Here is a 122,894-nt window from a genome sequence, read left to right as displayed (position 1 = left end):
GACAGCCTCGGTATGCAGTTCTCGGATACGAAGGTGAGAGTTCTGCTGTGCGTCTTTTGGTAAGACTACGAAAATTAGTTTATGTTGTTTGTGTTATATTTTTATTTTATATTTTATAGTATATTGACTGTTTTATTTTTATTTTGTAGACTGATTCTATGTCGGATCTTATGTTGGACGCTCGTCGTGCTTTATCTACGACTGATGAGGACGAACGAATTCGGATACCGCATGAGATAGAGAGAACAAGTTCCGGAATATTAGTGGCGATTGGTGTTGATCCATATAGCTGTGTCTTGGTATGGAGCAGCCGATGCGCCAGATATGAGATATACACCGTCACCATATATTCCATATATGCCATCACCGCATATTCCGCAGATGTCATCATTAGATGCTGCACAGATGCCACCGCCTTTTGATCCAGAGATGGCAGCGCCTTCTTCTTCTTACATCCCTCAGATAACATCACCGGGTACCAATTTGCTACATGAGTATAATACTTTCTTTTCAGGCCCATCCGTGTATCCAGATGAGAGGGTTAAGCGGGTTGCTCAGTCCGTAGATAATCCGACAGCATCAGTTATTTCTGAGCAGCATGACCAGCAGACCTCCACTGATATAGGGAAGGAGCCATCACAGCAGGAGCAGGAGCAGCCGTTGCGGACCTTCCTGAGAAGGTTCCAGCGACCACGGACATCACGATGTCCTTGTGGAACTTAGTCTTTTTTAGATTTGTACTTAATATTTTTGAAACTTTTATTGTACTATTTTTGTACACTTGACATTTTTATTCTATTTAGTATTATTAATTATTTATTTTATTTTATATTATTTAATTTCAAATGATCGGATATTATGCTTTGTGAATATGGATACACATACTCTAATGTGTCTTAGAACATTAGGAGAGAAAAAGTTATGCTAAAAAGATTATAGAAATTATAACGTAAATAATAATAATATATCAGATAATTTAATTATATTTTTAAAATATCTAAAAATAAGTTAAATCAGAGAAGTTGGTGGGGAACCATCAAAGTTCAAACCGATATATGAGATGAATCGGACCGCACTGATACATCTCAATCTGGTACGGGCACAAACAGCTACATACAGTGCGGTATGAAAAAAAATAATTAATTAATTTAAAATAAAAAATAATTTGAAATGATATTTTTTATTTGAATTAAAATTAAAATTTTAATTTTTTAAAATTTAAAATTATAATTTTTATTTTTTCTCGTTTCTTTCTCATTTTTTCTTTTTTACGATATTTTTTATGTTTTTAATTTTTTAAGAATTTTTTTAAAAAAAAAAATTTTAAATGAAAAAAATAATTTAAAATTATATTTTTATTTAAATTAAAATTAAAATTTTTATTTTTTAAATTTTAAAATTATAATTTTTTTTCTCATTTTTTTCTTCTTTGTTTGAAATATTTTTTAAAAAAATTAATTTGAAATGAAGAAAATAATTTGAAATGATATTTTTTATTTTAATTAAAATTAAAAATTTTATTTTTTTTTAAATTTAAAATTATAATTTTTATTTTTTCTATTTTTTTTAATTTTTTACTTTTTCATGACACTTTTTATTTTTTTTATTTTTTTGACATATTTTTAAAAAAAAAATAATTTGAAATGAAAAAAATAATTTGAAATGATATTTTTTTATTTTAATTAAAATTAAAATTTTTATTTTTTAAATTCAAAATTATAATTTTTATTTTTTTCTCATTTCTTTTTCATTTTTTCATTTTTATAATATTTTTTAAATTTTTAAAAATATTTTTTTTAAAAAATTAATTTTAAATAAAAAATAATTTAAAATGATGTTTTTTATTTAAATTAAAATTAAAATTTTATTTTTTAAAATTCATTCAAAATTATAATTTTTATTTTTTTCTCATTTTTTATGATATTTTTTATTTTTTTAATTTTTAATTTTTTTTTCAAATATTTTTTAAAAAAATTAATTTTAAATAGAAAAAATAATTTAAAATGATATTTTTTATTTAAATTAAAATTAATTTTTTTAAAAAAAATTGATTCAAAATTATAATTTTTATTTTTTTCTCTTTTTTTCCTTCTTTTATGATACTTTTTTTAAAAAATTAATTAAAAAAAATTAAAATATGAAATGATAATTTTTATTTGAATTAAAATTAAAATTTTTATTTTTTAAAAATTTAAAATTGTAATTATAATTTTTTTAATTTTTTATGTTATTATTTTATTAATTTTTTTAAAAAAATAATTTAAAACTAAGATACTTAAAATTTTTATTTTAATTAAAATTAAAAATTTTATTTTTTATAAATTTAAAATTATAATTTTTATTAAAATTATAATTTTTCATGACGTTTTAAAAAATATTATTTGATTTAACGATTTTTTTTTTTCATCTACGTAAAAAAATAAGTAGAATGAGGTGACGACGTGGACATAAAAAAAATACCATTTTATATAATATTTTATTCTATTTGCATCATTTTAATAAAGAAATTAAAAATTAAATTATTTTTATAAATAATTTTTTTAAATTAATTAAGTAAAGCACTCGGGAATCCGCCTCATGGCACGTCATCCTCAGTTGCATATAGTTTTGACAAATTCATGTCCTTGCGTCTTCATGGCCGACAAAATTATTTCGGACGGAAATTTCGCAAAAGCTATAACACCATCAGTTTTCACAGAAGACATTAGACAGTTTATCCAATGCACGACACTATTGCAGAACAAGAGGCATCTCCGCTGTCACGACAAATTGCCTTCTCTTTTAATAGTTACAGAACAAAGGACTTCTTGGTATTGTGGTGCTGGTAGCACCAACCTTACGGACGGCTCCTCAAGACATGTACGACATCTCGCAAAGGACAAGTCAGAACAGCTGGTTTTTAAGCTGCGGAGGACTCAGGTCCTGTGCGCACAGGACAGTCAACTCCCTTACCCAGCGCAAGACACTGCAAAACACCTTGGCATCTCCGCTGCAATGATACACCGTCATCTCTCCGTAAGTTCACATTCATTAACGCCACCTGTATGTTTACCAAAAAAATAATATAAAAAAAGCCACCTGCAAAAAATGCGTAGTATACGGTACTTTCAATTTTCACATTTGCAAACTATTTAAATGGCATATGTGGAAAGGAGAAAAAAATGACCAGCAATAATGGAGATGATAAATCTATTTACTATCAAAATTACAAATCTAATCGTCACTAGTAGCATAAAACAAAAGAAAATTTAACGTGCACCAGAAATAATGTTCAAGATACAGTCTTTGAGAAGGGAGTATTTCATGCACATATATCAAATGTCGCTAATTCATCTACTACACATTCACACATATATAGACCTACTACAGCTAAAAACAATAGAAGAAAAGGCTTCAAGCCAGCCTATAAACTAGGCTTTTGTCTGCAGAGCTCAAGATTGGCTGCTGTAATATAGTAGTCATTTCACACAAAACATTTCCGCAAACGTAGCTTAACGTAAATACCGGCGTAGGACCCTTTTGTCATAATGTGTTCTACAAAGAATAATTCCTACAAACATTTTTGAAAGCATACTGCCTGCCAGATCGGCGAACAATCAGGTGGAACGCCGTACCATTCTCAAAGCCCAAAAATTTTTCTGGTGATTCCCGATCATCCTTGTCTGAATTAGCTTTTCAATTACTTCCTGGTAAACCTGAACCGACAAGCAACCGCAAATCATCCTTCTAAAGATATAGCCAGTCACTAACAAGATCATGTTTAATACATACTTGACATTTACTTCCACATCTCTGATAACGGTAGCACCGCCACCAGATACTTCGGCCCATATATCCACTTCCTATGACATAATTTTTTTTAAAAAAAAACGATTATACAACTCTAAAACAAACTACTCGAGTCTCAGTCATCCAGAATATCTTTTACTCTTCACCCTTGCTCCAAAGTTCTAATTGAAGGGCTACAGTAGTTTATAGACAGGTAAATAGCAAAACCATCTACTCAGTCTATCACACTCCACTCTCTAATTAGTTCCCTAACACTTCCAATCCACATCTTAAACAAACGTCTCCTTCTCGGTTTATTAAGTCTATGAGATTTATATTTCAGAAATTCATGTATGAAGGGTAATCTTTGAAACTACCAAAAGTATTACATTTAAAAACAAAAACCTAGGCGTCATTCTTGTTTCCCGTTTTACTTTCAACTCCTGCAACCAGATCCACAATGGTACCTCCAAAACTGCTTGTTTTTGCTAATTCAACAAAATACAGCCTGTGAACATCCATCCACAGAAAACCTTGCTCGAATCTTCTATTTCATGTACATAACATGTTGCTAATACTAACATTAACCTTCACTAGTTGCTTCATTATAAGAATTCAACACTTATCTTAAAATCATAAGAGCGTTGGATTAAAAAGAAAAAAAAAACACGCACACAGACAAAAGTAATTCAACATTTCTCAAAATTTGTGCTTTGCCAGAATATTTTATATCTAATATTTGCATATGGATATCCACAGGAATTATACATATTATTTCAATTTCATGAATAAACAAGTATGCCTGAGTACATGAACATATGTATGAGTTTGTATATATGTACGTTACATAAGTAGGGGAAAAAAAAAATTCCTTCATGTCATATGCAATTTAAAGCCGTGAATTAAAAATTGACTTCAGTGAATAGATCCATACATTCAGATGGTCCCAAACTATGGAGTTCCTCAACATGACTGTGACATAAAAAGCAACCAATCAATAGGGAAAAGAACCGAGAATTGATCTTCACAAATGTAGAACATATTGCAATGACAGTAATGAACACAAGCTTCAAGTGCATGCAAATGAGACACATTACTGGCATGCAGTAACAAAACATCAAATGCCACCCAAAAGCTAAATAAATGTCTAATGAACATAAAAGCGAGAATCAAACAACAAACAACATGTGAAACTAAAAAACAAAAGATACCTGGGCCATATTACATGGTTAAGGGCAACAACCTAATCTTTTTAATGTTAGTTTTTACTTCTGAATTTTGACAATGATGGTCACAAGCTTAACAAAAACTATCAACCTACGAGTTTACGAAATCATATATCCAACAACAAGAGAAGCATGGCCAGAGCAAATGCACTATGTCGTAGGGCTTATTCTCTAAATTTCTAAAAGAAATACAGTATCATCTAAAAATTAACCTAAATTTCAGAGGAGTTGAGGAGAATGCCTTTGCCATCAAAATGATTGCATAACAGGAAAAGTACTGACTGCAGCCGCATATTTTTTTTCCTGAAGCCCCATATGAATTTCCTGTCATTTCAACCACCATAGAGATTCAAATTCACAACTGAAAATGACCAACAAGAAGACGGGCAGAACCAGTATGAAGAAAATACTTCCAGCTGAATGAGATAAAAGTACACAAAAATAACAGGGAGACAATGGAGGAACAACTTGGTGAAAAGTTACCATCAATTTCATTGTTCTGTCTGTTCATAGACAGTTTTCCATGGTCTCCACATAGTTTTCCATGTCATTCCCACCTCTTTGGGACCTCAATGAGTTTCCAGAGAGACACTTAAGAGCACATGCAAGATGATCTCCAGTGACCATGCCAATAACTACATATCCACATTTGAGAAATTTTTTCTAGAGAATTGATAGTTATCCTTAATCACAAGCCTTCAATTGATAAAAACTTTCCATAAGCCACAAAAACAAAACCAGTCAAATTTATCCATCAAGCCACTGTATAGATTTACTTCAAACTTCTTATCTCTACAGCTATGTTTGCTAAAACTAGCTAGCTTTGCAGTTGCATGCACAACATAAATGCCATATGAAAGCACACCTGCTCAATAATAAGACCTGATTGCATACTAATGATGCACAACCACATAATAACAAGGGCACGATGGCATTACCCCATCACTCGATAAACATATCATTTGCACACAGTACACGAACAATCATCATACAGGAACAACCATCATAATATTTGTTATTTTAAGTCTTTTGATGTCAAACTGTGAGGCCATAACTCTGGAATCAAGAAAGCTCTCCAAAAAGACAAAGCAGAATTTACAGCTGGTTGCTAGATTAAAATCAAAAATCTGTGCTATGATGCCACATCTTAAGCACCACAATTTTACAAATAAGGAAGAATGCCACAAAGCCTAGAAGGTCTAGAATATTTGTCATTATTAAATACCATGCAGCCTCGAGGAAACCTACAGTCCATATTCAATTAGCAGCTGCTAACAAATCGAAAGAACCAACCTCTCCTCCCCTTCAAAAAAAAGGGAAGAAGAAAAGAAAAGGAAAAGAGAATAAGACACCGACAACAATAATAGAAACATCAGCACTCTGGCATCCCCTATATTCTGAAAATATTGAGATGAAAGAAAAGACGATAAACTATTATCCACCCAACAACACAATCTCAAGGCATTACATAATGAAATTCAACAACACAAGCAGGAGAGCAGTAGGCGTAACAAAGATTATATCGATATAAGAATAAAGAAAAATTAAGATGATGAAAACAGGAAAAAAATAACAAAATTTACATAGGCATTGGAAAAGATAAATTTCCGTGGATCAAGAACAGAAGCGAAAGTTAAATAAAAGCCAACACAAGCAGCTCCACAAACAGATCAAGATAATATAACTCCCGGATCTAATAAAAAAGATAAGGACTCAAACCCTAACAATTCAGCAGAGGGTGGGAACTCACCTCCAAAAAATTCTAACAGGGCCCCTTCATATGAGACAAACCAAGTCGTCTTGCCTCAGGCTCTCCATGTGGAAGCCTAACCACTCTGAGCTCTCGCTGAGAGAAACCAGGAAGTGATGTGGAGGAGACTCGGGACGACTGACCTTGTCTTCTAGGGTTAGGGCTGGAGATCAGGCTCTTGGGAGGACCAGCTATGTAGATTAAGGCAGGGATAGCAGCCATTGCAGCCTTCAAAGCTCATCATCAAGGCACCGCGCAGGAAGAGCTTCGGGCCGGAGAAGTTCATCCTCAGGGCGCTGGGCCGGAAGAGAGCAACGCTGCAATGGTGCCTGAGGGAGAGGCCGCGGGCAAAGCACGGCCATGGGATCTTGGAAGCTCATAAGGGCACTAAGGCCAGAAGAGCTCCGCAAAGACAGCGATGGCGGCAGAGGGAAGCAACCGGTCGATGCAGCCGTGGGGTCTTGAACGCTCATCAGGGCACTGCGGCCAGAGGAGCTGTGCGAAGACAGCGACAGCGGCGGAGGGAACGGCAGCCACCAGATGCGGCGATCCGGTCTTGGAAGACCATCAGGGTGATGAGGGGATGCGGCCATTGAGTCGGATTGGAGCAGGTTCATAAGGGCGCCGGCTGGAGGAAATCACCAAAAGGCCTAAAGGATGGCAGGCCAATCAACGCGACCATGGGCACATCAGATGCTCATTTCATTAGAGCCATGGAGCCGGAAGAAACAACGATGCGGCGGTCACGCCGGCGGAGGGCATGCCAGCCAACCGACATGGCCATGGGCATCTTGGATGCTCCTTAGGGCACCGGGCGAAAAGAACCAACGATGATGGCGATCGCGGCGGAGAGCATGAAAGCCAACCGATCTGGCCATGGGTGTCTCGAATGCTCATTGGTCATTACCCTCCGGGCCAGAAGAGCCAACGACGATGGCGATGGCAGCGGAGGGCATGGCAGGCAAACGACAGGGCCATGGTAGCGTCATCAGAGCGGCCGGGGCCATGGAAATGGCGGTGGATGGAACGGCGGCCAGCCGACACGGCCATGGGCGTCTCGGATGCTCATCAAGGCATGGAGGCGGGAAGAGCCAACGAAGACGGTGATGGCAGTAGACGGAGCCATAGGTCTTATTAGGGCATGGAGGCATGGAGGCGGGAAGAGCCAACGACGACAGAGATAGCGGAGGAAGGCACGGCAGCCTACCGTCTTGGCCACGGGCATCTCGGAGGCTCATCAGAGCGCCGAGGCCAGAAGAGCCAAGGAGGATGGCCTCGGCGGCCAATTCCTCGGGCATCGAGCCTTCGGACCATCTTAAGGAGGAAGAGCTCCGCGACGGCAGCCACAAGAGCGGCCGAACGCAGAGGGCCGCCCGTCGCAGGCGACGAGCGCCTCGAGGCGACGGCAGCGGCGAGAGAAAAAGGGCGAGAGGAAGACCAACTTGTAGCAGCGGAAAGTGTCCCCGTGGAAGGACATTTTGGTCATTTCATGAGTAGGTCGGTTACTGTTCCTGTGGAACCCGTGCTAGGAGAGCTGGTTTCTTGAGGCATCGCCTCGACGTCTTTTCTTTCGGGTTCCAAAGCGACTGGGGTGAAGAGAAGAGCATCCGCATAAATGTTTCCCCACCCCACCATCTATGATGTGAGCGCGGTGGGAGTACTGGATGAATTTTTTTTTATTTTTATGTAGTTTGAGATTTTTTTTTTTCTCACTAATCCTGAAATTTTATAGAGAAATTCCAACAGCTCGAAGTCTTGAAGATGATCTCTCCGTCCTTTTTTTTTTTTTTTTTTTTCTTTGAGTCTCAAACAAGTGATCTCTAAGTCTAAGCAAAGATGTGTGGCCATTTAGATGCCTAATACATAAATATAAAGAAGCATCACGGTAAGTCCTGAAGATACTTCTTCTAAAGTATATATTCATGACTAACCAGCTGTGCTGACCCGAGAGCAATATTGCCTGTTGTTTGGTAGCCCAACGTGAGAGATTCTTGTCTAAAAGAGAGAGCTTTTTATTATTTTTTTTGAAATAAAGGTCATTATGGAGGTGCATCCACCGTGTGCGTAGTTGTAGGTTGGATGTCCGCTAGATATTACTTCGAGGGTATGGCAACAATATTTGGAAAGAGGTTGAACCTCTATTCGAATGTAGATGAGTGGTTCAATGATTGCTAATAAACTAAAAGCCCAGACTGAGTGTTAGACCAAGTTTTTGAGAAGAAAGAAACTATTTATTTTTTTAAAAATATTTATTAAAAAAAATAAAATATTTAATTAAATTTATTTTAAAAAATAATTTATTTTTAAACAGTAGCAAAAATATTTTTTTTTATTGTAAAAATAAAAAATTATTTTTTTAAGATAAAAATATTTTTACTCAAAATCATTATTTATCGTGACTATCTCTATTTCTTTTTATCTAATCCTCTCATTATTTATAGTATTGGCTCTTGAGAAATTTAACTTCAATCTATTAAGTTTTAAAAGCGTTTTTGGAGAACAAGTGGGATCGAACCTTTTTTAGCCTGTAAAACAAGGAGAGTCCTTTAGCAATCACAGCAGGCACATCTAACTAATCATGGAGCCAAGACTATACCCTTAGCAGCCTGTTTAGCCTCTATGGATGTTAGACGTTTGGAAGCAGTTAATTGGGCTCTCGTAACCTGTGATCAGCCAACGGATAATTATTTCAAAACCACCTTCAAACCAAACCTTTGCAGCCAATAATTCCTCCTCATGGTGCTCTTAGCTTGGCCCCTGAGCCATCATGATGACTTGCAACGCTAGCACCAAGTCTGTATCTTTTGGCCCCAGTTGTCAGACTCAATCAAGACTGTATATAACCAAAGGATGGACCTCCTCAATTCAGGCCATGCAATCGCACCCGTCATGCAATACATGCACAATCATGATTACAAGACCAGACATTTCCTACCCAGTCTTGATGAGATAGAACCGCATTGAGTAGAATCTCATTTAAATGCAGAACCTCATTTTAAATGTAGCAAACAAAGTCAAGGCTACAACACCAACGTACCTGGAGACGCTACACCCCAGCCTGCTATATCGAAAGAGGCACATACAAGTATAAAACTTTTGTAGTTGTGAAAGACAATATAAACTCGATAAAATTTCATTTACTTTGCAGTCATACGACATTCTGATTATTATAATTAAGAGATATACTGAATGTCTCGGTGCGGGACCTCGGCAACATAAGCCTGCCGATCCATTACATTCCAAAACACAACACAGGCATTGAAAGAAAACATAGTGATATCACAGGCCTCCCAATATTCCCTGTAAGATTCATACAAAAAAAAAAAAAGAATCTCCTTTATGATGCAGCATCAAAACAAACGACATTTTAAAACAGATACCAATAGCACCATCGGTTTTCAAATCAGTTCAAAGGATGAGAGGAACATGAAATGAAATCCATGGCCACACCCCATTTAGTCCTACGAAAGTAGGCATAGAAATAAGAAATAACTTAAAAATGTATGGCCATTCTGCAAATAATATTGTATCCATGAGAAAGGCTCCTAATCCATGAAAAGCACAAACAGTTCATAAAAGCTTTAGTATCCCATGCCAAAGTAAAACAGGAAAGGCTACCTGTCTTATTCTGATTACATACCTTGAATTCAAAATCCAATTTCCAAGTACAATGACACACTGAAACTTTAGCCGTCTCCGTCTCTTCCATAAACTTGATAACACTTCACATCTTCATGAATTTATTTTGCAGAGCAGATAAATGCAACAATCAGTCTCCAACCATCAGCAGAGAAACAACCACCCACAAACTTGATAGCACCTCACAGCTAAATGAATTTATTTTGCAGAGCAGAGAACTACAGTTATCAATCTCCGCCACCAGCAAAGAAACAACCACCCATAAACTTGATAACAGTTCGCTGCATCATTAATTTATCTTGCAGAGCAGAGGAATATAATCATCGATCTTCAAGCATCAGCCCTAAAAACACCACTACTATAAGGAAGGTTTGGCAATGGTATGGATAACAATTTCAAAAGTAAAATTTCACTTTCCTTTTTTGGGATATCTGTAAGAAACACAGCAACAGCAATGGCCCTCCCTTCTGGGATTTTTGTGGTCTGACATGAACTTTGCAAAAGGACTCCAGAGACATGGTAATCTTGTTCCGGTTTCTCTTTTGCTTTCAACTCACACAAACAGATCCACTTCAGTGCCAGTGAAATGTACTGTTTTGTTGACAAGTTTAAGAAAATACAATACCTAAAAATCCATTAACAGAATGTCTTATCAGGCTTTTCAACTTGATGTACACAACATGTTGCCTAGCATTAGCCTTCACTCACTTCAGTTCTTTCAACATTTTCACCAGGGTGTGTGTCCCGCAGGCGCAGGCGTGCATGTGTGCGTCTGAAAATGCCAACTTTATCAAACTTGAGGTCTAACCAGCTTGTTCATCGTAACATCACGAATCAACAACATATTCACATGGCCATTGGTCTTTTGGAAATTATCAGCCGCACACCAAGAAGTTCCTTGATATGACTGTTTGTACAGGACTGCTTGTTTGTACAGGAAACAAGCAGTCCTGTACAATTTCAATGATCACATATTCACATGGCCGCACACCAAGAAGTTCCTTGATATGACTGTTACAAAAAAACAACCAACCGAAAGAGAGAAAAATTGCCAGGAATCGGTCTTCAGGACTACAGAACATGCAAGGACATGGGATCTTGAAAGCTCATCAGGTCACTATGGCCAGAAAAGATTCAGAAAGACAGCAACGGCAGCAGAAGGAAACAACCGGTCAATGCAGCCATGGGGTCTTGGAAGCTCATCAGGTCATTGCGGCCAGTAGAAGTTCAAGAAGACAGCAACAGAAGCAGAGGGAATGACAGCCAGCAGATGCGGCCATGCGATCTTGGAAGACCATAAGGGTGCTGAGCAAATGTGGCCATTGGGTCTTTTGGAAATTATCAGCCGTGAAGATTTAAGAGAGGATAAACATGGCCATGGCAATGCAGCCATCAGGTGTTTTGAGCTTTATCAGGCTGCGAGGCTTAACAAGGCCATGGCATCCGAAGAGCCACCAAAAAAGGCACCGGCAATAGCACTAGAGGGGAGAACCACCAACCACCACGACCATGCGTATCTCGAATGCTCATTCATGCCCCGAAGCCAGAAGAACCAACCAACACATTCCAACGCAGAGTCCTTTGGATGCTCGATGCACCGAGGGTGGCAGAGCAATGAAGACGGTGATGGTGATGGATGGAATCGACAGGACAGAGCCAAAAGACAAAGGCAATGGAGGCGGATGGAACAGCGGCCTACCGTATTAGATGGTCATCAGAGCACCAATGCATGAAGAGCCAATGAAGGCGGCGATAGCGGCAGAGGGATAGCAGGTCACCCATTCTTCAGCAAGAGGGTCTTAGATCCATCAGCATCTTGAAGCCGGAAGATCTCCATATGCGGCAGCCCTAATCCTTTTAATGTTGGATTTTTCTCCCAAATTTTCACAATGATAGTGACAAGCTTTACAAAAAACATCCTTCTTGCAGTATATGAAATCATAAATACAACAATTAAAAAAGCATGGTCAAAGCACATGTATTATCTCATGGATCTCATTCTATAGATTTCTAAAAGAAAGTTGCATGGAGACATCAACATGAATTTTGCAGTAGTTGAAAAGAATTATGTGTAGTCAAAATGATGGCCTAACTGGAAAAGAACTAACTCAATCCAACAATTTTTCCCTGAAGCCCCAAAAGAAACCCCCACTAAAAAGATAAGGTGTGAGTGACTAGAGATAAGGCACACCACAGTCACAGTAGTGATCCAAATTCAAAACTTCAAATGATCAAAAAGAACACGGATAGAGAAGAAAAAGCTTCCAAAATAACAGGTAGTATGAACAACTTGAAGAAAATTTACCCAGAATTTCCTTTCTTTTTTAATCTATCAATGTACAGTTTTCAGAGCGTAAGCCTTGGGGCAATATATTGCTCCATTGTGGCCTAGAAGTCACAGATTCGAAACACAGAAAGAGCCTCTCACACGAGGGTAAGGCTGCACACATTTGAGCATCCGTAGACCCCACAATGGTGGAAGCCTCATGCACTAGGCCGCTCTTTTTCATTAGACAGCTTTCAACGGTTTCCATGTAGCCTTCCATTTCGTTCCCACTATAGAAGCAAAAGGAATGCGACCCCAATGAGTTTCCTAAGAGACAATAGCACATGGAAGATGATCTATACTGATTATGGTGATGAGATAATTAACTACATATTAGCATTTCAGAAATACTCTCCAGAAAAATAATTGCATATCCTAAATTGCAAGCTTCCAATAAAAGAAACTTTCAAGAACCCACACCAAAAAAGCAGTCCAATTTATCCATCAAGCAACTCTATAATCAACTTCATACTTGATATGTCTATACATATTTACTAAAATTAGCTTTGAAGTTCCATGTAAAACATAAATGTCGTATGAAAGCACGAACACAGTAGGGGCAACTGCATGGTTGCATTGCACAACTGCAAAAAAAATGAGGGCATGATCGCATTCCCCCATTACATGATAAACATATTGTTTGTATATTATATAGAAACAATCATCATTATAATTGTTATTCAAATCTTTTGACATCAAAAATATGATGCCAGAACTCTGCATCAAGAAGCCCCTACAAAAGGACTGAGCTGAATCTTACAGCCGGTTGTTAATAACCCCTGATGCCAAATTTCGACAAACAATTTTACAAAAGAAAAAAGAAAGGCATGTAACCTGTAAGGCCTAGAATATGCATCATAGTTTAAAAGACTGAGCAGCCCTAGTGAAACCGTGCAGCTTGTATATAATCGTCAGCTGCAAATGAACAGAAAGAAAAACCCCTACAAACCCCTACAAATGTTAAGACAAATAGAGAAGATGATAATCTTTTATCGACAAACCAACATAGCCTGTAAGGCACCTAAATATAACCTAATATATCAGAGCTACATAATGAAATTCAACAATAAAGACACCATAGCAGTAGAAATATCAATGATTACAAGAACAAAAGATCTATGATGGTATAGCAAGAAAATTTTTCCATGCATAAAAAAATGAAAAGGAAGCTGCAGTACATCTAGAAAAGAAGTGAAATTAAAATAAAAATCAGACACAAGCAGCTCCTGAAACAGATAACATTGATATAACTCCTGTATCTAATCAAAGTGATAAGCACTCAAACCCTAAGAATTCAACCAAGGATGAGGGCTCACCTTCTCCAAACTTCAAATAGAGCTCTTCCCTACAAGACAATCTGAGCCCCCCGGCCTCAGGCTCTCCATGAGGGAGCCTAACAAGACTGAGCCTTCATTGAGAATGAGGGAGCCAGGTGGAGGAGGCTCGGGAGGACTGAGCTTGTCTTATAGCATTAGGGCTGGAGATGGGCTCGACGGAGGAAACAGCCAGATAGATATGCCATAAGGCAGAAGACGCAGCCTTTGAATCTCATCATCAAGGCACTGTGCAGGAAGAGCTTGGGATTGGGGACGCTCATCCTCAGTGCACTGGGCCAGAAGAGCAAGTCTGCGATCTTGGCTTGGGGAACGGCCACCACCTAAAGCACGGCCATGGGATCTCGAAAGCTCATCAAGGTACCATGGCCAGAAGAGCTTCACAAAGATAGCAATGGCAGCAGAGGGAAACAACCCGTCAATGCAGCCATGGGGTCTTGGAAGCTCATCAGGTCATTGCGGCCAATAGAGCTTCGAGAAGACAGCAACGGCAGCAGAGGGAACGGCAGCCAGCAGATGAGGCCGTGCGATCTTGGAAGACCACCAGGGTGCTGAGCAGATGTGGCCAATGGGTCTTTTGGAAATTATCGGCCGCGAAGATTTAAAAGAGGATAAACACGGCCATGGCGATGCAGCCATAGGGTGTTTTAAGATTTATCAGGCTACGAGGCTTAAAAAGGCAATAGCATCCGAAAAGCCACCAAAAACAGCACCGGCGATAGCACCGGAGGGGAGAACCGCCAACCGCCACGAAGATGGGTGTCTCAGATGCTCATTCAAGACCCAAAGCCGGAAGAACCAACCAACACGTTCCAACATAGAGTCCTTCGGATGCTCATCAATGCACCGAGGGTGGCAGAGCAACGAAGACGGTGATGGCAGCGGATGGAACTGACATGATGAACAGCCAAAAGATGACAGCAATGGAGGTGGATGGAATGGTGGCCTACTGTATTGGATGGTCATCAGAGCGCCAATGCTGGAAGAACCAATGAAGGCAGCGATACAACGGAGGGATAGCGGTGGACCCATTCTTCAGCAAAGGGTCTTGGATCCATCAGCATCTTGAAGCCAGAAGATCTCCGCATGTGGCGGCCCTAATCCCTTTTAATATTGGATTTTTCTCCTAAATTTTCACAATGACCGTGACAAGCTTTACAAAGCACAAGTATTGTGTCATGGATCTCATTCTACAGATTACAAAAAGAAAGTTGCATGGAGACATCAACATGAATTTTGTAGTAGTTGAAAAGAGTTCTATGTGTAGTCAAAATGATGGCCTAACTGGAAAAGAACTAATTCAATCCAACGATTTTTCCCTGAAGCCTCAAACAAAACCCCCACAAAAAATGTAACGTGTGAGTGACTTGAGATAAGGCACACCACAGTTACAATAGTGATACAAATTCACAACTGCAAATGATCAAAAAGAACATGGATAGAGAAGAAAATGCTTCCAAAATAACAATAGTATGAACAACTTGAAGAAAATTTACCCTGAATTTCCTCTCTTTTTTTAATCTGTCAATGGACAGTTTTCAGAGGGTAAGCCTTGGGACAATATATTGCTCCATTGTGGCCTAGAAGTCACGGATTCGAAACACGAAAACAGCCTCTCACACATGAGGGTAAGGCTGCACACATTTGAGCATCCGTAGACCCCACAACGGTGGAAGCCTCATGCACTAGGCCGCTCTTTTTTATTAGACAGCTTCCAAAGGTTTCCATGTAGCCTTCCATTTCGTTCCCACTATAGAAGCAAAAGGAATGCAACCCCAATGAGTTTCCTAAGAGACAATAGCACATGGAAGATGATCTCTACTGATTATGGTAATGAGATAATTAACTACATATTAGCATTTCAGAAATACTCTCCAGAAAAATAATTGCATATCCTAAATTGCAAGCTTCCAATAAAAGAAACTTTCAAGAACCCAGACCAAAAAAGCAGTCCAATTTATCCATCAAGCAACTCTATAATCAACTTCATACTTGATATGTCTATACATATTTACTAAAATTAGCTTTGAAGTTCCATGTAAAACATAAATGTCATATGAAAGCATGAACACATAGTAGGGGCAACTGCATGGTAGCATTGCACGACTGCAAAAAACACAAGGGCATGATCATATTCCCCCATTACGTTATATTTGTATGTTATATAGGAACAACCATCATTATATTTGTTATTCAAATCTCTTAACATCAAAACAATGATGCCAGAACTCTGCATCAAGAAGGCCCTACAAAAGGACTGAGCTGAATCTGACAGCCAGTTGTTAATAACCCCCGATGCCAAATTTCGACCAACAACGTTACAAAAGAAAAAAGATAGGCATGTAACCTGTAAGGCCTAGAATATGCATCAAAGTTTAAAAGACTGAGCCGCCCTAGCGAAACCATGCAGCTTGTATATAATCATCAGCTACAAATGAACGGAAAGAAAAAAACCCTACGAACCCCTACAAATGCTAAGACAAAAAGAGAAGATGATAATCTTTTATCGACAATACAACATAGCTTGTAAGGCACTAAATATAAGCTAAAGAGTCGTATATTAAAGCTGCATAATGAAATTCAACAATAAAGACACCATAGCAGTAGAGATATCAACGATTACAAGGACAAAAGATCTATTGATGGTATAGCAAGAAAATTTATCTGTGCATAAAAAAAAATGAGAAGGAAACTGCAGTCCATCTAGAATAGAAGTGAAATTAAAATAAAAATCAGACACAAGCAGCTCCTGAAACAGATGAAATTGATATAACTCGTGTATCTAATCAAACTGATAAGCACTCAAACCCTAAGAATTCAGCCAAGGATGGGGCTCCCCTTCTCCGAATTTCAAATAGAGCTCTTCTCTACCAGACAATCTGAGCCCCCCAGCCTCAGGCTCTCCATGTGAGGGAGCCTAACGAGACTGAGCCGTCGCTGAGAACGAGGGAGCCAGGTGGAGGAGGCTCGGGAGGACTGAGCTTGTCTTCTAGAGTTAGGACTGGAGATGGGCTCAACGGAGGAAACAACCAGATAGATTAGGCCATAAGGCAGAGACGCAGCCTTTAAATCTCATCATCAAGGCAGAGACGCAGCCTTTAAATCTCATCATCGAGGCACCACGCAGGAAAAGGGCACTGGGCCAGAAGAGCAAGTCTACGATCTCGGCTTGGGGAATGGCCACCACCTAAAGCAGGGCCATGGGATCTTGAAAGCTCATCAGGGCACTAAGGCCAGAAGAGCTTCACAAAGACAGCAACGGCAGCAAAGGAAACAAACCGGTCGATGCAGCCATGGGGACTTGGAAGCTCATCAGGTCGTTGCGGCCAGTAGAGCTTTGAGAAGACAGCAGCAGAGGGAACAGCAGCCGGTAGATGCGGCCATGTGATCTTGGAAGACCACCAAGGCAACCGAAGATTTAAAAGAGGATAAACAAGGCCATGGTGCAGCCATCGGGCGTTTTGAGATTTAATGGCGTCCGAAGAGCCACCAAAAATAGCGCCGGCGATAGCACCGGAGCGGGGAACCGCCAACCGCCACGACCATGGGCGTCTCGGATGCTCATTCACGCCCCGAAGCCGGAAGAACCAGCCGACACGTTCCAACGCAGAGTCTATCGACGCACCGAGGGCGGAAGAGAAACGAAGACGGCGATGGCGGCGGATGGAACCGACAGGACGAAAAGCCACAAGACGATAGCAATGGAGCTGGATGGAATGGCGGCCTAGCGTATTGGACGCTTATGAGAGCGCCAATGCTTGAAGAGCCAACGAAGGTGGCGATAGTGGCGGAGGGATAGCAGGGCCAACGAAGGCGGCGATAGTGGCGGAGGGATAGCAGGTCACCCATTCTTCGGCAAGAGAGCCTTGGATCCACCAGCCTTTTGAATCTAGAAGAGCTCCGCGACGGCGGCGATAAGGGCCGCCGTCCACAGAGGGCCGCCCCGTCGCAGGCGACGAGCACCTGGAGGCCGCGGCGGCGTCCACAACGGCAAGAGGAAAACAATTTATCGTCGCAGAGAGAGACCCTAGGGCATGGGCGTGTTGATCATTTCCTTAGTTAGTGGTTTCTACTTTCCGTGAAACCAAGGCTTCTCCAGTCTTCGGCTCGTCGGTTTTCGGCGTCTAAAGGCGACAAGTATCGAGAAAACCACCCACATACATAAATGTTTCATACTTTATAGCTTTGGCACATAATGTATTTTGATGGGAGGCCAAACCCTTCGATGAATATAGATCAATGCAGTCAGGAGAAAAAATAAATAAAGACTGCTAGGCATCAACACTTTTCTTTTTAAAAATTTAAAATTAAAAAATTATTTCTATTTTTTGATTTCTTTTTTTTTTTTTTCCAAATTTTTGACAGACAAATCTCGTTTCGCAGCTATTGCTGTCTATGCTTTTTTCTTCTTTTTTTTTTTTTTTTATTTTGACTGCAGAGGGAGGGGTCGAAGCTCTTCCACTAGGACCATATTGAAATCATCTTGTGGATGTTTCTCACACTCCCCATCCAACCAAGATGTTATAGCAAACATAAATATAGGACACACAAATTCGTACAACCACACAAAATAAAGAAGAGAAGAAAAAACAAACACAGGATTTACGTGATTCGGTTGAAAAATCTACGTCCACAGACAAGACACGAGAGAAAAATTTCATCATGATGAAAAAAGAGACACAATCATTCAAGAATTCTCTAAACCCTAACCGCAATTTGATTTTCCAAATCTCACTCAAGAACTCTCCGCTACCATCACAGATCTCTCAAAATATTTAATTCAAGTCGCAACGCCGGCTTTTCAGATTGGATCATAGTTCGAGCCCATAAAAGATATCCAAAATTCAAACCACATTAACACAAGATATAGGTGAAGGCATCAAAGAGAAATATATACTGGACTAGGACTTCTTCGGTTGGTTGGTCTTGTGCTGCTTTTACTGATGATGTCAATGATTTTAAGTAAACTGGGAAGTCAATATATGCTTCTGTCATCCTTCAACAATTCTGATGGTTTTTGTTCAGCTTACCTGTTTTGGCACTCTACCAATATACTCCGGGCAAAGGCTTTTTACTCTTCACAGTAATGTTTGTAATCCTACTGATAATTCTCAACTTTCTTGGATGCAGCTCATTGATCCCTGCAGTAATTTTTGGGGTTTGCGTAATACTTATACTCCAGGCGGTTTGTTCTCTTGGTTGGGATACTCAGTGTAAAGTTTCTCTGCTAACAAAATCTACACCTTTTGGACATGATGTATTAGTTACAATTACTGTTCCTGTTGTTCTGTTTTTACTTCTTCAACATAGCCCATTTGTACTAATGCTGATGGTTGTACTGGGGCTATGTTCAGATATTCTATATACTGTTTACACTTCTGAATAAATTTCTTAACCAAAAAAAAAAAAAAAAGAGAGAGAGAGGAAGTGACGAGGGCATCGAGGGAAGGAACAACACATCAAGATGGAAGGAGAGGCAGAAGAGGTAGCAGGAGGAGAAAAGAGGATGGGAGGAGACCAGGGACCGAAGGATAAGACGAACACAGGTGGGATGGAAGAGTCACGAGGAGAAAAGAGGGAAAACTTTCTCAATGAAATGCCTGGAAGTGGAAGCAACCAGATAGCAGTCACCTAGGGCTAGAGAGATAGATTGTGGAAGCTAGAACATGATTTTATTTCATGGCACATAAGAAATCCTTAATAAGAAATTTAGTTCTAATCCACGGCGGCGATGATGAGAAAAAAATAGGTTGAACTTTTATTCCCAAGCATATAACCGAATAACGCGACGACAAATATGGGGTCTCCATCCTTTAGGGTTCAAATAAGATCCCATGGAAGGTGCTATACTTAACAAGTGTTGGATAAATGTTATTTTCAAGTTGTCAAAAGAGAGGAGATCCTAGAGTCCTCATATTCTCTCACTTTTATAGCCATCTTTGAGATTTTAAAATTAATTGCATCGATATCTTTACTTTTGAGTTGCCATTTGCCAATGATAGATCTCTTGATCATCACTTCACTCGTTGAAATGCTTAGTACAACACTATTATTATATTAATACTCTATTACTTAATTAGAAGTGAGGAGAAAGTCTTCATTCTATCCTTCCCTCTGGTTGTCATAGCGGCATAGCCTATTCGATTATTTATTATTTTTTGATATTTTTAAGGTTTAAGATGATGGAACAACCTAATGCCAAATGGTTGTATTAATGCCTATGACAGTCACCATGAGATGCAGGCCAGCAGACTATAAATCACACAATAATCAACCTACTCGTTAAGACATGAAGTATAAGGAGAGCCAAGCATCAGCATGAGAAGCTGGAGTGCATAAATGGTTGCACTGATTGATCAAACGGAAAACATTTGCGCCTCCTTTTGAGTTCATGATATTAAATCATGGTTACACCGATTGCAATAGTCCTTGTGACAGCTTAGTGACCAATTTTATTTTATACATCATGGCTTAAAAAGGCATCATCATATGATGGGATTAACAATAAGTATTTGATCATTTTACTGCTTATTAAACTAGATCAACTCACAAGATTCATAAGTAATTAATTACAAGATTCTTAAATAATTAAAGCATAATTCAAGGAACTACTAAATAAATTTTTTAATGATATATTCCTTATAAGTATTGCAATTTTGCCAATTATATATGAAACTTATAACCTAGAACCAACAAGATATATAAATGTTGATTTAGAGATCTGAGGCTTCAAATATGCATCCCATGATGAAACCGTTTCCAATCTCTACATGGATCTTGCAAGTTCAAAATTCCTTAATGATTAAAGTTTTGCTTTAAGAAGTTGAGTAGAAAAAAATCCTAGACGATCCATTAAGGATTTGTGGATAATATTTTTGTTAGATATTCTATATAACTCTTATAGATTCCGTCTTTCCTAGCCCCAATGCGGTAAAAAATCGACTAAATTTTTGGATCCTCTGGTTAGGTTCTGTTTTGATTAGGAGAACATGAATGACCTATTTTGGATATTGCTGTTTAGATTTCAAAAGAAATTTCAGATTTTTAGGCTTTTTATATCTTGTTTTTCTGTTTTTCCTGTTCTTAATGGTAAACGACTGTAAGTTCTCAGGAATTTACCACAAAAAATTCCTGTAAGCTTACAGTCGTTCCATTACCACAAAAAAATTTATCAATTATGACTTCTGACAATTTAAACAGGTAACTTAGATGGTGTTCAATATATCTGGATTGCTTCAAATTAATGTAGTCAAGTTTGATCCTGATGGTTCTTATTTTTCCTTCTCAACTTTTGCATCCAAAAATGTGAAACAACTCCAGATTTTTGGGGTGTTGGAAATACTACCCTGCTGACTTATATACTGGAGGAATTTTGAACCTGACTGCTTAAAACTGAATCAGATGCACAGAGTCGTGGCAATTGGCAATTGTGAATCAAATTCAGGAATTCAATTGTTCCTTCTCATAAGGTATCTAAAATACAACATCCAAACCAGAAGAACAACAAAGAAAAGGTAACACAACACAAGAACAAGTAGTCCTCTACGGTAGAGGCTTTCTTAAAGTTCTCTCAGCACTTGGGGAGGTCAGCTGGAGGGGGCTCCAGAGACTGGAGCTCTCCAACTCCATTCTCCACCAGGAATGCCATTGCCAAGCCCCAAGTCAAATGGACATCCAGATGGCAGTGCACCAGCCACACCCCCGGATTGTTGGCGACGAACCGGATGACGGCCCATCCGTTCACCGGCACGCCGACCGTGTTCTTCAGCGGCGGATCCACCAGGTTGAACTTAGCGGTGTCGGTCCGGGGATCGAAGTTTCCGAAACCTTGTGCCAGAATGTAGAATTGATAACCATGGATATGCATGGGATGCTCCTCGCCGGCGAAGATGTTGGTGCCCTGCATCACCAGCTGCACCACTGATCCATACTTGAGTGGATATAACTTGGTCCCTCGAGCCGGTTGCTGGAGGGCACGGCTAATATTTTTAGCTGTGTAATCGAATTGGACGGGTGGGAATGCTGGAAAGTCCGTAGTGAACACTCCATTCTTGTGTTGGTAGTAGGCCTCAAGTATGGAATAGCGCGGGAAGGTGAAGGAGACGTTGTTCATGCTGGCGCCAAACCGGGTGTTATTGGGCCCCCCGCATTGCTTCCCACGTGGGCAGTTGAATAGGCCCAGGCCCACGGTGAAGAAGAGGTGCTCGTCGACCGGGCCGGGAAGATTTACAGGATGTGGGCTTCTGATGCCGGCGTCGTAGGCGGCGGCCGTGGCGGTGTCGTTGAAGGCCGGAAGGACAGGGAATTTTGGAGGGGTCTTTGGTTGGATCTCGGTCGTGGGGCAGTTACTGTTGTATTCGAGGATGGCGGTGGTGGTGGTGTTGTCGAAAGGGACGCCTTGCGCGGTGGCGAAGGCCCGAGCGGCCATGTAGTAGCGGCCAGGAGGCTGGTCGGTGGTGACGAGGACGTCTGTGGTCTCGCCAGGGCCCATTTTGAGCACCGAGGTGGTGAATGGCTTGGTGTAGGCAGCGTCGGCGGCGACCACGGTCATCTTGTGGCCAGCGATGGAGAAGAAGAGCTCGTTGTTGAGGGCGGCATTGACGATCCGGAGGAGGTTGGTTTCGCCGGAGGCTACTGGAATGACCGTCGTGTCTGAATTCGAACATTTGCGATCAAAATTTTAGTCTAGTGTTCTCAAAGTCTTTTCAATGGAACTGAGGTTGATAAGAAGCTAGAACCATTTCTCCATAATAGTTTCATACTATATTGCTCGTGATGAGTGGTTAAATATGAAAGAAAATGTTAGCATACCTTTGCTGAGCAGTTATAAAGATCGCCGGGCTGGCCGTTGATTAGGAAAGCATCAGAAATATTTGGAGCAGCTCCAGTCTTCAGTGCTTGTCTCAAAACATCAATCGGATTCCTATTCCACCATTCTCCTGTTCATCATGATATTATTAGTTTTATTATTTGTTTCATCATCACTAGTGCAGCAAAATTGAGTTTCTTCTTTTTTTCTTTGGAACAACAGTTGGTGAAATATAAATCAATTCTTAGATAGAGATGGATTAATAACTCATGTGGAACACTCGAAGAAACACCTCCCTTGGGTGAAATACAAATTCCATTTCCACTGCAGCTCTGCTTGCTCCTGATAAATTAAGCTCTTTATTTTCATGCATACAAACCTCCAAGTATTTTAGTTATTATGTATTGCATGATCTATATGACTAATTAACTATTGTAGGGTGAAACAGTTGCTCATGAATGAAATATTGTTAGGGATTTATATAAGAAAAAGAAAACCCTGAGTATCTATTTTAACATTTTGGAAACACCAAGGTCAAAAACCATCATATTATACGTATCATTTCTTAGTCTGACCCTTTCTCTCCCCTTTTTATTTTATTTTATTTTATTTTTCCTTCTTCGATACGATTCTCTTGATCCTATCGGGAAGCAAGTCTTCAGAATAAGCCAGCTCCTATAGGCACCATCTGAATTAGAGTAGAGGACTAAATTAACTAGCTTTTACGGATGGCAACAAGATCGGGACGGATGTAAGTTAGATCAAAGATGAATCAACCTAGACCTGATCTTTTTATTAAACAGTTCAAAAATTTATAAGTGAATAAGTAACTCTATCCCATCTACAATAGATTGAATCAAGTTAAACAGATTGAGCGTTGCCACCCATCTTGGAGGAACCCTTCTGTCCATAGCACCTTGACTTTTGCCTTCTCACTCTTCCTGCGGTGTGTGTTCGTGTGTTGAGAAGGAGAGATGGTCGGTACCAAGTATAACTGGGATTTCTTTGTTGGGCTTAGGAAACGGATAGTTGGAACCCTCTTTGGGATGGATGATTAGCGCTCCATGCACGGTGGCCCTGAGCCAGGAGCTGTGAGCATGCCACCACAGTGTCCCTTCTTGGTTCTCGATTGTGAACCGGTATGTGTAGCTTCCCCCGGGCATTATTGGACACTGAGTCAAATACTCCGGCCCGTCAGCCCATCCTGTCCTGTTCTGATGGACTCCATGCCTGAAAAAAATGCAAAAAACCAAAACAAGAGAAACATCAAGAACATGAAGAATAGCTCTTCATAATCTTGTTTGTGCTATTGCTTTCGCGCACTCTCGAAGGATTTCTTCTGTCCCGACTACAAGTAGATCAGCTTTATTTCATGATATGTGCATGCATGCATGCATGCGTGCGTGCATGGTATACATGGTTAACGTGACATGGTATCTGCATGTTGTATCCGTACGAATGTTTGCATGTCCATGTGAAATTAGTACTTACCAGTGTAGCGTGATGTTGTATTTGGCTCGGTTCACGGCGTTAATCACGAGCGTGTCACCATTTCTAACCTCCAGGGTTGGTCCTGGGTACTGGCCATTCACCGTAATGATTTTGTGGGTCTTGCACAGCCTCTTCACTGGCGTGTCTTGGATCTGTTGAAATCCAATTCAAAGGAGAGCATGAGTCCATCAACAAGAAGATAAGATCACAAAATAAGACTGGTAAGAGAGAAGACATACGACAAAATCATAATAGTGAACTTTGGCATTCGTATAATTGAATACAAAACAGAGACACAGCAGAATGCAAAAGAACCAGCATGATTTGGCAGCATGCATATGAGCCTCCATTTCGTGAGTACGTCCTCTACGTTTGTTGTTTGGAAGATCCAAGGTGGTGATGCAATAGAAGGGAGGGGGTTCTGTTATATATATAGAGAGAGAGGCAAAAAAAGTGAGTGGGGTTGTTTGAGGTTGGAATATTAGGTTTTGATTGGGGAGACTACCATCTATTTTTTAAGTTGGTAGTCAACCTGCTAGGCACTCCCCGAATTCAACTTTGTGGGAGTTGTTGCACACACTAAACTATTTACTGGGGCGGTTGAAGGTTTCCACAAATCTATTACCAAATTAGGGCACTTCTTAGAAAACACATAACTGCCGTCTTTTATCTTTTATTAATATTAGACTAGATTTGTTTTCATATGATATAAGGTTTTTTTTTTTCTAAAAAAAAAATATGTCCGTCGAGTCCGGCATACATTGTTGACCCATTCTTGATTAGTCTAAGTTTCTGGGTTATTTGGTTATTCAATATAGTATCCCCGGGTTTGAATCCCTTCGATGCTAATTACTCGACACGAAGAAAGGTTGTTAAGCTTGACGTACATCATCGATCCATTCCCTATCAATTTAAGATTTTGGGGTTGGTCGGTTATCCATACGTGAACCTCTCAAAATCCAGACCCTACATTCCTTGAAAAGGGACAAGCACTGGCTTGCTCTTTCGACTACTTGGACAAGTCCACCAGTCAGAATGTTTTATGATTGAAAACAAAAGAAGACCCATCTTTCATGTAGTTAGGTTCCTAAAAGATGGCATATCGGCTGAGGCATGGTTGGGGTTGTTAGCAGACGGGATGCATCTGTTCCAGAGCACATATTAGTTTTATTTGACTTGTTCATTGCCAGTTTGAAAACAAAACGAGTTCCAAGACCGTCCGAAGCCTCTGAACTCCCATATCCATATCCCTCTCTTCTCTGGCATTTTCTAATGTTGAATGAAAGATATCAGGTGGACTCATCGAATCCGCCATCTGGCAAGAAACCTGAATGTGAACGAATATCCACTCCACTACGACTCTAAATCAACTTGAAGAATGTGGCATCGCGATATGATCCACCGAGACCAAAATTGCGTCACCCGTTGCAGGAGCAGATGCCAGGGGTCAGCAGTCCACACGTTAATCTGGTTTGAAATATAAGATTGCGACAGCTATCGTCACCTCATTGACTTGGTGCATTCGACAAGGTCACCAGCCCAATTACAGTGACAATTAACGAAACGATCTGAACAATTCAGAGTTGAATATTCTCATATAATATTCTAGTAGTAAAAGATTCAAACCTAATCACTGGCACCTCGATAAGTACCTTTCTGGTGAGGCGAAGGTTGAAGAAATGCAACTAATTTTTAGCTGTTCCACAAAGCTAGACTCAAAAAAGTGAGCCCAGGTTTGACAACAGATACGCACGCATAGATGGATGTTATCACCAGAGGCGAGTTCTTATATTGAAACCTGAAATTTACGATTTATTCATTGTACCCACCTCTGTCGTCACAACGGGGAGGTATACCCCCAGCAGGAAAAAGTATTGAAAAAAAAAAAAAAAAAAAATGAAATCAAAATTCTCACTGCGAAGGTGCAAAGCATGGAGGTCGATACCGATAGCCATTCAGCGGGAACCTCTCCTACCAAACACCAGAACAGAACCGAATGCATGCAGAAAACCCTGATGGTGCGCCACCTGATGGTCCTGCCATAATTCTCTTCCCTACACTGACTGCTTCAACGACTCCAACAGCTTCAACTTCGAACCACATATGTGATGGAAACATGATAGCAATTTATTTTGTGCCTCTCCTATTTTTCTCACTGCATTGGCAGAATTCCATGACTGTAGAGCTCTGGATATCCTATCACCAAGTTCAGAGTTGTCTGCAGATGCACTCTCTTCTAAAATCTGGAGCACACAGCCGGGCCCCTCCTCACAGTCCCTCAATTGCACATGAGACAATAGAATATCCAAATTTCGATCTTCGGGCTTATTGATTTGATCATCTACCCATTTTTGGATCCCTTGTATTGCATTGCTTAAACACTGAATTGAATCATATATTGCCTGCAAGTGGGGTGAGTTCATTTGATCCACCGCACCACCTTTCTTTTTCTTCTTTCCAGATGGAACCGTTGCTTTTATACACGACTGGATTATTAGAATGTGCCAAGCAAAAGATTCTGTTACCAATTGCACCAGAACTGGAACAATGCTTCCAGGACTTGTCAGCATCAGTTGTGCCTGCATCAACAGCTCAGTGATGCAACTCTTGACCAATATTTTTACAACGTGCCATGATCCTAGACTGCATCCATCTTCATTAACAAGCCCAGGGTGACGGGAGCACAAATTCCATGCATTGACAAAAATGGCGAAATTTATCCAGCTGACAATGTCTGAACCAAAATCCTGTCATAATTGCAAGTTGATTTAACAATTCACCAGAACCAAACTACAGCACTCCACTGATAAAACTCATAAAGAAATGATAAAGCATGCCATCAAAAAGATATCTAGTCCAACACTAATGTTACACCCCACCAGCCTCCCGTGCAAAAAACAAACAACAGTAAAATTTATAAAAAAAAAAAACAAGGGAAAAAAGAAAGAACTACGATGTTCATGGCTAGGAAAATATTACATTAAGATCCTTGAACGAGTAAGGCTGCTTCTGTAAGATGGAACAGAAACGGCTTTACTCATGATTCCCGACCTAATTAGAGCAAATAGAACATATTTTTCCTATAATTAAAACGGGAAACAAGCTCCTGACGGAAGTGCATCTTCATACTGACATATAACCCAAGTGCTTTGTGTGGCTAGTCATGATAGCCAGGCCGTGAATGCCCAAAAAGTTTGTTTCCAAAATCCTCATCAAATCTAGATCCTGAACCAGTCCCTTATTTTATTTTTTAACTTTTAAGAATACAAAAGTTGGTTTTCATATAAATAGCTGAACTTTGTAATGTTTATAAATACTTTGGTGCAATTTATAATAAATTAAGATGTTTGCTATAAACATCTTGATAAACTTTGAAATTAAATACAGATACCTATAGTTTCCTTTTGGATACACACACACCACGCACACGCACGCACGCACGCAACTAGTGCCTTCTATTATTTAAATTTTAAGAAATATAAAGGTTGGTTTTTCATATAAATAGCGGAACATTGTGATGTTTACCAATACTTTGGTGCAATAACATTAGACATTTTCAACTAACATCTTCAAAATTACATATATATATATATATCTACAAGTTTCTTTTGGATATATACGCACACATGTACATATATACATACATACATACATCCATACATACATACATATATAACTAGTTCCCTACCTTTTATTATTAAACTTTTAAGAAATATAAAGGTTGCTTTTTCATATAAATAGCTGAACTTCGTAATGTTTATAAATTCTTTGGTGCAATTTATTATAAAAAAAGACATTATATCAATTACCATCTTGATCAATTTCGAAACTACATACAGATACCTATGGTTTCCTTTTGGGGTGGATGGGTGGGTGTGTGTGTGTGTGTGTTTGTTCGTTCATGCACATTTATGAAAAACTATGAACCCAACCATCTGCGCATGCCTCTGACCATCCATTCATGATTAAAAGCAAAAACATTAAAATTTCATGCCCTCAACCTTTCATGGACCTTATCCATCCAACAACTAGCCATGATGCAACAAGTGTTACTAAATCTAGCAGATTATAAAGCACAGTAGAGGTACTGCTGTGAATAATGAACATCCTGACCCATTTATGACATATTAGGCAATATCCTTCTATTTTCTAAAATTTTAAAATACCAAAGGTATAGAGCAATGTAAGACAAAAGTAATCCAAATGGGTAAATACCTTGAAGGGCTTTTGCCCCTTCGCTATCCCAAGAATCACATCAATTGCATCATCAAAAGGAAGACCAATGTTACTTGCATATCTCTCCAGCAGACACTTCATTTCAACGATGACCGTTGTAGAACCATTAGTCTCAAGATTTTCCTTCAGAGAAGAAGAAGAGGACCAGATTGATAGATAAACTAATCGGGGAATAAGGGATTTTGTCTCAATATGTTTTCACGCAATCCATTCCTTCTCACCCACTTTGTGCCGATACTGGACAAAAGTTCTAAAAATATCAATGAAAAGAAACTAAAACTTGAACAAGGCAGTTTATTCACAGCAAAGCACTGGTTGAAACTTTTGACAACTAATTACTGAAGCATATTTATGGATGATCAACAAAAGAATTAATACTTGAGCAAAATTAAATACAATTTCTTTTCTTTGAGAGGAAAAGCCATTACAATTTTATTCATCATTATTGTTTTTCATATTTTTCTCTTGCATATTATTCTCAGTATGACAATTGTTTAGCTTGTGTGCACATGTCAACTCATCCACTAACCACTTGACATGTATGTGCATATTATTCTCCAGCCACTGAAGAGAACCTTTATTTGTGAGATCACAACTACATGAAAACCATGACAAACAACACATTTTAAGCATTTTTGTAGAGATGTTTTTTTTTCCTACATCATTTTTTCAATTATTACATATTGTTTTTTTGTCAAGCCTATGATTCTGTTGAGGGGTGGAAGCTGGTCCTCATAGTTTGCCTTTCGATTAGCATCTCCACATCCTATTGAGGTTAAAATACTTGGTCAAACTTATGCTGTCACGCCCCAAATCCGGGACATAACACGACCATGCTACCGAGGGATGGAACTCACGATAACACGAAGCCAATTCATCTAAAAATCCGTCAAATAAAAAAGATTCAATTCTATTATTCATCAAATAATCGAATCAATATGGGTTCAGAGCATCTAAATCCAAAAGTAAGTACTAACCCGAATCTCAACATTCATGAATAACTACAAATCCATGATTATAAAATAAATTAAACTTCTGTTGCCAAATTTTTTCAGCTTGCGATGCCGATCTTCAAGCTTGGATTCCTTTTGCCGATCCTAACCTTATTTCTCTGTTCAAACAAAAGAAAACAAAAAGAATATGAGCTACACTAGCCCAGTAAGTAGAACTTACGCTTCCTTATCGGATCAACCATAAGTTTTTTTTTTTTTTTATGATATGCAATATTTAGAAAATAGCAGGTAATATAAAATAAAGCATTTCATAGAGCATATAACAAAACAGGTTATAAATTCATCATGCATGTATAAATCATGTATATTTCACAATCATGAATTGTAAATCATTTTCATCATGTATTCATGTCATGTTTCAAAACATTGCTCACAGATATTCGTGCTAAGGTCACTATTATACCCGTGACAGGGTCATGTTTCTTAATCGACAGAGTTCTTAATTCATGTGCCAACTTTATACCCGCTGGCAGGGCCATGTTTCGTGTGGATGCTAGCTCCAGATGTCGACCTTCCCGAAGGGATTCATTCATAGCCATCTGAGAGCCTTTGAAATCATTATATCTTTTTCTTAAAGCATACATATACATAGATGGAAAAACAATGAAATTCCTGCTTCATAATCATGCTATTTTTATAAGACATATTTATGAAATTAATGCTCATAATCAAACATGCTTTTTCATATCACATATGCCGATCTTTATTTTATGAAAATTATGATTTCATCAATAGCAATTCTTTTCATAAAAACATGATCATTTAAAAAAATAAATAATGAGCATAAGATCCACTTACCTCTTTCATCTTAGATCTTCAGACTTCGTAAGAAGAATCAGCTAATCCTATTTAAAATATCAAATCATTATCAAATTCTATTCCATAAATATAATAAGATTAAATCATAAGGAAAAGAGGACCATTGATCAGATGTGTCGGACCATCTAGATACCAGGGTAATTTAGGATCTTTTATCTGAGAGTCAGATTCAAGTGACTTGATTAAGAAATCGTGAGGCACAGATCGAATTAAAGTCAAGATCAATCAATAGGGTTCTTTAATAATAAATTTGAAAGATCTTTGATACGATCAGATGAGGTTGACATACAGCACGGATATCAAAGCAACTTCAGATCATCTTGTTAGAGTCAATATAAGCTTCTAAAGGATGAAGGCATGACTTGATACAGGATTCATAGATCTTTTTAGAGAGAGAAAGTCAGTCATGAGAAAGAAAGTAGAGAGAGAAAGTGGAGAGAGAATCTTCGTATCCTTCAAAAGTGACAATCATGATTGAGATCATCAGAGGTTATATCAGGATGACTTAATATAGATTAACTATGATCGATGTTATCAATTTCGAAGAAGGATCGGATCAAGATCTAATCTACTGCACGAATTTCGGAGCAGTCTCAGATCATCATATTTTCATCTCAAGTTTCTCCTAGGGTCTGTGATGCAATCAGAGAGAGAAAATGACCTTAGAGAGACAAAATCCATAATGAGAGAGAAAGGTCTAGAGAGAGAAAATAGGAAGAAAATTTAGAGAGAGAAAATGTAGAGAGAAAGTAGAGAGAGAAAGTCTAATTCTAGAGAGAGAAACACTTAAGAGAGAGATGAGAAAAACTTTCTCACATATATTTTTTTTTATTATATATATATATATTTTTTTCTTTTTCTTTTTTCCTTTTTCTTTTCTTTTCTTTTTCCTTTTTCTTTTCTTTTCTTTTCTTCTTCTTCTTCTTTCCTTTTCCCGCGGCCTCCCTTGGCTGAAACAGGGGAAGACCGTGAGGTCCCCCCTCGGTGGCTCGGGCTCCGATGGCTTGGCCGGAGATTCGGCAGCGACCGGCGATGGGGTTCGGCCGGCAGTGGCCAGCAGCGGACGGCCGACGGCAAGGTTCGGCCGGGGAGAAACAAAAAGAGATCGGAAAACAGGGGAATCATCTTGTTCATGGATTTTCCGACGATCCTGACGGCCGGAGAGGGTGCACGAAGCCGTGGAAAAGAGAGGAAAGAAGAGAGGAAGGAGAAGACGGGTTTACCTCCGACTCCGGTGAGGTCTCCGGCGAGTATTTGAGATGAACACGATGAGGACATCCGCGGCTTCAACAGAAAAATTCGAGAAAAATAAAAGAAAAATCCGGTGCTCGTCATGACCAACCTTAGAGGGAAGGAGAGGAGGTTTTATAGGGTGTAGGGGAGGTCGAATCTGCCTCGGATTCAACCTCTCCACCGGTGATTTGGGTGGAAGAAGACTCCCAGCGGGAGTCTTCTTCATTCTTTTTTTTTTTTTTTTTGTAATGCTTTGGGCTTTTTGGGCTGATTTGGGCCGGGGTGTTACATTCTCCCCCCTTCAAATAATTTCGTCCTCGAAATTAAGTTATGTTGTTTGAGATATATTCTAAAGTATACATTCTTCATGTCATTCTCAAGCTTACAATAATGTCTTATATATTATTATTTCTCATGATCTTGTTATAATAAAATTATTTGAAATTTCAAATTCATCTCCTCTTATTGATTTCTCAACTTTTTGAAGAACTATAATATTTTGGACTTGTATTAATATACCACCGTTATTTGTCTAATACATTCCACTCAAATTCATAATTATCTCAGACTACCCTTGATAGAAAAATAAATAAAGATCAAACATCGGGCACTCTTCACAATCATCGATTTCTTTCTTCACTTGATCTTCCAACAAATTTTATATATAGACTCTCATCTTAAGAAAAATCTCAATCTTCTATATCAGTTCAAGTAACAATATTAAATTTAAAAAAAAATATGAGATCTATGTCAAGACATTCTAAGTTTGAACTAATATCAGAATTATCAAGCTGTTAATAAACTTGAGATATCTAGAATTTCTTGGCATTATCTACAATGAAGCAACCTACTGACAAGATTATCCGGCTATGATCGGATTAGATCAAAATCTGTAGCATCCTTTCATTATCAATAAAATCCTTCCTTATTTGCAACTAATGTATTTCATCTAATATCTTTTGATTTAAAAGATTAATATTTCTAATCAATTTAATCCACCATGCTTTGCTGTGCACTCTGATATTAATTTATCAAATTATATAAATCTATCAAAGATAAAAATATTCTTATATGTTAGATCAATCCAGGATAAATCCAACCTTCAAATTTCATATAAGACTTACGGTAAAATTTTAAGTTTCTTTATCTTTACTACCTTTGGGTATAGCATATTAAATCTTGATCCACTTTCTATGTTTGAAATTATTGTATAAGTTTCATCATTCTTCAAGAATCCAACATATCTAGAATCAATCGGAGTTAACCTTAGATTTACCTTACAATCATTTAGATGATTTCTAAATTAATCTTCCTTTTTAAAAGAATTAATTCTAACTTGACAAACTAGAAGAACTCAAGCCAGCATCCTTAAGTAGAATCAACTTGATTATTTCTTATAGAACTCCCTTCATCACAACCCTTAATATTAATCAATAAATCTATACAAAATCTTGTCCCTTGTATAAGTCATTCAAAATTTAACATTAGCAAGATGTCTTAATTTAATTTTAAAAAAAAAAAATCCAAACTTGACTTGAATAATTAATATACTTCACCATCTTCAACAATCACAAAAAAAATTAAAAAAAAATCTAATCCAAAGATAGTAATATGAATTATTAAAGATTTCATCATAACCTGTATATCATACTCTTGACAAAATAATAATAATTTTTTTTTAATTTAACAATATCAAAATACTTTTGATCCACTTAGAAAAGTAAGCTTTTGACTTAAAGGATCAAGGAATCCTATTCAGAATATGATATTTTGAGTAACCAAAGATTTCACCATGATGTGTATCTCATATTCTTATAATAAAATTCAAGTATATTTTTTCATCTAAGATTGAGTTTCATATATGACCTCTTATGGGTTCAGTGTTCAAAAAATATTTCTCTCATATGATGTAATTTCTTCTTAGACCATACCCTAATTAACTTTCTTTGATAAGTCCAAATTCATAATGCTCAGACAATTATCATCGAAATTAAAAAAAAAATTATCATGATCTTCAATCATATAAGTTTTACATTCCAAAATCCTCTAGTATACTCAACATAACTTATCAATACCTCCCACTTATTCCAAGGTCAACTCTTTTCATACTTAGGTCAACCTTACTAATTGAATCTAAGATATAACTCATCAATTTTATTATAGATATCAGATGCCACTTATACATAAATTTCATCTTAATATCTATTGATTCGAAATCTAAATATTGAATCTTCTCTTTTTTTTTATATATTTATCATGTTCCTCATGATCATAACCTAAGTTTAAATATCACTAAAGTCATAATTTCAAATAATTATAATCTTAAGCTTATATACCACTTAAATCATATTCTCTAATGATCATCACCTAAACTATAATATCATTCTATTACATCCTTAATGATTATAATCTTAAACTCTGATATTATCTATCATACTCTATTGATTATAATCTCAAAGTTTTGATATCATTTATATGACAATCCCTAATGACCTTAAACTTGAGCTCTAGTACTATTCTGTCATATCCTAATCACTTATATCATTGTCTCCAAATGAACGTAACCTAAGCTCTAAGCTCAGATGCCACTCTGTCACATCCTACTGATCTTACATAAAGTTTTAATATCTCTTCATAATCTCTAGTGATCTTAAACCTAAGCTTTGATATTATTTTATCACATCCAAATCATTTATATTGTAATCTCCAATGATCATAATCTAAGCTCTGATATCACTCTGTAATATTCTAATCACTTATATCATAATCCCCAATGATCATATCCTAAGCTCTGATACCATAAAATGTCATGCCCCAAATCTGAGACATAACACGGCCATACTACCGAGGGATGGAACCCACGATAACACGAAGCCAATTCATCTAAAAATCTATCAAATAAAAAAGATTCAATTCTATTATTCATCAAATAATCGAACCAATATGGGTTCAGAGCATCTAAATCCAAAAGTAAGTACTAACCCGAATCTCAACATTCATGAATAACTACAAATCCATGATTATAAAATAAATTAAACTTCTGTTGTCAAATTTTTTCAGCTTGCTATGCCGATCTTTAAGCTTGGATTCCTTTTGCCGATCCTAACCTTATTTCTCTGTTCAAACAAAAAGAAAACAAAAAGAATATGAGCTACACTAGCCCAGTAAGTAGAACTTGCGCTTCCTTATCGGATCAACCATAAGTTTTTTTTTTTATGATATGCAATATTTAGAAAATAGCAGGTAATATAAAATAAAGCATTTCATAGAGCATATAACAAAACAGGTTATAAATTCATCATGCATGTATAAATCATGTATATTTCATAATCATGAATCGTAAATCATTTTCATCATGTATTCATGTCATGTTTCAAAACATTGCTCACAGATATTCGTGCTAAGGTCATTATTATACCCGTGACAGGGCCATGTTTCTTAATCGACAGAGTTCTTAATTCATGTGCCAACTTTATACCCGCTGGCAGGGCCATGTTTCATGTGGATGCTAGCTCCGGATGTCGACCTTCCTGAAGAGATTCATTCATAGCCATCTGAGAGCCTTTGAAATCATTATATCTTTTTCTTAAAGCATACATATACATAGATGGAAAAACAATGAAATTCCTGCTTCATAATCATGCTATTTTCATAAGACATATTCATGAAATTAATGCTCATAATCAAACATGCTTTTTCATATCACATATGCCGATCCTTATTTTATGAAAAATTATGATTTCATCAATAGCAATTCTTTTCATAAAAACATGATCATTTAAAAAAATAAATAAGGAGCATAAGATCCACTTACCTCTTTCATCTTAGATCTTCAGACTTCGTAAGAAGAATCAGCTAATCCTATTTAAAATATCAAATCATTATCAAATTCTATTCCATAAATATAATAAGATTAAATCATAAGGAAAGAAGACCGTTGACCGGATGTGTCGGACCATCTAGATACCAGGACAATTTAGGATCTTTTATCTGAGAGTCAGATTCAAGTGACTTAATCAAGAAATCGTGAGGCACAGATCGAATTAAAGTCAAGATCAATCAATAGGGTTCTTTAATAATAAATTTGAAAGATCTTTGATACGATCAGATAAGGTTGACATACAGCACGGATATCAAAGCAACTTCAGATCATCTTGTTAGAGTCAATATAAGCTTCTAAAAGATGAAGGCATGACTTGATACAGGATTCATAGACCTTTTTTAGAGAGAGAAAGTCAGTCATGAGAGAGAAAGTAGAGAGAGAAAGTGGAGAGAGAATCTTCGTATCCTTCAAAAGTGACAATCATGATTGAGATCATCAGAGATTATATCAGGATGACTTAATATGGATGAACCATGATCGATGTTATCAATTTCGAAGAAGGATCGGATCAAGATCTAATCTACTGCACGAATTTTGGAGCAGTCTCAGATCATCATATTTTCATCTCAAGTTTCTCTTAGGGTCTGTGATGCAATTAGAGAGAGAAAATGATCTTAGAGAGACAAAATCCATAATGAGAGAGAAAGGTCTAGAGAGAGAAAATAGGAAGAAAATTTAGAGAGAGAAAATGTAGAGAGAAAGTAGAAAGAGAAAGTCTAATTCTAGAGAGAGAAAGACTTAAGAGAGAGATGAGAAAAACTTTCTCTCACATATATTTTTTTTTATTATATATATATATATATTTTTTTTTCATTTTCTTTTTCCTTTTTCTTTTCTTTTCTTTTCTTCTTCTTCTTCTTTCTTCTTTCCTTTTCCCACGGCCTCCCTTGGCTGAAATAGGGGAAGACCGTGAGGTCCCCCCTCGGTGGCTCGGGCTCCGGTGGCTTGGCCGGAGATTCGGCAGCGACCGGCGATGGGGTTCGGCCGGCAGTGGCCAGCAGCGGACGGCCGACGGCAAGGTTCGGTCGGGGAGAAACAAAAAGAGATCGGAAAACAGGGGAATCATCTTGTTCATGGATTTTTCGGCGATCCTGACGGCCGGAGAGGGTGCACGAAGCCGTGGAAAAGAGAGGAAAGAAGAGAGGAAGGAGAAGACGGGTTTACCTCCGACTCCGGTGAGGTCTCCGACGAGTATTTGAGATGAACACGATGAGGACATCCGCGGCTTCAACGGAAAAATTCGAAAAAAATAAAAGAAAAATCCGGTGCTCGTCGTGACCAACCTTAGAGGGAAGGAGAGGGGGTTTTATAGGGTGTAGGGGAGGTCGAATCCGCCTCGGATTCAACCTCTCCACCGGTGATTTGGGTGGAAGAAGACTCCCAGCGGGAGTCTTCTTCATTCTTTTTTTTTTTTTTTTGTAATGCTTTGGGCTTTTTGGGCTGATTTGGGCCGGGGTGTTACATATGCATTCTGAAAATTTTGTCTCGACTTCCATTTAGCTCTTAGTTCCGCTCTCATTCCTGACCCTTCAAAATAATGCAAGCGCCTCTGCTTAAAGAAGCTTACTAAGATGTTTAGTGCCCACAGAGGAATATTTATGCTGAATCTATAAAGTAGTGTAGATTAACACCAGATAAAGAGAAATGTGTTGGGGGCGTTAATCATGAAACTGCTTTAACCAACAAATCCATGTAATTCTGGCTTTCCGATGGTCGTAAATTATGATTTATTTTAATTGATCCATACCAACTTCATTCTTTATCATAATTCTTCATTTTCTTTCTACCCATTTGCTAGCTAATCCAAACTACCTTTCCTTTCTACACAGCTTTCTCTTGATGCAGACACTAATCCATGCAAAAAAGCAGTCCTTTTTATTGCCCAACTTTCAAACTCATTATTGTATCAATATGCCTATCACAAACCACATCAAAAAAACGATGCATTCATTATGTTTAAAGTTTCTAAGATATCATCTCTTTATCTGTCCCACCTTCGAAATGCTAGAGCTAAGATGATTACAATAAATTCATACTGACATTCAAGTATTCAACATCATTTTCTTTCCCCCTTAAGAGACAAAAGAACTATAGTCCCTTTTTGACAGATATCTACTCGTCAGCAACTTTGATCAAGCAACAGTACCATTCATGGATATTCTGTTGCGCTTACTCTTCAAGACCATATGTACCAAAGCACACTCAATCCCAATTCGATAGTCACCCTTGCTCTCACGATATCAATTAATACTACATGCACAAACAACAGAGTTTAAGACCTCAAGGCTTATGAAAATTCACATACATGTAGGATGCACAAATAATAACGGATCAGACCCACTAGTACCATTGCAGCTACTTTCTCACTCTTGTAGATAGAAGCTCAGTTCAGCCAGTGTCGCAATAGGGCCAGTGAAATGCCCAGAAAATGGTATTGGACTGAGCGCCTCTCACAGGGATTAATTTTAGTGTTGTGTGGTAAGAATCTCCACAAAGGATTTACTTTATTTGATAAATACATAAATCATATATAATTCGTCACTCCCCACAAACCCATATTTTTAGACATACAAATAAACCAACAACAATATTTTCTGATCACAGAAGGATTCCCAACTTACCTATAGAGGACCTAGGACTCTAACTTTCATTATTGACTCAAAATTGGAGTCTTAAGCAACCAAAAACTCTATTATATTAAATATATCCACTTTTCTGGTGAAAGATAACTAAGACTTCCTATAAGATAGCAAATCTAGATTTCTGTAGAATCCTGCATAAAAGATCATTAACTTTTCCAGGTCACAAACCTAATTCTAACCCAACCTAGACCCAAGGTAGGACCTTCAAATGACAGTCTTATTTGTACTAGGTCCGGAACTCCCTGGTACAATAACCGAAACTTGATAGAAAGATAGTAGGAAATTAAGAAATAACTAACCTATTTCCTAAAAGCCTAAGTAGAAGACTCCTAAGACCCAACCAAGAGAGAAAAACAATTGGAAATAAAACTCAAAAATGAAATAGGTAACTAGAACCTAAATTTCACTTAAATTACATCATATGAACATCTTATGACTAGCTGTTTCAGGGACAAGCACGCTGTTTTGTTTTTAAGTCTCTTGGTAGATTCAGTTCACAAAAAAAAAAAAAAAAGTGAGGCTGCAGGAAGAGAATGAGGTTCCCATTTATTTTTTGCTGATTCTCATTATTCATGGAGTACTTTCTAGTCTATTTGGGGCATGCTTTAGAGAGAGAGAGAGAGAGGCAGTGGTGTAAATCCAACCTTAAAGAATTGAACCTACAATAGTAGTGATCTAATTTGACTTACCGAACTAGGGGGTAAAAATCAGAATTAGAACCAAGATTTGCCATACCAGACCGAACCGATCGGTATGGGGCATGCCGTGCCCCATACTACACCAATTTAGTAGTGGTATGCGGCACAGGGGATGTACTATCACTCAGTATACTGAATCGGCCCCACACTAACACAATAACAAGTTGGTACCAATACGGGGCCTGATACTGACACTATGAACCTTGATTAGAACTTTCAGATGGCTAAAAATCAGCTAGCACCAAACAGCCAACTTGCAGAAACCGATACAACACCATCTTATCGCTTCATTTTCTAACAATAAACTTGACTAAAATAATTTAAGGAACATACTCATATCTCTACACTGTTGTGGCTGGGTTTCAAGTTATTTACTGAAAAAATGATAGAGATTGAAGAAACTACAATATTTTTCGAATGATATGTTAAAAGGTGTTTGCTTAAAAACTTGTCATTTATCCTTTCGAACAAAATAGAAGATACTTTTATCTTTGTAATGTTTTAAATTGAAGAATTTGAACTTTTTGAAAACCATGCAATAAAAATTTTAAAGGGATATGGATTGGATTCGAAGCAATCTTCAGCTATTTTTTTAGAAATAATCAATTGTCAGATATTAGGCAGAAAAAAGAATTTCACCTTTTCTTTTTATGCCTAGTACCTGAGCATTTACTATAAGTGATGCATGCTCCTGCAATGAGCCATGATTGCATATAACTGATATTAATTTTTCAGAAAAAAAATATGAAGTCAGAGAAATACATTACATGGTAAAGTTGGCGATTTTTCCATTAAACAATCATTTCCATTAAAGAATTTGGGAAGCTAGAGGCAGACTATAAGCAAAATATAAAGCATGCCATGAGTGGAGAGATGAGAAAAGTTCTTTCAGAAGGAACCCAACTGCAGAAAGAGAGGTGATAGCTATGGTCATTGGGTGTTAGGTCGAGATTTGAAAATCGAGATGGTGAGAGGAAGAGGGTAACAAAATTGTTCAGTTGCATAAAGAATCTGCTGGTCTCTATATCCAAGTTTCCTTAAGATTTAGAACAGTAAAAAATCGAAAAAGATTCAGGTGAGTTTAGTTTAAAAAATAACACCTATCCACTAAGTTTCCATAGGTTTTAGAATCATGAAAAGAAAATCTTGAAAGAGATTTTAATTAATAATATTATTGTTACTTTGTGATATCTCATAAGTCCATAAGCTGTCAGAAATGGGGAGTACTTTTTGAATCCAAACAGGAGCCAAGCAATGTAGATTGCCTTGCGGTCTTAACTGTTCTAAAAATGATGGCTGCATTGAGATGCTCTAGACATTAATCCTACTTAGAAAATATAGCCCTAAAAATTAATACAGAATTATAAGAGAATATAAATTAGCTGATCTACTCTGGAAAGAACTAACACAATAAACCTAAATAAGTTTACTTTCTACCTTCCAAACCCTCAAGCCCTTTGGTTTGCCATAAATACACGATCATCCACTTTGGTTGCATTAGGCAAAGGAAAAGTGGTTCAACTAAAAATAGTGATGTATAAACCTGGAAGCATCCTATAGAATTTGATAGAAACTCTCTCTCAGCCGTACCAAAGGCAGAACGGCATGGTTCCGTTGCTCAATCTGAGAAGCTAGTGAGGGCAGCGGAGAGGGAAACGGGGAGAGAGGAAAAGAGGGAGAAAGAGAGAGGGAGGGAGGGGGTGGCAGAGAGAGGGAGAGATAGGCGGAGGGAGGGGGGCCTTTCCAGGCCGTCTCTCCTCTATGGCTGCCAACTTCACTTCTTCTTCTTCTTCTTCTTTGTTTTGGAAAAAAGGGGCCTGAAGCCCTTGTTTTGTTTCAAAAAAGGGGCTCCACCCCTATTCGAGCATCATGGAGGAGAGGGGCTTCGAAAGCCCTCTCCTCTCTCCTCCCTCCCCCCCTCTCTCTGCTGCCCCCTCCTCTTTCTCCCTTCCTCCCTCTCTCCCTCCTCCCCCGTTTGATATGTGTCGGAACAGTATGATATAATACTGTACCATACCGCCAGCCTATCAGCATAGGTGCCAATTTGGGTACTATGGACCTTGGTTCAGAGGATTGAATATATCAAGAGACTCGATATATTTTACATGGATATGGTCATCGTTTTATTTTAACTTTTTCGAAATATCAGTGGGAGCACCACTATTAATTTGTTCAAGCTGACTGTTTTGTGATGAAGATTTGATAATAAAGAAAGCAATCAATTTGTTTAAATTTTCTTTTTTAATATTCAGAAGGTAAAATATGAGTTCCATAGTCTTTCATGTTTCTTCTTTTTTTGACAAGTCATTTTCTTGTTCTTTTCTCGCTTGATTAAAATTTACCTCACTATGGAGCATAATCATGGTTTACCTATAAAACAAAACTATAAACTCACCACTCACATAACAAGAACAAAATCTTGACCAGTCACACAACAAGAAAGTTATAAAATCAGAAAATCAGAAGCATGCTATCTCCATTGGTTGAATAAAACAAAATATTAGCAGGGTAAGTTATATTAATATTTCTAGAGTTTCTTCTTTTCATGTTGGGTTTTCGCATTGGTCAAAAAACACCAAGTTTTTGAACACGTGCTGTAATCAAATTACTATTGATAGATAATTAACAGATGTGTAAGGGAAGATCAATGATCTGTACATAAGAAAACTGAAAATACATCTGTAAAGTGCGAAGATCAACGATCTGTACATAAGAACACGAAAATACATCTGGACAGATAGATCAAGTCATATGTAATTCGTAAAATGCAACAGAATATATTTATAAAGATTTTTATATACAACAACTTCTGGAACAAAAAAGGGATAAACTATCATTAAAAACATACCGATTTTTCTCTGAGGCATGCAGATCCTTCTTCAAATGATTCTGTAAAATGAAAATCAAGCAGTTAAGAATCCATTAATAAGCGCATAAATCCATCTCCAACCCAAAATGACAAGCATATGCGCATGCACATGAGCATGTGTGCAGATATAGTCACTCACATGGCCTATCAGATATGCATCATTCTCATGAAGAAAATCAGCAAGTTCAATGCAGCTCCTAGTAAACCAGAAATGCCATACATAATAGAGTAAACGTCATCAGAGCAGAGATAGCATTCCTAACCTGAAAGGTAATTTATATCAAGAGTAGGGGACCACCAAGGCCGTCCCTGGAGATATCCATTGAATGTCAAGGATTTCAGTTTATCCTCATTTGACATTCAAGCAATTGAATACCATAGTTTACATTTTCAAGAATGCCCTGCAGATAGAAGGAATTAACCTATTAGTTCATTTTATTCAGAAAATTAGCAAAATCAATGCAGAAGAAAAGGACAAAATGATGTAAAACATTTTACCTCTACTTCAAGATTATCTGCTTTCTGCTTCAATTGTAGGATAAAAGCTTCAAGCCGTGCCATCAAAAGCTGACCTGAGTGTTGTAAGCGCTTTTAGAATTTAACAAACTCAATTACCTGAACAGATATATGCTCACTGATCTTTGTAAGTATCTATTACTTGGCCACTGAGTATAAACATTCGCTCAGTTAACATCAATTTCTAACAGAAGCACTGAAAACCAGTTAACAATCAGCAGAAGATTTTTTATTCCAACCTAATTACATTTTTTAGAAAACCAGTACAATTATTTAAGAAGTTCCGCCAGAAAGGGTAAATCACATGCTGTAAACATTTCATGGGTTCATGCATATTAACTTCATGTTATAGGCACCTGATCTTGCCTGCCAAAAAAATATCATCTTATGCAAGCAAACCAACTGAACATCCATTAAACAACAACAATTGCAGGCATCACCATTATTTTAAAAAATCTTGCATATCTATCAGACTATCCCGACTCAGATGACACTATAAGGGTCTGAATATGCATGTGTACGTAAGTTTTCATACTTTTGAATAATTACGATGGTGATATGCAAGAAAGGTAAGATCAGCAGCTTCTCTCAAATGATCATCCATAAACTTCAAATACTCTTTCAGAAGATCAGCAGTTTCCTGCCAATGTGGTGATTTCAACATGTGGGTCAAGATGTGGTGGGAGTCCGTCTCCAGTTGAATATTTTTCAGCTCAAGAGTAAATACCTGCATAAGAAAATAAAACTCAGACAAGAAATAACAAACACCAGAATATAGTGATACCCTTATTCCTTGCACAAGAAAAGCAACTTGTTAAATGAATAAAATATCAGAACCAGCAGATCAACCATATGCTAAGTTTACCATTCATATGCTAATGGAAGAGCTCCCATGTGAGAATACAAATGCAGCAAAGGTACCTTGTACTGCCAGACGTCTCTGTTGAAACAACCAGATTGACAGTAATATAGTCAGTATTAAGGAAGCTCAAGAGAAATATATATTAAAAAAAAAAAAAACAGAATGTACAACAAATATAAAAGTGAAGGAACATCATATAAAAGTGAATCATCAAATTGAACAAATGTACAACAAATATAATTAACCATGTCCAATTTCAATGTTTGTAAACCCCCAATCCAGAAAATTCCTTTCACAAGCAAGCTCTTGAATAAGAAACTCAGAATTCTAACAGTAAATAATCTTATATGCCAATCAAAGAGATGCCATGGAACACTTTATACACCAGAACTATTTGATGTCTTCCCCAAAGGTGTGGATCGTAGGAAATAGGAACACTTAATCACCATACAGTTTAAGCTACACCCAATTATGAGATAACAGACAATTGTTAGCACAACATTCATGTGAATGTGCAATGCTTTTAATCCACATCGGAGAGGATGCTTGAAAAGCAGATATCAGTGGATTTGAGCAATCAAACTGAAGATACACAAAAATATGTGGTAGATCAAATTTACCTTCGGATATTCAGGCCAAATTCCAAAACCATAGTTGCTTCCGCAAATATCCCAGCTTCTTTGTACGCCAGAATAGCTGTATGGCTTAACCAAATTGAGATGAGTTCATTGACTAAGATATACTTTTAATAGCATTTTAATATAAAAGCAATATATGTGAGATATGGAACTTAAAAAATAAGGAAGCTAGAATCGTACAGAATTTGATAAATGAATCAAAAAATGATGACAAATACCAAGTTCAAAGGAGACAATAATTCACCTAACTAGAATAAAAGAAACCATCCTAGATATATCAGTGAGGACGACAAGGATGATGATTGTGATAAAGAGGAAGTATTATATCTTGTACAACATTAATCCTTGGCAGAACTAAATGATTCATATAGAAGCCAATACGCTCTCTAATACAGATCCTTGACTGTATGATGAGATTAATATCACTGCCTGCTGCTACTGTTTATGCCTCATAAGGCCAGAAAGTTATCAACAGCACTCAACATTTGTAATATTGGACAAAAGGTCAAGTCCATAGCCCTTAACAAATTTGGATTCAACAACAGTATAAACACAATTACATGATTGACAGATGAACTAGGGAAGGGGCATATGAATTTTATATGTTGTACAGCATTTAATTCTTGGAAGTTATATATAACATAAATAGAATCTTAATTTATATCATAAAAGAAGATCAGGAAAAAAAAAAAAGGGTTCTTGAGCTGAACATCCATGGCAGGCAATGGCAGTGGCCAGCGGAGGACTGTGGTGCACGGGGGGGGATATTAACCATCGCAATTTTCGATGGAAATAGGGGTGACTCGCCCCCGTTTCAACTGCATGGAGGGAGAGGGCTCTCCAGCATCCTCCCCAGCATTCCAACGGCCGCCCGGTCACTATCATCTCTCTCTCTCTCTCTCTCTCTCTCTCTAATTCACTCTATCCTATGCACCACAACCATCCACAACCCTCCAACCACCTTCCACAGCTTCCCCAACCTTTCCCTCCGCTTCCCTCCCTTTCACTCTCTCTTTTTCTCTCTTCCCTTTGGTGTTCCGGATTCCATGCCCGAACTGTACTTATAGGCCACCAATACGGTTCGGCACATCCTAAATCACCCAGTTCGGGTTGGTTCGGTGAATCATGCTAGAGATTTTTTTTTTTTTTTTTGAGGGGGGAGGGGGTAGCATTGGACCCAAGAGATTAATTAAATCCATGACACCAAGAGCATGCATTGCTTGTTGAGCATTGTGTATCTAAACCAAACGGCAAAGAAACACAAGGAGTGAAGACATATTGATATGTGAATCACCATGTAATCAATATTTAAATCCTTCAATATCAACATGCATTCATCATGTATTAATAACCATATGACTGCATCGACCTTCACATGTCATCAAGAAATTCATAAATAGAACTCAAAAACTTTCAATTCTTGATTCTTCAACCTATGATCATCTTTTGACTGCCAACGAACACCATATACTGGTCAAATTTCAATAATTCACATATTTCCTTTCCTAATAGGTAACTGTTGCCTAATACCACATTGCTGACATTTTATCACTGATTGTTAGACTTCCAGAATTGTTGCATAAATCTGGCCTTTAAAGCAAAAAGTGTTTCCATCTTTTGGTACATAATTTTGTCAGTCACAACTTTCTCACTTCAATTGATCATCTAAAAATGATGAAAATGCCAGTCTTAATGATTTCTCAGCATTAGATAGCAGGTATTTCTGAAGTGTGTCATTGCAATGTGGACTATCATTCTTAACCTTTTTGGACATATTTTTCATGTTTTAAGCAGTTTTCTCATACTTTAGCAATGATCTGAATCACAAGACGGCCATCCCAGTTCTCCCATAGAACTGGACGCACCTCCCCCACAGACTAAAATGTTCTATTACACAACCACTAATGCTAGTGAAAATTGGATTTTAAAAATTCCAGGAGTATGATTTTTCTTTTTGTTTGAGTTTTTGGTGCCATGGATTATTTGTTTATAAAGTAATTCAGATATCCCACCAAATTTTTTTAAAAAAATATTATGAAATCCAAACATTAATAATAGAGAGAAGAGGGGGGAGGTGTTGTGGAGAAGGCCATGCTCCCTCCCCACCTGTCCACACCAATACCACTGAATCCCAATAAGATAAATACAAAAAGCATGGGAGTGAGAAAAAGTATAGAACGGCTATCTCGATATGGGGTGTGTATCATACTGTACAAATTGGTAGCATACTGAAACGATTCTCATTACCAGTATTGCGGACCTTGGGTCAATACATAGCTATTTCACTCAACAATTAATTACAACCAATCATCTGGAATGGACTTGAACAACAAAACTCAAAAATCCCAATGTTTATCTAGTCTTAAAACAGTAAGTGCAGCATTTTACATGTTAATTGAAATAATTAATTAATGAATATAATTAAGTTGGTACGTACATATGTATGAATGCATATAGGTATGAAGAACATTGTAATCGAACTATTACCAGGACAAGAACATTGCTTGCCACAGATAACAGTTCTTCCCATGCATGTTTTCTTGAGGATCCAAGTCCCTTGAAAGTATGAGGTTGTTACAATACATCTCCACCATTCCTTTAGCAATACCGTCAAGTTCTGAGAACAACAATAAAGAAAATTAGAATACAGAGACCACACTAGATAATCTAATAAAATAATTAGATATGGAGTAAGTATCCAGTAAAGTATTGGACTAGTAATATGATGTAGCCAAATATCTGTAGCAGGGAACTCAAAATCAGAGTATGATAAAAAGCACTCCCATGTTAAGGCAAGCTGTCTTTCGAAAAGGAAAAGAAAAGGCAAACTAAGATCACATATGCCCCACAAGAATCAAACATTGCAGAATGCAATTTAATGGAGTCAGTTAGCTCATCGAACTAGGAGAAAGGAGAAATGACTAGGGAATGTACTATGCAACAATCTGAGAAATCAACCACAAACAGACTAAAGAACAATATTTATATCATCAGTTCGGTTAATTTGGATTTATAGAAAGACAAAATTTACAATAATCAAATTAAACACTAATAAAATTCAATAATTACATAAGTCGCTCTTAGTTGGGAGCAGCATTCATGAATGTAATCATTGTGATGCTTGTCATAATTGGTAGCCAGTGCACATAACAAAATTCAATAATTACATAAATTGCTCTTAGCTGGGAGCAGTATTCATGAATGTAATCATTGTGATGCTTGTCATAATTGATAGTCAGTGGATAACCAACAAAATGTTCTCAAAGTTCAATGATGACTTAAGAATATAAATTCAATTACCAATTCCAACCACAATCAGACATATATTAAGGCTATCAACTATCGAATGCCCATTGAAGTAAATATTAAGCATATGCACAATTGCTATAACTAGAAGCATAAACATCAATAGATAATTACAAGTCCTAGATGAGTGAGCGACAACATGGCATGTCTAGATTCTTCTATTATAACAAACTAGAAGGAGGATTTCAAGTCTAGGCCATATCATGTGACAATTGACTAAAGTATAAAGTTTGTCACTATGGTTTGAAAAGAAATATACCCGCATACCAATGAAGCAATACAGTTACATACCTCTGATAGGGAGTGTAAACATGACGCCAAAAAGTTCTTGAATCTTAAAACGGTTATAGCCTGGCCCAGTATTTTATTGGTGATGTTGATGGAGTTTCCAAAATGTCCACAAACTTCTCCAATAACTTGGCTTTCTCAGTTTCAGTTAAAATGCAGATGAACATTTCCACATCAGAAGTGAAGGAAGACAAGTGACTGAACCTGCATCTCCCAGATAAAAAGGTCATGAAGAAGTATTTTAATTTCCAGCAGAAGTTAAAGCACTGTATTCGGCCATCTGATGAGACCACAAAGATGTAGGCACTCCAATAATGTCTAAAATTGCTGATCTTTAAACTAGAATTGCACAGGCCATCTTTATATATATATATATATATATATATATATAAGAAACGTGGAAGCAAGAGAATAGCTGAATTACAAGTGGATGGTTGAGTCAGGTCAACAGGCAGCAAAGTAGATGTACATGGAATTGGTGAAACAATCAAAACATGGATCCGCGAGATCAAAAGGAGCAAGCAGAATTAATTCAGTCACAAAATAGTTAGATTAGTTACCATACCATAATGATAGATTTGCTCGATTTGAATAGGATCTACCAACCTAAAATCAGAGAAAATCAGGCAGACAGTATGATGCAACCATTTCCATGAGTTTCCAACCATACACGGTTCGGACTTGTTAAAAGACCATAAAGTCCCCAAGGGTTCAAAGGATAGTTTGACACAGGCAAGCATAACCTTTTTCCCCAGAAATCTTTTAAGTATATCAATTACAATGTGACATTTTGAAAAGATAACCTCGCCAAAGATTAATGACATAGTAGAAATGAATCGCAACCAAACAGAATTTTTTTTTCTGATTTTCAAATGCATCATTTTTTCCAAAAGAGTATAGATAAAGGAACAGGCAGAAGACTGCAAACAAAAAAAAAAGGGTGAATATATTATTATGTGTACATATAAGTGCATGAAAAGTAAAGCAAACTGCAACAAACAATAGAGCATCATCATCATACCATTAATTTCATTACTGTATAATCCATGCACAGTATTTTAGTAAAACATAAATATCTCCTAAAATTTTGCATTTAGTAGGGCAAATCAACAACATCTCAATAAATTTTGGCGTAGTTAGGACAGTCATTTGTTCAATGATAAATTTGTGACTTGTAGTATATCAAGATGTTTCCAATAATCAGAAACACAATTTGATCATGTTCCATATCCGATTTAGAACAAGTATCAAGACAAACCTGTGAAAATAATTAAGCCAAGCCTCCAAAATTTGCCATCATCAGCTTTTCCATGCAGACGGCGCCTTCTTTCAATTTCAATAATTGCCAAGAAAGGACCTCTAATGTAATCATTCTGGATGTCCATTTGTAACATTTGTACAAATGACAATGCCTTGATATGCGTGAATCAAACTGCAGTTACATACTATTCGCAAATAAATCTCCATCTGAAGAACATAAATTACAATATACAAGGAAATGCAATAATAAACAATACAGTCTTTTGCAATAATTAAAGAAGGTACCACTTCCTTGGTCAAATGAGTTGCCTCACAAACTTGAAAATCAACAGAACCAAATGTACATATTTGATCAGCAGTGCTTGCTTTGGACCAGTACATATCATCCTCAAGCAAACAGCCTAAATAATGAAGGAAAGACTCCCAATCATCAGGACTGCCCAACCAGAAAAAGAACCATCACAGTAGAATAAAGGAATGCCAGTATTAGGGATGCAAACTACAAAAGGAACCTACATCAGACCACGCATTACTTCTCTAAAGCAGTAAGCTGAGTACAGTTTAGCAAAGTAATAGCACAAGTATGCTTTTCCTAGCAAGCAGGAACAAGCTCCAATTCACTTCCAACCTTTTTAACAAAATATCATAACTTGCATGGTTGAAGAAATGTTCTAAAATACAGACTTTTTAAGTCCTAAAATACCATAGACTTTTTTAAAGCTAAGGGAAGAATTAAACCAGCATTATTTTAAAGAAATAATTTGTCACGACAGACGTACAATGACTCTAGGGCTTTCTGGAAAATCTCAGCAGCAGCAGCATAGTTACTTGCATGAGCAAGAAACCTCCCTGTCCACTTGAAGTCAAACAAAAATATTAAGAGAAGATACATCTTAGAAGTCATAAGCTAGCACTCCAACAACTAGCACAAAAAACTTGGATCAATTTATGAAAATTTGAGCACATATCAGCATATAAATAAATAACAAAAGAGAGTTTAGCTACAACTGATTTGTAGGTATTGATCCCAAATAGTACAAAAGGCGAATGTGCAGAACCATTTAAATGGAGCTAATCTCATTCTGAAAAGATATAAAATATCTTAAACACAAAAATCGAATGCCCTGAATGTTTCTTATACAGACAAAGAATCGTCAAAAATTGCAAAGGCTGCAATTAAATCACAAAGGGTCCAATTAAAGTTTTAAATCTGGAAGCTTCTTCACACACTAAAATATGATCATGATTCTTGGTGCGGATTTTAAATTTGTGCTGCCTAGCAAGTGTGGTAGCACCCTAGCTCTACCATGACAATATTTTTGGTCCACTTAAAAATAGGCAAAACCTCCAAAACGTTACTATGGACCATACGTGATGTATATAACAATAGGCCATGGAAATTCTCAATCTATATGTCAACTGCCATGAAGTTTGCACCCATAGGATCTTGGTTCTCTATGTGTGCATGTGTATGTTAGAGACACACTTCATTATTCAATATTAAATCACAAAGACATGAATTAACTCATGAAAAATGAGAGGGACAAATGGTCTTGAGTTAACTTATACAGAATTATTATGATTTTTCTTAAATAGAATCATATTGAAGAAGAGAAAAAACTCCGCATATATTTGAGGAAAAGGGTTAACAGAATTTTATTTTTAAAAAAATTCAACAACAAGAAGCCATGAGAAAAGTTGCTCGTATTCCGACAAACCAAGAAGCAAAAAATGCAACATAGCATTTAATAAAAAAACTGCTACATGTGATCAACCTTAAAGAATGGCGAAGCATGAAGGACAAAAATGAATCTCTCGGTTACTCTTTGTATTAGAAGTTTGCATCAAACTTTATGATCTGGTACAGTAACCTCATAGAATGCATCAAACACCTAATATACATCACCATTAAAATTATGGTAGACTATGTTTAATGAAAATCCTATATCCAAATTAAAGTTTAAGAGATGATATTTTGTGGGGCTTTATAAAGCATATCAAACTACAGCAAGGGTAAAAGTGAGGAAGTTGCATTTTTTTTTTCTAGAGAAAAGGAAGTCATGTCATAATAGCACTTGGCATTGCTGCACAACCTTATGAGTGGTTTGCTTCCCAATGCAATGTTATCAGCTGAAATATGACAATGGATGTTCAAATCATCAATAAGACAAAAGACAAAAGCCCCCTTATTTTACATGTATACATATATATGTATATACATATATGCACATGCATGCACACATGCATATCTTTCCCAAGTTAGAGTTCGCCTTTGGTTGCCAACAATCTTTAATACTAAAAACAACTTTTACGGTTCAATGGAAAAAAAACAACCAAGCTTATTTTCTCCATTGAGGCTTCACTCGGAATTGTGCTAGTAACTAGAACCAACTTTCGCATGTAACAAAGACAAGCATTGTTTCCATGCATGGATGCCACAGTAGTGCATCAAACTAGCCTTCAATTAAGCTGTAATGAAGAATGTCCTTTTCCATGGCGATTTATTTGAGAAAGTGTAGTCGGCCTAACCAAACAATGATTGTTAACCACACTGAATTTTACACAAGCTCAAATATGCTGCTTACAAACAAAGAAATTTCAATTGTGATCCTTATGGTTTCATTATATAAACAAAAAACTCCATATCAATTGTTCATCCAGAAGATTTGAACAGTCAACCTTATGATGGCTTCAACACCACCAAACAACGAGCAATCGATGGGCTAAATCATAGTCCTTGTGCATAGCATGGGTTGATTCACTAGATTGTTCTCAGTGATGATCTCACAAAGGTAATCTGGGAGAAAAAAGTCAATCTCTTCACATAGCGCTCCTCCAAAAAGCTATAGTCTGTGTGCTCTATGAAGACAAAACGAACACTGCATGCAATGATGTCAAACATCACCAGTCAAAGCAGCATCTAAAACATCACTTTGCAGCAGACCTTGATTTTGCCTTCTCCATCCATGGTACTTGTCAATAGGTTTCAAATCCTAGTGGTATATGGGGCATCCCACACATCCTGACCTATTTCTTTGAGCAACCGAGAACTAGGTTAGGGGAGATATACAAGGCTTTCATAAGGGTTTCGGTTTTGCTGGCAAGGCATTGGAGATCCAGGAGCTGACGAAAGGGGCATGGCAGACCAAGGATCAAAAGCTTCAGTTTCACCAACACACCTCCCCATCTAAGAAAAACATCAAATATGGGGGCTCAGATTGGGGTGTCTATCACTGCATTTCGAGGGATTTGGGCCGAATTAGGGAAGAGACTGGAGGGGGTAATCATAGAAGAGAGGGGAGGACAGAAAACTGGTTCGAGGAAAAGGAAGGAGTTTAAGGTGGGGAAAATGATTTTAGGAATTTAATGAGGCAGTGCATATAGAGTAGAATAGTCAACGGGTCGGGTTGGGTCGGAATATGGATATCAGATCCGGACCGATCTTAGTTGCTGGTACCAGATCCGGACCCAAATACACGACAGGTCCGGCTTTGAAGTATCAGATCCAGATCCTAATAGGTCCCGAGTATCCGGACCCAATTTTGAGATCTGAAACTCATATTCAAAGTCTCAAAAAAATACGTAATGGGTGCGGTGCGGTAGATCTCAATAGCTGAGGCAGCCTTGGTGTCAGGGTTCGACGAGCGGTGGAAAGGGAGAGGAAGCCGAGACGATAAAGGGCAGCGACGGAGAGATCGGATCTCGACGGAGGACAGTGGTGGAGAGAGAGAGGTAGCCCGGATGGCGGCAAAAATAATGCGAGGCAGAGGGAGGGGTGCGGAGCGACGGAGCCATGGAAGGCAGCGACAGAAGGGAGAGGCGGAGAGGAGATCGGATCTCGGTGGAGAGGGAGAGGAAGCCAGGAGTAGGAGAGGAGGGAGGGCTCGGCACCGTCGAAGAGATTGGATCTCGACGGAGAGGGAGAGTGGGAGACTGAGAGACAGAGAGAGGGAGACTGAGAGACAGAGAGAGGGAGAGGATCTCCTTCTGGAGCGGAGCTCCTCCATCCATGGCCTTGGTGTCGAGGTCCGGCCGCCAGCGAGCGGATCTCACAGTGGAGAGGGAGAGGTAGGCGCCAGAGCAGGAGAGGAGGGGAGGGAGAGGCACTGTCGAGGATACTGAGAGACGGAGAGAGGGAGAGAGAGGGAGAGAGGGATGGGAGAATTCGAGAATAGGGATATGGGAATTGGGATCACGATCTTAGACTCAGTCATCTAGGGCTTTTTTGCCCTTTGAAAATTTTAGACCGTTGAATCTCTGTCTAACAGCTCAAAATATTTTTAATATATATATAATATTATTATATTATATTATTCGGGCCCTGGATCTATCGGGTATGGGTATTAAATATCTAGACCTAGACCCGACCCATCGGATAAATACCCACGGGTCTCGGGCTTGGACCTGGCCTGTTGACCGCTTTAATATGGAGGAAAGGTGCATGGAAAAAGACGTGTCCCTCCACCTTCAGTACTTGAGATTTTTTTTTTAAATATCTATCTTTTGACACTTAAATTAGTTTTAGCCAAGTCCGCGAACCAAAATCGAGACTAATACTGGCCAGCTGGTGGTACGAGCCAGTACGGATCCCGTATTGGACAGACCAATACGAACCGACACAAAAGCGAAGAAAGAAATCAGTGAAGAGGAAAAGAGAGAGGAGAGGAGGAGGGATAATGGAGAGAGAGGGAGAGGGTGGCCAGAGGAGATGCCGACGGTGGCCACAAGTGGATCGTGGATGGGCTCGAAGGATCGCCAAAGCCTCCGCTTCTTCCCCTAAATCTCAGTCGAGAGAGAGAGGGAGGGGGAGGGAAAGAAAATGAGGGAGGAGAAGCTGGCAGATAGACCACCGGATGGCCTCTAGCCAGCCATCGTGGCCGTCGGATAATGAAATCACAGCCTACAGCTTTGCGAGCGGAATTTTTTTTGAAGAAACCCCAATCACAGTGAAGACGACTTCACTATTCATTATTGTTTAAAAAAAATGCAATGAGCAAAGATGGTCACCCCTGTTCCATGGCCGCAGCTCCGTCTGTGCATTTTTCATCGCTCAGTGGCTACGACGGCCACCTGACATCCTTTGGTGGCCTCTCCACCAACTGCACCTCCCTCCGATACCCTTGCTCCTTCTTTTCTATCTCTCTCGATTAGACGTCCTATCAAATGACACGGAGTCCCCCTCTCTCTCTTTCTCTCTTTTCTTCTCTCTCATCCGGTGTTCCATTTGGCTAGCCGAACCGTCCCAATTTTCAACCGATATAGCTCAGAATATCCTGAACCACTCGATTCGTGATAATTCTGGTTATAGTTATTCTTCTTCAAGAAAGTTAAAGTTTTGCTTGATCGGTTAAGGGGGAAGATTTAAAATTTTGTGCATGCATGCATGCATACATACATACATACATATATATATATATATATATATATATATATATATATATATATATATATATAAAATTATATTTTTTATATTTTTTTGTATGGGCACTTAGATTTTATAATTTTTTAGTCTTATAGCTTTCATGTACCCATATCTGCACTTGCTTCAAGCTATTAAGGTCATGAACATTAGCCCCGACCCCAAATGAAGATATAAAATTTAACAAGAACCAATAAAGGTAAAAAATAAATGCAATAAGATTTACACACAACCTTTATATTCTATTTTAACAATCACTTATAAAAAATTTGAAGTACACAAAAGATTAATGTTAAATTTTTAGTCACAAAAATCAATATATACAAATAGCATATATAAATATAATTATATGCCTTCTGACTTACATCACTCAATAGGGCTAATGTACCCTAAATACATTATTTTTGAAGTTTGAATACATTTTAAAAACCAAATAAAACAATAAAATATCTAAGAAAAACTTAAAAAATAACAAAAACAAAAAATGGTGTATACCTAGCCAAGCTAGCAATTGAGATGGGGCAGCAATGGTGTGTCTTGTTCCATAGGAAACCTAGGATGCCCCATCCCATGAGATTTAAAATCTTACTTGTCATCACAATAAAGTTACAACTCCAATTTAAATAGTCATACATCTTAATGCATCATGGGAGCAACACCCTCAAAGATTATGAATCCAACCCATTATCATAAGTTGGTGGGTGCTAATATCAACTAGCTACCCATGTGGTTTGGTGTCCAAGCCATTAAATTATTGATCATTGTTCCAACCATTATAGCTTTCTTATATATTCTTTTGATAATTTTATGGAACCATTATTGGCTGTCCTTTAGATCTCCATGTAAGAGCATCAAGCCTTCATTGGTGCTAATTAAGCTCAAGATTTACTACTTGGTGTTTTACCACTAGCTTTTGCATGCTCTCTGGGCACTCAAACTTGTGGAAGAGCAAACAGAAAAAAAAATTTTTTAACATCCCTCTTCCAAGCTGGGATACGTAATGAACCTTAGAACACAAAGATTATCTAATTTCAGCAGAACAATGCCAAGTTGGATGCCGGACTGTACTCATGGATTCATTTGAATGTGAGAATAAAGAGTCACTAAGGCTACTAGAAATTTGGTTTTCATGCAAAAGAAAAAATATCAAGATAACCTCTTTGACTAGGGATTTTATGCTTCAACCATTTCTAGTCCCTAAAACTAATGAACAAATACCTCAAAGAATTTATCCAAGAACTCTCAAATCATTAGTAGTTTTCAGTAACCATAAGAAAATTTCTCAATATTGCACTTCATGGGTAAGATCTAAGAGACAACTGCCAATGCCAATGTCAGATCTGGATATTGATGTTTGTTTTATGTGCATGTTGTAATTCAATAACCTCTACCATTATCATGCAAAATCCACTGATTGTTTCACATAAGCCACGATAGATATATTCTTATTTTTAGTTTAGAGTCCCCTTATTCATTCTTCAGCAATAACTAGAGAAGACTATAAAAACCAAATCAAGGGGGGACAAGGGGGGAGAGGGAGTGGGAGAGGGAGAGAGGAGAAGAGAGACGAGGAGAGTTAGTCTGTGTATCATATTGCAAACAATTTTGATTGATAGAGGACAGCCATTCATCAAACAAGTTCTGGAAAATACCATGCATCACACATTCTGAGAAATAGTAAATTACAAGCCGAATACACAAGCAAGACGATATAAGCTATTTTAAATTTCTAATCATGTATTCTGAGCCAATGGAGCTCCTGAGATCATTCATGATAGCTGTACAGGTCTATCTACAACATCGTAGTCCACTTTGAAATCCAGAGATAGTATAGGTCTATCAACAGCATCATATTCCAGATAGACTGACACTTGCATCTTCTCAATTTGTCTGAATGATAAAACACCAATTTCACATCATGTAATGGAATTCCATTGTGTAAACAAAATCTTATTATGTTGCCTAGGACTCCTGTTGTAGGATCATATAAATTATAAACCATTATCAAACTCCAAAAATCCTCTCCGCATTTCTTTTGATGCTCAAGACTATGAAGTTCTCATTGCATCGAAAATTCAAATTCAAAGTAGTTCATGTACATGCCACCACCCGGCCCTCTTGTCAACACTGTTATAATTTGATAGAGAGCATTTGATAGATCGATCCATCCAGAATGTCATGTAGTTGCTATTGATTCACTACTGCCAGAAATAAGTCCAGGGTGACCAGCTGGGAAAACGTATACTGTTCATCCCTTGAAAGAAATATAACTTCTAAAAATTTGATTTTCTTCTCATTTAGGGCACTTCATATTTTAGTTATGTTTTGGCAGCTTCACTGCATCACTCCCCAAGGGATGATGAAACCTTGTTCAATGATGTATCTAACTCTTCAAACCACTAGATTCTGGTGACATTCTAGCTGATAAGATGGTGTCTCAGCACCATCATCAATAATCTCAAGAGGAGACTTCCAATAAAAGCATGCAAGCTTTATTTACGCAGCTTATGCTAATGTCGTTTCTCAAACATTATTTATGCAAGACAAAAATTTTAGATGGGTGCCCTTGTGCGTTAACATAACCAAATTAGTTAGTTTGCAATGATACACAGGAGATTATGACCGAAACAGATACATGATGGTCCAAAACAAGTAACAACAGGGTCCTATACACACTAATAACTTATTTTACATATTAAATCAAGAAGCTAATTCATGCTCAAAAGAAGTAACCCAATGGGAGAACAATCTTCACACTATCTTCCTGGCATGACATTTGTGTCATAAAGAATAAAGTGTCCCCGCATGCAACTGACTTAGTCAACTTGTCAATAATGATTTCATTAAAGCTGAAGAAAATGAGGAAAGATGGACGAATATAAATCTGACTACCCCATTAAATACAGAAGAAATGGAATTCAAAAACTACCTGCATGCGTAACTTGTCCTCCTCTATTGTTATAAGAGATCCCAAATCACCAGAAAGAACTTCCAAAGCAGCTTCATACTTTGCTTGTTGTTCCAATATCGAGATATACATAACAAGAGCTGGCATTGAATTTGACAAGTTCTCTCAATAAAAGTAAATTAAATTCTAGATAAGGACCTACAAAAGATATTGTGCAAAAGATAAAGGGAAACAAAGACAGTCCATGTAAAAGCCCATGCATGCATGCATTTAGTACATGAGATGTGCGATGGGGACATCTTGGGTAATATAGAAGGCTAAAGAAGAAATAAGTACCCAAGATCTCCCTAGTACACAACCTATGTGGGACTAAATATATGCTTGTATAAGCACCCAAGATCTCCCTAGTGCACAACCTATGAGGGACTAAACACAGCCCATATGGGCTCTCACAGCCTACCTTCTGGCTCATGCAAACTATGTGAAGATATGTGCCTCTTAAGTAAACCCTCAGCTAACGACAATAGTTTCTCATCCCCACTGCCACATAATACCTGAGCCATGTAACAAATTATTAGAAAAGCAGTCACTACTAATTTGAGATATAACACTAGTCTGGGAAAATAATTAAGAGGACACTAACATGTTACATGTAGTAAAGTAAGCATGAGCTCTATCAGCAACCATATGCCCCAGAGCAAGTGTGCATCTCATACAATACACTGGGAGGTCAACAGAATGCTTGGAACAACAAGGAGAATGTTCAATTTACTTGGATGGTGTTTTCTACGAGCATAAGAGCTGGAAAGGGATCTTATGCTAGCTAAATACCAAATGCAAAATGGGCATGGAACTGGAACAACATATGCCCCTCAAACCATCTTATTCTCTTTTTTTAAAAAAAAAAAAATTGCATAGGCTATTCCATGTCCAACTTGGAAAAAGCCTTATGCCCATTGTTTGCCAATTCCACCCCTTCAGATTGTGCCCTTAACTTTAATTTTATATTATATAATCATATACCATATAATCAAGTTCTATTACTAGTACTGACTAGACAGAAGTATACATACTAATACCAACATAGTTTTTTTTTTTTTTTTAAACACCCAGACATGGTATCGGCCGATGCCACGCAGCATGGGCCAATACAATACGGAACCAAGTGGTGCAGCGCTATTTCGCTCAATTTGGAGCAATTTGGATGGGTTTTGCTGATATACAGAGCCGAATCGAACCTTGACACCATGTCAAACCTCAATACCATGCCAGCACCATAGTCAAATATACTTGGTACAAGACAATATGGCAAACCTTGATATAAAAATATCGATATGACAATAAATATTAATTATAATATAATACATTGAATTATATGATATTAATAGCATAAATATTTCATTATAATGAAATGCTATGGTACTATTATATTATATTATTTATAACATCTTAATGTTATAATATATGACATGTTATAATAATTATTAAATAGAATTGTAATAATATAATATTTATTATCAATTTCAATAATAATAAATAAGATATTATCATAGAATCTATGTTTACAATTTACACATATAATTTTTATCTAATCATAACTTATTTAGCATACTGATTTTTTATTTCTTGTTAAGCACAAACAGTATAGCATATAATGATATTTCTAACAGATTAGTCCTATTCCTTATACTATGTTATATTACAACTACAATATTGATCATCATGTTATATAAATATTTATATCAGATGACCAACAATATAGAATTAAAAATATAAAACAATATCTAATATAGGATTACAATATAACAAATATTATAATATGGTTTATCTAAAATGACATATAATATAGTCATATATTTTATTGATTATAGTAAATAGAAATTTATCAGTGATGATATTATCTTTAATATTATATACTAGTTGCAACGATTCTTTAATATTGATATTGTTTATAACATCATATAAACACCATAAGATATAAATAAATCATATTGTTAGAATATAATTTTATAAAATACTACTATAATATTTAAAGCATTAATATATTTTATTTATATTATGTTCTTTGAATGATATAATATAATACTATAACATTATATTATGATATCACTCTTTAATATTAGTATTATATCTAGATTGTTAAAGTTATAATTAAAATATTAGTATCATCATATAAAATATACTATAAAAGCTAAAGGTCGTTTTGCCATTTCAAATGGACAATATATTCCAACTTTCAGTTAATTTTGACAACAAAACAGAATTTGGTACAAACACCTAGCATAGCTTTGCTTATCATTGTTTTCCTTGTGTTTCTAACAAATGCCACCTGGAAGTGTGGCAGACACAATAGAAAACTAAGTAAATCTGGTGGAGTATTTAAAACATACTAGCGATGACTATATAATAAATCGGAATGAATCAAAATGAGAAATCAATTATCTACTTACTGAACTTTACCAATAACCTCTATTACCACATTCTGCATCATATTGTAATCTACCTTAGGCCAAGTAAACAAGCAATGGAATTATCCTGGACAACCACGGCTGATGTTTTTTGTTGATTCATAAAATTTTACCATAGCCTATTGAATTTTAGGTTCCAAAAAAATCTAAGATGTTGATGTAGAATGGGGGGAAGAACAGCATACTTGGATGTGACTGTAACAAGGTAACCATCCAAAGCAGGTGCATGTCAGACACATATAACATAATACAACTAGAACATACATGTTCACCAAATCATAGCTCTTGACCTAGTGTTAGACGGACATAAGTCCAACTTCAAAATGTCATAATGACATGTTTGACGAGTCACTGCATGTCAATTGCATGCTATATGAAAAGGAAGCAAAAGTCAGGTCTTTAGGGTTATTGAAGAGTAAAAGTTGTCCGACACGCGAGCCCAACACAACTCTCCACCAAATCCAAATGGGAAAAGAAGAGAAGGAACTTGGGAAAACTATTTCTTAAGACCCTTCACTTTATTGCTAGCCTTTCATCTTTCATGCCGGTCACTACTTGTTTCTATGCCCTAAGCCTAAGGAAATGGAGAGTGATGGGAAAGGTAATCTAAGAATTGCTTTCTTAGAAGGTATGAAAATGGAATATAATCGAGATGGTGAACCAGGGCGCTTTTGAAGCCAAAATGCCTACTGTTCCAACGGCACTCCATAGAGAGACCAGTTTACAGCTTTTTCACATACTTCTAATTTGACAGTCCTATGACATGGTGAATGGTAACATTTAACTCACAAAAAGATAAAGAAAAAAGAAAAGCACAACTGATGCCAGGCAGCTATGAAGGAGCAATCGGAGGATGACACATCAATTGTGATTTGTGAATCATTTGTTCAAAATTTCGGTAATTAAACTAATGAAACAGAAATTTCACACAAAGAAGTTCAAATTTAAAACAGAAAAGTTACAAGAAATGCCCCATCACTCACCTATTGCTTCAAATCAACTAATATTTCTAGAAGTATTTATCTTTTAATAAATATCTTATTGCATACTTTCATTATATATTATCATTTGGATCAGTTTATTGAAACGTTCCATTTATGGCCACATCCAATTGTCTCCTGATACTGAATCAGACTCTTGTGCCCACATCCATGTAGCATTGTTTTCACCCTATCATCAAGTAATGTTCTCGTTTTACCTTTAGCCACTGGGCAGATTCTTTTTACCTTTTTTGCTGATTTGGAAAGCATTTTGTTCAAATCTCAACTTTGGCATCTTTTCCTCCTTTATGCTTATGCATTTTTGCATGTATAGCATGTGACCAATTATATTCTTACTGTTATGCTTGAGTCATAGCCCTTATTGGTGACTCAAAAAATTATAGGATAAACTGGTGTTAGCTCTTCAACTTATTCTTATGCAAGAGCTTATGACCATTAAGGATGCTTGAAGTCACACCAACTGCAATGAGGGAATCTCATTTTAAAGAAATATTAGGGGCATGCGAATATCACTGAATATTGCATCTCAGTATGCCTGACAAGTACCTTCCAAGTTTAACCCTCAAAGTTCCTGCACATTTATCAACTATAAATTTTGACCATGTAAACAACCTACACATAAACTTCAATGGTTGATCATAATACTATCATCATGTGATTATAGCTGACTTCAATAAAAATTAGTTGACCTTAGATTTTTTTTTTTTTTTTTGGCATTTTCAGACCTTCTATTTAGGTAATTTTTAGAGTCCTATTTTAAGTAGGATTTGTGTGAAAGATTCCCAATTTAGGCATACGTTGGGTTGGATAAGTTATAGCATGTGAGGATTTTTTTTCCATTGTTTTAGGTGTCTTTCTATATGATATTGTGGGATTCTGGATTTTTCCATTCTAGGAATTTTGGAGATTAGTTACCTGGTAGGAGTTCTAGTTTACTTGTAAAAACAAGACAGAAAATTATGAAGGGACATAGTAAACTGGCTCAAAAGGTATTATATGTGAATTATTTGAAAGAAATTAAAGGTTTGATGCCAGGTTTGACCCTCTTGTTTTTCCCGTCTTTCAGCTCCCCTCCTCCAGTTCTCTCCTGTCATCTTTATTTTTGCTTATAACAACTGTATTCTGCATACACTAGTTCCTGAATCAGTCATACATCAATTACCCACTTTCACATTTAGCTTGGAATCACTTGGAATCTTTTAAAACCTCAATGCTCCTCTCCACCCATCACATAAACACTACAACAAGTTTTTTTTTTTTTTATTTGACCCTTTATTTTTCCTTAATCTCAAACTTTCATCACTGCTGAGCAGCAAGCAATCATCTTAGATCTATCACCCAGTCTACTCCTCTCTCCAACTCCTTCCACACATTCACACATGGCAGTCCAACCCCACTAACCCTGCATCAATAGACCAAATAGGCTTTTTCTACGCTAAGTACTACCAAGTTACTGTTCAAAATCTGCCGGAAATTTATTTGTCATATGACCAACAAGGTTATCAATAGGTTATCAATCATTATTGAGCATCCTCTAAGTTTACAATTTAAAAAACTATTAAACCCAAAATATAACCTAAGTTCACAAATCACAACCATAAGGATATCTGATCCAAACTTCTCTGAGCATTTACTGACCCTTCAAGAAAAAAAATTAAGAGTATGCCTGGACATCCAAAAACATAATTCAATGAGTATTATCTTTTGGTATGGGAAAGGATTTGAGGAAAAAAAAATTTACTACGGTAGCAAAGCTTAAAAAAAACAGATGAGTTGTGAGTTCCATTATTACAATTGTTTAGGCACTTTTATTTGTGTTTGGTTGTCCAAATTCCTAGTACTGGGTTCCCCAGTAGCCTCTTGTGAACCAACGAAAATACTCTTCCACCCAATCATTTCACCTAAATAGGTCCCGCTCATGTGGGAAAAATTCGCATAAATACCAAATCAGCCATGTAAATTCAAGATGCCTTTTTATCAAACCATAACTAAGGTTGATTAAATCAGCACGTACTAGTTATTAAACTAAAATATAATTCTGTACTAAACTAAAATATAGCAAGTGCTATCCTCAGAAGATTGTTTAATCCCATAGGCAACAAATATTACCAAAGGGCATGGATTATAGGATGCTGCTTTAGTAAGATACTTCATGATAACATAATCACAAAGTGAACTGATGAGTATAAGCTAATACAATTGAAACTACACAACAGATGAAAATAAAACAAAGAAGAAATGGACAAGGAATACATAAAGTTAGCATGAAAACCTGTAATTGTATGCTGCAAACTGCCCAGAGCAAAAACCTTTCTTCTCCCACAATTTTGTACATTTTGATTGCTATCTGCCAAAAGGCACACAAAGAAGCATTAAATACGGCAATATAAGGCTACTGGCATCAAATGCCAATTACAAGAAAAGGCAAGGATCAAGCAAGGAAGTAACATGCCACAGATACCATCAAACCTGTTGTTGTTTCACGAATGAGTACTCATGAACATAACAGTTGAAAAGACCCATCATTATTTCCAAGTTGTTTGGATATTTTCCACAAGCATGCTCATAGCAAGAAGTAGCCAAATCCACTGTAAGAATATGCTCAACCAAACTCAAGATGTTAAAAAAATATATATTGTTAGAACTAGGAAATGAAATTTAAATGAAAAAAAGAATGTAGACAGACAGCAATTGAGCTGATGGAAAACAATCTGTAAAGTGCTGAGAGTGAGGTCATCAGTGTGAACAACATTATCTGAATGTAACAGCTCCTTGGCATTTAGACAAACACTAAGTGCTTCATCAGGCTTCCCCATTTTCTCCAAAATAAGAGCCTTGAGTGCCTGCAAGAAATAAATTTCCAAATTGGATTTAATGATATTTCACAACCAATTGGAGACCAGAGGAATAAAAATATGTAACAGGTAACAAGTAGAATACATACTTGCATACATGTGCACATATGTACAGATACAGTTACATAAATATATGCAGAACAACATCATATAAAGTCTAACAGTACTTCAAACAAGAGATGCAGTGGTACAAATATGATAGATGACCTTAGAGAAATACAAGGACCCAGATGGTCATAACATGGATGACCTGCATTATGTTAACTGGAACTAAAAAGAGAAGTTCAAGGCATACAAGGACTAGGATTAAAGTTGTGCGAGACAGATAAATTTTGCAAGGATAATGCACCCCATACCATTGTGATAGGTTTTTCCACCTAACGCCATGACCCTCATATAACAAAACTACATCACAAGTATAGAATTCACCACAGAATAGACTGAAAATGGAGATACCAGGGAAATGTAAACAAAACTATCTCAGGGTTTGAAACCAGAGAACTGGGCTAGGTTCAATTAACAACCCAGTCAAAAAATTACTACATCCAGGACCAAACATCTTTTTTAGTTTCACAAATTGTCAACTAATCATAATTTCTCTGAAGATTTCTGAAAAAAAAAAAAAAAAATTAAAATAACATTGTGTTGGGGTGGATGTCTGGCCAGGACACCACCTCCCAAGATCCTTTCAGTACCACGCGATGCAGCAGGAAGAAAGAAGAAACAAAACAAAAGGAAAAATAATCAAAATACGTGAATCAGCCACAAAAGGGCTCGCCTCCACGGGGCATGCAAACTTCACTATGAAAAAGAAAATTTTACAAGAGGAGACCTCACCCTCAACCCTTGTACACCCAATTCTCTCTCACATAAATTTCCCCTCACAAAAGCGCTCTCTCTCTTGGAGACCCCCCTGAACCCCTGAAGAGCCTGGCGACCGCTGTCCAGGAGCCTCCTGCTCCTTCTCTCTCAGCGCCCTAGCCTCTCTCTCTCCTCTGGTTCGTACGGCGGCGAGAAATCGAACCCACACCCTCTCTGTTACCTCACAGGGCCTTTTTAAGGCTTAAACCTAGTTTAAAACTTGATTAGAGAGGCATTAGGAGTCCTAAACAAAGCCAAAAAACCTCCTGGACCGTCGGATCAAGACCGGGAGCCTCCTCTGGGCCCTTAGACCGTGCTCCGGTCCACGGAATAGTACCGTGGACCGCGAGAAACGAGTGGGAAATGCCCATGCGGTCCACAGGCTGCGCCGTGGACCGCCCGGTCCACGGTGGACCGGGGCAAGGGGCCAGCAGGCCTGGGTCGCGCGTCCCGCGCGGGCCTGAGTCCCGCGTCCCACGCGGGCCTGGGACGCGCGTCCCGCGCGCCGCCGCCTGCGGCCGCGCCGCTGCCGCCCGCCGCCGGTCGCCGGCGGTCCTCCGCCGCCTCGATTCTCGTGCTGACTTCAAAAGCTCGTATCTCCTCCATCCGAGCTCCGATTCAGGTGATCTTGGTCTCGTTGGACTCCGTTTTTCACCGCGAACCTCGCTGTGGGCTCAATGTGGACTGAATCTCGAGGCGTCAAATCCTAACAATCTCCACCTCGACTCGATATTCGGCCTCCTCCAAACTCCGAGAGCTTCTGGATCTCCTCGCCCCCATGCCCTGGGGCAATCGCCTGCTGATCATGGATGGGCAAACATGGGAGTCGAGCCAGGCTGCTCGATCCCATCTCCGTCGTATGCTGTGCTCCTCCTGACCTGAGACCTGCTCGGGGCATCATCCTGCGGCAATAGGAATCTTACCTTGCGACGTCGCCTCTCGTCCTCCCGAGTCTCCTGTCTCGTGCCCGATCCGCCTCCTGGAGCTCCACCTCGCTCTGGGCTCCACCTGGCTCCCGATGCTCCACCTCGCACTGGGCTCCCTGCCAGGTAATAATGTCCTCTGCTCCCCTTCTTCCCCTCCAGCACAATCCTATCGCCGCGTAGCACCCTCAGGATTCCTCCACCAGCTACCGTCCTGTAGCCTCTCGAATCCAGTCTGCTAAGTGAGATAAGATTCCGCCTGAAATCGGGTATGTATCGGACCTCCCCCAATCTCCTCACTACACCATCATGTGTCCTCCAGCTGACCGTCCCAATGCCTCTGATCGCACAGCTCGATCCATTCGGCAGATATACAGTGCTCTCACTGTTCTCTAGGGAGTCAAACTGCTCCTCTCTGCAACACACATGATAGGGGCATGCAGAATCTAATATCCACTGCTGGAAGAAGCAGATACCTCGTCAGATATCTCAAAGACATCTCCATCTAAATCACTGCCGGCCGTTGCTACAGCAGCCACCGTCCGATTTTTCAGTTGAGGGCAATCTCTGGCTAGATGCCCCAACTCCTCACACCGGTAACACCTGATTTTGCTCAAGTCCCTCCTGGACTTAGACCGTCCTCGTTGCGATCTCCTGTCGCTCCGTCTACCACCTCCTGCATCTCCAGAAGCCACCAAAGCTGAGCTATCGCCACCTGAGCTCGAAGCTGGGTTCTCCCTCCTGAGAACCTCGTTCTGGAGTATCGCCGCGGTGACCTCGTCCATCTTGATAGTGCTCTTCCCCACTAGAAGAGCAGTCACCAAGGACTCGTACGAAGAGGGAAGCGACGCCAGCAAAACCAGCGCCCTGGTCTTCTCCTCAACATTCTCGCCAACGCTGAGAAGGTCAGTGAGGATCTTCTGGAAGTGGTTCAGATGTTCCTGCACGCTCTGTCCCTCAGTCATCCGCAGTTGGTAAAACTGCCTCCAGAGGAAAAGAGTGTTGGTGAGAGACTTCGCTATGTAAACTCCTCGAGCTTCGACCACAGCACCGTCGGGGAAGTCTCGCTCAGCACATGGATCACCACCTCATCCGCCAGGTACATGCGGATGGTACTCACCGCCTGCATCTGTAGATTTCCAATCCCGCACCTCCATGGTGGTCGGCTTCTCATCGCACAAGAGAGCATCGATCAACCCCTGTTGGATGAGCACGTCCTTCACCCTTGCCTGCCACAAGGAGAAATTGCTCTTACCATCAAACTTGTTGATCTCCATCTTGATTGTTCCTGTTTTCTCCATCTTCAGTCTTGCTCACCACCGCTGCAATCTGCGTCCTTATACCGCTTTGCTCTGATACCACTTGTTGGGGTGGATGTCTGGCCAGGACACCACCTCCCAAGATCCTTTCAGTACCACGCGATGCAGCAGGAAGAAAGAAGAAACAAAAAAAAGAAAAAACAATCAAAATACGTGGATCAGCCACAAAAGGGCTCGCCTCCACGGGCATGCAAACTTCACTATGAAAAAGAAAATTTTACAAGAGGAGACCTCACCTTTAACCCTTGTACACCCAATTCTCTCTCACATAAAGTTCCCCTCACAAAAGCTCTCTCTCTCTTGGAGACCCCCCTGAACCCCTGAAGAGCCTGGCGACCGCTGTCCAGGAGCCTCCTGCTCCTTTCTCTCAGCCCCTAGCCTCTCTCTCTCCTCTGGTTCGTACGGCGGCGAGAAACCGAACCCACACCCTCTCTGTTACCTCACAGGGCCTTTTTAAGGCTTAAACCTAGTTTAAAACTTGATTAGTGAGGGATTAGGAGTCCTAAACAAAGCCAAAAAACCTCCTGGACCGTCGGATCAAGACCGGGAGCCTCCTCTGGGCCCTTAGATCGCACTCCGGTCCACGGAATAGTACCGTGGACCGCGAGAAATGCGTGGGAAACGCCCACGCGGTCCACAGGCGCGCCGTGGACTGGGGCAAGGGGCCAGCAGGCCTGGGTCGCGCGTCCCGTGCGGGCCTGGGACGCGCGTCCCGCGCGCCGCCGCCTGCGGCCGCGCCGCTGCCGCCCGCCGCCGGTCGCGGCGATCCTCCGCCGCCTCGATTCTCGTGCCGACTTCAAAAGCTCGTATCTCCTCCATCCGAGCTCCGATTCAGGTGATCTTGGTCTTGTTGGACTCCGTTTTTCGCCGCGAACCTCGCTGTGGGCTCAATGTAGACTGAATCTCGAGGTGTCAAATCCTAACACATTGTGAATGCAGCTGTTACATAACCCTCCAGCATCTGCTACATCACAGCCCAATCTGTGTTAGATTACATGCACCTATGATGTATCTGGCTACGTTTGCTGATGGTAACATGTGCCTGATTCTGCCATAGCTCAAAACACAAATATGACCATATCACTTTTGTTGAGGAAAGGAAAAACAGACAACAAAAGTACATCAATATATCATAACGTAGGGTAGGAGATTTCAAAATGGACAAGTTAATCTATAAAATATAGCTTCCTTCTTTTTAATGGTTTATTTTTGAAAGCATATTTTAAGAGTAATTACGATATCCTGATTTAGGGTTTAATTTCGTTAAAAGTCTTGATTAAACCTGAACAAAAGCAGGTGTTATAACCAAAAGGCAGTCCCAGTAGATCATTTGTTCCCTTTTCAACCATAAAACAAATGTTCAGTAAATCTGTCACATGCTCCAGCTATCATGGTAATGTGTGATATGACACACACTTGATAAGAGCTCCACAACATGTTGATATGGTGATACCAAAATAATAAAATGTGAGATCCACCTGAATTTTTAAAAAACCATGTTGCTGGAAAAAAATTTCTACTTGTCAATCACGGCCAACTAAGACACATCTTGATATTATTATTTGAAATTCTACTTAACAAAGTAAAAAACCACAATTAGCACTGCCTTTGTGAAAACTGATGAAAACAACATTATACACATTAACTGCTATTTAAGCATCATCATGTCATGTTGCTTTCTATGATAGTTCCTTGCTCATGCACATGTCCCTTCCTATTTCAACTTCCACTTTAGACAACCAAAGGCCATTGTCTTGTCAAGCTTTACAAACTTTGAAGTTTGAACCATCAAAATCCAAATTGTAAATATGACCTCTCCTACTAATGCAATGTTCCTGCATGTATCTTACAAATTATACTCATCAAACATGTGCAAAGAAAAGAAAAAGTATACCTCCTTGTTGCATGCACCCGCGTGCACAACATTGGATCCTTTTTATGAACCATTTACAAAGGTAAAGGACCTTGACCATTTCAATTTTGTTACACAATAATCCAATCAATCGATCAATGCCTATAAAGTAACAAATGATTCTTCCTATGTGAACCCACACAAAATCTTCTGATGTATCATCATAAACCTTTTTAGTGCCAACCTTGAAAGAAAATAATTTGGCTCACTTTTCAATTTGCACATCAATAACTTCAAATGTAACAGATAATAAGCAATTCTTATAGTAACTCTTTCCTATGAAGTTTCTTAATTGCATTTAATAAGTAACTTTCTTTGTCATACTGTAACTTATTTTCTTTTTATATATTTACTAAAGCTTTCTATGTCACCCTTCTCTTGAAGGTTTCTTGTAATTTGCAAGGTTTGGCATATGGAACCAATTCATGTCAACTATGCTTTTTCAATTATCCCTAGCAGATTCTTCCACTCATATCCATTTTTTAAGGTCGTCCAAACAAATCCTTTTATGGTTGCAAGTAGGGGTGAAAGTGGTATAGATAATATCCATCCAGATCCAATTTTATATCCGAATCAATCCAAATATGGACAGAAATTTGAAGATCTGATTAATATCTATATTTTTATCTATATCCGTCAAAGAAAAATGGATATGGATATGGATAAACAACTATTCGATCCGTATCCGAATATCTGAATCTATCTGTAACCCTAAATAATATTATATAGCACTTATTAATTTTAAAAAAAATATATGCAACAATATAAAAGAAAATGAAAAAGAAAAAAAAAGAAGAAGGAGAGAGGCTTTCTCTCTCTGCTTTCTCTCTCTCCCTCTTTTCTTCTCTCTACTTTCTCTTTCTTTCTCTAATCTCTCTCTACTTTTCTCTCTATTTTCTCTCTCTAAGTTATTTCTCTCTCCTAAGATTTTTTAGAATCTTGAGAAGAATAATGATGAATTTAAATAATCCTAGTGATGAATTTTTGACCTGTGATCGTCGGACTGTACGCCGACACCCACTTTGATCAGATCAGATATTTTTAGATTTTATTTTTCATGATTTTATTGAATTATCTACATGATAATTTCAGCATGATTTGATATGATCGATCGAATTTATTGAATCATATCATCTGAAGAGTCCAAGATAAATTTCTCTCTCTAAAATTTTTTCTCTCTAAAATTTTCTCTCTCTAAGATTTCTCTCTCGATCGATTTCTCTCTCTAAAAAAGATTAGTCAATGAAAGAATTTTTTTAATATTTCTGATCTGATGAAGAATTCTGATCCATGATTGTCGGACAGCGTACTGGACCCACCTTAATTAGATCAAATATCTTTAGATTTTATCATCCATGATTCTATTGAATTATCTATGTGATAATTTCAGAATGATTTGATTAATTTATCTTGATCTGATCAATCGAATTTGTTGAACCGTATCATCTGATTATTACAGATTCATCTTCATGAATTTCTCTCTCTAGAATTGTATCTCTCTAGAAGTTTTTTTTTTAAAAATTTATCAAAAAAAAAATTATTTTGATGAGTTTGAGTGATGATGAGTTTGAATGATTCTAGTGAAAGCATCCTGATTCGTAGTTGTCGGATAGTATGCCAGCACCTTGATTAGACCATGAATCATTAGATTTGATCATCCATGATCCCGATCTAGCCATGACTTAATTAGATCATGTTAATTTCACCAATCGAGATATTGGATTAATCGTAATGTTGGATTGTGTCATCTGATCAATTGAATTGTACCTTATGAATTTCTCTCCTTTGATTTTCTCTCTCTATTGATTTTATAAAATCAATGAAGAAACTTCGATCCTATCACTTCGAATCTGATTTGATCTGATAGTCAAATTTGGATCGTTTGTGTCCTAATTAGATTTGTTAGATGAAATTAGATGATCGGACCTAATTTAAACCGTTGAATATGGTATTCGTATCTTTTCTAATTATTGAAATTGATCCTGTATAGGATTGTGGATGTCTGATCATGAGATATCGTTATATGGTTTATGAACAAAATTTTGGAGGAAAATTTATAGAATTGTGTGGATTTATTGGAATGCGTTCGAGTAAGTAATGTTTACTTTTTTTAATTTATCGATAAATTATAATATATTTTTCTGACATAAATTATGAATACGATGCATGAATTGGATGAATGATATTTTATTATGAAAAATATCTTATTCGAAATGTTATGATGAAGTATGATTGAACATATTGATTTCATAATGCATTGTATTGATTGATTTTGATATTACATGATTATATATTTTTTTTATTGAAATTAGAATATGAAACATGATTTATAAAGAATTCAAGAATAATATGAATTGACAACCTGATTATGTAAAGGACCCCGCTAATGGGGCATATATGTTGGCAATTGATTTATCCTGAGGGTTTATGTCGTAGAGAGACCAGCGACAAACCGCCAGAAAGACCAGTGGTTCCGAAGGATTTTACTGCCAGCTGATTCGCAACTCATCGTAAGAAAATACACGTGTTATGACCCTGCCACAGAAAAAATATGGTCATAGTCATAGTTGACGAAAAGAACTTAAGAACGAAAAAATTAAAATCTTGAAAGAAACTCGAATTTTTGAAAAAAAAAAAATTTAGTATGAATTATATTACATAATCAAAATTGATTTCAAATTGATGAACTCTATATGCTTATTTCTATAAATGATTATTTATTTTAATGTCTGATAAAATCTGTTAAAAGTGATCATTGCTTACTGGGCTGTCTAGCTCATTACCTCCTATTTTACTGTTTTTACAGATGTTGAGAAATTAAGATGATACAAGATATGAATGGAAGAGTGATCAGAAGCAGAATCTTCATACTTTTATTTTAGGTTGAAGGTCTTATTGAATTTGATGTAAGACCTATGAATATTATTGAATTTATTGAGATATTAAAGAAGAAATTTGGATCGTTATGTTTTGGATCTAAATTATTGACTAATTATTCCACTGTTGTTTTAGGATAGCATGATAAGATGCCTTGCATGTTTATAGGAAGAGCTTTCTATGAGTATGCGACGGTTGCCATGATTTTCGATTCACAATCTCGAGTTGGAGGCATGACAGACATGCTCTGTCTATTCTGCTTCAGAAAATTTTGCATACATTTAAATCTTGGGAGAACCTTTGCCTGACAAGTTCTGTCGATGGTTATGGGAAGGTCTGAAACAATCTGCTATCTTTGGTTGGAGCCATCTTTTTATATGTTAAAGTCAGGATTATGATCTGTATCTTAGCCCATGTCTGTATTGTTGCTTGCTCTTCCTCTTACCCTTGGTTCACTTCAAATTTCAGCTGGAACTGAAATGCAAGCACTTAACTTTCTTTTTTGATCTTCTGGCATGTTAAATGATGGTTGGACTCTTTCTTTTCTGATCTTCTGTAGCTTGAACCTTCTTTCATTTTTTCCTTCCGTACCCTTTCTGTAATTATTTTGTTCAATAAAAATAGGTGGCAGTTCATATGCTTCCCTTTTCATCAAAAAAAAAAAAACTCGTGATGAAGTGAAAGAGTTTTCTAAACGAGGGCGGAATTCCTATCAGCCCAGTCCTTCAATTTTTCTTTCGCGTCTCACCTTCATCATCTACTCTTCCTCATCTATTGGCACAACCAACTCGACATCTTTCATCGCGTTCTCCCACATCTACCTCACCCAGCAATCGAAGGCTACCATTCAATGGACTTCCCATATTAATACATTAGATTTCAATTCTTCAATATTTTTTTTATGCTCCATAGAGATCAACGAGTTGTTTTTTTCGAAAACTAGAAATCAGCGAGTTTGACTTTGCCACTATAACAAATTTCCATCACTAATTTTATCGCTTCATAGGGACGATATCAACACAATCTCTTCTCCATGAAAGCCAATCAATAGATGTCCTATATGTTTTTTGAGGGTGTTATTCAATTAAGTTCCATCCAGGTATGGCTCATACTAATACGCATCATAATTTGCTTTAATTTGTTTAATTTAGATTGGATCTTGACTAAAAATAAATCTTTATAATAAAAATATATTTGATGTTATTGTAATAAAATTAAACTCTATATAATTTAGATACACATCTAATAGATGAGGCATGTTATAAAAGAACATGTCTTATAAATTTAGTCTCCAGTTCATTCGAAAACTTGTAAGGTTTTTTCTATTGAAAATACTCAGAGTTGGGATTAAGAAATCAAGATATCTACTTGTGGATAGTGATAAACGGATTCCAAAGATCACGAGACCGTGGATGGCATCATTAACTTTTTTTTTTTTAAGAAAGTTCTATTATCTCATAAAGCTCTGGATGGCTTAAATATTAGCAGGACAAGAAGCCTCAGTCATGACCATGGAATATCTAAAGGTTGGAAACACGAGTCATAAAATTTGGAATCTATCGAGTTGGCCGTTTTTTTTTGGAACGAAGTTGGCCGTTTCCTTGATGGCAAATAAGTATTGTTGCGGCCAATCGCCTCGTCGTCCGATCGCCGGGGAGCGTGCACCTGCAAAAGGAAGTCCGCACTGACCGGAGGCGGCTCCGGCGGGGACCCTCCGACGGTCAAGTCAGAGAGGTGACTGGGCAACAGTGAAATATAGACAGAAAGCTCTGAGAGAGGGAGAGGGGAAGAGGAGCGAGCCTGCGTATGTGGGAGAGACGGGCGGATCGATCCCTTGCACTGTTGCCTTCCCCGGTATATATATAGTGGAGCTAGGTATGGCGCCGTCATTAATGGCGCGGACAAGTGAGGAACTGTCAACTCACTGTGGACTGTCAGAGTCGCCGTGAAAACGTCATGTCGCCGTGTGGCCGTCCAATCACCAAGGTTGACCCGGCTCTCGGCGGGACAATGCCCCTAGGTAACTGTGCCGCATGTCCGTGTCAGAGCTGACAACGTCTGGCGGCTGTACGGTGGTTGGAGGAGCCGACCGACCCAAAGTCGGTAGCCAGCTGAGTGGTGTCGGGCCCCTCCATTGATCGGCGAGCATCATGTAAGTCGACCATCAGACCCCCGGATTCAGTCGGTCGGGATGGTTACGCCCGACATACTCCCGGCCGGCGATGGGCCGTTGAATGGCCGGCAGTTAACCGCTGATGGCATCCGTCAGTCGGTCGCCCCGACCGACTATCGGTCGCCCGACCGACTATCGGTCGGTCTATCGGCCAGTCGGAGTCGTCCGTCGGAGGCGGTCGGGCCGTCAGTCGGTCGGTCGGGCCGTCAGTCGGTCGGGCCCCCCGACAGTCGGTCGGTGGGCATCCTCCAACAGTTGCCCCCCTCCACTCCTAAGTCGGGTGGTGAGCTGGCCGATGCTTCCATTCGGGCCGCAATCCCGGACGACTGGGAGTGGATTTGTCGCACATGTAGATCCGACCGTACCGCCGGATGATCCGATGTCAGACGCCTCATGAATGTCCAGCGATCCGGACGTCCAGTCGATGTCAGAAGTCACGTCGGCGTCAGGTGTCAGACGCCACGTCTTGTCGTCGTCAGTCGTTACGTCGGTGTCAAAAGATCGGGCGCCGGACGATACGGCGTCAGTCGATCGGATGTTCGGCGCCGATTACGGGAGAGAGGGCCGCTGTCAGGCATCCCATCGGGAACGCGAACCGGCGCGGCGGTGAATGCAGAGCCGCGCCCCGCGTGCCGCGTGTCAAGGTGGTTGGCCGGCGCCCCCTCCGCATTTAATGTGGGCGGTGCGGCCGTCCCGGGACGGGGCGCGCCGACTCGCCAGCCAACCGGCGGGCGCCACGCGTCGCGCATCTGCAGGTCTTCGATCGGCGCGGAAGCATCTCGGCCGTCGGTCGGCCCTATATATATAGGACCTCCCGGACCCCTGACCCACATTTGCAACATTTCGCTGGGGAAACTCTGTCCGGGCGATTTCTCAGTCGTCGCGGGCAGAGCTCTTCTTCGCTTGCGGAGGGTCCATTTGGTTCGTGGTCCCCTCTTCTCCTTCTTCTTCCTTTCCTTCTCTTTCTTTTCTTTCGGTTCCGGCATAATGACCAGGAAACCGACTCAGGGAGCTCGGTCGGGGAACCCGACCGACGACTCCCGATCGGCTCCGGAAGATGAGGCCTCCTCGCTTTCGGGGCCGAACGTCGATCGGCTTCGGGAGCACTATCGCATCCCGGAGCAGTTTCGGCTCTCCGCTCCAGGGGCCGGCGGTCGGGTCAACAACCCTCCGCCTGGCGATCTGGCGCTGTACGTTGAAGACCTTCGCGCGGGTCTTCGACTTTCGATTCGGAGTTCGTCCGGAATCTACTTGATTACTACGGACTCTGTCCGGCGCAACTGGCGCCGAACTCTGTTCGTTTAATCATTTCTTTCGCGCTGTTGTGTCAGCTCTTGCCGACCAACCCCCGCGTTTCACTCTTCCGGGCCTTCTTTGTGCTCCGACCCCACCCTAAAGCCCGAGGGTGGTGGCTCTTCAACCCCCGGAAGGGTCTCGCTTTCATAACTGGTCTTCCATCGTCCATTCATGGATGGAAGAACCAGTTTTTCTTTGTTTCCTCCTCTTCTTCTTGGGGCTTTCCTTCTCGTTGGGGTATACCCCGAACCGAGGCCAACGACAACAGTCGGGTGGATGCGGACGACCGGGAGGACTTCCACCGACTGAAGGACATGTCGGTACCGAAGCAGAGGGAGCTTGTTACCGAACAAGCTCTCTATGACGCCGGCTTGAGTCTGGTCCCCGAATAGGTATCGCCCGATCCTCCGGCTTTTCTTTTTGTTCATCTTTTGGTCGGCTTTTGGTCCAGCCTTTAACGTTCTTGTCGGTATTGCAGGACACCACCGAGGATGAGGCCGACGGATGCCGAGATTCGGCAGTTCGCCACGAGGAAGAGGCCAGCGTCGGGGGCCGGCCCTTCGCGCCCTGCAAAGAAACCAACCCCAGCTCCGCCAACCGTCGAGGCGTCGGCGACCGACCAGTCGGAGCCGGTCATAGCCCTCGCGGCTCCGACGGTCCAAGCTGAGGAGAGGCCGACTGAGGAGGCGGCCGAAGAAATATCGGCGGTTTCGCCGGTGCGGGTAGAGCCGGATGATGTTCGGGAAACCGAACGTCGTCCGGCGGCGTCCGTTGGCGCAACGGGGGGCGCCGGGTCGAACTCCAGCGTGCCGTCGCTGCCAGTCCCGTCGGTCGGGGCAGCTGATCGGGGGAAAGCCCCGATGGAGCCCGCGGAGGAAGATAGGTCGGGGAGCCGCTCAATGCCTCCCAGCGCATACTACCCCGAGGGTGCGTCGGCGTTGGCCGACCACAACCTTGCGAGGAGGTTGTGCCAAGGGATCCTCCTCCCAGCCGACGTAGAGTTGCTACGGTCTCGGCAGGTGGCCGAGATGCTGTCGCGGTTCTACCCGACGATGGTTGAGGTAAGCTTCGCATCACTTTTTCCTTTAACTTAGAAATTTTTCGGGTTATGCGATTCTGACGAAGCTTTTTTCCATCGGCAGCTGATCTTCACAATGTCCGAACTGGAGGCCGGGTACCGGAGGTTCGGCAACGTTCGGGCAGCCTTCAAGGAGAAGTCGGCAGCGGCCGAGGCTGAGAGGGCAATGTTGGCCGACCAACTCCAGCAGTCGGCCGACGGGAGGCCAAGTTAATCGACGAGGTCTCCCGGCTTGAGTCCGAACTCCGGTCGGCCAAGAAGGAGGCCAAGCACAAAGGTCGGGCCGTGCGTCGCCTTCGACGTGAACGAGATGGTGCAACTGCCGAACTCCAAGGGGAACGCGAGCAACTTCGGGGCAGCCTGGAGAAGCTCGCGGAAGCCGAAGAGGAGCTGTCCATCGCCCAGATCGACGTCGAAATGGCGAGGGTCGAGGCGGAGTCGGCGAGGCAGGAGCTCGTCCGTGCTGAGGATGAGGCAAGGTCGGCGAGGGAGTCGGCCGATCGGGCGGTGGAGGACTTCGATCCTCCGACCAATACCGGGAGGAGATGCTCGAATCGGGCTTCGCCTCATACCGGGTCGGGTTCGAGGACGGTCGGGACGCCGTCCACGCCTTGTACCCGGAGTTGGACGTCAGCCGCGTCGTCCCGCCGCTAGCCGAGGAGGAAGGAGTCGAAGGAGAAGGAACGGAGGAGATGGCCGACCAGCCGTCGGGAGGCATCATCGTGGTGGAGGAGGCCGTCCCGGAGCAGGCGCCGACCGAAGTTCCTTTGCCGACTGAAGCCCATCCTTCGGCGGCCGACCCATCGCCACCAATGGCCGAGACGCCGATCATCCCCGATCCTCCGTTGGTCGAAGAGATCGACTAGGACGGATGATCGGCCCTGCCGACCATCTTTACTTTTTTTTTTTGAAAATACATGTAATCGGGCTTCGACCCGACTTTGTAATTTTTTTTCATCAATGAATGAAACTTTCTTCTTGTTCTTCTTGTTTGTAATGCCGATTAGTGCTGCGATGTCGAACTTTAGTCGCTAACTTAAGCAAGTCACTAACCCACGTAAGTCGGTAGGACTTCGGTAACTTGCGCAGCCCCGAAAGTAGGGTGTGTCCCGACTTTAGGTCGGCTTCCGATAGTCGAAGTCGTCAGTCGGGCGCATCTGTTGAGTCAGGTGCAGACCGAACCCGGTAAAGGTTCGGTAGTCGGACTTCCACAGATGCGCTTAGCCAGTCGTCGCACGGCGCAGTGTCGGGGGAACGATACTAAGTCGGGCCCCCATGCTCCTGCGTCGGGTTCTGTGTCTTCCGACAGACGGTAGCAAGCCGAATGTCGTTCAGCCGGCCGTAGGTCGGTCGGTAAGTCGTGGATGCGACTAAGGCCGCGTCGTGTGATAGACGGTGGTAAGCCGAATATCCTCGACCGGCCGTAGCCTGGTCGGAAGTCGCGACAATAGTCGCGTGGGCTTTTAGCCTTTCTTTGGTCGGGGCCCGATCGGCCTGTCGGCCGATGGATTCTGCCCGAAAATTCGACCGTAGAAGGAGTATGAACTCCCGTCGCAACAGATGCATCGGCCTTTGTCAGGGCGGATGTGTTGCCGAAAGTCGAAGGAGTGTAACTCCCATTTGCAAGAGTCCGTCGGCCCTTGTGAAGGTCCGACGAGTCATCGAAAAAGTGTCGACTCCTGTTATTGTAGATGCGTCGGTGCTCGCAAGAGTCCGATGCGTTGTCGGTGCTAGGTCCACGTCGATACGTTGTGGCTGAGCGCCGATCACTAGTCGAAGATTTTAAGACTCCGAGATTTCAAACTGAACTTGTATTCCGACTATTGAATTACAAAATTCACTGGTAATACAGCTTCAAGTTGTCGGCGTTCCAAGTCCGGGGAAAGGGTTTCCCCTCAAGGGTCTCCAGCCGATAGGCCCTTGGCCCGAAGGTGTCCGCAACCTTGTAGGGTCCTTCCCAGTTGGGAGCCAGCTTCCCTTGGTCCAAGGGCTTCGACACTTCTGCCTTCCTCAAGATGAGGTCGCCAGGCCTGAAAAGCTTTGGTTTGACCTTGGCGTTGTAGTACCGGGCGACCCTCTGTCGGTACGAAGCCATTCGGATTTGAGCCTCGTCTCGCAGTTCGGGGAGGAGGTCTAGGTCGGCCCTCCGACTCTCGGAGTTGTCTGGCTCTCGGTACTGCTCGACCCTTGAAGATGGCAGGCCAATCTCGAGCGGGATCATAGCCTCTGTCCCGTAGGCCAAACTGAACGGCGACTCCCCGGTCGGGACGCGGGGGGTCGTTCGGTAAGCCCACAGAACGGAGCCCAGCTCGTCGACCCAGAGACCTTTGGCTTCATTCAGTCGGGTCTTGAGTCCATGGAGCAAGGTTCGGTTGGTCACCTCAACCTCACCGTTGGACTATGGGTGTCCGACTGAAGTTAGTCGGTGGCGGATGTGGAACCTGGCGCAGAAGTCTCTGAAGTCTTGGTTGTCGAACTGCCGTCCGTTGTCGGTGATGATGGTGTGCGGCAACCCGAACCTGAAGATGATGGACTTTTGGATGAAGTCCTCCATCTTCCGCTCGGTGATCTGCGCCAAGGGCTCGGCCTCGACCCACTTCGTGAAGTAGTCGATGGCGACAACGATGAACTTCCTCTGGCCCGACGCTGGTGGGAACGGATCGAGAATGTCGACTCCCCACTGAGCGAAGGGCCACGGAGCGACAATGGGAGCGATTTGGCTGGCCGGTTGGTGCTGGATGTTGGCATACTTTTGGCATGGCTCGCACCTCCGGACCAACTCTGCCGCATCCTTCTTCATGGTCGGCCAGTAGTAGTCTTGTCGCAAGACCTTGAAGGCTAAGGACTTGCCCCCCAAGTAGTTCCCGCAAATTCCTTCGTGAACCTCTCGGAGAGCGTAGTCGGCGTCGGTCGGCCCCAAGCACCTGAGCAGAGGGAGGGAGAACGACCTCTTGTAGAGTCGGCCGTCCATGATCACATACTGCGACGCCGACCAACGGAGTCGCTTGGCCTCCGCGGGATCCTCGGGACTGATCCCGTCGGTCAGGTACTGGGCGATCGGGTCCATCCAACTTGGTTCGGACGTTAGCTGCTGTACTTTTTTGACCCGATCGATGCTCGGCTGCTGGAAATTTTCGACGAACGTCCGACCCAAAGAGTCATAGGCCGACGTTGCCAATCTGGAGAGAGCATCGGCGCGGGCATTCTCCGTCCTGGGGATGTGGGAGATCTCGAAATACTCGAGGCGTGCCACGAGGTCCTTCACCTTCTGAAGATACTTGATCATGGTCGGATCTCGCGCCTCGAAGTCGTCCTTGACCTGCCCCACGATCAGCTGAGAGTCGGAGAATGCCCGGAGGCTGTCGATGCCCAGCTCCTTCGCCATCCTCAAGCCGGCGAGGAGTGCCTCGTATTCGGCTTGATTGTTGGAGGCCTTGAAGTCGAACCGGAGGGCGTACTCGGTGACCACCCCATCCGAATTCGTGAGCAGGAGCCCGGCCCCGCTTCCCTGAGCGTTGGAGGCTCCGTCAATGTGGAGTACCCAGGTGGAGATCGGGTCTGGCTCAGAGACCGCATCTCATCCCAGGTCTTCAGCTCCCGATCCTTGGTCGGTCGTCGGGCATTCGGCGATAAAATCGGCCAAGACCTGAGCCTTCAGGGCAGGCCTTGGTCGGTATTGAATGTCGAACTCGCTAAGCTTCATTGCCCACTTGGCGAGTCGTCCAGATGTGTCGGGCCGGTGCAGTACTGCCCTCAGGGGCTGGTTGGTGAGTACCATGATGGCGTGGGCCTGGAAGTACGGTCGAAGCCGTTGCGCGGAGACGGTCAGGGCGAAAATCATCTTTTCCGTCTCTGAGTATCTGGCTTCGACGCCGTGGAGCACTTTGCTGGTGTAGTAGATGGGCTGGTGAGTTCGGCACTCGTTTTCCCGAACGAGCACCGAACTGATCGCCTCGGAAGATGCGGCCAAGTAGAGATACAAGGTCTCCCCGACCTGCGGCTTTACGAGCAGCGGCGGGGAAGCCAAGTACCTTTTCAGGTCTTCAAAGGCCTGTTCGCACTCATCCGACCAAGAGAAACCGTCCGCTTGACGCAGAATCTTGAAGAACGGGAGGCACCTTTCGGCCGACCGGGAAATGAATCGGCTAAGAGCGACGATTCTTCCGTTCAGCTGTTGGACCTCCTTCTTGGTGTTCGGATGACGCATGTCGAGGATTGCCTTTATCTTCTCAGGGTTGGCCTCGATCCCTCTCTGAGAAACAAGAAAATCGAGGAACTTCCCTGAGGTCACCCCGAAAGCACACTTGGTCGGGTTGAGCTTCATTCGGTGTCGTCGAAGGGTGCAAAAGATCTCCTCGAGGTCCTGAACATGGTCCGGGATCTGCGTGCTCTTTACCAGCATGTCGTCCACGTACACCTCCATGTTACGCCCGATCTGATCTTTAAAGACCTTATTGACGAGTCGCTGGTAGGTGGCGCCGGCGTTCTTCAATCCGAAGGGCACTGACCGGAGGCGGCTCCGACGGGGACCCTCCGACGGTCAAGTCAGAGAGGTGACTGGGCAACAGTGAAATGTAGACAGAAAGCTCTGAGAGAGGGAGAGGGAAAGAGGAGCGAGCCTGCGTATGTGGGAGAGACGGGTGGATCGATCCCTTGCACTGTTGCCTTCCCCGGTATATATATAGTGGAGCTAGGTATGGCGCCGTCATTAATGGCGCGGACAAGTGAGGAACTGTCAACTCACTGTGGACTGTCAGAGTCGCCGTGAAAACGTCATGTCGCCGTGTGGCCGTCCAATCACCAGGGTTGACCCGGCTCTCGGCGGGACAATACCCCTAGGTAACTGTGCCGCATGTCCGTGTCAGAGCTGACAACGTCTGGCGGCTGTACGGTGGTTGGAGGAGCCGACCGACCCAAAGTCGGTAGCCAGCTGAGTGGTGTCGGGCCCCTCCATTGATCGGCGAGCATCATGTAAGTCGGCCATCAGACCCCCGGGTTCAGTCGGTCGGGATGGTTACGCCCGACATACTTCCGGCCGGCGATGGGCTGTTGAATGGCCGGCAGTTAACCGCTGATGGCATCCGTCAGTCGGTCGCCCCGACCGACTATCGGTCGGTCTATCGGCCAGTCGGAGTCGTCCGTCGGAGGCGGTCGGACCGTCAGTCGGTCGGTCGGGCCGTCAGTCGGTCGGACCCCCCGACAGTCGGTCGGTGGGTATCCTCCAACAAGTATTTAGTCTCGATTTTGCCCACAATCCTTGGTGTTTGGGCGTGGACATGAGCCAGATGAAAGGAGGGACATCTAACCTAGATGGGATAAGAATAGAACCATTTGTATAATTGGGATAAATGTTTAAGAGGAGAAACATGCCAAAGATAAAGCAGACCGGGATATGGGAAGTAATTCATCTAAGAGATCCACATGCTTTTGAATGAAGTCCAGTTGGAGAATTCTTTTCTTTGAGCTGAGCGAAGGAAAAAGATAAAAGAATATGAGGTAGATGACGCTGAATCAGTTGGGCCCATGATGCCACAAAGAGGACGAGGACATGGAGGATATCAAAGACGAGATGGAAGAACATATATCCAGCATCTCGAGAGGGAGAGGAGTCTAGTGCTGGATCAATGTACAATCTGGTTGGACCGAATCGGTTCACTCGGAAGGGGAATCCTCCTCGTTTCGTCTCACTGGATGGGGATACGCGTCACACTGCTATTGGAGGTAGTGGTTATTGCGATCGCAGTAAATTGCGATGTTAAACCGTTCTCTTTTCCCTTCCCATCATGCGGCGTTTATATGTACGCACACGTGCAAACCACCCATCGACACCTGCTGTAGAAATCCGCGAGCCGGTCCGTCTGAAAAAGGTGCGCCCTCATCCACGTCTGGCCCGACCTCGCTCTTCTCGGGTGCCTCGCACCCGAGCCATGTGCCCGTTTGCCACGCAGCGCTCACCAAAAAGCACGCGCCCCTGTCTCTATTATTCTTACCGCCGGTGCACGGCACCATGTCCTTCGTTCCTCCATCTCCGATCTCTTAGATCTCCAACGCCCTTCTCCTCCCTCCCGCTCTAAATCCCCAATTTTTTTCCAACCAAATTATTGTTTAATATCGTTTAGAATAAGATGATGGGTCTCGAGACCCATGCCGGGTTCGGATCACCGCCCCGGGAGGAGATGGAGAGCGTTGCCCTCTCCGACGCCCCCTCCGACTACCGCAGCGCCATGTCCTCCTCTCTCCCCGCCATCGCCACCGCCGCTGACGGCGGCGATCCCCTCCTCTCTCCCCCTGCCCCCCTCTCCTCGGTCCCCTCCTCCTCCTCCTCCTTTCTTGATCCTCCCTCCTACGCCGACGTCGTTTTCAGCCCCCTTGACGGCCAGAACGGCGCCGCCCCCGACCGCCCCTCCCTCTGCCGCGACTTCTCGTTTCTCAGATCCGACCGCGCTGCCGCCTCCGAGTATGCCAGGATTGCCGTCTCCGACCCCCAGAAGGAGCAGGATGTCGTCAACGCCCTCGTCCCGGGCGGCGGCACCTACGTCACTTACCTCATCACCTCATGGACCCGCGCCGGCGTAGCGGAGTTCGGCGTCCGGCGGCGATTCCGCGACGTGGTGACCCTCGCTGACCGCCTCGCCGAGGCCTACCGGGGGTTCTTCATCCCACCACGGCCCGACAAGAATGTGGTGGAGAGCCAGGTGATGCAGAAGCACGAGTTTGTCGAGCAGCGGCGATCTGCGCTCGAGAAATATTTGTGGAAGCTGGCGGTGCACCCAGTGATCGGGAAGAGCGACGAGCTTCGGGTTTTCCTGCAGGCCCAGGGGAAGCTGCCGCTGCCCACGAGCACCGATATGGCCTCGAGGATGCTGGACGGGGCCGTGAGGCTGCCGAAGCAGCTGTTCGGGGAGGGACCGGCCGGATATGTCATGCCGCAGGATGCGGTGCAGCCTGCAAAGGGAGGAAGGGACCTGCTGAGGATATTCAAAGAGCTCAAGCAGTCCGTGGCGAATGATTGGGGAGGCGCAAAGCCTCCGGTGGTGGAGGAGGACAAGGAATTCGTGGAAAGGAAAGATAAGATGCAGGATCTAGAGCAGCAGCTCAGCACAACCTCTAAGCAGGTGGGTAGCAATTGCACCATTCCTGATTGAAATCGTGTCCTGATTTATTTGATCTTCTTATGGCTGGAATTTGGATAAAGTTGCAAATTTGGATGGATTCGGTGTGGGATCATGTTGTTTGCCATGATATTTAGCTGCTCTTTATTTATGTTTAATTGGATCTTCTGAGCATGTTGAATGTTGAGTGGAGAGGTATTTATGCCAACTTGTAAGCGTAATGTGGATAAGTAGCAGTAGGAATTAAGATGCTTACTTGCTGTTCAGTCTACCTTTATGTTGGAAAGTGATGATTATATCATACTGTTCTTATTTGCAATAACTTATATGTCTGAAAAGTTCTTAGATCTGCCAAATCTGGAAACAATGTCACGGTTGTTCTCCCATGGGGGCTGTTCTAACAAATGCTATATCTAATAATTCTGAAGAATGATAATGGTATCATTGGAAGAGAGATATATAATCTGGCCAAAAATGATCAAATGTGGAAAAGCAATGCTAAATTTTTGTTGTTTGCTTCGCCATAATCACAAGATGTTGGGGATTAATTGGTATTGTAGTTCTTAAGAATACACTTCTATGTGTTAAACATATTTTTTTCTTTTACCCTTTTCTCATTTGTTTCTATTTTTTAATTGCTCTATTTAATTACATATCATATCATTTGTTTTACATTGTTTTCTTTTGAATTATCCCTTTGTTCTTTCATGTTTATTGCTATCTTGAGCATGAAATTTGTTTTTGCATGCGAATAGAGGGAATACATCAGCAAGCAGCATGTCATGTTTCCATTAAGTTTAATTTTATTCTTTTGTGCAGGCTGAGGCACTTGTTAAAGCTCAACAGGATATTGGTGAAACAATGGGAGAATTGGGATTGGCATTCATCAAACTGACTAAGTTTGAGAGCGAGGAAGCTGTGTATAGTTCTCAGAGAGTACGGGCCGCTGATGCCAAACATGTAGCGACTGCTGCTGTAAAAGCAAGCAGATTATATCGAGAATTAAATGCTCAAACAGTCAAACATCTGGTAATTATTTAGTGGATTACAGCGTGATTGTTAAGTAAAGGTTAACGGCTCATTAGCTGGGCTTTTTGTTTCTGATTATTTATTGTTCTTTGTGAAATGTTTTTTTGTAGGACACTCTGCATGAATATCTAGGGCTGATGTTAGCTGTTCACAGTGCATTCTCAGACCGCGCTAGTGCACTACTGACTGTACAAACGCTGATGTCAGATTTGTCTTCCTTGCACACAAGGATTGAGAAACTTGAAGTTGCATCCTCAAAAATATTTGGTGGTGACAGATCAAGAATGCGAAAAGTGGAAGAGCTGAAAGAAACAATCAGAGTTACTGAAGATGCTAAATGTTGCGCATTAAGAGAGTATGAAAGGATCAAGGTAATGTTTTCTTTTGACATTAAAAAGCCTGCAGCCAACTACAGCTACTCTATGCTTTGCAGAATGAAACCGTGTCAGTTTTGCCAAGTTTTTCAGTTGTCTATTAATTATAATTTAGCCAATTCAGAATAATTTCCCCCCTTTTTTTTGTAACAAGCAAGCTTCAGAAAGTCAGAATTTGAACTAAACTCAGAAATAGCCATAACCAATAATTTTCCAATGAGCTAGCCTTTATGGATTCTCATTCACTAAGTATTATTATTTTGGGCATCTTTAATGCTACTCCAAGCTTCTCTGTCTTTCTTTACAACCTATATCATAATTCTTTCCCTCTTTTTCCTACAGTCTTCAACATAAATTAAAGCACCTCTGTTTATTGGAGCCAATTAGCATTTATCGAGTTGTATAGGTTGCTTAAATGGATTTGAATTTTATTGGGCAGAAACCATGCTAAAATAATGAGCGTAACTAAAAAGACGTGGTTACGGCATGTAAGGAACTCATTTGTCAAATTTTGGTAATATTATTTTGATAGATGACTCAACATTTTCAGCTATCTGCAGTGTACAACTGGTCATTATTGAAAAAGTTGGATGACTGGTGCTAGTATTATCTAATAACAAATCATTAACTCATATCAGTACATGTAGGTAAGACATGAGTTATTCAGGAGGTGCAGAACCATGACTATATTAAGTTCCATGTAGCCTTGTTTCAAGCATATGGGGCTTGCTTTATGGATCCTTACTTTCTAGTCTTATTAAATTAATACTTCTTTCATAGTTTCAGCCTCTTTTTTGTGATTGGTTATTAGTCTACCGTCAATGACACATACTATCTGATATGGGGTGTACCGTACCATATTGGTATGCCGTATGCCCCATACATACACTACCATATTGTACCATACTGCGAACCGACACTATTATGGGATTTTACTAGTACGGGGTCTGGTATCGAGATGGCGAACCTCGATTGGCACTGTTTATGACAGTATGAAAAATAAATGAGTCAAACACAACCCTTCTTCTCAAGAGTCCTATTATCATGCTTTACATGTCTAATAAGTGAAACCAATTGGAATTTTTAAAAAAGCTATAAACATCAGCTTATTTTGTTTTTGGTGTGTTGATCCGTATTGGTGTTGTCTTCTTCTACGTCTTTTACATCTAAGTGGAAAAGCTACAGTTTTTCATATACATTAGACAACAATTGTTGGAGAATGCTTACATTAGGTAAACAATCAGTCTCCTCAGTTTTAGGATCTATAGTACTGCAGTGACAAATGCAATGAGCTGACGCATTTGTCTAGTCCGTTACTGACATGCTCGAGATCCACAATGCTTTACATTGTGCTATTATCGAATAAGCTGCTATAACTTTCATTGGCTAAGTTCTTTGTTACTTTTTCATAATTCTTGATAGTTGACCACTATTGTGAAGGATGAAAGCAAACAGTTGTAACAATCAGCTAGCTATTATTTTATATGTTACCTTAGTGGCCCTTATGAACATCTTATTGGTAAATTGTGTAAACTGGTGATATAGTGGTCTTCCAGGTAAAATTGTGCTGTTCTTCAGTTTATGCAAAATGTTTGAAAAAATCAGCACAAATTGTACCATTTCAAGTGCCCACAAGTGGTGGGTGGTCAACATATGCAAAGCTCCTTCTTGGGCATGCAGGATACTGGAATCAGCTATATGTAAAAGCCAATCTAGAGTAGTTTACTAGAATGCCACTATGGTAGCACCCTATTCTGTAAATGTGATCGGTATTCCTCTTTATAACTGCCACGAATTGGTCTGCATGTAATCATCCTATATTGGAAAGGGTTTATGGTTTCCTTGTAAGTTGAAAGGCTCTAAATTGAATAAAAAAATCTGATGCATGATTAGTCTAAAAGGGTAGATCGGTATAGAATAAATTTAATTATGATTACCAATTTGGCCTCGTTTTCATCCTTTAAACTACTGTTTTTCCTATTCTGGACAATTTCGATGATCTTATCTGTTGATGATATGTTGAGTTGGTAAAAAAGCACCCCTCCATCTTGATAAGTAAAATTTATGCTTTAAACTTCCATGTTTCTATGATGAGCCTTTTCTTGATACAGTTTGTAAACTTGTTTCAAGATTATTGTTACCAGGACTCTGTACATATGGCTGGTCCTTGCTTGCTCCCATCTCTTATGGCAACTCTGTTGCTGCAAATCAGCTGCATATTTGGGAGCTTGATTATGACTGCATGAATATGTTCTGAAGTGTTGATGCAACTATCTGATAAAAATATGGTCTACTCTGACCATAGAATCTCTCATCTGTGTTCAGATATTTCCTTTCACTGAGTCTAATTAAAAAGAATGGCTCTATTTTCATAAAGCTGAATCTAATGTCATTGTCATTGTAGTTCATCTGTCACTCTGCATTACTTTTTGGTTAGTTTTGCTCTCTTTGGTGCATCACTTCAAATTCAGATGCATTGCTTTTCATCTCTGACCCTTTTGAATTTTCCAATATTAGCCATACATATATTTCTCTAGTGGTTAAATTCAACCATATGTCTCTGTAAGCTTATAGGCTGGTAGGTCTGTTCTTGGTCACGAACCATCTTAAATGTTGACCTAATGTCTTTGTTATAGCAGCATTATACTGCTACCCCATAAAATTGATAAGAACACTACTTTAATCATGGAATGCACATGGTTGGCCGTGACTAAGTTTTCTTGTTTATTCTGAAAATAGAAACATTTTAATAGAGTTATGTAGCAAAACATTTTCTAGAAATAGAGATTATGTAGCATTGGAATTCCAACAAAGATATGCCAAAAGAGATCATGTTTCTTTTCTCATGTGATTTGTGAGGAAACCATGGAATGTATGATGGATAATCGATAGATGCTCAAGAGTTCCTGTTATATAGGCTAAGAGATGATGTTTGCTTCAGCTGGATGGATCACTATTTTTGGAGGCTCACCTTTTATACAAAATGAAATTTCTTTTAGAATATTGTTTAAGATAGTCCAATAGGAGGTTGTTTTCATTCATTATTTTGACAATAAAATGCCTATATTTTGCTTGTGAATTTGTTGACAAATCTTAAATCTGGGTCTTCTGCATTTCATTTTTTATGTTACTTTTATATTTCAACATAAACAATATGCTTATTTGCTTTGTCTTTGCTGACCCCCCTCTGCTGTTGCTTCTCACTTGATATGATTCCTCCAAAATGGACGCACATTGAGATATCTGATTCATGTATTGCTACTAATTGGAATGTATGATTTTTATCGATAGAGGATTATGATTGAACTTGGAGATGCAGATCTCTAATTCAGTTATTAATGTAATGCAGGAAAATAACCGGAGTGAACTTGAGAGATTAGACAGAGAAAGGCATGATGATTTTCTGAGCATGCTGAAGGGTTTTGTAAAAAATCAGGTACTACTTTTTGCTGAATAGCTTCAAAATATTGGATGTTTGACTATTAATTATATTCAGTGAAGTATGTTCCATTCACTTTTAACAATGATGATTGTCAGGCAATGCATACAATCAAGTTTTAGTTTGTGTTCACTCAATTATGCTTAAGTTTCTATTCTTCAAACATTTCAAGAATAATAATATAGAATAGCTATTGGGAAATCTAAAATGCTTTTTCTTTACTCTCTAAAAAGGAAGTAAAAGTGTAAGGCTCTATGTCTGTTAAGTAATTCATCATTTTCATATTGACCAGTCCCTTAAGTGTTTGATTGTTACTGAGGACAGTGGGAAACTCTTATTTGAGTTGCAAAATGAAAGCTAATAACTGATGGCAGGGCATTAGTTAAAAGAATTGAGAGAAACTCACAAAAGGTTAATTGGTCCTTCTATTGAGAGACTATGCTTGTCGATGTACTTTGGCTGAAGGTTTTCTTCCACATTTGAATATGTTGCTCATTAGTGTTAGCATGAAAATTTAAAATTGTAGGATGTAGAAGTTCGTTTTAAGGTGGTCCTTTCTTTTCTATCTTTTGAGTGTTGACGAACAAAAATTAGTAGGATCAAATATTATAATGTTGCAAGATGTCCTAAATCTCTTCTTTCATGCCGTTGTTTAGTCTCATCTGATCTGTGCTTCTCTGGTATTTATTGGGTGTATAGGGATGTTATCTTTCAGGAAATTAATCTTCCTTGAATAATGATCCTTCAGAAGAAATTTAAGATTTAATACTAGTGCTGTAATTCTGTTAAATAAAATTCATGCGAAGCTTTACATATTGATTGCAGTTTAGAAGGTTTCTCAACAGAATATAATGGTTTTGTTTCGAGGTCACAGTTATACAACCCCTTATGTTTTTGTTTCATCCTTCTTTTTCATGAATAAAGTAATTGAGATCTACTTTAAGCGCACTGATGCTGTTAATGTTTTGGAATTGTTAAGGAAGCATAAACTGGATGACTGTTTGTTTAGCTGAAGGAATCAAGGAAACCTAGGACATTTACCGCTTCTTTCAGTAATGCTTAAATGACATAGTTTTCTCCACATGATACATGATACCTTGTTGGAATTACATGTGTTCATGGTTTCACCGGCGTGGGGACTGCAAGTGTCATCATGCACACGATCACTTTATGCTTCAATGAAGCTGCACCGATTACATGATCTTGCCACATCCTTACCTGCGCTCATGATTGTTATTGAACATGAAATGGAACCATTAACCATCTAGTTGACATTTACTATTAGTTAGGAAGCTCTGTTTTTATCATAAGCTTGTTTCATTTGTTATTGCTTATTCTGTATGGAACTTGGCCACTTGTAAGCATTTACATATTGCATGTTCAACAGGTTGGTTATGCAGAGAAAGTTGCGAATGTCTGGGCAACGGTGGCAGAAGAAACAAGTGGATATGCCTGAGAGAATGACAGGACTTTAAATGTACATTGAGATGTTCTTCTGGCCTGTTCTCTCCACCCACGCGTGCACGTACACAATACCAAGCAGGATAAAGAACCGAATACTCCCTAATAAACAGATTCTGGTGAAGTTTTTTTATTTTATTGTACTTTATTCCATTACTTTGGGCATATGGTTCTTTAACTCTCTTTTTTTCTGAGGGGGACCATGTTTGGTACCTGCTGGGTGCTGTTATAAGAAATGATTGTGAATGCATACCTTTAACAATTGGAAGGAGTTATTGTTGACGTATTTTCTGTTGTAACATTTAAGTGGTGATAGGTTGGTTCTTTGTGGCTCCCAGTCCTAACCCTCTCTCCCTGCCTTAACCGTGTCTTCGTATTTTGGTGCAAATGAGAACTGCTTCACACTAGAAAACCCCTGTGGTCGGAGCATCACGAAGAATGCACGTATGAATGAAAATTATCATCGGATGGGAACGTGGGGTCGAGAACGTAAAGTTGGAAGGGTTTGGTTCGACGGAATGCGGATTCTGAGTGCCTGTTTCTTTGTTACAGGCTCTGTCGGTCCAGCTCAATCCACGTGCCTGACTTTCCTCTAGAATTGATGAAAGAAAAAGAAAATAGAGAGAGCAATAAGGGGAAAACGCTGACCACGGAACGAAGGTGCCGGGTATTATAATCCCTCTGGGTTTATAGCCAGTCCTCCCAACAATTTAAGCTTTTTGGAGTGCGAGTTCGTAACTAATGGTGTCAAAGCTGGGTCCATTCTGTGTTGAGGACTTGAGCCATGGACCCTCACCCCCCACCCCTCTCTTGAGGAGGAGCCAAAAAATGGCAATGGTGTCACAAGACTGGATGGGGGAGATTATCATAGTCTTTTATTGACTTGATAAAAAGAGATGCCACAAGAGTTTATTAGTCTGGGTTAGTCCTAACAGGTAAGCCTTTTAGCCTGTAAGTCCATGACACAAGGCTGCATCCCTGTTCACTGATTTCCCTCTTTTGACACCTTCTCTATCTCGTTAGTCTCCATGCTTGTCATCGTGGAGGTCAGCTTCTTGATGACACCGATGACAAATATCTCAACTACCTTCAGTCAGCGCAAGCCACTAGCGCCTGGAGAGGTGCAATCCCATCCTAAATCCCAAGCAATGCCCTCAACTTTGAGCGACACCCTGGCAAACAACCCCACCCTCATCATCCCAAAGACCTGCTTTCTGGCCTTTGCCATGATGTTCAGCAACTTTCATAATAGTTGAACAGAAACTTCAATCAGCAATACTAGCATTTATATAGCGAACGAAGAACACACCAATTTTTTATGAAAAATCCACCGTCATTACTACCAGCATCACTAACATCCGAGATGCATGGAGGCAACAGTGTTTTCTCCTTTTTCAGTTATTCCTGAAATACAATGTAACAATATACTAAATTATAATAAATAGAAGACTTGAATAGCTAATTTTTATGGTGCATAAAGTAATTTTAATGATGATTGTGCTGAAACTCCCTCAAATATCTAAGTTGATATAGCAATACCATTCTAGATAACTATATTACTTATCTATTTTAACTAGATAATATTCTTATATCAATTATATAAGTATAATTGATACTTCATATTGAGAATAGTAAGCTGCCACTTATACTGACTTATCATTCAAGAAACATGTAGTGTAATACTCACTTACAACACATATCTGTTAATAAATGACCATTATGTGCCTATTTTATTCTTGTACCAGCAATAAAAGCCTATTCATCATCTAAACTAAAGAATTGTATTGCTAGCATTATTAATACATACATCCATATAGTGATGGAAATTCAAGTTGAACCTCCATTGTAGATATATGTACACATAATAGAAAATAGAAGCATTATACATAAGTATCATTATAGGCCTATCTTCCTCTTATATCAGCTATAAGAGCCTTGCTTACTATCCAAAATAAAAGAACAATATTAATGACATTGTTAATACCGATGTCCACATGGTTAAAGAAAAAAAAGGAAAAAAGAAAAGCAAAGCACAAACTATCCTTCATTTTAGATATATATGATAGATGAACAACAATTTTTTTTTTTTTTTTTTTTGTTCCTAAGATAGGTCTTTCTTCAGTTGGAGTCCACGTTACACTCTCTCTCAAAAGAAAGCAGAGGAAACCAGAGACACGTTCACTGTTCGACGTTAGAATAACAGTAGTGCTATGAATCTACTAATAGTATGTATGAAAGAAACAGGCAACAACCATAACAAGCAGGCAATATCCATAAATCTATCCACCTTTTCCCTCGCATTTACAACAAGCCCATGGGTAAACAATAGATCAAACATGTTGTTCCATTGCCCTAAGTATGTCATAGCTACCAATTGTTTAAAACATTACATGGTTGCTGTCGTAATAATGTTAAATAGCTTAGAAGCTTCGAGTTACAACTTAATTAATCAGGGCTAGATTGGTATTGCTTTTGTCCTGTTTTTGTTTTTGAAAGCACTAGATGAAAAACAAACTAGATTATGTACCTGAATAATAATAAAAAAAAAACACACTAGATTGAATATGCATGATGAAAACCTTTTGTGTTTTATTTATAAAATGTCTAGAACTTTTGATAGCAAAGATTTCTTGCTTTCAAAAAAGAGTGAAAATAGAAACAAGGGATAGCAGAAATTTTGTGTAAAGCCATCTTCAACGTCAATCTCCATGTGTTGTTTCACTAATTTATAGATAAACAAATAACAAAACAACAATGCCAAACAGGCTCTAAGCTATCCACCTACTTGCAAGTACTTGAGTACATTGCTCAACTAAATGAAAAAGGATACAAAAAACAATAAGTCAGAAATTGATTATCTAGGAGACCAATGTCAAAACTCAAGAACTATGGCCTTGCTTAGAATTCAACAATATTCAGATAAACATTTTTTTACCAAAAACTTGGACAAATTTAATCCCCCACCTCTAAGGACAGAGGAAATAAAGAAGCTATCCATCTACTTCCAAATAATTCATTAACTCAGTCATGTATGTAATTTTATCCACCACATTGCTTCTAGTCGTGATATAAACAAAAGCAACCACCATATCACCACATATGTTACATAATAGGACAATTCTTAACGAGCTTGATGACTAGGTTGTATTCCCTTTTTAACCCAATTGGAAGATCCCCTGTCAACTAGAAGATCAAATGAGCACCAACCACAAAAGAGTTTTTGACCTCTTACCTCTTCTCACTTAGCTGGGCCTCTCATTAAAAGGAAAAGCAAAAAAAGAAAGAAGTCCATATAACTTTATAAATAACAAAGGGGAAAGTACTGCATATCATGTTAACCCAAAGAAAGCTACTGGATATCATAACAATAAACCGAACATTTATTCACTGGATCTTGCCTTTACGTGAAAGAGAGAAAAAAAAACTTGTCACATTGGCACCCTTCCTCTAGATACCATATTGTCAAATAAAAAGTATCATTCCTAGTGTGACTTTCTGTAATTTTGACCTGTACTCTGTATTCCATCATAGCAGGCATAACTGACTTTTGAAATTCCATACCACATTTACCATGCTAGAGACTTTAAAAGTTAAAAGGATGCTCATGACCTAACTTCTGGCTTTTCAAGATCCTAAGCAAAACAACCACGGTTATATGCATGAAAGACAACTATCCATTATGCACAAAAATTAACGGCAACCAGTTTTTTTTAACCTTAATTAATCAGGAACAGAATGATGATGTAAAAGGTATGGCTTAAACCTACATGATAGCTGGCATATGGACTTCGAAAGGGTCATTCCACATCATGAAAGTGCCAATTCCTATTTTTCAACTAACAATTGAAACAAATTGGAGACATATTACCAACTAAAACATGTGCTAGATAAGAATTGATAAACTAAAGTCTAATCTTAGGCTCCTCTGATGCACATGGATTCCATTTTACCCATGATTTCAATCATGGATGGCTGGTCTTCTCCTCTTGTTATCTAGAGATTTGAACACCACCACCCAAGGTTCCCGGAGCCGGCACTGGGACCTATGCCAGCCAGCCGGCGGTATGAGTCGGTACCGGTCCGTACCGGACCAGACCAGCACGAACCAACATGGCAGAGAAGGGGAGAGGGAGAAGAAAGAGAGGAAGAGAGAGAGGGGAGAAGGAAGAGAGGGAGAGGGAAAGGGAGAGAAAAAGAGGGCCTTCGGGGAGAAGAGAGAGCGTCTAGTTGCTGTCGGAGGCCGTCGGAGCTCTTTCTGAGCTCAATAAGGCTAGAGGAGAGAAAAAAAGAGAGGTGGAGAACTCATCGGATTACTAGAGGCCCTCGGAGGCCTTCAGACAAGCGATGACACCACCACGAGCTCTCCGACGACCAACGAGCCAGCTTTAAGGGAGCGAAGGTCGACTGAGGGGCGGCGAAGGTCGAAGGAGAGCGGAGGAGGCCATTTTTGAAACAGAGGTTCGCCCTTGTTTCAATTTTCTTTTGGGGGTTATAAGGGGTGAATATTTTTTAAAAAAAAAAATCAACTGCAATCGGCAAATAAAAAAAAAGTTGGTTGCCGACTTCACCCGTTAAACCAAATAAAAAACACGGAATAAGAGCGAACCTCTGGTTTGCACGGGAGGAGGGTGGAGGCCGTCCTCAGCTTGTTCGACCTCAGCCGCCCTCGACGCTCGCACGCCGGCCGTTGGAGAAGTCGCATCGACGTCGGCGTCCCTCCGATCATCCGATAACCCCGATTTCCTGATCTTCCTCTCTCTCTCTTCCCTCCCTCGATATTATCGAGCTCAGTAGAGCTCGGATGGCCTCTGACAGCCACGGAGCCTCTTGCTCTCGTCCTTTTCCTCTCTTTCTATTTTTTTCGAGATCCATTTGCGTTGTATGCCAGAACCGGATTGGTTTTCCATCGGTACAGTTTGGCACGGCTTGAACCATCCGATTTGGGATCGCTCAAAAAACCCTCCCACCACCACATGGCCACACCCATCACCTATCTTAAAATCATATCTCTTGTATCCTCAGTTATGCTTATTGCTGTTACTGGTCACTATACTGCCATGCTTGGACCACAGAGCACCATATAAGAGCATATCCACTTCATTCATCCTTCCACCACTGCTGCCCTACGTATCTTAGTGTTGGAAAAACCTCAACAAATATCATTTCCTGATTTTTCCCTTTCTTTATTTCCAAATATTCCTCTTCATTTTCTACTCGTAAGGGTGCCCTTCAACACCAATCCTCCATTAAAAAAAGATGGAGCTTTTTTCTTTTAAGAAAAAGAAGAGCAAAATGAAGGTGAGACATCATCTCACAGTTAAACAAGGACCGAAGCACAAGTCTAAGAAACAAGGTATCTGATTCAGGATCACTAGCTACAAAATTTACCCAATAGAACAAAAAAGACCTAAATCATTAAGTCAATCGACTAGAAGATAGAGATGCCTCCCTGGGACCCAAAAAGAGATAATTGCAGTGGATAAACTTTCATCACAGCAGCTTTTTTCTCCTACTGGGGTCCTTCATTCCACCAGTTCATTGTTAGATTTCTTTTTTTTTTTTGGCAATTTCTGGCACAATCTCCTACAAACTTGACAGATCTTTCTCGACTAGCAATTTCAGTTATGCTATAACATCAAGGGGCTATTTGGTGCCTGTAGGATTTTCTAAAGAGACGATCATGAAATGTGATCTTCTCTAAACTAGCTTTAAATATGGGGATAGACCCATATAAAACTCATTTTTCAGGTTTTATGACTTAACAATTTTGGCAAAACAGATTTTATAGATAAAAACTAAATAGTCATTTTTGTAAACTAATTCATTTTGGATTTTTTTTTTTTTTTTTTTGTAAACCTATTTTACTAAAACTGGTCAACCAAACAGCCTCTTAGCAAACTGACAAGGAGCAATGGGCCCACAAGGTGCTGATTTTTAGCAGGTACCTTTTCCAAGACCAAAAAGGATATATAGGACAACCACTCACCCTGTAGCACTTTTTTGATATGCTTGTCGACAAATCACAGTTCTACAGTGAACAATAGGTCATTTGTAATTTCCTGTCTAGAGAAGCAATGAGGGCACTCACCGCTTAAACTGCTGTAACAAAACTTTCAGTATAAAATCCAAAAATTCCTCCCTGCATATAATCTATCTACACTTTTGGAAATGGAAGACTTGTAAACAAGTATCTAAGAGATCATTGATTGGCTCAACAGCTTCTTTTTAAAATCAATATTAGAAAGTATCATTCAGGTTATGAATAAGAAATATAAGTAGCCGCAAGATAACAACCCACATGCCATAACTGATTAACTCAACATCAACTCCTGTAAGAAACTTACCAGAAGAGAACTACTTAACTAACAAAAGTTACAGAAGCATCCATGCAGCAGTTTCCACAACATAAATCCATATTAAAGTCAAAATAAGTTGCAATATAGTCAAAACAGAATAGCAGAACACAATTATACCTAAAAAACTCAAAACATAATTAGTCACTGATGCATCATAATTTGGAGTCCCTTTTCCTTGACAATCACCGGACATCATAATGTACTAAAAAACTTCAACTTCCGCTTATACTAAAACAGATAGTCATTCACAACTCCCTCACATACGTTTCCAAGCCTATGTTCACTAGATGTCTTATGACTCGTAAAACCTAAATGATCATCAAGTATCTAAAATGTCCTCAGTCATTTGCGTAACAGTAAAAGTGACAATACAACAGTAGGTATGATACAAACAACAATTTTTGTGAAGTGATTTTCATAGGAATCTTCTGATTTCACAACCCAGAGTTAAAAACAAATCCCTTGCACTAAAAAATTATACCAATAAGAAGGCCATGATTACTACCACAATAAAAGACAGGGCCCTATCAATAATATGTCAAACAGACAGCAGAAAAAGTGTCGGCAGTGTCACAAAAACTTGAGCAAATACCACGAAACTTTTACAAAATTATATAAATTCCAAGAAAATTTTTCATCTATCAGCAAAACACAACAGCCTGTACACCAGATACATCAAGATCTAAAATTAAAGTCCCAGAAACGATAATTAAAATTCCTATCACCGTTCCCAGATCTGAAATTGCCAGTCATTAATCATCAGATCTTCATAAAAATAAATGGTATTAAAAGATGAATCTGAGAGGAGCAAGTGACACAAAACAGCCAGATCTAATCTTAATTCCCACAGAACAACCACAGTAAATCAGCATAAGGAAACATAATTTCTTGATAAGAAATACAACAAAAGAATAAATCAAATTAAAATCAGCAAAGATTCTTCTATAGATCTGAAACAAAGCCATCGATACATTGAGAGAACAACTTGTAAGCATTGATCATCCAAAAACAGTTACATGAATCCAGAGTCCTATATCTCTCCCAATCCAACTTATCCGAGGATATATTAATTAATATTAAACCCTAGTTATCCAAGAATATCTTCTCTTACCTACCACAGGATCAATAGAAGGTAAGGGAAGGAGCAGAGGATAACCGAAGTAACAAACCTCAACGATCGCAACCGAGACAACCGTCAGATCCAGATCAGACGCCAACAGCAGGGCCAGCAGAGGCGGCGGCTCCGCCGAGGAAGGACAGTAAGCCTGAGCCGGCGCCACCTGGCTCCTGGTCGTCAAGGAAGAGGTCCTCGGGCACGCGGAAGGCGCCGTGGACGGCGACGATTGTGGCTCCGACCATGAGGGTTGAGATGAGGAGGATCCGACAGAGGTGAGGAAGACGACGAGAATGGTGAGGAGGACGAGGGCGCCGAGGGTTTCCGGTCAGAAAAAGTGCGGCCAAGGATGACAAGCGGAGGGTCGGTGGGGCGGAAGAGGTAGAGGAAGCACCAGGCGGCAAGGAGGGAGAGGAGGACGAGGAGGGAGAAGGGGTGGGAAAGGAGGGAGAGGGCGAGGACGGCGGCAAGGAGGGCGAGATAGTTGACACGGAAGTAGGAGAGATTCTTGCGGACGCGGGAGGCAGCCTCGGAGACCGAGTCCGGCCGAGAGAAGGCGGAGCGGTCAATGAGCTCCGACCAGGGACGGCGGTTGGCGAGGGAGCGGCGGATGGAGTCGGAGAGCGGGAGATGAAGCGACGGAACGCTGGGGTTGAGATGGAGCGGTGGAAGCGGCGCCAGCAGCGGTGGAGGCGGCGCCGGCAGCGGAGAAGGAGGCGGGCTGACCGGCGGAAAGGGGGAGGATGGGCGGCGAGGCAGTGGAGCCCATGAGACTAGAATGTGCTTGTGGTTTTGACTTCGAGAGAGAAAGGAGGCACGGAGAGAGAAAGGAGTAAAGGACTGGTGCTCGGCTTCGCTAGTCCAATGCTTTGGTTAGTGGCTTGTCCATTATTAAAAAGAGACCGGACCCTTTCCGAAGTCTTCCAATTGGAGTCGAATCGGCTCGGCTCCACCCCGTCGAAAATATTGAAATGTTTCGCATCCTGCGATCCAGCTGGATGGGAGACGGGCAGACCAAGCAAGTTGGATTGTTCTTTTCTCGAGAGGTGGCATAGCCAGCGTCAAGTATCACATTCTTTCTTTTCGTTTATCTTCTTCCGGCGCTTTTGTTTTATTTTTCGCTTCACATGAACATGTTGGTGGAGCGCATAATTTGGGTTTAAACAAAGAGCAACTCCAGACAGCCCCATTTGGTTTGTTTAAGCTAAGCTAAGCTGGAGCCCGCATCACTGAAGTAGCTTCGATGCATGATCTCTCCTACATCAAAGCCACCTTGCGATAGGAGTTGCATCTTTCACGAAGGTTTCACATGAATCCACCATTAGACCATCCATTAGTCGCTTTGAATTTGTGCAAGCGGATGATGGAGTTCGAAGTGCTTTGAGATCCATGCAGTGGGTGATTCCAGATGAATACTTCTTCCATGCAAAGATGCACCCCTATTTGCTATTGTGAGCCATTTTTCTCTAAATTGGATAATGCGAAAACTAGTTGTAGCTCCACTCCAGCCCAATCAAATTCTCAAATAGGCTCGTCCCGACATGGGATAGGTCCGGATAGCAGTTACAGACAACCAAATAGACCTTAAGCCGATTCAGTTACTAATGCAGCTGATGCCACACCAAGTCATAGCTGCAGTAATAAGTACGATCTGATATATAGACCCATTAACGGATTTTGAATAGGTTGCATCAAGCTTGAATTTGTGTCAATTTGTCCGGTTCATGGTTTTTCATGATATTTCCTATTCTATGTTCATCCACTGCAAGTTGTTCTGGTTTCACATTCATGGCTATTAGTTTGGTTTCTATCTTGTAGTCATGTAATGTTGTGGCATGCTCCAAATTTGGATTCAGTGACCTGGTACTTCGTCGAATCTAATTGCGACACAGCATAAGATCACCATAAATCTAAGTGCATTCATCACTCTGGGACTGATGTCATCACTGGTATTCAGACCTGAAACCGTTCAATTGCTCGTCGACTCTAAAGGCGAGCTTTTTGTCCAAAATTCACGGGCCAGCTGTGGCAAGTGGCAGGGTGGCAGAAATTATATCCACGATTTGACCTTAGCCGCTCACCCAAAATCAAGAGGGAGAGGATGGAAACCGCTTGATTCCAAGCTTTTACTAAGAAAGACTACGAAAGAAATGAAGAGAATCTTATTACTAAGGAAAACAGAAAACAGTAAATGACATTAACTCATTTCAATCACATTGAGCAAAACCAGATGAAGAACTCATTAATCGAGTCAAAACTACAGGAAACTGCCAAAAAAAAAAACTCTTTTTGGACGTACTTCACTAATATTAGTACGAGAAATATTTGAGAGAGAGAATATTTTCCATCAAAAAAAGAGAAATATCCGAGAGAGAATTTATGGAGTTGAACCTATCCTGTACACCTTGATTGAGAGCAGAAAACACGGATACTCTAAATCCCCCGACTTTGTCCACTAGGTGCATTTTTGCACTTTCTCCAGCATGACTTTAAAGGAAACAGTTGCTACCACAGAAAAGGCATCAACAAGATAACAAGAAAAGCTGATGTTCAGAATGGTTTTATACATCAATAAGTGAGTTCCTTTCCAAGCCTTGGTTCATAATTCTGTTAAGATCCAAAGTCGTCAACACAAGTACTCAAAGTCAAGAATATAATCCTAACTTGTCTAATAATGCATAAGTTAGGCTTACTTCAAAGAAAAAGCTTGTTCAAGCTTAATGAGGAAGATACATGTGCTATGCTCAGAAAGAATAGAACAGAATCACTTCATGAAGAGGGAAGCTGTGCAATGGATATGCCCAAATTCCCTTTCTTATCTAAATCGATTCTTTCTGAGTGCGTATGGAACAGCACATCCTTCCTCATCCACCAATTAAAGCACAAAGTTATCTTTTTTGCCTAATTTATAAAATAATGTCACGGATACATTTAAATTAACAGTATTAGAGAATATTTAAACTTTCCCATATGCAATATCTGAGACACATGAATACGCTTGATGAGTTGATAAAGGGAATTTGGAGTCAGAGAAGATGGTATTAGAAACAGATAATTGTTGTCATTCAAAATATCGCTTCTCCATTATAAATTCTGAACAAAAGGAGAAAAAGTTAAATACTGCACTAAAACTTTATAGTCCCCGTCTCCCACATCAAGAATCTACTTTATCACAATATCAAACTCTCACATGGTGGAATCAGTGTTGAGTTACCTTTTGACTTCTTTATCTTAGTGGATCTCTAGTTGGCAGCTATATAATCCCTTGCTCAAGTTTTGGATGTATCAGACGGAGGGATTTCTAGGACTACAAACTCTTTCCCATGGCTTCTAGTTTTGCTCCTGATGTATGGGGATGGATCGGTAACCTTCCCACAATCACCCAATGGGACACAAACGTCATGTCTCTTTGCATCTGTACCACAGGATCGACAAACCCCTCTATGAATCTCTCTGTCACCAAAAGCTCCCAGAGCCGCAACCCATATGTCTCCTTCTCTATCTATGCAGATTTTAATATGCCAATCCCCCTCTGGACATCCAGTCCTATTCACCTGAAAAACAAAACTCAGCCTTCTATAGAAGAAGAAGATGTTCTCCATCTCTTCTTTGATATCATCAATGGTGTTCTTATGTATGGTCCCAGTAAGAAATCTTCTTTCAGATACCCTGCAGTACAAATTAGCGAAGATTTCAGAGATGTGTTCAATCTAGCATTCCTCACTCTTGCTTTCCTTATCTGCATCTATGAAGCCCCTAACAACCTTCGCCAGGGATGTCTGGACACTCTGCGGATTCAATTAACAACCTCGAGGTGCAGAGAAGCATCCAAGCTTCTCGTGCGGGTCCTTGGATCCAACCTTGAAGAGCAGTGGATGAGATCCTTAAACCTTGCTGTAACAAACTTGATTCAAGAGTTTCAAACTTCCAATCACTCATTCAAAACACCTTCACCTCTGTTTTCATATGCTTTCTCTGCTAGTGGGCTATGGAAAGTGCAATTATATTGCCCAATCATTGCTATGAGCATTGAAAATCCTACTGCTACAACTCAGGACGAACGTCTGCTCTTTTCTTTGAAGTACCAACAGCTTGAAGGGGTGATCCAACTCGCTTACAAGGTCATCTTACGGGAGAACTGGATTGACGTGGTGGTGACTGTGGACAACGTAAGGTTAGTGTACTATCCATCAATTCAAATCCTACATGTACCTATGAATGCATTGACATGCATCATCTGGCTCTTAATAACCCAGTGACAATGCTCTTCACATCCATGTCGTTGGTTGCAGAAAGTAAGCAATAGGACAATCCCAAGAATCCATCCTGAGCATGCTAACAGAGTCTGTATCTAAACTATAATGTCACGCATGCATAGCATCCCATGTCTCTGTAGAATTTAGTTATCTAATAAGTGATAATCCAATTAGATGCACCCTTACTCATTTCACTTATGCCAGATGTGACGTGAACCCACTGGTATCTGAGACTCTAATGGCTGAACGAGGCTATGGATCTGAGGAGAAACACTTCCCATCTCGTATATCTTTGCAACTCACACCAACCCTGCAGTCTGATGTGATGTCAGTTTCAGTAAGCAAATCTTCTGAAAATCCTCATCATGAAGTTGGCCTTGAGAAGGCCCTTGAAGGCTCATTTGATCCCCCAAATTCTTATTTGGGTCTCAAATTTTCAGCCACAGAAACTGTCACTATGAGCATGAAACCATGGAAATTTGAACAATCAGCATATGGTGGTGGTGCAACTTTGAATTGGTTTCTCCATGATGGTGTGCACGGCAGAGAGGTTTTCTCTTCCAAGCCTTCGAAGTTCGCATTACTTCAACCAAGGACATGGTTTAGAGACCGCTACTCTAGCGTCTACAGGCCCTTTACAAAACAAGGAGGAGTAATCTTCGCAGGAGATGAGTATGGAGAAAGCGTGTGGTGGAAGTTGTGTGGAGGAGCCTTAGGAAAGAAATTGGAGTGGGAAATCAAAGGCCGGATTTGGCTAACCTACTGGCCCAACAGACAAAGAACCTTTTACAGTGAAACCAGGAGGTTAGAGTTCAGAGAATCACTCTACCTTCCCCTCCCAAAAGAAGCATAGGATCAGGATTTAAGCTGCTCATCTTTGTTCTAAAATGCAAGTGTGTTGCTATCATGTAAATTCGTGCTTGGACAATGATCTGTGTGGTTCAAATGCATGAACTATGGAATTATACATCACTTTTATACTTGTTAAACACCTAATTATCCATGCTAGGATAAACAAACTCCCAAATATGTAATGGTGATGGGTGATCCTATTGCTCCACTAGCACTAGCATACATCGGTCCTAGATATTTTGACCTAAAGATAGGTGAGACGAGTTGCCTCATTCTATAAGCTAGAGCAAAATGGCAAATCATATTCTACAAAAGATTTAAAGAATATGGAAGGCTCTGTCAAAAAGACGGCCGTTATTTGCAACTGTTTCTACAGTCAGGGAAGCTTATTCTTTTGTTCTTCTAGATCATATAGCATCTGAAGAACTGGTTGACAACCATCCAGCTAAGAAAATGGGCACACAAGGACATAAAATTGGGTGGGTTGTGCCACTATGAGATTGGAGACATGAGACTACAGAATACAAACATGAATTTATTCTACTACTTAATTCAAATTTCCTAGTGGTCGTTCATGAAGCTCCCTCCTTCCACAACTCCACAATGAACGCATCACATACATCATGCTCTGGTCAACAAAAATGCATGAACAGGTATTGGAGAACAATTAACCATCTCCTACAAGCTTTTCATAATGCGAGTGCAAGAACCATCAGAAAAACACTCAACTAAACCACAATGAGGCTGCTAATTGAAACATTTATTAAAAAAAAAAAATCTAGCTAGAGAGTTAATGTCAATGTTTTGACCACTCATGCCTTTTGCTGTAGCTAGTGATATTCTTTAGCAACAAAAGGACTTATGCAGATTATATTGAGCCAGCATCATGACAAAACATGCAAGTTAACCAAGGCATAAAATGCTGTCCCCCTGTTTTTTTCACTCACACTATAACCAGGTCATTTTCTGCAGGATTTTCAATATTAACATTGACTAATAAAATAAAGCAACAATATAACTATAAGTTAAAAACTGCCTTGCAACTAGACAATTTCTCATAGGATTCAACTACTTGAGGCGTGAGTAATGAAATCAAATCATCAAAATATGATACTTTAGCATAATCAAAGACAATCAATTGAAATCGAAATCTTGCATAATCTAGTACTTGTCAACACCATTGGTTCAGACAAAGATGATCATAATACTGGCAGATTGATGTTCTGCCATGATATGGTTATGTAGCTAAGGTCAAAAGTAAAATACCACAGTTAGGCCAAACCAAATAAAATCTTAAGTTCATAATAGTCATTTTGCTCATAGCATATGTTCCAACATATCACTGCAACAAAGCAGGCAAGCACCGAACCTAGAAAGTAGAACCGTTCCACCCAAAGTTTGAGCCCTGCAAAGCAGAAAAAATAAAATCCATGAATACCTATGTTTTAAATAAAATGGTATGTTTCGGAACTACTCTTACTAGTAAGGAAAAAAAAATTCTTCAAAACCAGAACTAATGGTGATGAGCATGGGTCACGATACTAGGAATATCTAAATAGTGAGTGGTTATTTACATGATTTATCGCTTATGTAAAGCATGTAAACATTGTGCATATTCTTGAGATTGGTGGACCTAAAAGACAGGAAAGTGCAATGAGAAAAACAATTAACCAGTAGTGACCCATTTTAGGGTCAGCTAGAGAAGTTCAGATGGCTTGCCTTTGTGTCATAAAACTTGATAAAGAATCGTGACTTGGGAACAGACAACTTAGTTTCTAAAATTGAAGCAACAGCACCACTCAGTTTCTTGTTTACATCAGGATTCAGGCCTCCAATGGAAACCAATTCGCCATATGCAGCTGGCTGTTCAGTCCCCCCAAATGACATCGGTACTGATCCTTTGAGTACTATCATTACGTACTGTCATCAGAGGAAACATGAAAGTAAATCACTTAGAATATGTAACTATGGTGTCTAAAAGAACTAGTTTCTTCAGGCAACTTAAATTCAAAACCCAAATAAATCTTAATGTAAAATACATCAAATCAAGATAACAACCTACATTAAAAGAACTTAGGATAGGAAAAAAGATAGAACAAATTAGTTTGAAGCAACAATATTTCATATTTTTATGAAGAAGAAAAAGGAAGAGGTAACTTTGACAACACAAATTATTATTTAAATAAGGGATCAAGTTTCCATGGAGTGCCAGATTAGTATTTAACTCAACATATAAAACACGAAAATGCTTAAGTAACTCGTAGAAGCCACTCAAGAAGTGACTCAGCTTGTTCCTTTGAACTGGAATCATGAAGGGTGCCATTGAGTGAAGCAAAGTGTTTCCTGACTTTTTGAGTGATATTTCTGTTGAAGAAAGGAAATACAAGAGAACTTATATATACTCTTCCTTTATTGGCGTCAATCCATACTTCCTTGACCTGCTAATATAAGTTACCGAAGCTATATTCGTAACGGGAAACAACCAGTTGTTAGATTGCCAAAGAGAAGTGAAGATAAACTTCCCCAGATAACAATTGAACTTCTTTCAGCATATATGATAATCTCCAATACACACATAAATCTATCGGAGAATGCATTAAAAACAATGAATACGCTAGCAAAAGGGAAGCACAGTAACAAAACCGAATCAAGTAGCACGAATAAAAATATCGCTTTCTGAAGAGACAAGATTTCTGTCTTCACCCATAGAAATAGGGAAGTAACTCAATGCAGATAAGAACCCTATAAAGTGGTTCCATTTCATAGAGAAACCGGCTTATTCTTATATTAATCGAGAGTATGGGACTTCCAAATGCTTAAAAATATATATATATCACGAAGGAATTAGACTAAGACGTATACTGAAGCACTCATTGACAGGATAACATGAGAGAATTGGAAAATATTGTTTACAATCTCAAGCAAGATATCATCTTTCACATCAAAGCAGCTTAAATGCATCAAGAAAGGAAAAAGCACAAAACAATTCGGAGTATGGGATGGAAAGGAGATGATATTAGGAAGAGATGAAAGGGGAGAGAGAGGTTTAGAAGAGGGGCACCGACGGCTTCGGGTTTGCCTATGAGCTTGGCGACAGTCTTGGTGGCCTCGGAGAGGATGGCGGAGGTGTCGACCCCATCCAAGCTCACGTTCGTGGAGAGATCGAGGCACGGCATCTCTGCTTCTCTGCTCTACCCTCTTCTTCGTCGCTTCCTCTCGAGCCCCTACCACGATACACCTCGAAACCCCAGCCGCTTCTCTTGTTGGCCTGCACCCTTGACAGCGTGGACCCAACCGCGTTCAGAGGAAGCGAGTACTTCGCACGTGGTATCCACGTGCCTGTATGAGGAAGGGGGAGAGGGGTGTGACAAGGCCTGAGCATTGGCCGGGCTTGGGCGGACTCGGGCTGAGCCTTACTAAGATATTAAGCCACCGGACATATCTTTGCCATTCAGATCCGGCCCTAGATAATGGAATGTTTAAGCCCGCTCAAGAGGCCCGTCTACTTTTTTTTCTCTCTCAAATATTAAAAATCCTATGTGAAAAATCATAAGCATAAACAGAATAAAATATGAGTAATTTTTATACAGTTAATAAAAATTTAAATTTAAAAATTAAGGCTAACAATTATGTGTAAAGAGCCAAAAATAAATAATTAGACTAAGACGGTTGTCGGATCGAACTAATTATTTACATAGATTTTCAAATCCGACTATAAAAATAAACGGGCCTCAGGCTGGATCAGGCCTCATGTGAATTCTCCAAATCTAAATCCGTCTAAATCACAGATCGGGACTATCGGGTCGGATGGGCCGCCCGAGGCATGCTCATATCTAGATGTGACCTGTGAGGAGCATAGGATGCGGGGTAGAAAAATTTACTCTAATTTTGTGAAATTCGAAAAGCTTTCACTAAATATTCAATAAATTATAATAACATCATTCTAATTTTTTATAATTTATATTTATATTTTATAAAATTTATATAATTTAGATTTTATTACAAGCAATCAGCAAAGCAAAGATCATAATGGCTGTCAAATTACTCATTTATTTTTTATTTTAAAATCAAAAAATTGTTAAAAAATTACAAAGGCACCTCTATGACAATTCACTATTTTCATATATATCCCACTACTTTCAAAATGTTACATTTGTCCCTCCCCTAAGTGCTATACCTACAGCCGTTTTATAGAGTGAAACTATTCATATTAACCATCGTATCCTACTTCCAACATTTTTTCAGTACTGATAAACCTCCTATGATCATGTTCAAGAAACTTGCAAGAAATATTGCTTAGAAAAAGAAAACATTAGAAATAATATCTTTTTTTATCTCATACAGATACAGGGAACATCTATAAAACTGACACCTTAGGATTTGCTATGATTGATGAGATCTTTAATGAAGCTCTCAGCCTATAGTTGCAGAAAATGAGAGATAGCGGATGGGAGCTTTGGCCAAAGCTTTGGAGGAAGTTCATCTTGAAACCATGAAAATTTCGGGTTCACTTTTTTTCCCTCAGCTCTCTCCTCCCTCGCTCTCTAAGCTGGTCTCTTCTCCATTCTCTCTCTCTTTTTCTCTCTCTTAATAGGATTCAAATCGAATTGGGAAGGAAGAAGCCTCTGTCCAGTACGAAGGAAAGAGGTAGAACGAGTCACATGATCCCACGTGATCTCCTTCTATTTCCATCAAAGGAAGGATATTTTGATATTTCTAGCCAATAAATGTCGTGGGAGATTTAGTCCTATAATTGTGAGTCAAAAATAATTTTGACTTTGATTGAACTCTACTCCTCCTCTTAAGGCATCTTTTGGGCATTAGCCCAAGGGACAAAACTGTGAGCCTCTTTGTAATAAACACTTGAGGCCAAAAGCTTCCGTGTAAGTACTTAAAGCAAAGTAGACAATATCTCATGAAGGACGAAAATTTTTTAAGCCATCCGAACTAAAAAGATCTTTGACCACAATAATGACGCTAGAGGAAGGATCCTCCAATAAATAAAGTTTTTCTTAACTAGGGGACTACTATTGTGAGTAATCTAACTTATATGGTTAGGAGTAATCTGACTTATATGGTTGGGCTCTGCTCTCTTTTTCTTGAGACATCTTTTGGGCCTTAGCCAAGAGACAAAATCGTAAGACTCTGTGTACTAAGCACTTGAAACCAAAGACCTCGTATAAGCATTTAAGTCAAAACGAATAATATCTCACGAAGGATGGAAATTTTTTAAGCCAATCGAGCCAAGAGATCTCTGACCACAAAGGATATTGTCAATGTTTTCTATCTAAAATTATCCAACATGACTATTATATGTTCATGGATTTTGACAAGATGGCCGGGTCATATTGCAATAAAAACTTGAGAGGAGTTGTTGTAATTTATTTTAAATATTTTGTAGTTTTTGACTCATCTCAAGTGGGATAATTTTTAGCTCTTAAATACTCTATATGAAAATAATAGGTTCAAATTCGAATGTCCGATGATGAAAGCTCTATATAATAGAAGAAGTATTATACTTTTCTTATTTCATTCTTCTAACTTTTGCTAACAATGATAATTTCTGATCCAATTCATCAACTACATCCATGAATGACCTGGTTTAAGTAGATTTGAATTTGACAAAAGCAAATTTGGGAGATAATAATCTGATCCATTTAGTTTATTTAAAATATATTTATCCTAGCTCATTTAACTTATTTAATCTGACTTAACCTATTTAATAAATAAATTATTAGAATCGGATCAAATTATTTATTTAATTAATAGATCATATTTAGATCTAAATTTTTTATCTGTTTAATAAATCGATCAATTTGGATTGATAATTTTTTGATTCGACCTATATCTGACTCGATATATATTTGATCCAACCCAAATTGTTCCGACCAAATTGCCCAACACCCCCCCCCCCCCGGAACCAAACTCTTTACCCACACTCTCTTCCATTAGTTTTTGCGTTTTATCCAAGGGCTTTGCCCAAGGGGGAATTTGACGTGCAAGAGACTGGTTGTAAAACATGGGATGTTTACAAAACTAGACAAAGATGTACACACAAATGAACATAAAGTAAGAAGAAGTTTACTTTAAGGATATTTTAAATTTAAGCCTGATTTAAAATGTATATGAGTAAAATTAAATCAATTTATTGTATTCAATGCAAAGAAGAAACTTACGGGATGAACCATTTTGAAAATCCAAGCCTATGGTTATGTGCATAACATTGCAATAATGATATATACTATCTAAATATATAATATCATAAAAAAATGAACCTAATATATACGTAGTTACTAGGCTAGCCTGATTGGGGGCTCTCCTGAACGTGTCCTCGCATGAAGAAGATACGATAAAAGAAATCAATGTGTTAGGTCTTCTTGTTAGCCCAATCTAACCCACCACTGATATTAAGTCGCACCCATGCTGATACGAGAGGGACACATGACCAACCTATGATGAAACTTTACCTCGCATATTCTAAAACATGGTTCTAGCGTAGTACAATATTAACGGCCACGGCTGCTTCTCCTGGCCGGTATCAAAGGGTAACATGCGGCGATGTGATTAGAGAAAATGATACACTTAATAGTTGGATGCGGGTCGGAAAGTTGACAGGATTGTAATTTGAGTTGGAAACTAAAAATCAAGTGAGAATATGAAATGAATTGATAAGTCCTTCCTGTCTTTCCCGTCTGCCAAAAAAAAAAAAAGAAACAGGCATATCTCAATATGGAAAGTTTGGGGTTTAAATTTGAATGATTGGCTAAATCCAAGGGGTTTAAGCGCTTGTGCACAGAAATTATTGGTGCTTTTATAATAGTTAGGAATAAGATAAAAAAACTCTTTTAAGAGAACAAGGCTATAATATAAAGCACCAGCGAAATACTTTGTACACCGCCCGCGGTATAGAAAATCTGACGTTTAGTGCAATGTCCGATTGGTCCATGTAATGCCCTCGTGGCATGACATGATTGGATATCTGAAGATATTAAAAAAAATAGAGATAGTGTATTGTTCCATCATCGAATAGTCTACTTTTTAAAATAAATATGATAAAAATATCCTTTCTCTTCAAAATGAAATATTCTTACTATTTTGAAGGCCTGGTTAGACATTACGAATGCTGCTCTTCTCTCTCTCCTTTCTTATTTTGTTAAGCTTCTGCTTGAGAGTTTGGATATTCAAGATTTATTCTACAGTGACAATTATGCATCTGAGATTATTGGCTAGTATATAAATAATATTATCCATGCAAGCAATATATCCCACCTATCAGGAAATAAAATACGGTATGTAGATCTTTTATTATAATTTTTTTATAATTTATTTATTACAGTAGCTCCTTTGGTAGTTAAATAAATTTAATTCATTCGGTAGTTTGAAATGGAGTTCTTTTTTTAGTTTTGAATACAGCATATTATATAAATTTTTTTTAAAAGCCATATAATAAGTTAAGATGTTATGATTTCTATCCAATATAATTTTTGATAATATTATGACATTCAAGATTAAAATTATGACATTATAGGTTCAGATTATGATATTATAGGTTAAAATTATGATATCCTGTATTTTAAACGCCTTCTAAAGATAGTTTTGACACTATTATGATATCTTATATCAAAATTATGATATTATAGATTAATATTATGACTTTCTATACATAAAAATACTTCTCGATTATACTTTTTGATATTTTTATGATATTCTGAATCAAAATTATGATATTTTATGTTAAAATTATGACATGCTATATGTAAAATATCTTTTGAAGGTAGTTTTGATAATATTATTATATTCTAAATTATAATTATAATATTATAATCTAATATTATATTAATTTATAGATAAAACACTTCTCAATTATTTTTTTAATATTTTTATGATATCTTGGATCAAAATTATGATATTATATATTAAAATTATGACATCTTATAGGTAAAATATCTTTCGAAGATAGTTTAAACAGTATTATGATATTCTAAATCAAAATTATGATATTTTACATTAATATAATAACATCTATAGGTAAGAAACCTCCTAAGTATATTTTTTGATAATTTTATGATATTCTGACTCAAAATTATGATATTTTAGATTAAAATTATAATATTCTATAAGTACAAAATGTCTCTGAATGCATGTTATGATATTTTGGATCAAAATTATGATATTGTAGATTGAAATTATGATATTCTAGTTTGAAATTATGACATCCTACAGTAAAAATAGCTCTCGAAGTAAGAATATGTCATAATTATAATATTTTAAGTTGAAATTTTGACGTTCTAGATTAAAATTATGATATTACGTAGTATTTCTTCAAAGAATCTTATATTTATATTTTTTATATATATTTTTTGACTTTAAATAACCTTCTGTATATTTTCTATAGAGATTTTTGCGAATGATCAGCTGGATGAGGCTTCATGTAATGATTGTTTTGAGAATCTATCTTCTTCTAGTGCATCGAATATAAATAATGTGTTGATAGAGTGTGAGTAAGAAGGAGGATCAGGATGTCATTTTTCGTCACCACCATAGGACCGTCGACGGACCAAAAGATCTTGTTCCTAATTTATAAGAGTAATAATTTATGGCAAGAAAAGGAGTACAGAAGAAACGAAGGAGGAGAGGACCAAGGATAAAAATAATATATTATAAATTTCTTATTGGATGTCATAATTTGTAAATCAGATATTTTAATTTCATCAAAATATAAAATATACTATAACAGATGGTTTGAAAAATCTATTAGTTTAATATAATATGATCATAAATTTAAAATATGTTGCATGGATTGATCGTAATTATGTAATACTTTCTATTTTGAAAAAATTTTTTACGTATGATTTCATATTTTTGATATAAGATGTTTTATTTCTATAAGTACTGTATTCAAAAATATTTTTCATACCAGAATGTCATAATGTTAATCTACAATGTCATAATTTTGACCTAGGATGTCATAATTTTGTATTCAGATACGTTTTCTGTGCTAAGATGTTATAATTTTAAAATACAATATCATTATTTTGACTCAGAATATAATAATTTTGTATTTGAAGATATTTATTATGCTGAATGTCATAATTTTAACATATAATATCATAATTTTCTTTCAAAATATCATAATTCTACATTCGAAGATATTTTCTATACCCGAATATCATAATTTTAACTTATAATATCATAATTTTGATTCAAAATATCATAATTTTGTATTCAATAATTACAGCTATCAATTTAGATTGAACCCGTCGGATTGACCCACCCCGCCATGTAAATGGGGTGGGTTGGGTCCATATTTTAGCAACCCATTTAAAGGCGGGTTAAATGACCTACCCCATTTGGGTTAGTGGGTCGAGACGGGCTGGTCCATATATTTTTTTTAGTATTGAAATTATCGATCCCCATTTATCAAAAAAAAATTACTCAACCCCCAAATCTAAGAAAGAGAGGAGAGACTGAGAGATTGCCGCTGCTGCATCCGAACGCTGTCAACCTGTCGCCCGGTTTCCATCGCCCAGCGATGGCGAGCTTCTCCATACCTCCACGCTCTCCAGCGCCCGCATCACGACCCCCGCCCCCTCCTCCCCCCACTCCCCGGTGAGTGCATCTTAGCCCCCCATGATGTTGGGAATAGTTTCCCAAAGCCAATCGTCAGCCTGTTGACGGTTGTGCTCCTTTTGTATTAGTACATGAATTATAAATAAATAAAAATTATTTTGACATTTTTTCATCACAAATGTTTCATCTTCTAATGAACTCCTGTGTTGTGGTGAAGTCCTTAGGACTATTTAGACTCGACAAAGGAGGATTTGTCACTTAGTCCTTAAACCTGTTCGCGACCAAATGATACGTTGTTACCAAGGACGACAACGTTTATCGAGCATAGGTCGTTGTGTGCCATATGGGTTGGTTGTCCTCATAACCAAGGAGTGTGGAGACACTAGTATGGCATACAGGTGAGATGTAATGATACATCTGCACTGAACATGACCGACTCCAAAGCTATTTCTGCTGTCAAGATTTGCTCCGATGGGATATGGGTATAAATGTCCCTCCGACCTGAGACCGCCACGTTGACTTGCAAGCAACTCACTGCACTTAGGCACTGGACTACCTGAATTTCTAATTCAGTGATGGAAGGCTACTGGGTGTAGTCAAGTACTTGACTTGTCGGTGTGTGTGTCAAGATGGGATTGACCACTCCAGTTTAGGAGCTGTGTACAGTCGTGTTTCAATTTAGCAAAATCTTGACCAGGGTAGTCCTAGTGAGGAGTCACAGGACTAATTGAGTTGAGCACGATTCGGATGATCTCATCAGGATTAACAGTTTAATCCTGAGTCGTCCTAAACATAGGGGTCAAAAGGGATGAATTATACGGTAACCATATTCACGTTGGTTCTGAATATTGCGATTGTGACTATTCGACCTATCCGATCGTCGGGTACCATTGCTAGATGGTCACTTCGATTAGTACAGGAATTGGTTCCTGTGCTACCGGCTTAGGTTCGAACCTGCGGGGTCACACACATTAGAGGTTCCTTTCTGATCTGATGGCTGATTATGAGTCTTATATGTCTGGGACTCTATGATTGAGAATTAGGATTCTCTGATCATGAGTTCCACACATTTTGGATACCGGGGTCAAAATTTTGAATTTCAAATTTTGAATTTGAAATTTGAACTCTTCGATCAAGATTTTATATTGATGGACTTTGATACCCGATTGCCCATCGGATTTGGACTCAATAATTATTAGAGATTTTATTAGTGATTTGATCGCTAACTAACTCAATTTGATTGAGTAATTATTTTTGGATCAAGTCCAATTGAATTGGATTCAGTTGGGTTTGACCCGATTAGGTTAAGAGTTGACCTAATCATCGAGATGGTTTGGTCCCTGATTTGATCAGGGGTTGGGCTTAGTCAATTTTTAATTTGATTAAGATTTTATTGAGCCTAATTAAGCCTAATTAAGATGGGTTTAATTTAGTCTAATTGTGCTTAACCTATTTTGATTAGGTTGGTTCAATTAAGATCAAACCACCATTTGAATTTGAATCCCTGCACCATCTTAAATCCCTGCGCCCATTTGAATTCATGAGAAGAAACTTCTCATGAATTTTCTCCCACGCAAAGCTCTCTCATGCCCACTTTTGTGCACCATATGGATGGATAAAGCTGATTAGTTAACCATTCAAATTCAAAGCGTGTTTGAATTTGAATGGATAACTTATCTTTTTTGCCTTCAAGCTTATCCATCTTGTGCATCACATAATTCACACGAGAAAGAGTTTCTCGTGAAACCTTTCCACGCACAAAGAGTCCACGCCCTTCTCTTCTCACGCTACAAGTGGATAGGGATGAGTTGGTTTTCATTTGAATTCAAATTTGATTTGAATTCAAATGTGTAACCACTTGTCTTTATCCTCTCACTCGGATAAGACACGTTTTGAACTGTTTTAAAAGAGATAGGGAGCTGGGGCGTGCGTAAAAAAAATTCTGAAAAAGAAAGTGGGGCGTGAGGAAGCCTTGTGCGTGAGGTGAAGGTCCAAAACCTTTCGAGAGAAAAAAGAAAGAAGAAATTGGGCGCAGAATTTTTGGTGTGCACCCTAGAGTTTCTACTTAGGGTTCGAGAAGTGAGATTGGTGTGCCACGAGTGTCGTGAGTCCACCAAATTTCAGGGAGAGATCCATCAGCCTCTCAACCAATCGTGCAGATAATCCGGAGTGTCTGAGGAGTCGGCATACATCGATCGAAGGAGTTCGATCAACATCAGCCATCAAAAGGGTGAAATCACAAACTAGCATTCGTGAGGAGCCGATCAGACGAGAGCTTCGTGTGAATGATCCGTAGAGGCTAGATACTAGTGTGGCTGTGAAATGATGATCAGAGCCCTCCGACGGTGATCAGATTGTGGTGATCGACTACCCGCAAAAGGTGATATGTTCTGAACACAGTACAGTAAAAAGTTTACTATTTCAAATTTGAATTTTAAATTTAAATGCATGCTGTTGTATCATATTTAGATCCTAGTGTAGGGTTAATTAATATTAATTAATGAGATTAATTAATAATTCTACTATAAAATAATAATTTTGAAAAAAATTTAAAATTACCATTTTGCCCCTGCACTGAATTTTTGCTGCAAATGGTATCAGAGCATGGTTCTAGAATATGATATACATATGCATGCGTAGATTAAAGTGTAATCTATAAGTTTAAATTTGAAATTCAAAATTTAAAATTTGAATTTTAAAATTTGAAATTTAAAATTTAAAATTTGTTTGAAATTTTAAATTTGAAATTTGAAATTCAAAATTTGAAATTCAAAATTCAAAATTTAAAATTAAAGGATTGGAATTTTGAAATTTGAAATTTGGTTGAAATCTCAAATTTAAAATTTGAAATTTAAAATTCAAAATTTGAAATTTAAAATTCAAAATTTAAATTCAAAATTCAAAAATTTAAAATTTAAAGATTGGAAATTCGAAATTTGAAATTTGGTTGAAATCTCAAATTTAAAATTTGAAATTTAAAATTTAAAATTTGAAATTCAAAATTTAAATTTTGAAATTGATATATTTAGATATACTTGATCCAAGTAGCAAGTAATCTAATTGGGTTGGTTGCCATGGCTGTCCGGTCATAGGAGAAAAATAGGGTTTAAAGGTCCTCTCTTTCCATTCGATGGGGTCTCCTATGGCAGTAGGGGTGCCGATGCAATTATATCCATGTCGATGAAGCAGCGAAAGGACTTAATTATAAAATTTATCATGAATGTGTTAGATTAGATCTAAAAAAAATTCATGATTTGTTTTGAGTTATTTTCTGTTATGAAATGAGCAATAGGATTGCTGTTTATGAATTGTGCTGACCCGTTTGTGAAATGAGTCAACACATTTGGTGAACAGAAAATAAAATCTTTAAAATTTAAAAATTATTTTAAAATGCCAAACCCTGACCCATCAGCCCAAGTACTTAATTAAAAGAATTAAGTATTGTCTAGTAGGTCTAGAATTGTGAATTAAGACCTAAGACAATTGCATAAACTTGTGGGTCAATGAGTTAGATGAATTAGGTCCATAATTGGGTTAGACCTAAGGTTAGCTTAAAAATAGACTAAATGGAGTAATTGGTCAAATCTAATTAAAAGTTGAATTAGATTAGGTCAAGGATACTCTAGACTCAACTTCAATAGTTGTAGTTGAATGGGTCTATATTTTTAACTAGATCAAGATGGACTTAATTCATGGCTACGCGGTGGAGCCCTATTTACTAAGTTGATCAAAATTAAAACTAATGAAATGGTTGGTGTCTAAGGTAAGTTCGGCAGTTTTGACCAGTGGTTCTTAAGCGGGAGCTACTCGCATTGATTCGATCATTGACGAGTTAATGGCAAATCCCCACCACTGATCTCACTTACCTGGCTAATCTGGTAAGTTAGATTTTGATTAGATCACTTGGTGATTAGAGCTCACCCATGTCATTAGGTAAATTAGTGTGACTGATTTAGGTGCTCCTAATGCCAGCTTTAATTAAATCCTTTTTAATCTGACTTGGTGAAGTCAGTGGGAGGATTGAAATTGGCTAGATAATTTCTTCTCTACTATCCTTTAATAAAATCCTCAAAAATTATTAGGTCCCTAAAATGATTAAGTTATAATGATAACTAAATCAATACCTCCCATTAAGTGAGTGATAATGAGTCCATTAGCTCAATGATCATTGGAGGCCCAAAGGCCTGGTGCTCATTGGCTAATGAAATTATCATTCATAATATGATAATTTGGTTGAGTCTTTCTGATGGTGGTTAGGTTGGCCGGCCAAAGTCGGGCCTGATCATTTATTAGTCTGATTTATCAAATTAAGTCATATTAATGGTTGGACCTAACCAGATATTTTCAGTGGAGGCCAAAGCCTACTGATTAGGTTCTGGGGCAAAATCAATTACTAGAAGTTGTTTAGAGAAACAACTGGTTAAGAACCTACCCATAGATGCACATGGGTTGACCAACCAAAGTTGGGCTCGTGTGTAGTCTGTGTGGATTTTAGTACCCATTAAAGAATTAAAGTAATTCCTCGAATTGGAGATTGAGGCTACCAGTTCATAAAAATATTGAGAAAAACTTTAGACTAAAGTCCAAGTCTTTAGTATTAATTTATGTACTAATAGAGGTCTGGTTTTTCTTTATACAGCTATGGCCACTACCCTATCGCTCCGGTCATTATTAGATAATGATAAGCTCATGGGACCTAATTTCGATAGCTGGTATCGAAAATTGAAAATCGTCCTTGAGCATGAGCGGATCCTTTATGTAATAACGGATCCAGCACCTAAGGAGCCAGCTCCGAATGCTAGTAAGGCGATCCGAGATACTTACCAGAAGTGGCTCAATGACCGCACTACCGTCTGATGTATTATGCTGACAGCAATGAATGACGAGTTCAGCTGCAGGTTTGAGAACGCCCAGCCACAGGAGATGCTTCAAATGTTGAACGACTCCTTTGGCATGCCTGACGATGTTGAAAGGCACAAAACTAGTTGTGCCATTTTCAATGCTCGAATGAGGGATGGGGCCTCAGTCACTGATCATGTACTGTACATAATCGAGATGATTGAGCGCCTAAGCAAATTGGGTTTTCCTCTACACGAACAGCTCGGTAAGGATGTGATTCTTAATTCCTTGTCCAAGTCCTTCCTCCCATTCCTTACTCATTTTCGAATGACAAAGCCTGCAGTAAACTACCACGGGTTGTTGGGGTTGCTGCAGAACTTTGAGAAGGATCACCAGCTCCATAAGGAGTCGGTGAATATAGTGGGAGGGTCTTCTTCTCGTCGTCGACCCTTTGGGAAGGAGAAGAAGAACAAGAAGAAGAAGAACAAGAAGGTGCAGCCTCATGCTGGGACGGTTGCACAGGGTCAGACCAAGAAGCGCAAGCCCGATCAGAGCCAGGCGAAGAGCTTCTTTTGCAAGAAGCAGGGGCATTGGAAGAGGAACTGTCCTCAATACATTGCCTCCCTGGACCCGAACAGGCCGAAGAAGAAGCAAGGTAATTATATGATAACTCCTTGCAACTTTTCCATTGGTAATACTACTGCCTGGGTATTGGATACCGGAAGCCCTTATCATATTTGTAATTCGATGCAGGGTCTGCAGGTCAGTAGGAGATTTGATGAAGGAGAGAGGTTCCTGAACGTTGGAGATGGAAGCAAAGTTTCAGTTCTAGCTTTAGGAATCATGAGTCTTGTAATCAATTCTCGTAATATAATTCTGAGTGAATGTCACTATTGTCCAAGCTTTTTATTAAATATTATTTCTGTAGGCCTTTTGGCCATGTACGGTTATAATTTTTTAATAAAAAAAAATATTTACAATATCATTTTGAATGGTGTTACAATGTTTGTTGGATAATTAAATAATAAAATTTACTTACTATCACAGCCTGTTAATATGGTTCAAAACTTCGGTAAACGTCCTAGAATAGATAATGTGTCAGAAGTCTACCTTTGACACTGTAGGCTAGGTCATATCAATAAGAACAGGATAAACAGGTTGGCTCAAAAAGGAATTCTTGAACTTGATGATTGTGAATCACTTCCAACCTGTGAGTCTTGTCTTCTTGGAAAGATGATCAAGTCACCTTTTACTGGAAAAGGTGAGCGAGCCAGTGAACTCTTGGGTTTGGTACATTCTGATGTATGTGGACCTATGAGCTCAAGTGCAAGAGGTGGATATTTCTACTTCATAACCTTCAAAGACGACCTATCGAGGTATGGGTATGTCTACTTAATAAAGCATAAGTCGGAGTCGTTTGAAATGTTCAAACTATTCCGAAATGAGGTAGAAAAACAAACTGGGAAGTGTATTAAAATTCTTCGACCTGATCGAGGAGGTGAATACCTTTCCAATGTGTTTCTGACGTATCTAGGGGAGAATGGGATTCTCTCTCAGTGGACTCCTCTTGGAACACCACAGCATAATGGTGTGTCTGAAAGGAGAAATCGGACCTTATTGGATATGGTTCGATCCATGATGGGGTTTGCTGGTCTGTCGATCTCCCTCTAGAGATATGCGCTCGAATCGGCTTGTTACCTTCTAAATAGAGTTTCGAGTAAGTCTGTAGCCAAAACGCCATATGAGATATGGATAGGACGTAAGTCAGTACTCTCGCACCTTAGGATTTGGGGGTGTCCGACTTATGTTAAACGTTTAATTACAGACAAGCTTGGACCTAGGTCTGACAAGTGTAATTTTATAGGATACCCAAAAGAGACCAAAGGGTATTATTTCTACCTTGTTGATGAGCAAAATGTGTTTGTCAGCCTTAAGGCAATCTTTTTAGAAAAGGAGTTCCTTAATGAAGGAACTGTTGCCTCTAAGGTCGAACTTGACGAAGTTCGACAGGTGAAAAATCCGACACATGTTACTGAACCTGAACCGGATTTGATTAGATCAGATCTGGAGCCCATTGATTATGCACCCTTAAGGCGGTCTGGTAGAGTACCACATCAACCAGACATATACTATAGTTTCTTGGTCTGGGATGGCGATCCTGTCGAACTTGATGAAAACGATGAGGATCCGATCACCTATATGGATACAATGCAGAGACCTGACTCTGAGAAATGGCTAGAGGCCATGAAATCCGAAATGGAGTCCATGAAGATCAACGATGTGTGGACATTGGTTGACTCACCCGAAGGAGTGAAACCCATAGGGTGTAAGTGGATCTTCAAGAGGAAGAGGGGTGCAGACGGAAAGGTGGAGACCTATAAAGCCCGTCTGGTTGTCAAGGGATATCATCAACGTTATGGTATAGACTATGATGAGACGTTTTCTCCTGTGGCAATACTCAAATCCATTCGGATTATGCTTGCGATAGCTACCCATCTAGACTATGAAATCTGGCAGATGGATGTGAAGACAGCTTTCCTAAACGGAGAGTTGGACGAAGAGGTATATATGATACAACCTGAAGGGTTCACATCCACAGATGAGTCTAAGGTATGCAAGCTACAAAGGTCCATTTATGGACTTAAGCAGGCATCTCGGAGTTGGAACATACGTTTTGATAGGACAATCAAAACGTATGGCTTTGTTAAGAACGGAGAAGAGCCCTGCATTTATAAGTGGGCTAATGGTCCAGTAGTAGTATTTCTTGTATTGTATGTGGATGACATTCTCTTAATCGGGAATGATGTCCCTGCATTACAGGGAATAAAGATTTGGCTATCATCACAGTTCTCCATGAAGGATCTGGGAGAAGCTTCCTACATCCTAGGGATGAGGATCTATAGGGATAGATCCAAAAGGTTGCTTGGCTTATCCCAGTCCATGTACATTGATACAATGCTGAAAAAATTCAGCATGGAGAATTCCAAGAAAGGCTATCTACCAATAGGCCATGGAATTTCTCTCTCGAAAAGGGATTGTCCGATAACACCTCAAGAGAGAGAGCATATGGGTAGGATTCTATATGCTTCGGTAGTGGGATCTATCATGTACGCCATGACATGTACATGACCAGATGTGGCATACTCACTAGGGGTAGTGAGTAGATACCAATCTGATCCAGGGGAGAATCACTGGAAGGTTGTTAAAACCATCCTGAAGTATTTAAGAAATACTAAAGACCAGTGGTTTGTATATGGTGAATCGGACTTGAGACTTATAGGGTTTACAGACTCTAGTTTCCAGTCTGATCGCGATGACAGCAAGAGTGTGTTAGGATTTATTTTTACCCTTAATGGTGGGGCTGTCTGCTGGAAGAGTTTCAAGCAGCACACTGTGGCTGATTCAGTATGCGAGGCAGAGTATATTGCTGCATCAGATGCTGTCAAAGAAGCGGTGTGGCTGAGAAAATTCATCACCGAGCTCGGAGTAGCACCCTCCCTTGTTGGTCCAGTTTTGCTCTACTGTGACAGCTCTGGAGCCATTGCTCAGGCGAAGGAACCGAAGGCACACCAGCGGACGAAGCATATTTTGCGCCGCTACCATCTCATCCGAAAGATCGTGGATCGAGGTAATGTCGACCTTAAGAAGATCGACGGGAAGGAGAACCTGACCGACCCATTCACTAAAGCCATTGCGGTGAAGGAGTTCAACGACTACAAGTCGAAGATGGGTATTAGATACTGCACCGATTGACTTTAGGCCAAGTGGAAGATTGTTGGGAATAGTATCCCAAAGCCAATCGTCAGCCTGTTGACGGTTGTGCTCCTTTTGTATTAGTACATGAATTATAAATAAATAAAAGTTATTTTGGCATTTTTTCATCACAAATATTTCATCTTCTAATGAACTCCTGTGTTGTGGTGAAGTCCTTAGGACTATTTAGACTCAACAAAAGAGGATTTATCGCTTAGTCCTTAAACCTGTTCACGACCAAATGATACATTGTTACCAAGGACGACAACGTTTATCGAGCATAGGTCGTTGTGTGTCATATGGGTTGGTTGTCCTCATAACCAAGGAGTGTGGAGACATTGGTATGGCATACAGGTGAGATGTAACGATACATCTGCACTGAACGTGACCGACTCTGAAGCTATTTCTGCTGTCAAGATTTGCTCCGATGGGATATGGGTATAAATGTCCCTCCGACCTGAGATCGCCACGGTGACTTGCAAGCAACTTACTGCACTTAGGCACTGGACTACCTGAATTTCTAATTCAGTGACGGAAGGCTGCTGGGTGTAGTCAAGTACTTGACTTATCGGTGCGTGTGTCAAGATGGGATTGACCACTCCAGTTTAGGAGCTGTGTACAGTCGTGTTTCAATTTAGCAAAACCTTGGCCAGGGTAGTCCTAGTGAGGAGTCACAGGACTAATTAAGTTGAGCACGATTCGGATGATCTCATCAGGGTTGACAGTTTAACCCTGAGTCGTCCTAAACACAGGGGTCAAAAGGGATGAATTATACGGTAACCATATTCACGTAGGTTCTGAATGTTGCGATTACGACTATTCGACCTATTCAGTCGTCGGGTACCATTGCTAAATGGTCACTTCGATTAGTACAGGAATTGGTTCCTGTGCTACCGGCTTAGGTTCGAACCTGTGGGGTCACACACATTAGAGGTTCCTTTATGATCTGATGGCTGATTATGAGTCTTATATGTCTGGGACTCTATGATTGAGAATTAGGATTCTCTGATCATGAGTTCCACACATTTTGGGTACCGGGGTCAAAATTTTGAATTTCAAATTTTGAATTTGAAATTTGAACTCTTCGATCAAGATTTTATATTGATGGACTTTGATACCCGATTGCCCATCGGATTTGGACTCAATAATTATGAGAGGTTTTATTAGTGATTTGACCGCTAACTAACTCAATTTGATTGAGTAATTATTTTTGGATCAAGTCCAATTGAATTGGATTCAGTTGGGTTTGACCCGATTAGGTTAAGAGTTGACCTAATCATCGAGATGGTTTGGTCCCTGATTTGATCAGGGGTTGGGCTTAGTCAATTTCTAATTTGATTAAGATTTTATTGAGCCTAATTAAGCCTAATTAAGATGGGTTTAATTTAGTCTAATTGTGCTTAACCTATTTTGATTAGGTTGGTTCAATTAAGATCAAACCACCATTTGAATTTGAATCCCTGCACCATCTTAAATCCTGCGCCCATTTGAATTCATGAGAAGAAACTTCTCGTGAATTTTCTTCCACGCAAAGCTCTCTCACGCCCACTTTTGTGCACCATATGGATGGATAAAGCTGATTAGTTAACCATTCAAATTCAAAGCGTGTTTGAATTTGAATGGATAACTTATCTTTTTTGCCTTCAAGCTTATCCATCTTGTGCGTCACATAATTCACACGAGAAAGAGTTTCTCATGGAACCTTTCCACGCATAAAGAGTCCACGCCCTTCTCTTCTCACGCTACAAGTGGATAGGGATGAGTTGGTTTTCATTTGAATTCAAATTTGATTTGAATTCAAATGTGTAACCACTTGTCTTTATCCTCTCACTCGGATAAGACACGTTTTGAACTGTTTTAAAAGAGATAGGGAGTTGGAGCGTGCGTAAAAAAAATTCTGAAAAAGAAAGTGGGGCGTGAGGAAGCCTTGTGCGTGAGGTGAAGGTCCAAAACCTTTCGAGACAAAAAGAAAAAAAGAAAGAAAATTGGGCGCAGGGTTTTTGGTGTGCACCCTAAAGTTTCTACTTAGGGTTCGGGAAGTGAGATTGGTGTGCCACGAGTGTCGTGAGTCCACTAAATTTCAGAAAGAGATCCATCAGCCTCTCAATCAATCATGCAGACGATCTGGAGCATCCGAAGAGTCGGCACACATCGATCGAAGGAGTTCGATCAACATCAACCATCAAAAGGGTGAAATCACGAACTAGCATTCGTGAGGAGCCGATCAGACGGGAGCTTCGTGTGGACGATCCGCAGAGGCCAGACACTACTGTGGCTGCGACGTGACGATCAGAGCCCTCCGACGGTGATCAGTTTGCGGTGATCGACTACCCGCAAAAGGTGATGTGTTCTGAACACAGTACAGTAAAAAGTTTACTGTTTCAAATTTGAATTTCAAATTTAAATGCATGTGTTATATCATATTTAGATCCTAGTATAGGGTTAATTAGTATTAATTAATGAGATTAATTAATAATTCTGCTGTAAAATAGTAATTTTGAAAAAGTTTTAAAATTATCATTTTGCCCCTGCACTGAATTTTTGCTGCACATGAGTCATGAGCTCCTCCGCGATCTTCAATGCTTGTATTTCGATGCCCCCCACCACCCTGGCACCCTCTCTCCCCGACCCGATGCCTGCATCCCAGCCCCCTGCGAGCTCCTCTATGCTCCCTAGCGCTCGTATCCCGACCCTCCTCCTCCACCACTCCCTGGCGAGCTCCTCCTCCCTGGCACTGCGATCCCATCCCCCTGTTCTCCCCCCTTTCCCTTGCTCCCCCGTGAGGTCCTCCGCCCCGATGCTCGCACCCCGATCCCCGTGGCTTTCCTTACGGGCGCATGCACCCCATCCATCACCCCCCATTCCGATGCCTACACCCCACCCCTCCCTCCACACCCTTTCCCCATGACGCCCCCCACGGCCCACGGCCATCGTGCTCACATCCTCCTGCCCCCCCCACTCTCCGACGGGCTCCCTTTGCAGGGTTTTTCTTTTTTTTTTTTTTAGAATTTAGGTGGGTTGGCCCGTTTAACCCGCAGCCCAT

General features: G+C 39.6%; 6 protein-coding genes, 2 long non-coding RNA genes and 1 pseudogene across 8 annotated transcripts; 3 read left to right on the top strand and 6 right to left on the bottom strand.

Annotated features, from left to right (window-relative positions):
* Window positions 1-2,647: 2,647 nt before the first annotated feature.
* Window positions 2,648-8,485, bottom strand: LOC140857904 (uncharacterized). The gene is made up of 2 exons (XR_012141352.1): window positions 6,745-8,485; window positions 2,648-3,040 (listed from the first exon to the last, which is right to left on the bottom strand). It is a non-coding gene; the product is annotated as an uncharacterized lncRNA (long non-coding RNA).
* Window positions 8,486-10,297: 1,812 nt separating this feature from the next.
* Window positions 10,298-18,202, bottom strand: LOC105044751 (uncharacterized). Its single transcript, XR_012141351.1, has 3 exons — window positions 15,540-18,202; window positions 11,009-15,169; window positions 10,298-10,928 (listed from the first exon to the last, which is right to left on the bottom strand). It is a non-coding gene; the product is annotated as an uncharacterized lncRNA (long non-coding RNA).
* A 3,263-nt stretch (window positions 18,203-21,465) lies between these two features.
* LOC105044750 (laccase-3-like) lies at window positions 21,466-24,729 on the bottom strand (annotated as a pseudogene).
* Window positions 24,730-26,103: 1,374 nt separating this feature from the next.
* LOC105045080 (N-terminal acetyltransferase B complex auxiliary subunit NAA25) lies at window positions 26,104-63,761 on the bottom strand. Its single transcript, XM_073257304.1, is given in 25 exon segments — window positions 26,104-27,090; window positions 28,559-28,816; window positions 41,716-41,756; window positions 42,000-42,095; window positions 42,098-42,137; window positions 42,235-42,351; window positions 42,788-42,979; window positions 43,102-43,192; window positions 43,735-43,777; window positions 43,780-43,810; window positions 46,240-46,277; window positions 46,280-46,369; window positions 47,350-47,420; window positions 47,422-47,550; window positions 48,605-48,639; window positions 48,642-48,763; window positions 48,766-48,778; window positions 48,892-49,042; window positions 49,386-49,462; window positions 56,955-57,073; window positions 57,394-57,487; window positions 62,675-62,749; window positions 62,872-62,990; window positions 63,089-63,245; window positions 63,614-63,761. Coding segments are annotated over 25 exon segments (2,895 nt in total). The 5' UTR covers window positions 63,617-63,761; the 3' UTR covers window positions 26,104-26,397.
* A 10,775-nt stretch (window positions 63,762-74,536) lies between these two features.
* On the top strand, window positions 74,537-77,269 carry LOC140857903 (uncharacterized). The gene is made up of 2 exons (XM_073257303.1): window positions 74,537-75,679; window positions 75,761-77,269. The coding sequence occupies exons 1-2, from the start codon at window positions 75,110-75,112 to the stop codon at window positions 75,908-75,910; spliced, it is 720 nt and encodes a 239-aa protein (XP_073113404.1). The 5' UTR covers window positions 74,537-75,109; the 3' UTR covers window positions 75,911-77,269.
* A 4,412-nt stretch (window positions 77,270-81,681) lies between these two features.
* Window positions 81,682-89,397, top strand: LOC105044748 (sorting nexin 2B). Its single transcript, XM_010922744.4, has 5 exons — window positions 81,682-82,811; window positions 83,628-83,837; window positions 83,948-84,208; window positions 87,561-87,647; window positions 89,038-89,397. The coding sequence occupies exons 1-5, from the start codon at window positions 81,822-81,824 to the stop codon at window positions 89,104-89,106; spliced, it is 1,617 nt and encodes a 538-aa protein (XP_010921046.1). The 5' UTR covers window positions 81,682-81,821; the 3' UTR covers window positions 89,107-89,397.
* Window positions 89,398-90,363: 966 nt separating this feature from the next.
* Window positions 90,364-97,474, bottom strand: LOC105044747 (PRA1 family protein B3). Its single transcript, XM_010922743.4, is given in 6 exon segments — window positions 90,364-90,515; window positions 96,637-96,846; window positions 96,849-96,908; window positions 96,911-97,204; window positions 97,207-97,242; window positions 97,245-97,474. Coding segments are annotated over 5 exon segments (669 nt in total). The 5' UTR covers window positions 97,351-97,474; the 3' UTR covers window positions 90,364-90,515; window positions 96,637-96,673.
* Window positions 97,475-99,880: 2,406 nt separating this feature from the next.
* Window positions 99,881-101,817, top strand: LOC105044746 (uncharacterized). Its single transcript, XM_010922742.4, has 2 exons — window positions 99,881-100,755; window positions 101,042-101,817. Exons 1-2 carry the CDS (start codon window positions 99,905-99,907, stop codon window positions 101,688-101,690), a joined length of 1,500 nt encoding a protein of 499 aa, XP_010921044.1. The 5' UTR covers window positions 99,881-99,904; the 3' UTR covers window positions 101,691-101,817.
* A 1,010-nt stretch (window positions 101,818-102,827) lies between these two features.
* Window positions 102,828-104,989, bottom strand: LOC105044745 (uncharacterized). Its single transcript, XM_010922741.3, has 3 exons — window positions 104,755-104,989; window positions 103,409-103,609; window positions 102,828-103,094 (listed from the first exon to the last, which is right to left on the bottom strand). The coding sequence occupies exons 1-3, from the start codon at window positions 104,863-104,865 to the stop codon at window positions 103,059-103,061; spliced, it is 348 nt and encodes a 115-aa protein (XP_010921043.2). The 5' UTR covers window positions 104,866-104,989; the 3' UTR covers window positions 102,828-103,058.
* Between the last annotated feature and the right edge of the window lie 17,905 nt (window positions 104,990-122,894).

This window comes from Elaeis guineensis, chromosome 5, assembly GCF_000442705.2.
Source record: "Elaeis guineensis isolate ETL-2024a chromosome 5, EG11, whole genome shotgun sequence".
Lineage (NCBI taxonomy): Eukaryota > Viridiplantae > Streptophyta > Magnoliopsida > Arecales > Arecaceae > Elaeis > Elaeis guineensis.
This window is presented reverse-complemented; position numbering and strand designations above follow the sequence as displayed.

Coding starts and splice junctions, on each gene's coding strand:
- LOC140857903 (XM_073257303.1), top strand. CDS start 75,110: ATGAGGCCGACGGATGCCGAGATTCGGCAGTTCGCCACGAGGAAGAGG. Junction 75,680..75,760: donor TCTACCCGACGATGGTTGAG/GTAAGCTTCGCA, acceptor TTCCATCGGCAG/CTGATCTTCACAATGTCCGA.
- LOC105044748 (XM_010922744.4), top strand. CDS start 81,822: ATGATGGGTCTCGAGACCCATGCCGGGTTCGGATCACCGCCCCGGGAG. Junction 82,812..83,627: donor TCAGCACAACCTCTAAGCAG/GTGGGTAGCAAT, acceptor TCTTTTGTGCAG/GCTGAGGCACTTGTTAAAGC. Junction 87,648..89,037: donor AGGGTTTTGTAAAAAATCAG/GTACTACTTTTT, acceptor CATGTTCAACAG/GTTGGTTATGCAGAGAAAGT.
- LOC105044746 (XM_010922742.4), top strand. CDS start 99,905: ATGGCTTCTAGTTTTGCTCCTGATGTATGGGGATGGATCGGTAACCTT. Junction 100,756..101,041: donor GTGACTGTGGACAACGTAAG/GTTAGTGTACTA, acceptor CACTTATGCCAG/ATGTGACGTGAACCCACTGG.
- LOC105044745 (XM_010922741.3), bottom strand. CDS start 104,865: ATGCCGTGCCTCGATCTCTCCACGAACGTGAGCTTGGATGGGGTCGAC. Junction 103,610..104,754: donor TCATAGGCAAACCCGAAGCC/GTCGGTGCCCCT, acceptor CTCTGATGACAG/TACGTAATGATAGTACTCAA. Junction 103,095..103,408: donor TCAAGTTTTATGACACAAAG/GCAAGCCATCTG, acceptor TCTGCTTTGCAG/GGCTCAAACTTTGGGTGGAA.